The 144,179-nt window shown below is 28.6% G+C and overlaps 1 protein-coding gene and 2 non-coding genes across 3 annotated transcripts; all 3 read left to right on the forward strand.

The window, feature by feature from the left end:
* Positions 1-36,938: 36,938 nt before the first annotated feature.
* Scr (Sex combs reduced) lies at positions 36,939-89,414 on the forward strand. The gene is made up of 2 exons (XM_065515057.1): positions 36,939-37,857; positions 88,358-89,414. The coding sequence occupies exons 1-2, from the start codon at positions 36,993-36,995 to the stop codon at positions 88,663-88,665; spliced, it is 1,173 nt and encodes a 390-aa protein (XP_065371129.1). The 5' UTR covers positions 36,939-36,992; the 3' UTR covers positions 88,666-89,414.
* A 3,751-nt stretch (positions 89,415-93,165) lies between these two features.
* Positions 93,166-93,238, forward strand: TRNAK-UUU (transfer RNA lysine (anticodon UUU)). Its single transcript has one exon. It is a non-coding gene; the product is annotated as a tRNA-Lys (tRNA).
* A 3,354-nt stretch (positions 93,239-96,592) lies between these two features.
* On the forward strand, positions 96,593-96,665 carry TRNAK-UUU (transfer RNA lysine (anticodon UUU)). The gene has a single exon. It is a non-coding gene; the product is annotated as a tRNA-Lys (tRNA).
* The last annotated feature ends 47,514 nt before the right edge of the window (positions 96,666-144,179 follow it).

The raw sequence follows: 144,179 nt of genomic DNA on the forward strand, positions 1-144,179 counted from the left end.
ACCATAAATTCAAGTGTTTTAAAATTGTTGGTGTTAAATGGATTCTATTGACACTCTTCCATTAACGATTGACTATTTCTCTAATTCATACAAATGTACGATAAAAGAAATCTGCTTGTGAATCGAATGTAATATAAAACAGGAAAACCTCTTCATGCTACATGCAACATGTGATGTTGCTATTCCAGCAGAGAAGCTTAAGGATAGAAAATCTTCATGAGCCACAGCCAAAATGTCAAATGTGTACGAGAGTATGGATACTAACTGCACGTATGTACTTATGTATCTGCATAGGAAAGTATATATATAGAATTTCCATACATTGTGCAATGAATGCATCTCTGCTATATATATTTTATATGTATCTTTCTAGAAGAAGAATATCAATTACATTTGTCAATATGTTTTGCTGTATGTATCTATCTATTACGTATGGACGTATGTTTTTCTGCATTTCAGAAAACAAGAAAAGAAAAAAATACCACAACTCTGATTTAAATCTGCAGTATTATTTTCGTTTGTCTTGTTGTTTTTGTGTATGTTAATCCCAATGATGTTTTCATACATTTTAAAATTTGAACTACCGCTGAGGCCTCCATGGATACAACTCCATACGTTCGCTTGCATATCTGAGCATGGCGGTTGATTGTAACAGCATCATCATCCCAAGAACGAAACAAAACAAGATGAAGAAGATGAAGAATCAACTTAAAGAGGAAAACACAGCAACAACAATTTAGAAATTACTGAAAATAAGATGACTATCCTTCCTTTCAAGTTAATATTGGCTGGTTGGATAGTTGTTGTGTTGTTAAGTAACGAGTAGTTCATTTCATTTTATTTTTATAAGCTGCTGCTGTAATGTTGATGAAGCTGACGACTACGAATGTCGGCTCAATATCTGCTCATTTGTATAGAGCAGATATACAACAAAAAAAAAAATTATATAAAAAAGTTAAAATTGGTTGGATGATGTTCGGATTGCATGTTTTTTGTTTCGAGTAGCGGTCGACATTCCCTTTTGGTTGCCGCATGTTCTTAATTTATTTGTTTAATTGAAAAAATGTATTTTCCCCCTTCAACATCTTCTTACATTCACAAACATACATACATGTAGAGTAGATTCTTATTTTAGTTCTTTTTTTTTCTATTGACAATATGGATTTCATGTTGCGCATGCGCTACATGTTCATCATGCTTGGAGCCCATGTTGGGTTTGAATATGAACTTGTTTGAATTTTTGTTATTGGAATTCATGTATCTAATGTCGATGGTAGAATGTAGCAATAATGTACTAAGAATTAAATCAGCTTCGAATTTTACAAGGTGGACCAGAGGAGAATAAATATAAACTGAAAAGTATTTTATTATGTATTATTTTATATTAAAATACGTGTTTCGAGATTATAAAATACGAGTTTTACTTGTATAAATCTTGGTAAAGGTTTCCACATTATGTCTGATTCTGGCAAAAAATTATCTTTTATCGTTCTGACCACATAATTAACTCCTAGCAGTTCTTGAATATATTGTTACTGCGCACTCAGCAATGTTGTTCTTTGAAAACCTGAAGATCTCTGATACCATGATACACGACAATTGGATCTTCGCTCCGGAACGATTCGAGTCTCACTCCCCCAAAGATTATGAACTCCACTGTATCAAACGAAGATGTCTTTCACAGGGAAGAACAAGAATAACGTTCGATTTAAAATTCTTGCATTTAAATGACTTTACAGTGGCCTGATTGTCAATGAATGTTGTTATACAGTCTCTATTATAACAACCTAATCACTTCACACATTGCAAAAATCTCGAAATTTGAGATGCTCAACTAGAGATGCTAATCGGAACTGATTTTTGAAAATTCCGGGGTTCGGGATTTGGTAAAGAATACCGACCCGGGATTTTCGGGAAATCCAAATTCCGAAAATTATAAGAAAGAAAACGTTCATAATTATGTCTTTACAATTGAAAGTAAATTTTTTATTAAGCAATTAATTTTTATTATAGCGTAGACAGACGACAGCGTTAATTTGCATTAGCAGTCTTAATTCAAATTAACTTGTGAATTATTCCCATCCTAATGCGCATTAGCTTTGACGTAAATACACAAAATCAAATTGAATTTATACTGAATTTAGCTATTTCAATATGGCAATACCGTCGAATTCAATCAGCTGTAGGAAAATTATTTACTATTTTTAAAGGAACACAGTACAATAGAAAAAAAAGAGGGAATAAAGCTGTAACTTCTAAACGGTTAGCCCATTTGGTTATGAAATTTCAGATACGCAAAGAAAAAGTGTTGTAGAGTTTAAGTTTTGAATTTGGACCACCTGGGCTCACCAGGGGCGCGGCTACTGGTCCCCAAAGTAGGACACTTCGGGCATGTTAAATTTTTAAAACGATCCTATTTCTTCTTTTGTGTTCCAATGTCAAGCAAATTATATATATAGAATATCCTCAACAAGCACTACAAAAAACCTGGTTGTAGCTATCAATTATCTCTTACAGCTTAGGAGATATTCGCATTTGAAAATTAAGTTTTAAAAATTTTTACCCACCCTACTCCAGTTTTTTGATAACAGCGGATCCAAGTATTTCCCGATTTTCTCCAATTTTCTTCTATTGGACTGACAACACATGTATGTGTCAAATAGAAAAATAATTTTTCAAAAATAATGACTAAGTTATATGCATTTGACACAATTTTAAAAAGGTGATTTTTGATGATTTAATTTTTTTTTTTGAAAAAAGTACTTTTTTTCTTTTTATGTTATCGCAAACTATTTCCAAGACGATGTATAAAATCAAATATTTTAAATGAAAAAAAATTTAAAATTGTTGATACCGAGGGGACCTCGTCCATTCAAAAAACGCCTATTTTTAGGTAAAGTTCAAGTTTAGGGCAAAAAATCTCAAATCGCATAGTCGATATCAAAATATAGTAACCCATTTTAGATGGCCATATATGTTCTTAATTATTTTGTAAAAGGTTCCGATAACCCCGCCCTGGCATAGATATTATAGCCAAAAAAACAAAACAATCCCATTTTTGGGATTTTTCAACACTTTTTTGGGAATTCCTGATAACAAATTTCAAAACTTGTTTCTATTTTTGCATTTTCAGTATAAAAATCTATATAAATGTAAAATTTGATTAAAAAATATTCATAAATAAAAATTTAATTTCAATTTGCAAAATTTGTATCTTCGCAAAAACTCATTAAAAAGCATTTTTTGTCATATTTTTCAAATAGGTATTCAATGAATTCTTTAATTGTGAAATGTTATATATATTTTGGAAAAAAAGACTAAATCATCTATCCACTGATATATAACACGTCTGTCTTGAGTTTTTTATGTGGCAATTAATTGGAATCTAGCAGATAATTTACCGATTTGCAACAAATTTTTTTAACATTAAACAGTTTACAAACAAACAATTGTTTACTAAATGCGAAAACTGTCGTCTGTCAGGGTTAAATTTTAATTCACATTAGTGTGCTGTTAATGCAAATTAACTCAATCGTCTGTCTACGGTATTACACACTAAAAAGCATAATCCATAAATAAATCACATTTGATTGCAATAAAATACTTCAATGAGTACATTATATAAGAAGAAATAAGTCTAAAGTATGTACATTAGGCTGTGTTTAAAATTCTAAGAAAGTTTCCTTAAGAAACCATATGTCTAAAACCAAATCCTATCTTGCGCATTTCGCCTTTTATCCAATGAAGATTTTCTGATTTTTATTTTTTTGGTATAGTTTATTTATATATTAAAAATCAAACGAACAAATCTGCAGGTATTTTCCTCTTGTTCCTTCAGAAATAAAATGATCTATTTGTTTTGCAAGTTGCAAATCTACATTATAATTTGGTTTCGTTATAGTTATTTTGCGTTTGAGCAATTTAAATATTTTCATCTGAGATAAAATCAATTTCGTTTGAAGAGGATTTAAATTGAGTTTTGTTACATAACTTACAAAAAAAGCTGAAGAATTGATTTTCCAGAGCCCCACTCAAGGAAAACCAATAAGGCGTTGCACAGTGGTCCAAATGCTCAATCTAGCCGGAAAAAAGTATTTTTTTAAAATGTTTCCAAAGCAAATTTTTTGTATGGTAATATGTTGACAAGTGTCCATAGTACATAACGGCATATTTTTTTTCTTTCAATAGCTACACTAGCATTGGTACATTGCTTCAAAAACAAGTAATTGCTACTTTGTTAAAAAATTAATATCTCAAGCGACATTTAACAGTGCAAGTGAAATTGTCGTCAAAAAATAATAAGAACAATTTAAAAAAAATTTGTTGGTGTAATTAATATAACAAAGGTAAGAGTAAAAATCACTGTTTAAATTTTTCATAAAATATGTTTTGTTTAGAAAAAAATACAATTATGTACATGTGTGTTTTAAATGTGAAATTTTTGTTCAATGTCCAAATTCTATTAGAATTTCAAATGGTAATTTAACAGAGTTAAGCCTTAGTTTTTATGTTGTCGTCATCTATATATATGTAGCTTTTTAATGTGTAAAAAATTAGCTGCCACTGTTTGCCTCAACGATTTTTATTTCATTTAGAGTGTAACATATCAATTACAAGGAAGGAGCTGTATTTTTATTTTTAAGGTTGGCGTGGCATTTCGCCCACTTCAAATTTTTTAATGAATGGTATCCCTTAATTCCTTCCACACATACAGAAAGACGGTGTTAAACTTTCAGGAAAATCGGTCCAGCAGTTTCGCCGTTTATAGGCTTCAAACAAACCCACAAAGAAAAAATGTACATACAAAAACACACATTCATGCCCTAAACATTTTTTTTTTTCTCAGATTGTTTATACTGATGAAATATATAAACGTACAAAGTTTTATGTCGATACGGCTTTTCAAAAGACTTTTTTCCGGCTAGATTGAGCATTTGAACCACTGTGCATTGAGCTTAACAACTTTGCTGAATGAACATCACTTTGCGATATTCGGGCATGTAGAATGTCAAAATACATGAAAAGGCGCACAAAAATTACAATTTCCCCTATTTATTTATGAAAAATGGGATTTGGAAAATCCCGAGATTTAAAATTAAAAAATCCCGGGCTTCGGGAACGGGATTCCCCGTTTGGCATCTCTGTGCTCAACTCATGATTAATTCAGATATTAATGGTTCCTAATATTCTATGTGTCTGATGTCTGATCGTTCTTCTTTGAACCTCAAAAAGTTCAGTACAAATATGGAGTAAATAATTCTTATATCCTTACCCCAATGTATTCGAAATATTCAGATGTATTCAATAGCTGACAGATACTCGGAAGTCACGCATAATTCCAGTGTCTTCTCTGTTCAGTATTGTAATGAGAAAAGGTTCAGAGATGTATTTGAAAGTGAGGGAGAAATTGGCGAAAGCACTGAAAAATCACTACTATAGAGTTGAGAGAGAGAGTGGTGTGGAATGTATCAACAGCTCTGTTTCACAAATTCATGTTATTAATGATTTTAAAACAATTATTTTTACAAAAAATTTATAAATTTGTTGTTATATTTACTATTGAAACCAAAAAAGGTCGTTTCCAGAACACTGGGCGTAGAACTAGAAAATATATCAGCAGGATTCCAGACTGAAGGCGTATAAGAATTGGGAACCATATAAATATAATGTTATCTTTCTATTCCCATAGATTTAGATAGATAGAACAACAATTCTGAAATTCCATGGTAGACTTGAGGATATCTAAAGTCGCACTCTGGGGTTGTTGTTTTTCACATACAGTATGAATAATTAATTACACGTGCACGAAATAAACTGAAAAAACCGAAATTTTGCAATAAAATTACCTTTAAGAAAGGCTTAACTGTTTTAAAGCAGCCGTTTAGAAATATAATTTTTTAAATAAAAAAAATTATTTTTTTAGCTAAATTTGAATTTTTTGTTTTATAAAATGAAAAATTTTTTTTTTGCCAAAAAAAATTATATTTCTAAAACGACTGCGAAGATTAAAAACATGTTAAGCCTTATTTAAAGATAATTTTATTGCGGAATTTCGGTTTTTTTCAATTTATTCAATAAACCGTTTTTGAGTCACGCGGATATATGTTGTGCAACCTCCTCCATTTTCGAAATAACGGTATATCTCGAAAATACAAGCTAACCTAAAAAAAAACGTTTAGCACCACTGAATTAAGCGTACCCGAATTAGTTTATTTGGGTGCCCCGCTTGACAGTTTTTTCAACTAGCACAGTGTTATTTATGACTTATTTCTGAATAGAATCACAATGAGGATCTACGAGTAGAGTTATTCTTTATATAGAATTATTCTTAACATAACTTTCAAGCTAATATTTTGCAAAATGTAAAAGTTTTAGAGTTTTATTTATTGAATCTGACTTTTTTCTTCCGGCCTAAAAATAATTATTTAAATCGGGCCTTGATAAAAATATATGGCCTGATAAAAATCCTGTGCAAGATATGGATGGTTTGTAGTTTTATAATATATTTTACACGAACTTTTTGGAACTCGTGCTTTATCAATGATACTTCCCAGCCCCTGTGATTGTTCTAATTTCATTATGATCATACGAATTTTAGATAAGGTGTTGCTGGTCTATCAAAATTGGTTAAAACGGTTTTATACAAACTAGAAGACTCTAGATTTCTATATGACAGCCTAAAGTATGTCGTTTATCTAAATGAACCTATGGTTTGTGGCATGTTGAGAAAGATATGTGGGCAATTTCTCATCCTTAGTGGGAAAGTTAACTTTTAACTCATTCACCCATATTCGGTAGTTTTTCCATAATTTCTTCATTTGTCTGAGGTAGTTATATAGATAAATATATGCCAATATGTCGCACATATGTAGGTCTGAGTTGGATATTAAACAGAAGGAAGGTTCTAGAACACTTCAGCCTGGAACACCTGCCCCTAACTTGTATTAATTACATATGTGTAAAAAGTCCAATAGACAACTTTAATAATTATAAATTTATAATATTATAATTTTTAGTTTCTAAGGTAAATGGCGTCCGAAAAATTCATAAAATTATCTCACTTCACCAAACTATTAAGCTTCAAGTACTTAGGTTTTCAACAATACCAACCACTTATACAAAAAGCTTATATTTATTCACCAGGAGCTCCACAAACCTTGCTCCCTTTTGAAAAATTTTAAAATTTTTTTTATACATTCCATGCAAAATGTGTTTTTGAAAAAACGTAAAAAATATGACCATTTTTTCATATTCCAACTTTGGATGCGTGTAACTTTCTATATATATATGTAAATGTTAGCATGTTATTTTTATTGTTTTCGAAATTTTATAGCAAATATAGATAATATTTTAATTTCGAACCTTCGTAGGCCCGCCATATCTAAAAAAAACCAAAAAAAAAGATCGAGCAGAATTAAACAAAAAATAAATAAAACTAAATATCTCTTGAACTAAAAGAGATAACTTACATATATTTTGTAGATCTCCTTATGTACTATTTGTATTTAAAATTTCAGCTCATTCGGATCATACTTGGATTTTTGGAGATATTTTTAAAAAATGTGAGACCCGATATGGCGTGTAATTTTGCTAATTAAGCGTAAAGGGCTCTATTTACAACTTTTGTGTCTTTGATGACCCCCTCAAAAAAGGGGTCAAATTGACCCCTAAAGAGAGGAGATAGGGGGGTAAGATCTTCCACAAAAATTATCCCCTTAAAATTCCACAATATAACTCTGACAATAAGAATTCTCTAAGATATTAACTAACAACATTTTTTTCAGTTATTATAATGCTACCTTCGATCAAAAAATTAAAACTTTTACCCACTGTAAAAAAAATTCAAACCAGCTGGAATATAAGTTTATACTACAAAAATGGTCTACTCATCATGCCCTTTCAGAATTATAGGGTCGCTAGTCTGTTCCAAAAATGCTGTTGGACAGTGTAATTGGCATAGATGGGGGTAGTGCACTAATTTTGCAGTTTGCACTAATACTTAGTGATAGTGCAAAATTACTGCAATCATTTTATTCATATTTAGTGCTGAGTTGAAAATTAGCAGCCTCACTAAACATTAGTGATAGTGAGTTAAAAAATTTTGCACTCAAAATTAAATTAGTTGATTTAAAAAAATGCAATCATGAGTTTATTGTAACTTTTTTGTATGCACTAATTTGAGTGCAACTTCAAATTGTGCAATAAATTGGTTTGAGTTTAAGTTTAATTCTGTACACTAATTTAAAACTTAAGACTAATATTTCATTAAAAATAACAAAAAATATTTAAAATTTTTATTTTTCGAATTTGGATTAAACAATTTCATGACTACTCATTTCTGAAAATTTAGTGATAGTACACAGAAAGAAAAAGAACATATATGTATAATGCAGCTTTTTTTGATTGCAGGTTAAAACTTTGCACTAATTAATTGTAGTGCAGATTTTTGCACTAAATCTTCGTTTAGTGATAGTTAAAAAATTATCACTATCACTATTTTTTTTTAGTGCTACTTAAGAAATAAGCAATATCACTAAAGCTGATAAAAAATAGTGCAAACTAAATTTTTTGCAATTATAGTGAGTGATAGTGTATTGCTGATTTCAATCAACATTTAGTGCACTACCCCCAACTATGGTAATTGGTGAGTATATGTGATTAAACATTTAAACATTTTATTAGATGACATTGACATCTTAAAAAATAACAGAACAATATTTAATTCAAACGATTTTATTATCTCCCCGGTTTGTCGATTGACCTGCTCAATTCAAACAGGGATATTGTTTGCATCTTGGAATAATTTCTCGAATAACTTCGACATGCTAGAGAGTTGCCTAATTAGTCAGTAAGGGAGAGTTTATTTGTCCTCATACCATGTTCTTTCTGAATTTTTAACACCGCGATCTTTGATATTTTTTACATTGAATTATATACTCTGAAAATTGACCTATAACCTTTTGGAAGTAAACTATTTTATTCACACCATTTTAAGGACAATATCTTTTAAAATGGAGTCAAAAATTATGTTGGCCCTTGAGTATTTTCAATGTTATGGGCAATTATGTGTATAAAATTTTAGACAATTTTAACAAAATTTTTCAATTTTCAAATACATATTTTTGAAATGGAAGGTGTTTCCGCTGAAAAAGTCATTGATTTGAGGAACCCTATGTAACCGTGATGTGTGGTAAATTTCAATAAAATCGAAGATGTCGAATCCGAAAATAGCAGTTTTCTGTCCGATTTGTTAAGGATTATCCCATTAGCCATTCTTGAAACAGTGAGTTCTTCCAACACGAACTAATTTGTTGGAAAAGTTGGTTTAAAGTCATAACTTAAATTAGAATTAACTTCTGTGGTTTTTTCGATAACATTTTATGCTTAGATACCGGCAATAGTTCTTAACGATAAAAATATACATATGTACGTTTATTTGGCATTCGTCGAACTTTCAATAAAATTCCTTTCTTTCTGTGAGCCTCTTCTAACAGAAGCTCCTTTCTCAGGTGCAATGGACAATCTCTGCAGCAATGTTTTCCATTTTCGATAAGAAGTATTTCAATATCCGAATTGGAAATAAGATTATTAACATTTATACAATTTGGTTCAGTATTCAGATTTTTGCATTAGAGTTGAAACACGTGTAATAATAGGATCATAATGCTGGCATGTGCAGATTAAGGGCTAAATTTACATTTTCGAGTTTCCCGAATACAAAAAAAGATATGAATTTCTCATTAATAGCGAGGAAATCGGATGAACGATTTTCTTCCGTTTAAAATATATATAAATGGAAAGGAGTTAAAAAGTATGACAATATCTTTAAATTTCTTCTAAAGATTTAAACACATGCCAAACATTTTCTGTGCATTTTTTGCCAAATTTATTTTCCAAACATGTACAAAATCGTAATAAAAAAAGAAAACACGTATAAAATTTCTTATTTTTTTTTTTCGTTTTTTAATATCAAAGTGAAACCATAACAACGCTTTTCCAATCTCGTTGAGAAAAACAAACTAAAATACAAACAAAAAAGCACAAAAAACCAATAAAAATTAAAATGGATACGTTTATAAAATAATAATAATGACGATGATGTGAATTGCTTGTTGAGATAGTAGATGGGTGATACAGGGGAAGAGTGGTGAGTGTAACAAAGATGATTTAACGCAACAACGTCACTATTGAATACAAATCACAATCAAAAATTGTTACAATGTCAGGCCACTAATCTGCCATTTGGAAAAAGTGGCAACGAAACAGCACTTCACTCCTTATAAGAAAAACTTTATGGATGCTACAAACAGAAGATGGTGGCATTAGAAAGCAGCATTTTAATAAAACGGATGTGTAGCGTAGAACGACAAGAAAATGAAAATCACGAAATTGGTTTCCCTACAAAACGGAACCCAACATTGAGGCAGCATTGAAAGATTTAAAGGGACAACATATCACAGCCACAAACAGACAACAAAACACACATGCAATGACACTCACACTGACTAAACCAACAACTACCTGTTTACGTTGATTCCTTTTTTTCTGAATGTAAATCAAGGAAAAATTAAAAAAAAATTCATTTTTTTTTTGCAACTACTGCAAGTAAAATAAACGGTATATCGTTGCGATTCATTTGCTCCCTTTTTGCCCAACAATAGAGTAGAGATACATTACACTTTAACACCCCAAAACATCAATCTTTCGTTGAAACTACCACTGAAGGCGGAGTCATACAGTCATACAGCGTGCCACAGAGAAAGGGAGCAAAAGAGTCAGCAATATATTCGAACAGCTCCGTTTCATTTACTCGTTACTAACCGGCAAAATGATTTACAATTTTCGAATTTGAGCAAGTTTTTTTTTTCTAACAGATTGAATGGAACAACCAGTGGGCCTCTCTCTACGCTCTCTTTAAGGGGGGACAAACAAGTGCCGCTAAGTTTAATTTTCAACTTTTTTCATCGCTTTAAGTTAAACCGGCTTTTGTTCGTTTAGTGAAAATAAACGTTGAATATTTTTCGAAAGTAAATCTGTGAACTAAACGTGTGTGAATGCTATTTTAACGACGGTAAAAATTTTAGCGTGTGTAAATGTAGCGATTTTTGATGCGCTAATGTTTATGCGGTTAATAAATCGGTTTAATAATACACATAAGTGCTGATATAAAAATAAAATAAAGCAAATACCTACAATAGATTAAAAAAATATACAGTGCAAATTCGTTCCTATCAATAAATAATAAAAGTTACTAAACTAAAAGAAAATGAATACATATCTAATAAATACAATATAAAAATTGCAAAAATTTCGAATATTCAAATATGTATATAAATTATAATGATTTTCATGTACAATAGGATGATTTAGTTAATTAGAGAAAATATTTAATTAAATAGTGCCAGGATTCGTAGAAAAATATTGGTGCCAGCGCTAGGGTTTAATAGGGATCAAATTGAATAACCACTTCTATTGAAACCGTGGGAGATTTACAAATGACTTCTTTTTAGATTAAATATAGTTTTTTTTGCTACTAATTTTTAAATTTGTTTACTGAAATTTGTACTAATTTCACATAATATAACTTTCAGTTTTACACGTTTTTAAAATGTTTGAATGCTCAAATACAAAACAAAACATGGATTGTCAAAACAAATAATTACGGATTATTTAAGACACCTTAAATACATCCCAGCTTATACTAATATCTGATATCGAATTGATAATGATTCTCAATAAATCCCTTTTGCAAATATCAAGCGTTTGAGAATGAATTAATAAGCATTTGACAATAATAGACATGTTAATTCAAAATCATTTCTGCCTTTCACAATAAACATTTATTCAAAGTTTTGGTCATTCCTTTTCCCGTCTTTTTGACAAGATATGGATTCCGAGTCAAAAGAACTGCTCATCTTATGAGACCAAAAACGAATCAAGCCAATAGCGGATACTCAGTTTCAAAGTGAAGCGCATCCCAGAGAGAGCTGTCTGCATAGATCTAACGAAATAGTAGTAGTAGCCTTCAAAATGACATATAAATTATTAAAATTAAAAACCTCGTTCAAAAGATACGCCATCTATTGTAAATCCCCCATTTCTAAGTCCTACGCTTTAAAATTAAATTTTAAAGTTAATTTTTGATAAAAAACTTTTGTTCATTTAAATAAAATTTCAAACCCATGAAAAATAAAAAGTTGATATAATAATAAAACGAAATATTCAGGCATGTGATGAAAAACGATCGTTTTTAAAACTGAAATCAATTTCAAAAACGATTTAGGTGTGATGAATTTCGATAGATTTCATATTCAATTTTTGTTTCATTCCGTATCATTTTTATAACAAAAAATAACAAAATAAGCAACTCTCCATTTGTTTACTTTAATTAATGTGAAAATTTAATTTCGATAAATTCCCTTTTAAACAAATTCGAATTTGAAACTAAATTGACAAAACGATTCAAATAAACACATCACACCTTTTGTCGTTTTCAAATCGTTTATTAAATTCTGATTGAAATTTATTAAATGGTATGAAATTTAAAATATGAGAATTATGTTTGATATCAAATGAAAATAGCACAATCTTTCAAAACAAAAATTAGAATTAAACAGTAATAAAAGACTTTTAACAATGTTAATGTTATACAATATTATAAAATAATTAAAGATTTGTATAAGAAAATTGTGATTAAATATATACAATCAATTTCCCTGTCAACAATAGGTGCTAATTTAAAAATATTCAACCATCTGAAAGGATTATTGCTCATCCGCCTTCTTTCTAAACTGCTTTCATATTTCTGAATTGGTTTAGCTATTATTAAAAACATGTGCGAGTAAACAGAATTTTTTCACAATGTTATTTGACCCTAACAGATTGAGCGACGAAAATCACAGTTTTACTAAACTTTTGATTATTTTTACAAAATATGTACGTTTTTTTATTAACATGTTTTTAATTCAAGGAAACTAAGACGATTTTCTCATTCTATTCCTTTTAACGGAAGTCAAGTACTTTATTTCCTTCCGATATAATACGCTTCGGCTGTAGTTGTTCTTTTCTAGAGAAATATCCTTATTCAATAATTTAAGAATATAATCGTTAATATTTAAATTTTGCATTCTACAATGTTTGTGTTTAATAACAGTTTCAAGCATATTTTCAATTTTATTTTAATTGGTAACAAAAATTAATTAATTAACCAATATATTATAGTGATCATTTATTTTAAAAGTGCGAAATTTTCAGTGGTATTCAAATCGTAACATTTCAAAAATCAATTGTATTATATTCTTTTCTGGAATTGCGCACATAAAATAATAAAAAAAAAATAAACAATAAAGTGTGTCTTGCCATAACAAAATCCAAAAATATTTTCTAAAGAATTAAAAAGTTAAAAATAATGAGTTGTTTACCAAATGTCCAATAAAAATATAAAATAATCCCGTAAAGGATGTTTTTTGTTTTTGTGAAAAATATTTATTGTATATTTCAATCAAAAATGCATTTCGTTCAAAATGGCACTTCATTTCGTCAATAACAGACAAAGCTATTAGATTTATACGAATACATTTCTAATAAAATAAAAATAAAAAATAATTGTATTAAATTTTTCAATTAAAAATAAAAAATAGTAAAAGGTAAATTTATTCTTTCTTGAAATGCATGCTAGATTTTACTAGTTTTTGTGTATGAAAGCGCAAATTAAAAAAAAATATAGAAAATACAGAAATCTAGTAAAAAAAATATTGTGTAAACGAACATACTTAATATTCATAAAACTACAAACAGTGTCAAATCAAACCAACAGCGGTAATCCACTATTTGCTTCAAATATTTTTCAAATGTACAATTGAATTTGTTGATCCTTAAATTCAGCAATTAAAGTTTATTGTTTTCTGCATTATAATGTAAAAAAACATCATAATTTTTTCAAACGTCAACTTTTATATTTCAAAATGTCAATTGGAATTTATCGAACGTAAAGTTTGATGACTATAGTTCTGTGGAAAACCATTGATTCTTAAGTAATTCTATGGAGCTTTATAGTAACTAGTTACTAGAAATTTACCATAGAACCACATTTAAATTTCAGATATATGAGGAAAATCAAACATTTTTAAGAATTTGACTAAAAATATTTTTAAAATTTTTTTTGATACGATAGTTTAAAACAAGTCATCAAAAAATAATATTTCTCCGATTTTAAAAGTTATTTTCATGCAGGTGGCATTCAATACTTTCAAATTCGAAATATAATGTGAAATATTTAAGGATATTTTTTGAGATTATAAAAGTATATTTAGGCTTATACAGTTTTAAGACTTTTAGATATTTTAACGTAGACAGAATTTTCGTTTCAAGCTAAAATAAAGCTTTCATTTGACACTAGTTTTAACGGAATTTAAACATCGCGTTTGGAGGTAAAAGCTGCAGTACTGAACATCATAATCTATTCTCACTCATTCACTGACTCATCAGTCTTGAGTGAGGGAGTGAATTTTTAATATATAGATTTTTTAAAAAAGGCCCAAAAAGTCGATCGTACGTATACTTTAGTAACTGTGTGTATATCAAATTAATGTGAAAGCTCTTTTAAGTTTCTAAGCATAGTTTTAAATTTTCCACTTTTAAATTACCACAACTTTTAGAGTCGTAATATTAGTAATATAAGATTTGTGATGCACAGGTTTTTTATGGTCTACCGAAATGTGTCACTTATTTTTTTACATTTCCAAACCCAAAAGAATTACAAGCCATCTGAATTCAGTTTCAAAGATTCTCCAACGTATTTTATTTTCCCCATATAAGGACTTGTAATGAATTAATGCTTTCTCCGAAAACTTTTGATAACTTCGAAAGAAAAATTCATTTAAGTAATAACTAGTTAGCTTCCCTACAACTTGTTCTAATAAAAGTCATCGATTACAACCCCAAATTAAAATGAAGACTAGTTAGACATGCTTCAATATCAATACATCAAATATATTCACGAGATTTTTTTCCGAAATCCGCCGAAAACTATCTGAAGATAAAACACAAGACTTTTACACCCAAAATTATTACAAACAAATGCCGTTTGGAATATCTTAGATAGCGAACTTAGAACACTTAAATCCATCAGAAATACTATTTAGACTAATCTGATCAAGTCTAAAGTTGTATATGTAGTTGGGTACAAACAATAAATTGATAGCAAAACCTCCTTTAGAGTGGAAGTGACATTCAATTTTAAAATTGTTTGCCTACATACATACATATATCTCGGTTACGGTTACAGTAATTTGTAGCCAACATTAAATGAAGATAGTTTTCATATAACTGCAACTGGAAAACATTCCATTAGGATAAAGAATTACTTTTGTTTTAGTAATTCTAGTTCAAATTGTCTTTATTTAGTTGATTGCAAATAAAATGAATTTAAATGTATTTCTTTAAGATCTTTCTTAAAGTTTTATTGATTAAATTATAATTGTCATAGACAGATATGTTTAAATGTTTTTGTAAAGTTCAATGTTATAATTATATTTTGCATGTAGTTGCATTAAATTAGTAGTTTTGAAGATTTTAATTATTATATTTTTTAAAGTCAAAAATAGATTACAAAACAATTGAAAATTTATTACAAATTTATTTCCATTTTTATACAATATCTTAATTAAAAACACACTACTGAAATGTTGATACATTGTGTATAATTACATTATTTGTTATCTTTATGCGGGGAATATTGAATAAGTGTAAAAGCAGCGCTTAAAAACGCCAATATTGCACCATTTAAATGTCTGCCCACAGTGACAATTGAGATATTAAAATCCCCATATTTAAAATATTGAATTGTACAGACACAGCAGTACTACTTATTGGTAAATACATATGTTTGTATGTAGATACATATATTTTTAACTTGAGTACATTTTCTTGTACTAACTGAAAAATCGCTTGAAATATTTTATGTTACAAAATGTCATAGATCATTTTCACAACTTTTTTGAAGCACTTAAACAGCAAACAAACTATTTTTTAAAAACAAGGACTTGCAATATTTTTTTGGTTTTTCTAATAGAGCAAGCAGCTACAGTCGAAAATAAGATGTTATTTTTTTTTACTTAAAACATGTTTAACAAATTTATTAAAAATCCAAATATCGTTCCTTTTAACCAGAGAGTAAATTAATTTCGAAAATACGAACTAAAAAACATTTTCATTGAAAATAAGATCACACGAAAACACACAGACAGTGTACGTGTGACAATATTCGAAAATTCTGTATGAGAATTACTCTCTGCCTGCTGCTCTCTGGTTTTGTACGAGAGCATATGAAATTTCGAATATCACAAACAAGTTTTTCTCAATTAGAAAACAAACTCACATATACGCATCTACAAGGAAACGCACACACACACACACATCTTTTCCCATTGAAACGGGAAATAGCTCCCATATTCGAAATTCAAGAAACGGAAAAACAAAAGTAAACAAAATAAATGGCCACCCCTTTACATATTGGTAGAGAGAATGAGATGGCTATATTTAGTGAGCTCGTATTGGTCTATATCTCTCTGTCTTTGTTGGTTGCATGTACAATAGGTTGTTTTTTATTATTGTTGGCTAAAAAGAAGACTAATGTTTATTCGCTCTGGCATATCTAGAAGCCTGAGCAACAACAACAAGGGGAAATTTATAATAAAAAAAAGCTTAATGTATGTTTAATAGGGAGCTCTTTTTTTTGTTGCCATGAGAGTGTATGTGTTTTGTTGTTGTTGTTTGTTTAGTTTTTTATTATTGATGCTCTGATATTTTTGATTTGAATTATAACCGAGTAGTCAAAGTGAAACATTGGCGCTTTGAGCACGTATACGCGGGTAAAAAGTAAATTACAACAAAAAAACAAACAAATCTAAAGAAAATACATTAATTTAACAAAAACAATAATTTATTACATTTCACAAAAAAATAACAAATCCAATAACAACAAGTACAACAAACAAAAGTTATTAATTATTAAAGAAAAATTTTGATTTAAAGCAAAAGCTGTTTTATTTACGGCTTTATTTAAATTCAGTGCTGACAAACTATAAAAAATAATAAATAAATAAGATTTTCAAACAAACGGTGCAATATTTATTGTGAATGGATTTTGTGTTTGATTTCATTTTTGTGCCAGAGACAATTCGCCAGCCATTCAGTCAGTCGTTTTAAAATCATGTTGATATATGGTTAGCAAAGTGTTTTAGTGGTTTATTGATGGCGATCAAAATGAATTTTCTCGCTGATGAATGATCACAAATTTAGCATGAAATTTATGTCGATGATTTATTATTAAAAGCAAAATTAAAGAAAAAATTTAAAAGAAAATTAAAAATTTTCAAACAGCAACAACAATTGTAAAACAACTGAAAGTGTTAATAAATTGTATTTTGAATTAATTGTGAAACAAACAAAAAAAAAAGATTTTAAATAATTCTTACAACCAATTCAAAACAAGTGCAATATAAACGAAATTTTGGCAATTAACAGCATAATTTATCTCTAACAACAACAAACAGGTAAAACGGATTAAAATTGCAAAAGTACATGAACCGGAAGAACAATAAAAACCCATAAAAGTCAAGGATTATCACAACGAATCAAGTGCAAAATAAGCTAGCTGGGCTCATTTTGAAAAGGGATCATTTTTAAAAATCATCATTATCATTTTAAATTGTTATTAACAATAACACATGTTAGCAGATGAGTGTGTGTGTTTAAATCTCAGCAACAAACACCTTCACAGCCAACAGCAACTACAACAACAATAGTAATTACTATAACAAAAAGTGTAAAACTTGTCAACATTGTTATTATTTGACAAAATTTATGGCCTTTTTTGACTTTTTCGCAAGACAATACTTAAACATACACCACTCTCTCGTACAACAAGCAAACATTTGTTGTAAACACAAACGAGATCAACTAAACCTTTAACAGCAACAACTACAACAACAAGAACAAAAGTAGTAACACAAAAACACAACCAAATGATAAATTAAAAACTCTTTTTAACTCTATGAAACTCAATACAACAACAATAAAATCAAACAATTTCAAATACATGTGAATGTGTGTATGTATGTGACTTTGTATTAGTGTACAGCACTAGAACAAGATCTAGCAATAGAAATATAAACGAAAAAAAAAAGTAAAAACATCCTGCATGATCGAAGAAAAACATTGAATTGCAGCACAAACATCATCTGTTCTTGTTGGTGTCTGCATCATCAAGAAACATTCTTCTTTCTCACTCACATAACGACGGCAAAAATTTGTATCTACTAAAATTGATCACCGGTTTTTCCACACGAATTTGTTTCATCATTTCATTCGTACGTTTTCTGGCCACAACACCGGCTTCTAACTCATATTTATATTGTAGCAGTCGAACAAAAAAATAGAAAATTTTATATCAAAATGTTTATCGGGAAAATTACAACCTGCTGCCGTCGTTAAAATAATATGTTGCTTGCATTATTATGTTTCTCTTGTGGTATTTACACAATTTGATTTATGACTCTCAAACTTATCATTAAAAGAACTAGAAAATATTATTAAAACCTTAAAAGTGCGTTAATAATACAAAAAATAAAAATTATATATAATTTTTCTAAATACAGTGTTTAAAAGATAAAGTTTTTTTTTAGTAAAGAAAGTATTAAACAAAAAAAACGTGAAATAAAATTAATAAACATTCCTTTAAAAAAGAAGGTATTTGACTTTTGAAAAAAGTTTCCTTTGGATTATTATTTTAAACAACGGATTAATATATTTGGTAAGTTAAATATTTATATTACACTTAGTTTCAATTATTTAAATTTCTATTAAAGGGTTTGTTAAAGAGGCTTATAAAGTACATACTTATATAGTTAAAAATAGTAATAGTTATATGATTAAAATCGATTGATTTAAATGCTGTAATTTCGATAGATTTCAAGAATATTTTTTGAACCAATGGTTTATTATTTCGTATCAAAATTAAGAACACAAACATTTCTGGAAAGTTAATTGATCTAGAAGTTTAAAATAATAAGATTAGAATGTCAATTTGAATGTGGTTAAATACAACATGTTACCTTCAAAAATCAAAATATAATAAGAAGATTTTTTAAGTAAACGAAACACCCATTCGTGTGAAATATTAAAGCATTTAACTATTTTGAATTACTGTTTTCTTAAAATGCCTAAAAGTATGCTACTGTTTGTGCATATATTCCAGCATTGTTTAAAAATTTGCGGGAAACTACAAATCCCGAGAATATTCTCGAAAGTTCATAACTAAAAGTTTAAGATTTTGTATAAGTACAATAAAATATTAATATTTTAGACAGATTTTTATAAATTTGCAAAAGTTAAAGTAAAAAATAAAGTAGTTGATATTACAACATTGTAGGAATGAAATTTTTAAATAAGTAAAATTTAATTTTTAATTGCTACATCCTCATTATGATGTATGAATTTATTGCTATCAATCTTCAGGAAAAGAACTTGTGTTTTTAAATTTTGATATCAATTTTATTTAGATGTTCGTAAATTCAACGAAAAGGTTCATCATTCAGTCATTTACTGTTTATTTGAATGGTTGGGTAACATAGGTTGTTTTTTCTGAGTTTTTCAAATACAGAATGCTGTCAATGTTTGATTTTAATATTGATATGGTTTTATACATATGAGAGTTAAAAAATCATATTATTTATGAAAATTGGGGATACATTATTCATTATTGCAATAAAGTCCTTAATTATCTCATTTCTAATGAAAAGTAATGACTTAATTCATTTCTCTAACGAATGTTATTGTCTTAGCACATATTGATACTGGGTTTAAATATTACCAAAAATAATAACCAAATATGTGAGAAATGTAAAAAGAAAGTTGTCTAGTATCTTGGTTTATAATTTCTTCCTTACTTAACCAATTTTGTTCACATTCAATTCCACAATTTTAGGACAATTGCAAACATTCTTCCATATGAGAAATTGCTTTAAAACACTTGTTCAATCATGGCAAAAAGCTTACAATTTGTTGCTAAATCTTTTAAATTTGGTATTAAAGTACTAACGTTATATTACCTGAAATAGAACAATTTCATGTGAATTAGAGGACCGTAATAGAATAGTAGAAGATGTAAATTTACCCAGCATCTAGTTAAAGCAGGGCGGATCCAGAGAGAGTGAAATAGGAATTCTCCTCCCCAAAACCGAAAAGTTTTCATATAAAAAAAGAAAAGTGTATAACAAATTTTAATTCCACCCCTCCCCAAATGATTGACCTGGATCCGCGCATTAGTAAAAGTGACAGAGGATCCAATCATGGGACTAGTTAATTTCTTTTATGTTGCGTAAACATTATTTATTTCGTTTTCTTATTTTAGATAAATCGACTTATAATGAATATTTCTGTGAAACGCATTGAATCATAACTTATCAAGAGTTCTGGAGTGGAGTAGGTAAAATATCGGATCAAAATCATACTCATTAGTAATTTTTCTCTTATTTTTTCCTAGTTTTCCCATACTCTACTACATAAAGAATAAGTTCTTTGATAAACTAGAATAAGTAAAACTCATTAGAAATATTGGCTACTATAACTTCTGTAAAATTATGACCAACAAATACAAATTAAACATTAATTTCTAGCAGTCCGAATTTAACTTTATAATTAAACGGGCCGTATGATTATAGTGAAGTCAATGTCGTGGCGTTATCAGTAAATATAATAATAAAATGGACTAGTTTTACTACTCTTAATAGAAGTAATTTCTACTCTAAATGGATTACAATATAACCTCAATATATTTCGAAGTTTGACTAACTAGACTAACAAATGCCGGCGGACAGTCAAATTCAAAACTGTAGACTTTTCCTTACAAAATATTTTAAGGGAAATAATGTCATGAGCCTTAAAATACTTTATTTATTAAAGTACGATTTCAGATTTCACCGTCAGTCTACTTTTAAACCAAGAATAATATTTGCAAGGGAGAAAACTCTAAAGGTAGGGTCACACATGAAAAATATTTGACGAAATAGACATAACCACTAAATAAAATATATTTTAATTATTTTATTTATTGTCAAACACTCCTTATATTTAAGACAATTCAAAACAAATATTTAGTTTTATTTTATTTGATGCTGTTTGATCTTACAAAACACTTGTAAGAGTAAACACTTCAACCAAATTTGTGCAAAAAAAAGTGATTACGCTTTTTTGAGTAAATATTTGCCATGTGTAACCGACCTTAAGAAATCATTTTACGATGTGCTTTTGAATCGTGATTGATCGTATTGATTGAATTTCCTTTTCAAAATATTGATATCTTATCATTTGTGAAAATACAGTCTTAATCAATATTTCCTATTTTTGAACTGAGTACTACAAAACATTTCTCTGATTATATAATTTAATAATTTTATCAAAATTTAACATCAAACATAAAAACTTAAACGTTTAATTCTTTGGTAAAAATTAACTTCAAAATTAATTATAATACATCTAAATCTCTTTTACATTTATCAAACATTCGATTTAGATAAAAGTTATTCAAACAAAGAATAATGGAATGAATATCAAAGCCCTTTTACTCGAAACTATTTTTTTTTTTAATTTCTGACCCTTTTGTTGCAATCGCTTAAATATTTTAATAATTTTAAAACTTAAAACTGAATTTCAATGAATATGAAAAATCTTCAAATGTCTGAAATTAAAAATATTGAAATAAAAATGCAAAAATATGAACAATAATTTCTGTTCTTATTGTTTGAAAAGGAAACTTATGCATTTGGTACTAAAACTAATTTAACAAAATTTAACAAAAACATTAAAAATGAAATAGAAATAATGATGACATGTCTACAACAGCACAAATTTTGTTTCTTTTATACGTTTTGAGGGCTTTTTTTGTATATATTTTTTTTAGTTTTTTTTTTTTGTTATAAACAGACAAAATATATATTTTTGACAGTTAAAATAAATGTAGGCCGGCACTTATTGTACAACATGAATGAATGATTTTTTTCATTTTTTTTTTTTTGTATTTTCATGTCGTTAAGAAAACTGACTTTAAAGACACATTTCACACACACACACTCTCTCTCTAGTTACAAAATATGAAATATGAATGAATGAATAAATGAAATGAATGTATTAAAACGCCATCTTAAAGGCAGGAAAAAATGAGAATGAAAATAAAAACAAGGTTCAAAAAGCCAAAACGTTAGTAAATGAAATGTTTGCGTGTCATTTTTCCTTGATTTCGTTGTTCTACTTCAACAGCAAAAAAAAAACAAAATGTGAAAAACCGAAACCCTCTAGTAAACAGAAGGTATTTTTTTATGTGATTTATAAAGTTTTTGAAATCATGAAACCATTTTCATTCATTTCATTATGAATGTGAGTGTTTTTCATTTTTCTAACAAATATTAAAATTATGAATTTTAACAATTTAGTTGAAAGGTTGTACAAAAGACATGAAATGAAATATTTGTTGCTTAATGTGAAACAATAATATAAACAAAATGCAGTAATATGTTTGCAAAATGAGTACAAATCAGTTGTAAAGTATTTATAATATCCAGGTAATTGACAAAAATTGAGCTTACTTTACATAAAATATTTACAAGATTTTAAAGTGCTATATATAAATATGTACTTAATAATATTAATTTATTAATATCTAACTTATTTTTTTTCTTTTTATAAGTAAATTTAAAATTTTCGAGAATATTCCAAGAATTTGTTATTGTTTTTATTAGTGCAAAAATGATATGCCCAAATGTGGTGCATACTTTTAGGCATTTGTAAAAATGTGTAACAAATAATGTGTAATTTTTCTTAAAAAGTAATATAATGTACGAAATAAATGCTACAATTCCTTCTATTTATATTATTCAGTTTATTATTATTCTGGTGAAACAATGCTATACAAATATATAAAAAATTCTAGTAGAAAGTTCGTAAGGACATCGATGCCTTCACAGAAAATACTGAATCTATTTATTATAATGGGAAGACAAAATTTAATGTATAAACGAATATTTTCTTTATGTTTCAACATTGTTCAATGCCAAATTCCGATTTTTTCTAAAAAATCCCTTTAAATTAAGGGGTTTTGGATATTTTGCTAGCTTTCTGAAGCTACCTTAATATCAAATCAGTAGCCAGCCTTGCCCAAAACCATTGACAAGATCATGGAACATTTGGTTGACATGATGCAATTTTCTCGTAAATAATAATAATAATAACGTTTGTTTGTTTTTCTAATAAAGATTTGAGTTTCTTAAATTTATTTTGGAAAACCTTATATTTTCTAAAATTTAGAAAGTGCCAATGTCTATTCAATTAAGCCTTTTTTCTTAAATAACCATTAAACCTTTAATTACCTTGCAAACTATTTTTAATTTGAGGCATTTTATTTTAATTCCCTTCCCTAGCAGCAGTAGAACTATATAATTTCTCTTATATTTTTAAATATTCCTTAAAACTCTGCTTCCCTAACAATTGTGGGACAATTATCACCCCAGGAATTAAATTAAATAAAAAAAAATAATCAACCATATTGAGTTTTTTGAAAAGGATACCGCTTTCATGCAGACTTAGTTAGTTAAACATTTGTTGTACCTACATTATGCAATAGTTTTGACAGACACACACACACACCAACAGACATTTAGTCCTTCTTCCTTTGTTGTTATTTCTGTTGTATTTTTATAAAGAAAGTGAAAACAGACAAACTCCACTTACGATTCGCAGGCCTTTCAAACTCTAACTCAACCTTTATCAAGTGTTTTTTAATCCCTTTTTCTTGAACAGAAACTAACTAAAAAAAAAAAGCAGCAGCTACTAAAAACCCATTTTAAAATCCCTTAAAGGTCTTGACGTAATATGTACAAACTATTTACCCAAACATATACATCACAAAATAGTTTAAGCAACCATATTTAGTTAATTCTGTAGTGAGTTTGTTACTTAGTTTAGTACGTCCGTCAGTCTGTCTTTCGTTCAGTTAGTTATGCTCACACATGTGTTTAAGGAATTTTGTTGTTTTTATTTAAATTTCATTCAAATTTCCTTTATTGAACCCCCTTGAAAGTTTCCAACTGGTCGTCGGTTTCATCATATTGGCTACCTAAATATTTTGATAAACCAATTCTGTTTTTGGACTCTTGCAGAGTCGTAGTACTGTGCAGCTTAAAAATTGTTTTCTTTTTCATCATTTGAAATCTACATATTAAAAGAAAACCAGTAGATTGTTGTTATTGTTGTTTTATTGAAACCTAAATTACGTTTTTAATTCATTTCAAAAATAAATTTTGTATTAAGTTGAGTTTTTATGCACTGGAGGCTATAGAAACAGCATGAGTTCCTGCCAAGATACGAGAAAACAAATTTATATTCGTTTACAATGGCGTATGGATTGTTAGAATATGAAAACGAATAGAAATCGTCGTTGTTTTTTATTTATATTTCTGTTAAGCTTCAAATATTGTAATGTAAAGTGTTAAACACGCCAATAGCCACAATAGTTGCTTGGCCTTAGGACTAGTAATGTTTAGTTAGCGTTTAAGACAAACGATTTAGCGTTTTTTGTTCTCTCGTTTAATCAAATTGTTAAAATGTAAAATGAAAAATAGATTGATAAAGTTAATGCAGTTTGTGATTATGATCACAGACTTAAAATATTTTATTTTTGTCTTGATTGTTATAATATTTGAAATATGGATTTTTATACATATTTTGAATATATTTCTGATACTAAGTACTTTGTATAGACAAAATCTTTATCAAATCAAAATATATTTCAAAGACCAGCGACGCACAGTGGCGCCCGTAGAACAAGTGAGGTAGCAAAAATCAAAAATTTCATATGCCCCATAAAAAATATTGATTAAACCTATTTTACAGTAAATTGGCCAAATATGTTACTCTTATTACAATCAGATTTTTGGTTCAAAAGATAGAGCTCTTCAAAGTTGACTGATTTTCAGTTTAAAAAAAACAGACCATTTTTAGGTAATTTGGACCTCTTTCAGATACAATATATCGAAAACTATGTAATGGATCGTCATTATTATGGATTCTATTGATAGATATATATATTTATTAAGAAGAGAATAAATAAAACTTGTATGTTTGCTTGCACTAGTCCAGGTAAATCGATATTTACCAACTATCCATTTTTTGCTAGAGATAAAATTTTGAAAAAAGACATGGTTCCTAAAATGGTTTTATTTTTCTGGAATAATTTTAAAGCATAAAAGCCTTTAAAAAGAAACATAAAAAATCAAAAATTGTAAAAAATATTTTTTTTTTTTACTTCCCATAAAATTGATTTTTCCACAAATTTCAACTTTGCTAACCCATAAGTAGATACTTGAAAGGCCTAGAACCCTTTTCAAATACTCATTTCATAGACTGATTAATTATCTATCATTTTGATCAAAAGTTATGACTTTTGCAAAGAAAAAACTCAAATGGCACCACTGTGCGACGTCGACCACAAAAATTTAGATCGACAATGGCCAATTAAGGCAAAATAAATTTTTAATAAAATTTGTATAATTTTTTCCCGCTATTTGCAAGTTTTAAATCTAACACTTTTTCCATAATAACACTAAGTTAAACTAAAAATAAACTTGACAAATTACACAGTTTAGCTATAGACTTTTTATGTACAATTAGTTAGTTAGCGAGCTTAATTTATGCCGGTTATTGATTTTAAAAATAATGAGTTTTTCTTTATTAAATCCTAAATATCCGATAAATTTATTGATCATGTTTTTTCATAACACGATATTCAAAATGACGAGTTTTCATATTGTCCTTGAAATCACGTGTTTTGATAAAAATCTATTTAGTCACATTAGTTGTGATTTCTCATTTTTGGACACATTTTTTGACTGTTAATAAGTTACTAAATACCTAGTTGACATCACTGTTTTCTGAATTCTATTATTGTTGGTCAATTGTTACAACCATATTAAATAGAAAGAAACAAAAAACGTAAATGTCCAAAAACGAACAAACAAAAAAACTAAATAATAGTACGTCCCACTAGTTTTAGTCTGGCATACCAATACAAATCAACACCACTCCACGTTTGTGTTGAATTCTTTTTTTGTGCTGGTTTCTAAAGTCTAAGATTTTTGTATGATTTGGCTTTTTCTCTAAATTAAAATCAAGTTATTCTAGTTTTTGTCTTTTGTCTCTAATATTTTCATTCTTTCAATATTTTCTTTGTTTAATAACATATTCTTGTTTTTTCTGTCTGTCTGTCTCTTACCCGTTTTGTTCTTTATTATTAATTTTATTTGTGAGTATTTTTCTATGGATCTTTAATTATAAACAATGCAAAAGAATTAAAATAATGCCAACAAATGAAATAGCCCTTTTTCGAAATGAATTTAAATAAAAAAAAACTTGGTTGCATTCATTTTAATGAAGTGAAAATTCTTTCCATTTGATAAGAGACACGCAATTTTTTTTTTGGTATTTCTTGCTTTTATTTTGTTAGTTATTATTTTATTTCGATTGTTTTATTAAATTGGGAGGTGGTTTCTTTCATTTTACTAATTTATGTTTATTTAAATGGTTTTTTTTGCTGATTAAATTTTTGATAAAAAACTACGTGTTTAAATGTAAGTTTTAGCGTTTTTTCTTTTAGTAAACACTGACACGTTTTAGGTGAAACAAAAACTTAAGACTAAATGTAATATATCTTTAATGGAACGGAATAGCTGATCATTTTTATTGGGTGTAAAGTGGTTAGAACATTTATGACCCACTTTCTCAAGCTCTGGTTAGTTTTATACTGACAGTTCTCATTATTATACCTATTAAGTGGAAGTAGAATCGTTACGATCTGCTAATAATGTTGATTTTGAAAATCAATTTAATTGAAGAAAGCACCAAATTTTATTTTTATATTTGACATAAAAACAACATTCGACCGTTAAAAAACTATTTCTTTTGATTTTTATGTCAAATTCGTGTAACACATTTTTAATAAAGTTTTACGTTAAGTCGAAATTAGGGTTACTTTCCATTAATGTCTAAGTAGGCTACACCAGAGTCTTTAAGCTGAAATTTCTAAGGTAATAGATCGAATTAGTAGGAATTGCACAAACTGCAGATACACCCACAGTCTCGAACTCGAAACCCTTAGATTGATAGTCCAGCACACTATCGGGGTACCCAATTAAGTCGGCAATAATTTTGTTTGTTATATATATTTTATTCTTTTAATAGTAGACATTCGAATTAACTAAATATTTAAATTTAAAAAAATTAACTTTCTTTAATAAATACATATTGATATTTCTAATACTTTTTTCACTTTACCACTGTCATAAATCATTACTCGATACATCGGTAGCTCTTCCGAAAATCATCACAATTAACCAAATAATACACACTACATGACATACTTACACAACAACTAACACTTCCATCCATAATTGATATTTACAATAGTTTGTGGGTAAAAAAAGGAAAACAAATACAAAAATATTAAATGTCATAAATCATCAATATGAATGAGAAACTCTCCTAAAACAGCATGAGTGACCTCGTCTTCAAACAAACACAAAAAAATAAGAAGTTAAACCGCAAAACTACACAAGAAACTAAAGAAAACAAACAAACGAACAAAGGCACTACAACCAAAACTACAAAGCAACCAATAGTAATTAACATTTTCATAACTAATTATTACATAACAAGCCCACTTAGAAAAAAAAACTTCATACAAGATAATATTAACCACAACACAAAAACAAACAAATAAAATATGGAAAAAGGACAATACTACAACAACAAAAACATCATAAATGTCATACAAAAGAGAACAAAAAAATACTCTACAAATGGGCCAAAACAATGAAAACCAAATGACAACAACATTAAAGACGATAAGAAAAATAAATAAATAATAAAAATTATGAGAACCATTTCGTAAACAAAATTATGATGACATATAGAGAAGAATAGCAACAACAATTAAATGCAATATTTTTTGTTTTTTTTATTTATGACTATTTCTATGAGGTGCTTACAATAACAACAACAACAATCTTTTTTATGAGTTTTTAATGGGGTTTACAATTCACACACACGTTTACACTAAAACATGGCCTGGCCTGTAGTGAGAGGGAGAGAAACAAAACAAAACAGAGAAGTGATTTGTATGATTTTAGTTGATTGCAGTTGCGCGTGCGCAAATAACTTAAATGTGTTTTTTTGTTTGTTTTAAAAATTCATAATTTTGTGGTACATTTTTTTATATTATTTTCAAAATGAGTTTGTAATTTTTTTCCTTGGGTTTTCATAATTCGTTTTTGTTTGTAAACGCCCATGTTGACAATAAATATTGGAAAAATTTATGATTTATGTTGGTTTCAGATTTTGTTGTTTGAAAATTTTAAGGGTGGATTATGAGGTTATGACAGGCCTGAAATATGAAAAAAAAAATGTATGGCCGATATTTTCAAAATGAAGTGGTGAAGAAATTGTTAAACCTCTGTTTGGCCATTATTACAATATGTTTAAAACAATTTGAGGATGTTTAATAAAAATGTAAGAAAATTTTCAGCAGGACATTAACTAAGTGTACATATTTATTTGATACACTCTTCAAAAATGTAAATATAATTTTACCAATTGAATACATGACAAATTACACTGTGCAACATGAAGTTCAGCCATAATCATGCCATCAGTTGGTTAACTAAAATTGTGTCTGTAGGACAAATACTGTCTGATCAATTAATGAATACTTTTTGAAAAGTTTCCTTTAAAATGAAAAGGACTATAATCATAAATAGTGGGCGAATTATATGCAAATCCATGCTTCATCTCGAACGTCCGAATGCTATTAGGACTAATTATCTATCCGCATCACTAATTATGCTGTAAAATGACAACGATTTGTTACGCCATAATTTTGCATATATTATTTATAATGCTTATTTAGTTATATTTTGCATATGCATAAAATAAAAATATTATTTTATGTTGTTTATGGATGTATATACCAAGAATAAGCTTTTGCATTTAGCTTGTTTTTAGAAAAAAATAATTTTTGCTGAACCGTGCATAAAAGTAATTATTTCGCATGTCGACTATAATTTCTTTAAAGAAAATATAGCTTTTGTGTTTTTTAACCCACAGCCGGACATCGAATATTGATTGTATATTCCACCACATATATATTAAACACGATATATTTTTGTCCGTCAGTTTGTCTGTCTCAAATTTCGTTGTCAACATTTCAGACCACCAACAATTAAAGTTTCTTTGAAAATCTATAAATTATTTATTGTCAAATTACATATTTACCAAAAAAATCGAAATAATAATGATCTAAAGCTTTTTACAGTGTCATAAGCTATTGGTGGTGAACCGCACACAGAAAACAATGAGAATGACACAAACCAAAACCAAAAAAAAATTTCCCAAACATTTAAATTTTCTATAAATTGCCATAAATTATAAAAATATACAACAACAAAAGAAAACTTAACAATAAATTTCTAAATTGTTTGAAATACACAAAATTTTGTTTGTTACTCAACCAACAATAAAAAAAGAAGAAATATCAAAATGACATGCAGTTCAATTGGTGTTAATTAAATCCACAAAAATTTAAACAAACTGAAAAAAGAAACAATTTGAAACAAAGTAAATAAATAAAAGAAGCAAATGAGTATAAAATCATTGAAGCATTTCATTATTTGAGCAGCAGCAGCAGCAGTAACTAGAAGAAATTCTATGCTCGATTGCTTATATTTTTTAATTTTTTTTAGTTTTTAAAATTTGACTTCTTTGGCAGTTGTCTTGATCGTGTGTTAGAATGAACATTTTCAGTGTCTGGCGTTTAAATGCTGAACATGATGATGACGTTGCTGGTGATGATGTGGTGTCTTCTAAAGAAAGGCCATAAATTATAGACATTTTTCTGTGCTCGACAATATGACATTTAGGCACAACTAACGCGCCAAGTGTGTGTGAATGTGCCTGTGAAAAAGAGAGAGTTGGACGGACTGGCGCATTTGTTCGTTTGTTTATTTTTTAAAATGTTGCCAACAACAATAAAAACTAAAATTCAAACAATTTTGTTTCTATTAAATAAGAATTCTATTGTTGTTGTCATTTTATATAGTGTAGAGGGTTTATTTGTTATAATTTCAATTGTATTTAGATTTTTTTCTTCCAATTTTGACTTTGACTTTCCTGTTCCATCCGTTTATAATTAAACCGCAAAGCGAATTCTTATTTATCTCCCCTTTAGTCGTTTTTTTGTTAAATACTTAATGTGTTTAAGATCTAGTATTTTAATTGAATGTAAACTAAGGTCAGGTATATTTATTTGATCATTACCATTGTTTATTTAGAGTTTATGGGAATTTAATTGTTTTCAAATATTCAATACAATTGAGTTGTGTGTCTGTCATCTTAAAGATATAAATCACATAAAATCGACATTTGAAATGGGTTAAAAAATAGACGGTACAAAAAATTAGGATGTTAATGGGATAAATTAAAGGAATATTTAATATAAAGGATTTTCATATAAATACATTTTAAAGTGTTCAAAAAAATGTATTTAAATCTATTGAGTAGTAAACTAAAATAGAATTGAATTAAAAAAAAAAAATAGTTAAAGGGTTTCAAACAGGGAAAGCAGTTGCTGTTAAAATAAGGATTTTAATTAAGAATTCACTTTTTCATTTTAAAATAAACGTATTTTTTGAGATAGTTGTGAAATTTTTATTGGCTTGTTATGAAGACATGTTCCGATTAAGTATGGAATAAAATGTCCGTGAAATGGCTCCCATGGCTCTGGAGAAATTTTCCATTACTTTTTCACAGTGATGTGGCTGTATCTCAATGATGACACGTTGGATCTTGTATTTGAACACACGAATTGTTTCAGGTTTATTCGCATAAATCGGAGATTTCATAACATCAAAAGATCGCACGGCGTTAAATCGCATGATCTTGGTAGCCAGTAGACATCAGAATTTCATGAGATAATTTGTTCTGGAAATTGATGCTGCAATAAATCAATTGTTGAAACCACATGTCGTCCAAATGAGGTCACATAAACTCCGTTATCATGTTCCTGTAACGAATGCCATTCACGTCACCGCATTATCGGCCTCACTAAAATCCGCCGCTTGACTAAATTCCACTCCAGACAGTTGTGGGTGTATTTGTTTATCCTGGATTGCATGAGGATTTTCTAAGACCCAAATTCGACAATTCACGAAGCCGTTCAGATGGAAATGCGCTTCATCGCAGAAGATGACTTTTTACGAAAAATTTGCATTGACTTCACTTTGCTCCATTACCCATTGAACGAATTGCCTGCGTTTTCCATGGTCTGCTGGTTTGAGCTCCTGAGTAAGCTGAATTTTGCACGCATGAAAGTGGAGGTTTTTTGTCAAAATTCGCTGCGTAGTGCTTCGTGAAATTTGAAATTGTTGAGAACGATGCCGAATTGATGTTGTCGGGTTTTCGGCGTCACTCTCCTTTACAGCAGTAATGATTTCAAGAAACCGACCGGTACGTTGACGCAAAGGAGTCTTATTGTCCATAATTGACCCAGTTTCTTTAAATTTGTTTCGCGGGCATCCGAAATGTCCAATATTTAAGGCTCTGGTACATAAATCAATCTGGCATGACCGATGGCATGGGTTGCTTTGGTTTTGAGGGCCTCTGTAGTTCCTAAGACCTGCGACATAAGAAAAATCCTAACGACTTCAAATCACACTATCTCGGTGGCTAGTTCACATCACCTCAACCTAAGATGACCATGTCCTCAAATCGATCGTGTATAATGTCCAATGTGGCATGAGCTGTGTGGCACGAAGCGCCGTCCTGTTGAAAACACATGTGGTTGGTATCCATATAATGCAATTCAGGCCAACATAATATGGTAATCATCGATGTTGACAGTGATGGCCTGGTCAACGTCGTTCTCAAAGAAATATTGACCGATCTGTGCGAAAATAATGTCGTAAAATGGTTAAAATATTTATTCGCGTTTGAGTGTTTTTCAGAAGTTACCCTAAATGGGAGCTATGTCTCATTATTGACCGATCGTCATTATATTTGATACATTTAGATTAAATTTTATCTGGATACCATTTTATCTGGAAAGTGGGCCTTAAATGACAGCCAAGATTATGAGATTTATGAGTGTTTTCGAGTTTTGTGTAGATACCTATGTACTTGAGATATTTATGATCTATAAAGTCATATTTCTTAAGGGATTTTTTCGATAGAGTTCGTTCTTAGAACAAAAGAAGGTCTCATATCTTACATTGACGGGCATCGTTAAATCAACTCATATATGTAGTACATTCTGAGTTGATTGGTATTCTTAAACCTGAGCATTACTTTACAACACACAAATTCCGAACTTAATCTAGAGATTTAAATTTTCAGAGGCTAATTTATTTTTTGCTTCTTTGGATGTCCTGTTAGCTGCGATGTATCACTGTAATTAAATGTAAAATTTTCTTTAATAAAAAAAATGATAAATATAAGAAAATGTTTAATGTTCAATTCATCGCACAATGATCATTAATGGGTTAATGAAAAGATTTCAAAAATTAATAAACATCCAATTTTTTATTGTTAAAAAAAATTATCTAAAACTAAAAATTACTAACACGTGACTAAATAAAATTATACTGTTTTCATTTTAAATTAAAACCCTTTTGATTTTATTTAGAAAACATCAAGACTTTGCGTATAATTTAATTTAGAAACCAAAATCAAAGATCGTTTTTAACTTTCAAACAACCTTTAAATCGATGTATGTACCAACAAAATCAATTCCGGTGATTATGACCTTAAAACAATAAACTGAAAATAGCTGTGGCCAACTAAAAATTTAACAATGTTTTTAAATTTGCCCACATACATTCCCATACAAGTTACGTAATTGTAGTCTATAGTGTAAATATGGCCAGGTCAAAAACCTTTTCCATAGTGCAACAACAACCACAACTTTTGCACAACAAACTAACGTGGTCCTCTTCTTAAACGTTCTTCATAATACTTGGCCATTCGCAAAGAAAACGAGCGATAGTGGTATTTTCTTTGGCATGTTTTTTGTAGCGTGTTTATTATTGATTTTTTATAAGCCAATTTTTTTAATAACAAAAAAAATATAAAATAATAAAAAGAGTAACAACTCCTTTGTGCAAAACTACAAAAACATTTCAAGTGTAAGAGGGCTGTTTATTGGTTTTTATTAAGAGATTGCAGAAGATATTTAAGAAAAAGTTGAATCTTATAATACCGGATATTAAAGATTTTGTCAAAAAGTAGGCTTAAAAATATAAAGAAATTAAAACTTTCAAACATATTTAATTTGTTTTTTGTTATTATTTTCCCCAAAAAAATCTTTACAAATTTTAAGCAGCAAAAACAAAAACCATATTGCTTAAGGCTTAAATTGCCCATTGGTTCAAAATTATGGGTTTCACGTGCTGCATCTGAACGGCTAAAACTGCTGATATTGTATCCACAAAAAGCTTTATATTTAAAGCAGCCAACCAACAACCATCAGACTAATGTTCACAAAGGTTTGGCCACATTTGTACGTCAAGTAGTCTGTCTAAATGAACTTGAAGGCATTTTAGTTAAAGAAATAAAGAACAATCGTTTTTTTTTAATTTTTTTCTGTTACTGTTGTTTTCATTATTTACTCGTATTTTTTGTTACATATTTTTTTTCTTACGCTTTAGTTTAAACTCTTTACAATGTCGAACGTTTTTCTTTTTTCTTTTTTTTTTTGTTTGTTACATGCCTCAAACTTAATAAGTTTTCATGTTGTACTTGCGCTGCCTGTTTGGTATTTGTGGTTGGAGGCTTTAACACACGATACTACAAGGTTTCTTCGTAGATGGTCTAAATCGTCAGAGTTTGGTGTCTGTTGTTGGTAGCACGAGTTGGCCAAGAACACGTTGTACATACTTATTTACCCCGATACATACATATGTATTTATATACATAAATATATAAATAGACAGTATTGTATATATTTATTTAGTTTTTGTATAGGAAACCATAGATTTAAAACAATTTAACTTTAAGATTTATTATAACTGTTTAGATAATGTGTATTTTTATACTACAAATTTTCAATTTATAGAATATTTTATTCTTTAATTGTTACACATTTCTTTTTGAAGTGCAAATAAAGTTTTGATTTCATTCAGACTGCACAATTTCGTTAAAAATTTAGAGAACAAGTAAATCATAGAAATTTTAAAAATCTCCAAATATCAATAAAATCGATATTTCATATTGATAATGTTGAAATAATGTTCCGTTATTAGTATTTTATTGTTATTATCAATAATACAAACCACTTTATGCCAAATATTTTATAAAAAATCAATAAAATCAACCGTCTCTAAGCAAAACGATGTCACCATAAAACGTTTAAATGCCCTAATATTGGAACAAATTAGAAATGCTGATTTAACGTGCCATTACCAATATAAACTGAGTCTGTTATAGCATGATCTATAAGCATGTTCGTTCATATCGAGTTTGTATAAACAGTATTTTCTATACAAAATCGTATGTATAGCAGTTCTTTTTATAGAAATCTTTAAAATATGCGACTTAATTGGTCAATTCACAAGGTTTCTTATCAGTCATATTGTCATAATGTCCTAATATATCACGACTCGGCAGCTCGGCTTAACCGACTCTTAGGCGTTCGGCGCATTCTCTGCTAGTTAGTTACGATAACACAATAAACATCGCATACAGAGTGGTATTATTTTAGGACATATTTTGCTTGAAAAACAATAAAAAACATTGTGAAATATTAGGACATTAAGACATGAAGAAACCTTGTGAATTGACCAAATATGTTTATATCACAGAAAAATTTCATTATCCATCACTGATAAGCTGTTATATCATTCCAAAAATTACTTGTTGCTGAAGCTTTTTTATAGAAATAAATGTTGGATCAATGGAATGAGAAATGTCGATTTTTTAATGGTTAAGTTTTTTTTCGTCAAACATTTCAACAATGTGAACGTACCCTTAAAAACCCAGCAGTTCTAGGCGGCAGTCCCGAACTAGTGATTTCACCCATTGTTTAAGGTGGGAACTAGTTACTTCAATAGCTACATGACTAGTTATTTTAACATATGCATGTCAAAAACAGGGGGTCAATTGACCCCTTTTGATTACAATTCGACTAGCCGATAGCCAGTCCAAAGTAGTAAACGCATTGGATTCACATACTGGTTACATAGCGGCAGTTACCTAACTGGTTACTTGATCAGCTATATAACTAGTTATATTAATATGTACAATAATATATATCACAGACAGTCCAATAAACGATTGCTTGTAAACAAAACTTCCTCCGACAACTCTCCAATAGATGGCTTCTGGTGGACAAAATAACTACTCTCTAAAGTGCATTACAAAATAAACAATTAAAGTGGCTTCACTATAGGATACTAAGAGACACTAAAGTGACTATTGACTTCACGCTATGTTAAATAGTATATCAGTATACTTAAGCAAAAATAAAAATAATCTGTATGGGAATTGAATCAACACAATTTGCATAAAACCGTTTTGTACGAATTACTCACAAAACGTTTAAAATGACTACACTCTAGATTACTTGGAGGCATTTATGTGGCAATTGTCTTCACGCTAGATTACCTGGGATGTATAAAGTAAACAATTATCTTCTTTCTGCACTACAAAGAGTACATACGTGCCAAATTATCCAGAATATATAAATTGGAATCAGCCAAGTGATAGGACATTAGTGACAATTACTGTCTATAAGGGATACATTGACTACTTGCTTAACTGCTGGGGAGTTACATAAATATATTTACATGAATATGCACTATGTTTATATATTCATACATACATACATATATACCCATATACATATGTACGTAAGTAGATGTACATATGTATATATTGCAAGCATAAGCATGGTTGAGCATGCTCAACATGAAGCATTTTTCATATAATTTCAGTACGAGCACTACCCACTTTTCTATATTACATGCTAAACTTTTTCTGAAGACTAAATATAATTATGTCCTTTACCGGTTTTGCTTTTTGTTGTTTTTTTTGATTCGTTTAACTTATTTTCTTATAATTTCTGAACTACGACCAGTCGGATAAAACAGACAGCTAAAAGAAGCAAAACAACTAACTCCATTCAATATATGTAACGAAAATAATTTCCGGAGATGATAAAATATCCACTAGAAACCAAATTTAATACACTATCAGGAGATATGTAACACTGTACTTCATTCTAAAAAATTCTATCGAAACTTCTGTCTTCTAGAAAGCATACCTTTCATTGACTGCTTTTAGTAAAAGCATAAAATGCAAAAAAGGGAAGTTTGCAATTTACCCTGCTATTAACATAAAAATTATGTTTGACTTGTAGGTACTGCTTTTTGTCGACCATATTATCAGTTCAATTTAAAACACTTGAGGGCGCTTTGGAAGAGAAAAAACTCTGATTTCTTTTTCACGTTAAGTTTCATACAATTGACCATTGTTTTGTTACTACCAAGAGAATTTAATGGAATTTCCATATGATTTGATCAGAAACCCAGAAAAACCTAAAATAATTCGGTATGAAAATTATTGTGTAAACATGAACATTATTGAAATAACACCAATTTCACTCAAATAAAAAACCAGCACTTTATTTAAGTAATTTTTTTCAGTTTATCTGATGTTTTACTTATTTTTTTAACCTCAAGTAGTTTATAACAGTGTAACCACCATATTATAATAATTTTACCTTTTTTTTTCTTTATTTTAGATTTATAAAGGGCTGGTGTTCATAAAGTCCATATTCGTGTAGTAGAAACCTTGAGGCTAATCCTTTAGCCCAATTAAATATTATCAAAATACCGGCCATCATGGATCCAGATTGTTTCGCCATGTCCTCGTATCAATTTGTCAACTCTCTGGCATCATGCTATCCCCAACAAATGAATGCACAACAAAATCATCCGGGCAATCCCAGTGGCACCGCTAATACACCCAACAGTAATGGTGGACCGGGAGCGGGTAGTACGGGTAGTGCTAATTCAGGCGCTGCCACTCCCGGCAATGATTATTTTCCTGCTGCCGCTGCTTATGCACCCAATTTGTATCCAAACACACCTCAGGCTCATTATGCTAATCAGGCTGCTTACAGTTTAGGGGCAGGAGGCGGCGGTACAGCTGGCCAAACAAATCCACCCGAAATGGTGGACTATACTCAACTACAGCCACAACGTCTCCTCATGCAACAACAACAACAGCAGCAGCAACACAATGCTCATGCGTCAGCGGCGGCACAACATGCAGTTAGTCAACAGCAGCAGCAACAACAGCAGTTAGGACAACAACACCCGCAACAGCAACAATCAAATATCAATTGTAAATACGCCAATGATCCCTCAACACCTACCGGCAACAACAACACCACCAGCAATAACAACAACAACAATCAATCATTGGCCAGTCCCCAAGATCTATCCACCCGAGATATTTCCCCCAAACTATCGCCATCGTCGGTGGTGGAGAGTGTGGCCCGTTCACTGAACAAGGGCGTGTTGGGTGTGAATCTGAATAACAATCATGCGAATAGTGTGAATGTGCCGATGCACAGTCCCGGCGAGGGCGATTCCGATTCGGAGAGTGATAGTGGCAATGAGGCGGGCAGTAGTCAAAACAGTGGTGGCAAGAAAAATCCACCTCAGATATATCCCTGGATGAAGAGAGTACATCTTGGTCAAAGTAAGTAGAATAAAATAAATTATTTTTATTATGTTTTAGCTGAAGTACTAAACACTGCAGAATTAATAGATTTTTCTGACTTTTAAATACACTATTATCTAAAATAGGTTTGTTTAAAAGACTACAATTATGGAATATAGAAAATATTTAAATCAAGTTAAATGGGATAAATTGTACCAATACTATTTCAATATAACTATTTTAGGGTATATTAACTTGCCCTGCAAATCGTTTAATGAAATTTCGGTGTGGCCTTACAGAATTAACATATTTCTGATTTATCACTTAACAGTACTACGCAGTTTTTAAAAATCAAAATAAAATGGTCTCTAAATGAATTCTTAAATTATTTTCGAACTACTTATGCTAATTTTACAATGATTTCTCATCCGAGTTGTGCAACTGACACATGTTATTTCTAATACTCTCAGTTCCAAAGGGATGTATATATTGGAATTTATACATTCCATAATCCAGGGGATTATTGTGTAATTCGATTCGAAAAAAAAAAATCATTTTCGAAATTCAATATATAAAGCATAAAAATTCCAATGATTTTCTTTTCGAAACAAGTTACAAAATAAACCTCCTGGTTATCTTTAGATAAATCTGCGATCCTAAATCTGCGTAATCGAATATGATCGATGAATGGAGACTCAGATAGTCGGCACATAGTCGGTGGTTTACAAGTGCCATCTGCTCTGGTCCTCTTTAACATAGGAAAGAACCAAGACTCTTTTGGCTCTTGGTAGATCAGACTTTTTACGCACTTTATGATTATATGTGAGTCACTGATGGATATTATCAGATTCATCAGGAGTACCTGATGATACTCAAGAGGGTGGAAGGAATTACAGAATCGGTTCAATTAGGGAGAGATTTTGTTCCCAATGTTTAGTTTACATAATTATAAGGGTATCACAAAGTGTGCACGCTAACTGCGGGTGAATTAATTTACAATGTTAAGAGATATAAAATATAAGTACAGTTCACTCGCGACAATATGAACTAATTAAAACCAGGCCAGTTCACTTTTGCAAGATTGTTCATATTTGCGAATGCATTTATTCCCATATACAGCTAGGGAAATTATTATGCAGTTGAATTAGAATTTAGCCACTAACCTGTAGATTTAGATTTGAACTGTGTAGATAGATAAAATACTTTAAAAAACAAAAATAAGCTGTTCATATATTAAAGCTTTTGCACTCTAAGTTCATATTTTAGAGTAGCCAATGGGAGTAAAAAGTGTTCATATTTTGGGGAGTTCATATTATCGCGAGTACAATGTAGCACTGTTTCTGAATGTGTTACCAGCTATCTTCAAATGACAACTATTTAAAACAAATATGTAAATAAACAGCAAAACCCTTCATATACTATGAACTTGAAATTTTCCTTTCACTTTTCATCTGCTGTTACCAGATTGTCTATGGCTTTAATTGTTGCAGTCGTTGCTCAAATTTTTACACCTCTTCAACCAAATCGAAAAATAGTTTATGTTCCATATACATACATTTATATAAATGTAGTTTATTCATGTGTGAGAGTATATACTTCTATGTATGTACTATATTAAATGAGTACTTATTTCAACACAGCAACTTGTCAAAACAAATAAACAATTCCAAAACTGTTCCATCCATTCCATTCCATTCGATATTTAAACCACACTGAATGAAGAATATTCTTCAAAGAGTTCATGCTGCGTGAAAATGATCGGTGCGAAAAACAAAATTACTCTACATATATGTATACGTACTCACTTGCTGTACTCCCACCAACTAGTCTGACGATGACGATCATACACTTTCACTCACAAACAGCACAAACATGTAGGGAGGGATTCCAAATATAGAATATTTTTAATATAAATAATAAAACAAATATGTATATCGCTCTTTGCTGTTCTGTGAATGTTTTGTATCTGTGTGTCTGTCTACGTTTTAGAGGAATTTCGTTGAGATTGTAAAAAAGTAAAGAAAAAAAAAACCTAAAGTATGAGAAAAACCTGCATGAATCGTAAAATATAAATAATGACTAACAATTTTTCTTGGGTGTCAAAGTTTTGGGGTGTACAAGAACTGTAATAACAACAAAATCAAGAACGTGAACAAGAAGGCAGCAAAAATAAAATTCTTCTGCGTTCTGGGTCTTTAAATTAAACGCCAAAAACTGAAAATTGATAAAGGCGAGAAGTTATGACCTATTGACAGACAAACTCACGATTTATGTTTAATTTTTTCGAATTTATTTTTTTTTACTTTTGTTCACTTCTGGTTCCTCTAACAATCTCAACAAATTAAAATAAAATTAACCTGAAAAATAATTTCAAGTTTTGTTTTTGTTCCAAAATAAAAGTAAAACAAAACATGTAAACAATTTTGTACTTTTACAAAACAAACCAAGCAGTTGTACTAAAAATGATTTACGTGATTTTTAAAATCAGATATTAATAGATCTAAAATATTAAAACATAAAAAAACTGCATTGTACATTTGATTGTTTGTTTGTTGCTGCTGCTGTTGCACTAATGGGAAAATAATTATTAGAAATAACAACAACAATAACATATATATTTGTTGTTGTTGTTGCTGCTTTACAGTCACCTCAACTAAATAAACTGCAAATTTACGTGCAAAACGTTACGTATAATAAAATAGCAAAAAAAAAAGAAAATATTTTATTACCAACTTGTGGCAGGCCCGCAGCAGCCAAAAACAAAAAACTACCAAACCTCATCATGCAACTTGTACAAAGACTTTTGACTAGATTCATACAGCTGCTGTGTTTAAAACTAAATGGTTTCTAGATTTTTTTTATTGCTTTTGCTTTGGGAATTTTATTTTGATTTCGTTGTTATTGTTGTCGTTGCTGTCTTCTATTAGACAGTAGTTTCTTGTTGTAGTAATTTGCTCTCACTACGTTAAATTTCATTTTAGTTGCATTTGATTTTCATTTGTTTTGTTTTGGTTGCCGTAGACGTTGATCATCATTATCACTAACACTATAAAGACAGATCTTTCAAGGAATGAGGTTTTCAAAGGGGCAATTACTGAACAACAAGCTTAAACATCTTAAACTTCAGTTTATCTTTTTACAGAACCCATCGTCAAAGGAAAGAAATTCTTGTTCATTTCCCTAAGTGATCTCTTACAGTTTAAAATATTGAGATTTTTCTAAAAGACTTTTCACGTGTTATTTTTTAGTTTATTAGAAATAATAGGATAGTTTTAGAACACTAATTGAACATTCTCTCTACCGAAGATATTTGCGAAAAACAAAATAAAGTCAAAAACTCAGTATCACACTTTTTATTCTAATGAGGTGGTAACAAGTTTAACTCAAAACCTATATCATCTTCCTCTTCAAGCATCATTCTGCAATCGGAAGATTCATATTTATATCACTTATTACGATCGACCAACTGTGTGTCGTTCAAAAGTTCAGAAAATTCTTAACATTGTTTCAAAATTAGTTTTCAAATTAAAGTTTGTTAAATTAGTTTTGAGTACTGAATCGAATGACCATTATTTGAAAGTGTGAACAGACCTATTGAACTGCTCTGAAACTGAGGTCAGGACTAGAATTTTTACTTTTTCATTTACGAATTAATACTTTTCAAACTCTGTCAAATAAATCTCAAATAAACATGTTTTATTGTGCTCAACGAATTATGATAGAATGTAATTAAATCTTGTTGATGCATTAACTTTTGTTTTTGGGTCCCTCTCCTATAGCTTTTTTTTACTTGCAAAACAGACATTCAATTAATCATACGTATGTATGTACGTATTTACGTATAGAAATTGTTAAAATCTAATTAATTCCGAACAACAATTTGACTCTAATATGATTTTAATTATTGTAATTATTTTGCAATGTAAAGAACTTTACAATAGTTAATAAATTCATATTCATAATAAATATATTTAGTAACGAATGAAACCTGTTGCAGGTTCCAGCACTAAGTGACAAATAATCGATAAGCAGTTATCTACAGTTTATCACCACTTGCTCAAGCATACAAAGTACAATCAATTAAAACTAAAGTTGCCCTTAAGACGTTTCATTTTCCATGTGCATAGTGTAAATTATTGCAGATCACATGCCGGTATAAATTATAATTTAAAATTTATGTTCAAGTAATCGAACTTTTTTTTTGTTTTAGTTAATTGTAATGCCTTTGGGCTAGTTTAATTTGTATATTTCTTGGATTCCGACATTTTTTTTTTAATAAATGACCAAAGCGAAACAAGTTTTAAATTAAATGTTGATTTTACACTGTGAAATTTTGTAATAAATATGAAAGTTTCCTACATGCAGAGAAACCACATGGTTGTGGTAAATATAACACAGGGCAACAAAATCGAAAAAATTTTAGAGGCTTTTTAAATCACTACACAATTTTGAAGTATTTTGAATGTTTTTAGCCCTTTCTCCACATAATTTATAACTCAAAAAGGGTTAGTCCAATATTATTAACTTAGAAAAGTTTAGATTTACATAACCTTTAATCTGTTTATATATTGCGTTTTAATCGGCTCAGTAGTTTTGGAGTTATAATAACAAATTGAAGAACAAATTATATTTTTATGTGAAAATATCAAATTATGTTGTCTTAAAAAAATCTTAAAAAATCGAAAATGTCAGAAATTGTTCAGGTTTATTGCTTTATCGCAAACCTACATATAATAGCAACAAAATGAGATATCGATCATAAAAATCTATGGATTCCTTTTGAATTTATTCTGAATTAAGTAAATTCGATCATTTTCACAAAATTTTTCTTTTTTGTTTGATATACATAAAATTGAGTAGTTAATGTTCTTCTTTCGGTTGATTGAATTCTGAAAACATTTTCCTCATGCTATGTACAAAATTTCACATATACAGTGAGCATCAAAAGTGAGTAAACACCCGCGAATTTTTTTATTTTTTTAGGATCATGAAAAACATTATAGTCCGACTTAAATCTTTTTTTTCACAACCGAATCTATTATTCAACTCCATCTCCAACAAACCTAAACATTAAAATTTTAATCGATGAATAAATTTTAGGATTTTCATTATCTTAAAAAAAATCAAATAATTTTTGGTGTATACTCACTTCTGAGGCTCACTGTATATTGGGTTTCAATCGGCTCAGTAGTTTCGGAGTTATAATAAAAAAAAATGGAAGCAAAAAATATATTTTTTGCGTGAAAATAACAATTTTTTTTTGTTTTAAAAAAATCATCAAAAATCGAAAACGGCAGTAATTATTCAGATTTATTGCTTTATCGCAAAGCCACATGTAATAGGAACAAAATGAGATATCGATCATAAAAATCGATGGATTCTTGTCGAATTTATTCAGGATTAAGTGAATTCGCTCATTTTCATAAAATTGTATGTGCCAGCGTGTACTTTGAGTGTAAATTTTACATGTGTTTTGTTATTGTAACGAAAATTTTAACTTTTTTATGTGAAAACTTTTCGGTTTTGAGTGGGGGGAATTCCTATTTAACCCCCTCTTGATATGCGCCTGACTTAAATTATTAGTAGAATCAAAGAAATTGTAAATTATTTTTGACGTTTGTATTTTGAAATTGTCATTTTATTATTCAAAGATGATGTGTTTGCCGATTTGATTTAGTGCTGACAAACTTATAATATATGTTTTTTCTGTATTAATATAATGAAATCTTCTATAGTTATTAAGCAGTTTTAAACTACTACCATTAAATCTCTTTAATAATGAAAAAGTTGAATATTTTAAAAGCTTTTATTAAATAAATTGTTTTAAATTAAACATTTTTAAAATTTTTTTCAGTGTAATTTTCAAAATACACCTGATTTTAAAAGAGACAAAAAATATTACTTCATTCATTAAAATGATGTGTTTTTAATTTCCTTGGGCACATTTTTCGTGGTCAGTGGGCAAGTTTAATAAGCATTTGACATTTTTACTTAGATCTTAGACAAAAAAACATATAAAATATTAGAATATTAGAATTTCTCTGGCAAATACAACGAAACCTAGTGGGTGAATTAAAAAAAAAAAACTTAAAAAATTTCGTATAATTTTGGATATAAGCCAAATACAATTACATAAATTATATACAATATAAAATCAACACAAAAAGAATTCATTAAATTGAAATTTATTTTAATTAAATATTCATTTATTATCAAAATGAAAACAAAAAATATAAGTTTCTTTCGGTTGTTTTATTTGTGTAAAAATAAAATGAAATGCAAATTAGTTTACTCAGAATTTTGTAAACACAAATTGGTGGACTTCTCTTTTTGTGGTGATGAACAAACACTGGTTGAACAAGTTCTGATATTTTAGACAACATGGCTAAAACAACAAAAGAAACTACAAGAAAAACTTAAGTTTAAGCCATAATTATTTAAGGTGATCATACTGAACATCAACAACTTGATTTTGTTTTATTTTTTTCCTTCATAACAAAAAGAAGATGTTTTTAAAGAAGACACCAAAATTGTTTATAAAGTACCTTTAGAGTACTTTACTCTTTTTCGAGTTCTTTGTCTGGTAAATTATGATTATGAGATGAAAATGGTTTTGTAAACTTGACGTGATTATATGCCATAAATAGAGCATTTTATGCATGTTTTTCGTTGGTTGTTTTTTTGTTGTTTACTTTGTTTTAAGGCCAGTCTGGTAACTTGCTCCTTTTAACTTCACAATGGCTGCTACATTATTGTCTTGTCTTGGCTGTTTACCTGTCCCTGACTGACTTTAGTTAGAGCATGCAGTTAACATGAGCTTTTGAAACTGCTACCAATTGCAATTAGCATAATTGTTTAACATCATGTTGATGTTGCTTGCTTACTTGCTTCTCCCTTGCTTTTGCAACAGACATTCTGACAAAACCTTTTTGTCGAACTTGTGCCCCAAACACGATGGCCATATTTATTATTTCAACAGAACATGGAATGTTAATTTAACCCTTATGAGAGAGTTCGAAATGATTTGAATGTCTTGAGGGGAAAAATTATTGAATTATAAAAAATTCTTTGCAAAATCTCTCAGGTTGAACTTAATGCAATTCAATGAACAGATTAAAGTTTTTACTAAGATTCTTACGGACCTCAAGAGCCCGACTAAAGTTGTGAAAGTATTGGGTATTTGGGTACTCAAAACTAAAAAAATAACTAGAAAACAATCTCATATTACTCACACTCACATTGAAGCATACCAATCGACTCAGAATCTCTATCTGAATAAATTTAGCGATATATGTAGGATTTTGAAGACTCGTCGAAATTTGTCCAGCGGTCTTTTGTAGGACCAAGGCTGAACCTAGCCCCAATATTAAGAGAACCGGTCCATATTAAGGTATTTTGATCATAGTGGCATAAGGCCCTAAGTTTATTAAATATATTTTCAAAGTCATTTTGGTTTAGGCATTTTAGTTCTAACAATTCTAGCTTTATTTGATTCACAGACGATTTTGGAGCATTTGTTTCGCACCAGCCAATAAAACATATTTTGTCCACCTTCAGTGTTCAACATCATAAAGTAATTATGTTAATTTTTTAATCAAAAACCTATTACATACAGTACACAAACTTAAAATAACAATTTTCAATTTAACATTTCACTTGGCAAAAACAAGTAATTTTCTTAACTTCGAATAAATACAACCAACCGCTTGTTAGATATAATTATATGAACAAGTTTATAAGAATAACTGGTAAAAAAAAACAAGAAATTTAAGTGTTAAACCTTATAAATATTAAACCATTGAATGACTTATTAAAAGTATTATTTTTCCCCCTTCTCGAAAGACAAGTGGCAGTTTATAGAACATTTTTAATGTGAAAATCAACCTTTTTCGTTTTTGTATCATCTTCGCCATTACCATTATAATGATAATTACTGAATCAACAAGTTGGTTTTTTATTAAACAATTTATTATGAACTTTATTCTGCCATTATCTGTGCTGCAAAGGATCGTTAAATACAACACATTAGATGTGTGGCAGTTGATAGAGGTTTTTTTCTTCTTTTTTCTGGAGTGTTTTTATCAAGGTGTTTTTTAAATTAAAATATTTATTAAAAACTAAATAAATAAACAACTCTCGTACTGCTGGTAGGCTTACAAAATTGTTTAAACAGTGCAGGAAGCAGCCATCATTTTGTTAAACTTGATAAAGATCATTAGGTTTTTTTTTACAACCAACCATCATTAAGATTTGTTGGGTGTATAATTTTTTTTTTACATTTCATCATTGGGTGCTTTTACATTTCATTTAAAATTGTTTGTTTTGTTTATTTATTAAATATTACACATGAGTTTTAATAATGTTATACAATTATAAAAAACTGTAATTTAAACATGAACAAAATATAAAAATTGCTAAATTATAGGGATTAGTGGGAAAGTTGAAGTGATTGTCTGAAGGTTAACATAAGACCATAAAAATATTTCACAAACCTTTCCCAAATTAAATTGAATGTAGAACTTTTTAGTTTGTTTATAAATTCCCTTACATTTAAATTGTCAATATTCGATTATGTTGGGTACTGAAGATGTCTGTTGGTTGGATGACACAGATCTATGGCAATATCATTGCAGAAACAAGATTCTGAAAGTGATAAATTGGACTATACAAGATCACTATAATATCCTTATGTCAGGTACTGGATCGTTGCAGATCTATAGAGAGAAAATTCTGAAATTACTCTGTCAACTAATTTTGCAGATCATACAGTAAATTATATAGAATTCTTATCAAAATCTAAGTTCTTCAAATCCGAGCTTTATTGTGATCTTGTACTTCTAATATATTTTCTTAATTTAGGTTTATCCACTTGTTATTGAGTTGATTTTTATTCGGTGATATAAATACTTTGAAGATCTTTTTTGATCTTTTTCCAATAATGTTTTTAAGATATTAATCTATAATATTTAATTTCTTCATTAGTAAGTGTTGATTTGTTTCCTCCAATTGTTTATAAACTTGTAACGGATATTAGAAATATCATGAATTTCCTACATTATCAAAAAGCTCACTTTATGGGGAACAACAAGAAAATAAAGTCATTTTCATTACTAACATACAAAACAATTTAATTAGCGAGATAATGTTGGGACTGCTGTTGCATGCATGTGGCAACAATTAAAACATTATCAGCAACATAAATGTTAAGAAATAATGAAATCGACATAAAACGAAAGAAAAAATCTAAAGCTATGTTCATTCACATTATTCAAATATTTGGTAGCAAATGTTTATTAGATATTTTTTAAATTCAAAAAAATATTTTATCAATGGAAAATGGAATTTTGACTATTTTAGAAGTCTCTCTTATTTTGTGAAATATTTTAACAATGTGAACGTTATTATTTAACAAAAGAAAGTAGAAAACCTTAAAATAATCAAAGCCTACAAAAGGTGTAGACATTTTTAATTGCTGCACCTAATAACAACAAGAGCAACAAAAAAAAGAAACAATCACGCCAGCAACTACAGGCTGCAAAAGCAGCAACAACTAGAAGTTGCAACCCCCATAATTAAAAAAACATTAGATTGTTATGCCAGCCACTCAGCCAGCCAGCGAAAACATGGATGGAGTATGCAAATTATTTATTTATAATAAAAATATTAAAAAATAAAACTATGCATTCTAATTTAAACATAAACTAAAAAAAATTAAAATTAAAATTCTAATTCTTAACCAAATTCAATACACTTTAAGTCAGTCGTCGATGTTGCTTGTTTGTGTTCATTTCATTTGCATACAATTTTGTTTGGTTATTTTAGTTTCTTTTCAATTCTGTTTTAATTTTTTGTGATTTGATTTCATAATACAACTAGTACAAAATGCGAACAACATACAATATTTTAGCAGCTGTTGATAGAACTTTGAAAATAACGACACAGACATGAGACAGCACAAGTAGCCGAGTGGCAGTCAGCGTATGTAGTAGATGTGGCAGCAACAACAGAAAAAAATGACTGAAAAACAATCAACAGCATTTAAAGAAAAAATTAAAAGACAAAAATTATTTATTTATTTATTTGTATGTTTGAGACATTTATAGGGGCTGTCGTTGTTGCTGTAGTTTTTAAGTACTCGACGACATATTGCAATAACGTTATAACTACAAATAAATACAGCAGCAACATTTCAATGTTTTCATTTTTTTTATTATTATTCATCGCTCTTCTTAAGTTTTTTTTTATTTATACAAAAAAAATTGTTGCAAAATGTCTATCAATATTAAAATTCATAAAAAAAGCAAACACGCACTATGTAGGATGGTATTTTACTCGAACATTTGTGTAAAATGGTGATCATTGTTAACCCATGTGCAGCAAGCTGGACCGATTTGACAGGAATGCTTTTTTAATTCTGCTCAGTTTTGTTGTGACAAACAAATTTGTGGTTAATTCAAACAAACTTCTAATTACTGGAACTAAAATATATTTTACTTAAATTGTATTAAGTTTTATGTAATTGAATATTTGGCACTGTAAACGAAAATATTCAATTAATTCGTATGATTGTCAATTATTTTCTTTTGTTACCACATAATCAATGTAGGCTACCGGTTCAAAAAGGTTATAAGGTAACGGTATAACTAATCTGGTATTTTAGCGGTAACTGTAATTGCAGTTATTTCGGTATCAGTCGAGCTGAATGCACATTTTAAGGATAACGCTAGCATAGCGGCAACTGTAGCCAACTTTGTGTAACAACTTTCAATCTGTTTTTTCTATGTAGTTAATAAATTAAATAAAGACCATTACCGTTAAGCAACCGTTACACCTAAAATAGCGTTTCAGCTAAAAATTTAAATACAGTTATCAAAATGGCAATTGCCCTTACCGCAATAATGGACACTGCCGCTTCAGTTATTCTATAAAAATCTTTAAATTATCAAAATAAAAATGTTAGTTTCCCATAATTGAGTTTATTATTAAAACAGTTTTACCATATTTACAGCTTATTTTAAGGTATATTTCATGTTTTGCTAATTTTTTAAAAATCTCCTTCAAACGCCATCTAAAAACGCGTTAAATCTTCTTTCACGCATGTGATATTTTTTCATTTATTTCTCTTCATCTCTTTCTCTTAAACATCAGAATGGTCAGTATATTGGCAGAATTTTCTGTTGCTAGTAAATTGTGTACCTACATGCGCTCGTGTAAACATTTATTAACTCAAGAGTTGCTGCGAATTGCATCAAGTGGAAAATGAAATAATAATAATCAGTTTAATAATTGCAAAAATATAAAAAAACGAAACTCTAAACAACAAAATACATATAAATTCTAAGACAGAAATTGCTTTGATCCCCAACTACAATGGGGGGAACACATACTTGTATACGTCATCATACATATTCAGTTAAACATACAGCCAACATGCTACATATGACTACACCATTTGCCACATTATTTTTATAAACTTTTTTGAGACCAAAAAAAAAAACCGAAACCGAAACAATAGAAATATCGTTAACGTTATAGCGGGTTGATTTTAAAATGGAATAAAACAAGCTGTGAGTTATAAACTTAATATTTTGTTTAATAATTTTTTGGAATTGAAACAAACATTGTATCATTTTAATGATACAACTAATTTTTCTCTTTTTACTAAAATAAAAACCATAAATTTCCCAAATAAAAAGTATTCAGCCTAACCATAAAAGAAATTTTAAAGTTAATTTTTGTTAAAGACTTTATTTTAAAATACAACTTTTGTTTTTTCCTACCATAAGAAATATTTTAAAAAAGTTTTCAAAACTTTTTCCAACTCATACATTCAAATAAATTAAATATATTTTTCAATGAATGTAAATAAACAGAAAATGTATATGAAAGTTCAAAACAAAAATCATATTTTAAAATAATAAAACAACATTTTAAATTATATTTGAAATTTGTTTTATGGTACGAAATTTCAAATAATAATCAACTTTATGAACTTAAAATCGACTTTAAAGCTTTTGTGCATATGGTACAACTAGAGGCGCAACTGAGAGTTAGCTGAGAGTAACAATAATTATTCTCCTCACACGCACTTGTGATATGTGAATTCAACATACTTGTGAGAGAATTAAACACATCAAAAACTTGATATTTTAACTTTGATTTTCCGACTAAATACAGACCGAACCACTTTATTACACTTCTACACATTATTTGGCAAATTTTTTGATTACTTTGGAGGACACTTTTATTTCCAAAACACATTCATTTTGCTCAAATGAAAAAAAAATATTTTTTTATTAATTTTTGACACTTAATTTTATTGTGGTAGAATTTAATTTATAGAACAGAGTTTCAATTTTTGGTATTGAAAATAGAACAAAATTTAAATAAATTAAAATTTATACATTTCTGTGTGTCTGGTGAAAATTAAAAAGGCACCAATACATCCTCAAAACTATGTATTAACACATTCTCATGACTTAGGTTTTTGACAACAGACTTACGTTTTTTCCCTCTAAGTAACGCTTCTATGGATATATTATTCTATGCTTTTGTGGTTAGGCTGATTGTTTTCATCAAATTTGATATATTAAACAAAACTTAAAAATCTCTTTCGTAAAATTGTATATACCGAATTGCCTTTATTCTATAAAATATATTTTATTTGTTTCTGTTATACGTTTTCCAATAATTTCCAGCAATGGTGTAGTAGAGACAAGGAAAAAAATGCAACTTGTACTTGCAAATAATTGCATGTTTTATGCATTTTTCTCTCTCTTATAGTTAAAGTACAAAGTGTTTAAAGTAATTTTGTTCCTTTCAGTCTATTTTTATTTCATTAATGCCTTTACTTTTCTTGTGAATAAATTAAACAAGTAATTAGTTTTAAAAGTAATTTAGAAACATGAATTATAAATTTATAAAATAAATGTTATTTAAAACATAATTTGTTAAATGAATCTTCATTAAACGTTTGGGAGCCAATGCTCTTGCAATCATACAGACTACTCAGAATTTGAAGAGGTATTATAAATAAACAGCCTAACCACAAAAGGCGAAAGGTCATTTATTTATATTTCAAAATTATTTAATATTTCAAATACCATAAAATAAATTTCAAACTAAATTTAAAATTTTGTTTCATTATGTATTTAAAAAATAACTTTTTGTTTTAAATTTTGTATACTTTTAGTTTTTTCAATTTTTTTGAAATTCCTTATTATTTGCATTCATTCAAAAATAATTTCAATATTTTTTTTAATTTTTCGTATGGTACGGAAAAAAGAAAAGTTTTATTTTAAACTATAGTCGACTTTAACAAAAATTAATTTCAAAATTTCTTTTGTGGTTAGGCTGAAAAATTTAAAAAGTTCTAGTTAATTTTGATAGGTTTTAAAGGTAGACAATTTAGTCGTTGTTATTGGGGTGTTGAGAAAAAGGCTATATTACTCTAATGTTGATTTTAAGGAAGAACTCTGCCACAGTGGAGACTTTCATTTTATTATTCATGACTGGAAGAAGGACAAATCGAAAAATTCGGATACCTTAATTGATAGAAATTTTAGCAGCTTTAGCGTTATTTCTTTATGTTGTGCAATCATTTATAATCAGTAAAATAATGTAGGGCATTTGAATTTCTTCCCAACCAAATTTAAATAGCTTTGAAATTCATTTTCAGAAACCATTTCTGGATAGCCTTGTTGTATTTTTTGCGAAAATTATTTAAGAAAAAAAACAACACTAAATATGACTTTCAAACAAGTTTAAAGTTAAATTCTTTTTTGTATGCCAGACTTGATTTGAACCTTCAAGCTAAAGAAGATAAACCAAAAATACGGTTTTTTAAGTTTTGTGAGTTTTTTTTTTTTTGTAATAAGTAATAATAACAAACCGAGAAAAATAATAAAAACGCCAGCCATGCAGCCAGCACCTTTAAGGTTCTGTTTTTTTTTTTGATGTTGTGGTCAAAGACTTGAAGTACTCATACAAAAACTGATTTCTTTTAACTCCCATTTTTACATTTTTTTTGCGTACATATTTTCCTCAAGAGAATCCAGCATCCTTAAAAACCATTAAAGTATTCCATTTAATTTTATTTTGGCATTGGATTATGTGGCTTGAAGTTTATTGCATTTCCCCCAAAACTGTCTGGCCAAGGTATGGTGAGCATTCGTTACTCAATTACATTTTCATTAACTTGGTACACGATTTCGCGTACAGCCAACATTTAATCATAATGATTATGATTACGTTTCAGTTTAGTTTTTATTTTTTTATCTTCTTACATTTTACCTGTTTTCCATAGTCCAGCTACATTTTAACTCCCTACAATATTTTGTTGTTTTACACTTGTAGGATTGTAATTTGTTTTAGAGGTTTTGCTAAAAAAAATAATAAATAAACAAAAAGAGAGAGAGAAAAACAAACCTTCAAGTGCTGATAGAAATTTGTTATTTTTTTTTCAACAAAAAAAACCAGCAGTGGCTGTTTAATTTGAACAGCCAAACATTTTTCTCCACCATCATGCAACATTTTAACTACTCGTCGTAACTACTACTAAAAGCAACCGATCAAGCATTTCTAATAAATTCAAAGTCAAGGGTCAATAATTTAGCAAACACACTGACTAACTAACTGCACACAGTCCCCATAATGAAGCATAAGAGTGAGTGTTTGGGGCGGAAAGTGTTATTTGATCAATTTTCAATAAATTATTTAGTGCCTGGCATCAGACACACCACCATACACGCAATTATGTATTTGTTTGCAAACGACACAGATTTTCAAAAGTTTTTTTTTATATTTTTCAACATCTAAACAGTTTTATAATTAAAGACTATACATTTGTTATATGCAATATTTGTGTTTTTTTTTTAATTTCATAGTAATAGAGCTTAATGAAATGAAATTCATAATTTGTCTTAGTATTTAGAACGCATGGTCTATAGAAACTATTAGTGAAAGTTGACTTGCGGCAAATAATGCACGCAAATATCTTGGCACCAAACAAACAATATATTTTTGTTTGTGTCACTTTGTATAATTTGTAATAAATACAATATTTTTGTAATTTATTTAATAATTTAATTTTAATAAAAAACCACGGAACTTTTTGGCAAAAAATTAAGAGAACAGAATATATATTTACCATAAAATTACCAAAAAAAAAATAGTAAAATTCACAACTCATCTTTTTCTATTCCAGAAAAAGAAATGTATTTTACCATATCTAGCCCTTAGCGCCAAATAATCGTAAGCGACATTTTCTAAATTTTTTTTTGTTGCAAAAATTAAAATTTTATGGACCGACTGATGTTTTAGCGTTCTCAGAATATCAAAATTGTTAATAACTTCAAAATTATAGGGGGTAAGATTTTATCGTAAGTCAATGTTTACATTTTACAGTAAACGAATTTTATCGTAAGCTACACATAGTGGTATAGAAAAAAAGAAGGAAATAAATCTGTAACTTCTAAATGGTTTGAATGAAATTTCACATGCGCAAAGAAGAAGTGCTGTCGAGTTTAAGTTCTGAATGCAGACCTCATGGGCCCACCAGAGGCGTGACCAAGGGTCCTCAAAGTAGGACACCTCGGGTATGTTACATTTTTAAAATGATCCCATTTCTTCGTTTGTGTTCCGTTTTCAAAAAAATTACACATATAAAATCTCGATACATAAGACCTAGTCGTAGCTGTCAATTACCTCTTATAGCTTAGGAGATATTCGCATTTGAAAACATTTTCAACATTTCTACCCAACCTACTCCAGTTTTTTGATAACAGCGTATCCAAATTTCTCCGATTTTCTCCAGTTTTCCTTCATTGGACTAACAACATACATATGTATGTGTCAAATAGAAAACGAACTGTTTAAAAATAATGACTAAGTCCAAAGTTATATGCATTTGAATTTAAAAAATTTTAAAAAGCCGATTTTTCGCTAATTTATTTGGGAAAAAAGAACTGTTTTTCTTTTTAAGTTATCGCAAAAATTTCTAAGAGTATGTATAAGGAATTTATACTTTCTGAAAGCTAAAAAACACCTATTTTGTATGTAAAATTAAACTTTAGGGCAAAAATTCTCAAATCGCGTATTCGATATTAAAATATAGTAACCTATTTTAGATGGCCCAATATGCTTTTAATTATCTTGTAAAGGGTGCCGATAACTGCGACCCTGGTATGGATATTATAGCCAAAAAACTAAAAATTTCCATTTTTGGGATTTTTCAACACTTTTATGGGAATCGCGGGATTGCTGATAATAAATTTCAAAATTCGTTTTTATTTTTCCATTTTGAATAGAAAATTTTACATAACTCTGAAATTTCATTAAAAACTATTCATAAATAACAATTTTATTTCAATTCCAAAAATTTGTATCTATGCAAAAATTCAATAAAAAACATTTTCTGTCATATTTTTCAATAAAGTATTCCATGAATTTTTAATTGTCAAAAGTTATAAATATTTTTGAAAAATAGACAAATAGCTTGAACGAAATTATATGATATTGCATCATAACATTTTTAATTCTATGTAGAAATTTCAAAATAATCCAAAAAAAACCTTCTCCTGTAAAATTTGTGTTTTGTCGCTTACGATAATTTGGCGCTAAGGGCTCGATATAGGGAATTGGGTAAAATCAATTTTTTGTTAACATTTTTAGCTTTTATAATTCTATTAATTCTATATTAATATAGTTATTTGTCACACAAACATTAAATACCTAATGTAATGGGAAAACTCGTTTAAACAGTTTGGTTCTTTTTTATACCCTACACCACCATAGTGGGGAGGGTAGAATGTGTTTGTGTAGATGTTTGTAACGCCCAAAAATATTAATCTAACACCCACCTTAAAGTATTCCGATCGACTTAGAATCACTTTCTGAGTCGATTAAACGATGTCCATCCGCCTGGCTGGCTGGCTGTCCATGTACACAATTTTGATATTTCGATAAAATTTGGAGCATATAATTTGTTCGTCCTAATGTCCTCCCGAAATTGGACTTAATCGGTCATAAATGTTTAATTTGTATAGGGTATCTACACAAATTTTTCTCCAAATCAGTTTTATATGTACTGAATTCATTTCACCAAATTTTATTATGATCGGTCTATAATTAGTCATATCTCCCATATAAGGCCTGCTTCCGACAGAAAAATAACAGCGGAAAAACTATATTAACCCTTGAGCTTTGTTGGTACCCAAACCGAAATTGCCTTTGAACAATTCTGCCACATATCTAATTAAATTTTTTTAAATTTGTATAAAACAAATTTTGGAAACCAAAATATTAGGCTCATTGTGCTCAAATTTCAAATACGTGGCAGCAAAGTAAAAGTTTTAAACTTATGAAATTTCAATCGGTATTGAATTCCATAAATCGATACATTAAAGTAAATTCTGAACACAGTTTCTTTTAATATGTGTTTACAATATTTTTTTTATAAAAATTTAAAAGCAAATTTAAACCATCTGTCACGCACATCAAATTAAATCTACAAACCAAAAACTGACTCCAAAACTAAAACTCACAAAACCTAAACAGTTCAACTCGGGGCGAAAACTAAGACAAACATTTTAAACAGCCCATTAAAGTTCTATTATTGTAATTTACTTAAATGTGGAAATAAATTTCAATAATAGTATTGTTAATTATTGCGCCATGCATCAGGTACATTTCAATAAAAAGTATTGCCTTAATAATTCATTTTTTCTCTAGCAATATTTTAACAGATCTTAATTGAACAATTATACTGTTGATATATGATCACAATGAAATTTGTTGTTCATATTGTTTTTATTATTGTACAATAGTTGTTGTTGTTGTTTTTATTAACCTTTAGGTGCTCTAATTTGTTTACATAAATCAACAAATGATTATTTTTTATTCTTAGTGTTTCATAGCAATTTGTTTTTTTTTTTTTGTTTAGCTGGCTGGAAAATTAAGTTGTTTTATTTACTTTTGAGAATTAATTTGAATAATATTTTTACGAAATTATCCATTTAACACTAAAATCATGATTTTGTATTTTTTTTCACTTAAACTAATTTATTAAATATTGGAATTTATTGTTGCTATGAATGATATTTTTTAAATTGTTTAAAAAACATTAATTTTTTTCTTAATTAATTCATGTATTTTTTTATGGTTTTGCATAAGTTTTTTTTGTTGGTCTAAACCCCCGCAAAGTTAAATTATTATTTTTTTTCCTGAATTTATTTATGTTTTTTTATGTGAGTGTTTGTGTATTTGGTTTGGTCTTGGTGTTTTTTACTGTTGTTGTACTGAAAAAATGCGAATTGTACATTAATCAACATCACAATTTGACGTAAAGGTAGTAGGTAGAGTTGTTTTTTGTTTGAGTACTAGTATTGTTAGTATTTTACTATTCACTTTTTACGAAATTGACTTTTTAAAATATTTAAACTAAGGTTCTTCTTTCCCCTTACCACTCCTCTTCCTGATTGTGTATTTGTTTGTTTTTACTCCCCCTCTTAGTCATTTTAAGATTTATTTAAATTCGAACTGAAATGGGTTGTTTTTAATGTAAATTCAAATAAACGAGCGAACTTTAAAATGACATTCAATATTTGTTTAGTTTATTATTATTGTTATTATATTTTCAACAGTATGTATGTATGTTGTTGTAATGGTTTTTTTCGGAATAGGATCTGACATTAGAATGGTAATAACGGAGTAAAAAGGTTAAGTCTTTATTACTTAGGTATATTGTGAATACGAATACAAGTTGTTCCAAACATATGTAGGCTAAACAGAATAGAAACTGCAGCGTTGATTTTTTGTTTTTGTCTCTCAACCGAAACTATTGCTGTTTCAAAGTTCTGCTGAAAAAGCTCACTGTCTTTATGATTATGAAATAAAATTGTTACAACTTAATATGACTCAAATTAATTGCTCACAAAAGGTATAAAATAATGTAGGAGTCACAATAACAATCCCAGTATTCCGGAATTAATCTCAAATACGTTTAAATTTCCTAAAAAATAAAACGCAATATGAAAACTTTCGTTAAACTCGATTAGATGATTCTTTCAATACAGACAATTTATTTATTCTAATGATACTATCACAGTTTTGCATACATTTACGCAAGTAGGACTCACTGTGCCCAGTTTAGAGCTTTTTAATATCCCAAAGAAGCATTTTAAAGTCTTTATAATTTAATTTTGTTGGAATAACAAAGTTTTATCTTCGGATTTAACAAAACAATAAGGCAAAGTGGTCTTCGTCAGAGCTGATATAAAACTCTGCAAGTTTGAGAGTATTTGTCTACAAAAATCTAGACAGCAGATAAGAAATTTGTATTTTAAGTCCCCTTTTAGGACTGTCAGTGGTTTAAATCTGTCCGTGATATTTTCTAGCCTCTGTGAAAATTAGCGAATTCACTTATTTTTGAATAAATTCGAAAATAATTCATCGATATTTATGATCAATATCTCATTTTATTCCTATTACATGTGGCTTTGCGATAAAATAATAAATCTGAACAATTTCTGTCGTTTTCTATTTTTCATGATTTTTTTAAAACCAAAAAATTTGCTCTTTTCATGTAAAAAATATATTTTTTGGTTCAATTTATTATAACTCCGAAACTATTGAGTCGATTAAAACGCAATATATATTTGAAAATTTGTACATAGAATGAGAAAAATGTTTTCAGAATTCAGTCAATCGAAAGAAGAACATTAACTACTCAATTTTATGTATATCAAACAAAAAAACTAAAATTTTGTGAAAATGAGCGAATTCACTTAATTGTGAATAAATTCGAAAAGAATACATCGATTTTTATAGTAGATATTTAATTTTATTGCTGTTATATGTGGCTTTGCGATAAAGTACCAAAACTGAACAATTTCTACCGTTTTAAATTTGTCATCAGTTTTTTAAAACACAAAAATTTGCTATTTTCACATAAAAAATATATTTTTTGCTTCAATTTGTTATTATATCTCAGAAACTACTAAGCCGATTAAAACGCAATATATATAACGGATTAAAGGTAATGTAAATCTAAACTTTTCTAAGTTTATTTCAATAATATCGAAGTAACCATTTTTGAGTTATCATTAATTATGTGGAGAAACGTCTAAAAAAAATCACAGTTTTATTTAACATTTTTTTTAAAAAAAAACCTCTGCATAGAATTTACAATTTGGACCATATTTGTACTATTGGAACCACAATACATCAAAATTGTGCAGTGGTTTAAAAAGCCTCTAAATTTTTTTTCCATTTTGTTGCCCTGTGTAATAAGTTTAACACTCATAAAAATCTTACAAATCGAGATAAAATTCGTTCGATAAATATGTTTTAACAGATTCTAGCCACCATATAAGTCATCATCCCGAAAATCACATCACATGCTATGAATTTTTTTCAAAATTTTTTTAGCACATTAAAATTTTACAAAATTATGTGAGGATCGGCCAATTATTGGTCTCAAAAATTACGTTAAAACTCATGAATCGGTTATGCAAGTCGTTACATAATAAAAATGGACTTTAAAAAGCTTCATATACTCAAAATATTCTATTGTAGGAGAACAGGTTCATAATACCCAGTAGCTTTATATAACGTATACACCTGATAATAACTTTATGGGCGGAAATAAAATTCATTTAAAATTAGTTTTAAATAAATTTAAATTATTCTACGAAATTGGTCATTTATATCTATATAAATTCCAAACAAATAAGTTTCTTCACCAAATTCTGGAAATCGAGTAAGTGTCTCACTCTGCCGCCCATAAGTTTCTTATAATTATTGTTAACAATTCTGAAATTTCGCATAAATATGTTCAATGTAAATCGAATCCACTCTACTGAATTTTTAATATCTAACTTTTTTTTCAAAAATTCAGTTATTCACCAGCATTTTGAATTATTAAGCAATTCCATTAAGCCGTATTAATTTAGTGTATTTTGCACTGAAATACTTCCTACATACAGATGCATAAACGTATGTCTATAATTGCACGTATGAATACAAATCAAATACCAAATGTACGTTAAAGGTGTTAATTTTCAAAGTGCTTAGCACCCAATAAAAAATAACAACTTTTGCAAACATTTGCAAACACAGATAGATAGAAACACATGCAGACAAACGAATAACTTACGCATGAAAAATTATATCCAAATGTCCAAGTAGTGAAAAGAAACTATGAAATATTTTATCTAATTTAATATGCAAACGAATTATTAATTCAAATGGTTGGAAAGCAATCACACTCACTTACTCAGATACAAAACACAACCAACCCAACACCAATACTAAATGTAAAAAAAGAGGCTAATAATAATAATATGCTTGTGTATGTGTGAGTGTATCCTATTACCAGATATTTAAATTGAATTGGCTTAAAGGTGAAAGAGGAACTAATGCATTTTAAACATGTGAGTGTTCATTGTTGGTACTCCCATATTAAATAGTTATTTAGTAGGATGTACTCGTACTACTTACTTACATACATATGTATATTTATTTGTATGTATATGATTTATTTATTTATTCTCTTTGATAGAAATTGTTGTTTAAGGTTTTTAATCTAGTAAATGTATCTTGCTCCACATATTTATACCGCAAGAAAGGGCTGCATGTGAGCGTGTGTCCATGCACGTTTTCATGTAACAACGTGTTGGTAGTTTTCGTTTTCCAACTTTGTATCTATAGAAAGTTTAGTTGGCATTAATTATTTACAATTTCATCTTGAATTGTATACAATTTGTGATGGTTTTCATAGATTTTTTTGTATTTGTATTTGCACTTTTTCCGTTTTTTTTTAGCTTAAACAGTTTATTTTGCACAAAACTATTCTTAAATATGATCGTAACACTATGGGCCATAGCAGCTTTAAATTTGAGAAGATTTCAAAGCTGCATAATGTTAAGTAATACAATCTTTTTTATTACAATTTAATGTAAGCTAATAATTTATCACATCCATGCACTTTCGAATGATTTTATAACATTTTCTAATTCATATCTAAAGTTTTAAGAAAATTTAAATTTATTCAAAGTATTGGCCATTGTTTGATATGAAATTTTCCCATCTTTCTGGCAACATATGGATTCCGAGCCAAATCAAGAAGGAATCAAGCCAATTTTGGTTACTCTGTTCTGATGTGAAGCGTATCCCAGAGAGAGCCTTCTGCATCAATCAAAAGAAATAGTTTTCGGTCGGGCAAGGTCGGGTGTGTATGGCAATACTTCCCAATCACTTCTTTCTACACAGTTTTTAACAGGTATTCCAACATGTGGTCGGGCGTTGTCATGATGGAATATTACAGTTTCATGTCTGGCAGCATATTCTGGGCATTTTTCGGCCAATGATCGCTTCAAACGATCAGTTGCGTTCGGTACAGGTTCCCTGTGATGGTCTGGTCATATTTTAGCAGCTAAAAATAGATGGAGCCTTTTTTTCCCACCAAATACAGAGCATTACCTTAGTGCCATGGATATTTGACTTTAGTGTCGATTCGTCTGGCTGGCCGGGCTTCACATACGATTTCTAAAGCTTCGGGTTATATTAATGGATACATTTTGCAACGCAAGTAATAATTCGGTGCAAAAATGATTTTCTTTTATAGTGTTCCAGCATCATTTCGGACATAAAAAATCATCTTCCAAGGTTTCTCAGCTTGAATTCGTATGGTACCCAATTTCCTAACTTTTCAATGGATCCTGCTGCTTGCAAATGTTTTGAAATTGCTAATTTAGTAGCTCCCAATGATTTAGCAAGCTATTTTTGAGTAATGCCTTCAATTCTTGGTCTTCAAACTTTTTTTAACCTCCGCGTTAAAATCACCAACTCTCACAAGTTGAAACTGATGAAACACATTCACCATAAGCTTCGGTGAGCAAGCGGCATTTATTTTCAAATTAAAGAAGTAAAGTAAAACTTCCCGCATATGACGCTTTTTTGGCACAAAATTCGACATTTTCGATGCAAAACAAACTTTGTTGTTTACACTATAATGTTCAATGACTAAGTCTGAATAAATGACAGATATGTACCCTTCAAAATGACATATAAGTTATTAAAAACAAAACCGAGTTCAAAAGAAACGCCATCTATTATCTATTCCGCATTTTTAAGTCATATACCCACATATTTCAAAACTTTGATTGTCCTGAAAATTTAGGTCAAAATTAATACTAAAAATCCTATAGATCAAGTATTTTTTTTTGCCATCGGCCAGCGTTAACATTTTTGTTGCTATTTTTTCGCTAACGTTAAGTCGAAAAGTCCTTTGAAATACCTTTAATTTGTAGATCGATTTTGCTGACTCAATACAAAAATACTCATGAATATATCTGATACATAGATGACACATGTTGTCCGTTGGATATATAGAGGCTCCGAAAAACATATTTCTCCCAACACACGGACAGACGGGCGTTGATAAATCAACTTCCCGTCATATATCCAGAATATCCATTGGGGGTGAAAAAAGAAAATTACTCCCCCCAAAACCGAAAAAAAAATATAAAATAACTTTTAATTTATTTAAAACACCCCCCAAGCCCAGAAGGTTGACCAGACCCTATATAGTGACGCCAATGAATACTTATACTAAAAATTTCAGACATATCAGGATGACCTTAATTATGTACTTTTTGAAATTTTGATGCTTCTCTCACCTTCCTCTATATATTGGTTAGAAATTTAGTTTTTAGTCACAAATTTGATAATTGTTAATCCTTAATAGTGAATATTACATAAATAATATATTTTTGTATTACGACAATTTTAACCCATATTAACCTGAATAAGTTATCAAGTTTAACTTTCCCTGAAAAACTTTAAAACTATTCTCACCCATAGTGCAATCATGTTTATTTTACTCATAAGTATCCACACACATATGCATGTAGTTGCGTCATTTAATTTTCGTTAATGCTTAAAAGAGATTAATATTCTCCCCATGCGTATCAGTCACCGTGTATATCTCTTCTAACTCTTTGGAGATAAGAGCAAAATGCAGAAGGAATTGCCAAACAAGCTTAAGGCCAGTACTACTCGTATACAACAAATTTACTTATTTTACTTTTTTATTATTATTTCTTGTTGGTTTTTTTTCACTCCTTATTTTCATTTATACAAATAAAGCAGGGGGTAGTAGTAGTAGTGGCCGAAACTTTTGGATTATTGCTGCACATAGTGAATTGGTTGCGGCGGTAAACACTAGTTACTCTATACATTTTGAGCACAACATTTGATAAATTCCCATACAGTGGTTAACTTGACATTTAGATAAATTTATGGCCACAATATATTTTCAGTTTTAGTTTTTTTTTTTTATAATACCATCTTTCTCTCAGTGCACTCGTATCTTGACAATGCTCAAGACAGACACAAAAATAAATGCAATTACTTTATAGAATTGCAAAAATTTAAAAAGATATATTTTGATAAAACAAAAAAATAAAAAAATACGATCACGAATTGTTTAAAGAATTAAGTTTACGCACAGCATGTTTCAGCGGATTTAAAAAAGACTTTAATTTCTCATTTACTGGCCAGTAGATAAACGCCTTGCAAAACTCTTAACAAAATAAGTGTTTAAAAGATAAATCTTTGATTTCATCTTTTTTTTGTGGTTTGTTAATGAAGAAAGAAATCTTTAATTAACAATATATTAAAAAATAAAAAATAAAGAAAAAAACAAACAAGTATTTTTGTATGTAATTCCTCTAATAAATTCATAAGTGCATGTTTGTATGTTCATAAAACATGCACATTAACTTTATCTGATCGATGATTGTGGCCATGACAGGCGTTCTTTGTTGCATTGCATTGCATTCGGTATCATCTCAATCAGCGTTTATTCATCATCAGTCACAAGTGGCGCCATTGTTTGTTATTTTGTTATTGTTAATTTCTCTAAAAACTTTTCCGAATTTTACAATTGTTTTTGTTTGCCTTTAGCTGCCGGGTTTTTTTTTTTTTGTACGATTTTATTACCTCATGTGTGATTTTCTTTTGTGGCTTTATCGAGTGATATTCAAAATTTTTGAGTTATTTCACTCATATTTATTTTAGTTTTTTGTGTACATTTCATTCCTCAAAACTTTTCGTTATTTTACGTTTGATTTGATATCCGCCACTGTGCTGCAACTTCAGTCAACTATCAACACTTTGTGTGCTAAAAACACTTGAGTAATTTTCAATAATTTTGTTTTTTAAGTACATTTCGAGAGCTGCAAAAGTAAACAATTGTTGTTATTATTTAAACAGGTTGTTGAAATTTTCATTGAAAATCAATATTTACAATGGATTTTGTTTATATTTTTAAAAGCATCGAGGAGAGTGTTTATCATTAAAGGAATTGCATTAGAAAATGAATTAATATAAAATGTGAATGCTATATTCGATAATCAATTCTTGTGTAAAACAAATCGTCTCAGATTTTTGTTAAAAATTAATCAATATTGAATTTTAAATATTTGTAAACACAGCGAAATGTTTTGTATTGACCCAAAACAAATGTTGGCCAATTTTAACCCCAAGTGCATAAAATATTTAATTTAATTTGTTTCTTGTTAAAAATCCACAATGAAATGTGCTAAGGATCATCTTTTCAGACATGTCAACCAAACAGTGTTTTTTAAAAAAATTAATATCTAGCCCCAAAGTAGATCAAGGCATTAATTTTGAATAAAATTTTATCTCCAGACCACATGAATTATATCTCTGAAGTTTTATCTAAATCTGATAATAAAAACAAAATAATAAATTAAATTTTTATGAAAAATACCAACTATTAAAATCCGGCTGATATTTGAATACATGTATTAGAGAATCAGTGGCTTTCTTAAGGACAACTATAATGTAAACTGTTCCACAGTAGCTGTAAACAATCTCGGAAATATTCTTTTCAAAATAAAATAATATTGCCCTAAAACGTTGAATTTTTAATGTAGGCGTGGCAGCAATTAAAATTATAAACAATAACATTTTTAGTTATTCGTTTTCCAAAACTTCTTTAACTTCTATTTAATCTTAGATTATATTCTTAACTACATTTTCTTTAACTAAATTATAACAAAAATAAAAAAAAAACTAAAAACTGTATAAAAAGACAGACACCTCTGAAGAAAAACCCATTAAAAAATCATAAGATCTACAAAACGGCCAACGCTTTTTTTTCGTCGTCTTCATCCAACTTAATACCAACATAGTACAACCTCAAGGAAAAGTAATAACAAACGAATGGAAAATGGTTTACAAAAAAAAATAATATAGAAAAAATGAAAAAACTATTGTACTCCACACACGTACGGCAAATTACTTTAGAGGTCTGGTACAATGACAAGCAACAATTGCAATTTGTTTGCACACTCCCGCCGGCGTAAGATGGTGGTAAATAAATAATATAGACTTTTGAAAGAAAATCAAAAAAAAAAAAAAATGAAGAGAAAAAATATACACAGTTAACAGTGGGACAGAAGTAATACTAAAATGAAGAGTTCCATTTCAAATAAATTAAAATTTATGTTGGGTGGCAAGGATATACAATGTATATTATACATTATCAATATTCTGTGTATATATTTATTGGACCCTTTAGATTTCGTAACTAAATCTGTATATCTGTAGGAATTTTCCAAAGGCCGTAGATATTTCATGGACCAAAATCTAGCATCAATATATCATATTTTCGAGAATTTTGATATTGAAAATAAACAAAATCGGTACAAAAAATGGCAAATCTTAAGTACCTGAATTTTTTTTAATTATTTTTGGCAACATACAGACAGTTTCAAAAGTGAGTAAACACCAGTGAATTTTTTGTTTTTTTACGATCATGAAAATCATAATATTCCGACTTAAATCTTTATTTATAAGAACAATCCCCAACAAGCCGAATCTTTTAAATTTTAATCGATAATTAGATTGTAGAATTTTCATTATCTTAAAAAAATAATCAAATAATTTGTGGTGTTTACACACTTTTGATGCTGTGTATAGTTCTGCAAATCGAAAATATTTATATAAAATAGATAGTATTTCAAAGACCTTTCGAAAACGATTATCCTTTTAAACCAATAAAAATTTATACCAAAAACTAAAATAAATCCTTTTTTCACAAAAACCAAAATTAATCTGAACTTTTTAGTATTTATTTTAGATTTTCGATACTCACTACCCAGTACAAATTCAACATTAAAATAATAAATAAATTCAACATTTTTGCCAAAAAAATAATCAAAATAAGTATTCCTAATTGAGTACAAATACAAAATTTCATTTACTTTTTTTTATATAATTTTAATTTAAAGCCCAAAAAAACCTTAAATTTTTATCAGTGATGAACACCATACTTTGCAATACATATATTTTTTTTCTTTATTTTGTATTATTTTTTAATGATTTCGTTTCACTTTGCGCTTCATTAAAAAGGCGGGCGGATGCGCGGTTGGTCTTTTTTTGCTTGAAGATCCTTTTGCGATCTTAAAGCTTTTGTGCAAAATCATCTCATATGACAACAACAAATTTACACATGCACCAAGCAATGGGGGGCACAAAAATAGAAAAGATATTTCAAATAAAAATGTAATTGAATATTTTTGGAATAACAATATTGGCCTATTTCTGCACTCTTTTTAAAATAATCGTATTTTTTATACTGCAATGTATATCAATTGCAATTAAAAGAAAGATCTGTAGAATACATAAACATTTTTTTTTTAGAAAAAAGTCAGTATTTTGTGAGTTTTGTAAATATTTGAATTTAAATTCTATTTTCGACCTACATTTATTTCGGTAGATCTTGAAAATATCTTTGAAAACGAAGAATAAGCTTTAAACTATATTTCAATAAAGTTCAGATTTTGCTGCTACATTATTTTGTAATTATATAAAGTTGAAGTTTCAAAGCTTCAAGTTATTATCTTGTGAAATAATAGTGCTACTATTTCACTCTCTATTGTTCATATATGAATTGTTTGGCTGTTAGCTTGGTGGAGCATGTGAATGAGGAGAGTTCGCCTAATAAACAAGTAACAAAAATTAAAAGATTCTTCGTTTATTTTTGTATCTTGTTTTTATTGTTACTAAAGCATCGCTTTTTTTCACAAAAAAATAAAATAAAACAGCAACAAAATATTGTTTATAAAAAAATCAAGTTCTTTTTAAACTGGTTTTCTTTTAAGCTTAAAAGTCAATAATATAATTTCAAAGATCTTTTAGTAGGTTTTTTTTTATTATTGTTTGCTCTCTCTTAATTTTTGACATGTTGGCCGCCATATTGAATGTTTTTGAAAGGTTTTTTTTTGTATAAACTCTGCGACTACAACTGATTGTTTGTCTGAGACTGACTGTATGTGTTTTGGAGTATATTTTCAGTTTGGTTTTGTGTTAAACTAATTTATCTTTAACAGGCAATCAAAACATCATCGTCATCATAATTTTTATGTGAATATAACTACCATCTTAAGTTGTGATTTCTTGGCTGATGTTTTTTTTTGTTCGTTTTCTCTCTGTTAGTTAGACTTTGTGCTCCACCATCTACAACTACATTCAACAAATAAAAAAAAATAAATAAATTTAAAACCAACAAGAAAAAAAGTTTAATGAACCACTTAAAGTTTAAGTTGTAGGCAGTCAGGCAGTCAAGTCAATCTTCATGTGGTGTCATGGCAACTTAATAATAAAATTTATATTAAATAAAACGAAACAGTAGTTAATGAATTATAATTTAAAAATTTGCATACGCTTATAACACGAATAATAGATATAAAATATCACAATTTCCTGTTATTTTCTTAGCAACAGAGATATACGAAATAAATTACAAATTTCATATTTTTTAAATCTAAATTTCTAGTTTTCTATATAGCCAATTAACACGTTTTCGGTGATAAACTTCTTTCTTAATCCTCTAATTTTAACAACCTGTTAAACAAAATCAGCTTTAAAATTGTTTAATGGTCCTTCGGGGAATTCGTAGGATGTTAACACACCCCGCTCTTAACTAAAAAGCAACCCTGCAATGTTATTTGGAGAAAAATAAAAAAAAACTTTTTGACATTTCTTTGCCAACTTATTGAAATGCCAACATGATTAACATCAAATTTAAACTCTAAAACCACCCTCCTCCTCTTAGTTTTCGAAAACAAACAAGGAAATTCTCTGTTATTTTGGGGGTTTTGTAAAATCCTGCTAAAACAGCAATAATTTCAAAGTTACAAATTATTTTGCTGAAAAATAACAATAAGAACAGCAGCTTCCTTTTCGGTTCACATGACATTTAAAATACAACAATAACAAGTTCAAAATACGGACATGAGCCTGGTGTTTGTTTTTTTTTTGTAGCTGTGTTCGCTTTGTGTTTTTGGTTGGAATAACGAGAATTTCTGTTTGTTGAAAATATAATAAATGAATTATCTGTGTAATTAATGAGCTTTTAATTTTTAATGATTCTTCTGTGGAGAGTTTTATATATTTAAGGCAGCACAAACAGTTGAGTTTTTGCAAAACGGATAAGGAATTACAATTAAGGCTACTTACTACTAACTGCGGCTATGAAAACCATTTAGAACATTATTTAAATTTAATGATATTTTTGGATATAAAATAATTTTTATTCTTCAAATGATAATCTTATTAATTTCGTTTCAACGGTCCTCTAAAGATCAATCCGTTGATGTTCCCACTCAAATCTAGCCGAACAAAATTATAAAAAAATGTGTCTTCAAAATTAAGCGAAATATATTTTTGTTTGCAATTGGCTAACAAATTGATCTCATACGGTTTAAAACAGATTTTTAATTGATCATTTTAATTTGCTTAAAAATATGTAACAAATTTATATAGAACTTTGAAGCTAGAAACTCGTGATTTGCTTATCTAGGTTCAACCTTATTACTTTATATATCGTTAGCTTAGTGAGCAAATGAGCTAGTCCACTTTTTATGAAAATTTAAATTTTAATTAAAAAAAAAAACAATAAAATAAGTAAAAATATGCTATTGGCTTAAACACGTTTACAGTTATTTAGTTTTTTAAATTCCAAGTTTTTTTTTGTGTTAAAATTGCAAAAGATTGTCTCAGTCAAATGGAATGTATTAAATATAGAAAAGCGCCAAACTGGTTTCTATATTAGTTTATTCATTTAATTTTAACAAAAAAAATAATAAAATCATAAATTGTGTTAAGGAAATTCATCATTATGTTGACTTCTGATGTCAAAACGATATCATTCATTGCATTTTGAGTGCAAATTTAGTGACAATAGAAACTTAAAATCTAATATCAGAGTTAAAATGATAAAAATACAACTAAAAAGTACAAAAAATACTAATAGGAAATGTGTTTTTCTAAATTGCAATTATTTACCATATCGAGCCAAAAAGACATAAGTGCCATGATTATGGATTTTTTGATAAACATCTATAGCTCTTGATCATTCGCATCATCTCATAAAATACCATCGTGGAAATATATGAAATAAAATAAATGCAATGTATGGTTAAGAAGTAACAGAGCATACATACACAATTTCACGGTAATACTTCGACTTGAACCAAAGATATTTGGTTTTTGTCGCTTACGTCTTTTTTGCGATCTTTTATTCGATATTAAATAAAGTTTAAACAAAGAATTTTAGAACGGTTTTTGGAAAGAAAAAAGCATTAGTTAAGATATTCTCAGATATAAGGATATAGATCTTAGTTATAAAAAAGGGCAGCTTAAATTACCTTTCCTTAAAAACGTCCAATAGGTAATGAATGTACGAAAATGTTTATAGTGCATTTACACCGAAGCGAAATCTAGTACATATGAGATTTCGAGCCAAATCTAGTTATTTTGACAAGATTTCCCATACAAAATGAAATCTACTTCGTGACTAGATTTTGGGGAAATCTCCTCAAATCTACTCAGTACCAAGTGATGCAACCGTCAATTTCTTCATAACTGACTAAAAAATACAGCACTGTACAAGTAAAATTTGACAGATACAAATAAAAAAATAATATAAAAAGTGCGAAAAAATTTTAGCGTTTGATAAATATTTTCAATGGATGCAAATATGAATAAAAGTTAAATTTATAAATTATAATACTAAAAATTTACTTATTTACTGCGGGTTTTGTTAGTCAGCTGTTTTTGTTATTAAATGAAATCTTGCTAAATGTCAGAAAACAGCGGTGTAAACGGTATAGATTTTGAACAAGATTTCAATTAAAATCCACTAGATTTCGCCTCGGTGTAAATGCACTATTATAAGTGAAAAGTCATAGTAGGATGAACTCGAGTAGAGCACCTTGTCGTTGTTAAACATTTCATAGCTCAGTTACCTTTTTTATCAACAATATGCTTATTACTGACCCTTAAAGTAGGCAACTTAATTTGTAAATAATTTTCTGCTAACATGTATGCAACTAATTTAATGCTAACATTTGCTGTTAACTATTATAGTATTTTAACAGTTTAAACTAATGTTAAACGAAATGATGTTTTAATTGAATTGTTAATTGCAGAGTTGTTAGAACCTAAATAAATACTTGTTTATACGTATAAATGTTAATTGGAATTCATAGCTATAAATAAATTCCCCCCATTCAAATATAAAATAATATTTAAATTGAAACTTTTAAATTTATGCAAAAAAAATAATTCTTTTCTTTTCATGTTCCTCAACCACCTCAAATGTTTTAATTTCAAAGTACGTAATGTCTTCTTAATACTTTTTTTATATTCTCATCTTTATTTTTTTTTATATAATATTTTTCTTTTTTGCTTTTTTTACATGAGCTTGCTATATTTAACAACCTCTTATTTGAAATGAAAGAAACAAAAACTTAAATTAAATTTATTTATGCGCGCATTTTCGCCAGATAATTATCGTTTATCTTTGATTTAAAGAGCACGTCAAAATGTTAACTTTTGTATACTTTTTGTTTGAGTTTTTTTTTTAAATACATACATTGTTACTGCTGAGCGCTTGAACTTGTCCAGGCGTTGACTTTATACTATGTTGATCATACTCGTGCAGCAGCTCCAGCGGTAGAATTTTATTTTATTCCTTTTTTGTTTGTTTGCAAGTTACAATTTTATACGTTGTTGTTTTTTTTCTGTTAAATGACCACCTTAGTTAATTACGGGGCTTCTGGTTAGGGAGCTTGATGTATGTAAGCATTTACTTATGTTACGTTAACATGTGTCCCTGGTTTTACAATTAAAACAAGAAAACCTGAATATTTCCTTTAGAAATCTTAAAAAGGATATTTTGTTGTGCCGTTATAAAAGGATCAAGTGCTTTTGTTTTTATAAATAATGATAAAATAAAACTTTTATTTACTAACGTTGTATGCTTTTAAGCATGTTTATATAATATGCTCACATACAGCCCCAACTTTATTTTTCACATATGTGTATGTAAAAATACACTCGAAAAATTTGAGAAGTAAGATCAAATTTAAAGCTTTTTCGAATATTTTTTTTCACAGATTTTTTTAACGAAATTTCTTGTAGAATTTTGCAGCAGTGTATCACTGTGGATAGGAATTAAAATCCAGAAGGATACGGTCATTTGGAGTTCAAATTAATCTTTGTCAACATAATTTGTTAGATTTAAAAAAAATAAATGTCGATTAAATACACCAATACCCCGGTTTGCGTCGCTTCGTTCAGCGTCGTTTCGAAGTTGCGTCTTTTTTAAAATTTCTGTGATTTCGAAGTTGCGTTCATTTTGTTTCAGTTTCCGTCACATGGCTTCGAAGTTGCGTCGTTAGTCCTTCGATATGAAAATGTTTGTATCGTCAAATCTATTTTTTCAGCTAAAATTATGCATCTCGGAACCAGTTAAATGAAAATCAATACAAATGTATGGAAAATTGTGCTTCGATCCGGTCCCAATTAGCGACGCAAACCGGAATATTAATGTATTTACTTATCAAACAATGAATAAGTCATTATTGGTCTAATTCTAAGTAATGTCAGTGGTATGTAGTAGCCATTGTAAAGTATGTTGTTCAATAATTGCAAAATAATACCAAGTTTTTGGCAATTTGTGTTTGCAAACAAAAATATATTTGAATTATTACTTACAGAATATTTCGAGTGTTCAATAAACAATAACTTAAAATACACAAAATTCACCTCCCTACCATCATGCAGTTAGCCCCATAGGAACAACCTGTTTTAAAAGAGCATGTGTGATAAGAATCATATAAAAATGAAGTGCAAATTTAAAATAGTAGCTCTGGTGTGTTATTTTATTTATATTTTTTTTTGCGTACAGGATTTTAATTGTATTTCTTCTTAAAACAAACCCGTTTACCGACCATAACAAAATCAAGTGAAGAAAGAAAACAACTTAAAAACCCATCAAAACTGACTTTTGTTGATTCTCAGAAATTATATACATATGTAGCTATAGTAAGTGTCTTCAGCCAATATTTATTGGAATTAGCAAAAAACGTATCATCTTTTATTTTATTACACTGCTTGTGTAACGTGAAATTTCCGTTGTATGCATTAAATTGTTGCAGCATTTATTTTTATCTTAAATTAAAGGTCTTTTTGATTGAACAAAATTTTACAGTTAATAATGGGACGTGCCAGTGCACAAAATGAAGAAAACAAAAAAACATTAACTAAAATTGTAACCATTGTCAGTTTTGTGGTGGTCTGTATCAAAATGTCATCAATCATTCGAAACTGTTCTTTTATTTTCAATTTTAAATGCACATCTTTTGCTATTGACTGCATTCATTGATTTCTCATTAATTATAATTTTTTTTTTTCCTTTTCAATTTCGTATTCCTTTTTTTTGCTCCTGGCCTGAAAACTTAAAATGTCATTAAATTGAGGAATGCTTTGGTTTGATTGTTATTAAGAGCCTTAAATTAACTTTAATGTTGACACTTAATAAAAAGGTTTGATTTTAGGCATGATTTTCTCAGTATTTTAGACGTAATGACGAACTTATAGTTTACATTGTTTACGCTTGCAAAAATTATGTAAATACAAATAAAAGTTTATAAAAATAATGTAAAAGTGTTTTATGAAATATTAGAACAATGTATGAAAGCACTTTATTTATTTAGTTTGATTCATCATAACTTTTCCACTATCCCCTTACATATTTCTGAACAAATAAAAATCCCCAAATGATATACTACAAAAAAAAATATGTATATATTTAATATACAACATCAGCTGTTGCCTGCATGTTTTCTAACAACAATTTCTTACTCTTCTTTCGTTTAACATCCCAAAAACACACATGATGTCATTTCACTTGACTGCATCTCTCATTTAATGGTATTAAAATTTCTCATAAACAAAAAAAGAAACACAACATTTCAAAAGTGCGAAATACATTTTTTGACTTTTTGTTGAATAGAAATAAGAACAATTCGTTTTTGTTTATTTTATTTTTTTTTGGTGAGTTGACATGCCAACCAACCAACATCGTTGAGAATTTTTTCTTTAACAAAAAAAAAAACAATAATAAATTGAAAAATGCTTTAAAGCGAAATAATCAATTTTGTGAAGCTACAAACAACAATAAAGTTTACAATCTTTTTGACATAATTTCCATTTTTCATCACAAACTCTTGCTGGAGAATGAACAAAAAATAAAAACAGCAACAAAAGTCGTCAGAAAAAGGCCAAAACAATGCAAATTTTTATTTGTAGGCTTTAAATAGAAAATGTGGCAAAATGTATAAAAGAAAACACAAAATCATTAACCCATGTTAGCACGAAATTGATTTTACAATTTATTTGTGAAATGAAACAAGTCAATGAGCTACATAGTATCATAGAGAAACATAGAGCAGACTCTAGAAAAAAAAACTCAAACAAAAAATTACTCAAAATAATCACACATACAAGTCTTGTTGTTTTTGTTTTCACATATGGTTTTTTCCATAGAGAAACATAGAGCGGAAACTATAAAAAAAACTCAAACAAAAAAATACTCAAAATAATCACACATTCGAGGGTTGTTTTTGTTTTCACATTGTTTTTTCTATTAATACATTCTCACCACTTAGGTATCTGACAACTGAGTTAGGTCTTTGACAGGAGAGTTTCCACTATATGTCTATTCTCTATGGATTTTATATTAGGTTTCTGGCAACTGAGTTAGGTCTTTGACAGGATAGTTTTCTCTCCATGTGTAGTATATGCAGCAGATACCCTTTCAGCTCGACTACTGTTACCGAAAATAGTTGAGCCCGACTGAATTTTAGGTTTCGGATTATGACAAAAGTCGGTCTAAATCCTTTTATAATGAAACAAATAGTAATTTCTACATATCGTCATTTAAAATGCAAAAGGTCCTATCATCACTTCAAAATTTTACAGCAGAGACAAAAAACTAAATAAAATTAAAATTGTTGTGGTTACAAATATGATTTTCTTTCTTTAATAAAGTCGTTATTTTTAAAAATAGAAAGCTAAACCTTTGTGCTGTACCAATACCCATTAAAAACTCAATTTTGAATTTTTTTAAGTCCTTTTGCAGGTGACGATATGAGGGTTAACCCCTTCACTTAAATGGAAAATTTATGACCTATATTTTCATAATATTTCAAATTTTCTTCAAAAAGTTCTGTTAAACAAAGATTTTTCCCAAAATGGGTCCATTGTCGATACAAATTCTTAAGTTGTGTTATATTTTCTTCTTTATGGGCTTGATAAAATCTCCCATTAACAATAATTACCTTTTACAGTTAAGCTATTAATGGGTTAAGAAATATGTTAAACAAATATCCATAGACTTAGACATGTATGTATGGATAATTTCCAAAAATAGAACAAAACCTACATCCAAAATTTCACATACATATACTGTTTTGTGGGTTTTCAAATGGGGGTTTGTTTTTATTAAGTCTTTCAATAGTTGTCACTCCTTCGGAAGTATTTATTTATTTCAACACTCGTGCCTCCTGCCTTTTTTTTCTAAACACAAAAAAAAACAACAACAAACCAACTTGTGTTACATTGGTAAAAGTGATAAATGAGATTTTACCAAAAATGACAGTTCAAGTGTTAAATAACACTTGCAATGAAACAGAAAAGAAACAACAATTTGATATTATTGTTGGATACAATTGTTTATTTGTTTGTTTTAACAGTTAATAAGATTTTAATGGATTTTTGTACGGAGCAGGAGAAGGAAGATACACACAAACCACCTGTTAAGTGGAGATAGAGTTTACCTTAAAAGATCACAGTATAGACTACATTACTACTTCCTTAAATTGTGCTTAATCCAATGGTCATTTATATTCTTCAATTTCAGAGTTTTATTATCAGTTTTTTCTTTAAGAAAAACACCTCGTATCATTTGTCGCTTTAAAAAAGTGCATTTAGTGTATGACATGCTGCTCACTGTCCACCACTCCACCATATATGAATGAATGTTCTTCATATCAAGTGACACATCTTTTTGTTGTATAGACACACCAACAGACAGCTTATCCAAACCAAACACTATTCAATGACATAAGTACAACAATTCTTGAGTTACTCATACACTCAGTCAGTCAGTGGTTTGGTTGTATTCGAATTCGTATTTGTGGCATGAATGAACGCATCACAACTTCTTCTTATGCATCATTTATCATCAAAAGAATTCTTTTACAATCAAAAACAAACAACAAGAACTGAATGAAAAAAAAAACAATCTACAAGATTAATATACTTTTTCCGAAAGAAATTAACCCACAAAGTAGTATCTAAATATAATGAATAATTCTCCAACACAATTTGTTGATGATCTTTAAAAATTCCAGAGTTTCCGCCTAAACTCTTGCAATGACATTATGACCATTTCCCTGACACCAGCGGCTTTTATTCATTCATCTTTCGCCAGGGCTTACGAAATACATACTTCAAGAATTCGTTATATTGAATGCCGGGAAGCAGCCCCTTGATTTTATTTAATATTTCCATACTCCCTCCCTGGCACAGCTTGAATCAAGATTTATTTTCTTGAACACAACTCATGCGCATAAATTTTGTTGTTGTTGATTTATTAATGGTTTTAATAATGTAAACTCTTTTTTTTTTGCTTTTTGCATCTGATTGTGTTAATAAAATTTTTGTTAAACATTTTTTAAACAATTAAAATAAAACTAAATGTTTGTTTACACAACAAATTGAAATGACTCGTATAAAACACTACAGGATCGATAATAAACCACACGCATTGCAACTGGGAGCCAAAATACGACCGACCAGTACGAGTTTGTGCGTCTGGTGTAAACTCAAGCAAACAACTTTGACAGCAGCAGCAGCAGCAACAAACAATAAGCAAATATGACTGATGATCTGTTGCTGTAATATTGACAGATCTAATGATCACTACTCTTTAACAATGAGAGATTATAATACTTGAACAACAGCAACAACAACAAAACGAGTGTTTAATGTTTAAACATTTAATGTTGGACAATTTGTCGCGTGGATATTAATCTGGAAAGAAACATTAAAAAAAAATATCAAGAAATTAAACAAAGTGTGATGATTTATGATGCCACCACATCAATATAAACATTTTGTTATGAATTAATGATTCAATCAATAGAGGTGTTTAAATAGGTTGAACCATTTAAAGCCACTAATAGACATTATAGGAATAAATCTGTGGTCATAAGTAAGAGTAGCTTAAGTCGACATAAGGGCGAATAGTAGAAAATGTGCCAAATCTTCTTTATTTATCAATACTTTTTTTTTAAATTCTTACCTTTGATGTCCAATAAATGTATTACCAATATGTTAAGTTACTGATTTTTTTGTAAGACAGCCCGACCATATTATACCCTACACCAAGTAAATGAGCAAAAACATTTTTCTTTTAAAATTTCAATAATTTATATTCGTGAGTGATTTTCACAACTGGGCGTTATATGGAAGCTATGACCAATTATGGACCGATCACCATGTAATTAGGTCGTGTGATTTATGTCTATATGAAAGTTATTTATGGAGAATTTTGTGTGTATACCAACATTTTAAAGAGATTTATGCACGTTAATGTTAATTTTGGAAGCGGGTCTGTATGGGAGCTATGACTAATTATGGACCGATTCTAACAAAATTTCGTATATACATATAAAACTTATTTGGAGCGAAATTAGTGTAGATACATATATAAATTAAACATTTATGATCGATAAAGTTCAATTTCGGGAGGACATTTGTATGGTGGCTAGGTGAAATACTGGACCGATTTCAGACAGTTTCAATAGGCTTGGTCCTTGGGCCGAAAAATTATAATGTACCAAATTTTATCGAAAAATCTTCAAAATTGCGACCTGTACTCTGCGCACAAGCTTTACATGGACAGCCAACCAGCCAGAAGGACGGGCGGACATTGTTTAAACGACTTATTGATTTCTAATTGATTCCAAGTCGATCGGTATGCTTTAAGGTCGGTGTTAGACCAATATTTTTGGGCGTTACAAACATCTGCACAAACGCATTCTACCCTCCCCACTATGGTGGTGTAGGGTATAACTACGCAAAATTGGGAATTGAAATATTCTTCTTTTTTCCCTTAAGCTATTTTTCCATACAGACACAGATATATTGGGGTCTACAATTGAAACAAGAAATAGACTTTTCGAGTCGGATTTTCAAACTTTCGTCTCACCAACTACTGACACTATGCCAACCATTCTGATAAATTGTCTCGTCAAACAATATTTTTCTTCCATACAAACGAGACCAACTCTTATTGAATTTTGATAGACTATTTGCTAAATGGTACTGGTTTTAGTTTTAGAATTAAAACATTCCCGTGAATGAATAGATTTTTTAAATATTTACCGAAAATGTAAAATATCCGGGAAATTGGAACCCTAGACTGAATGCATAATAAAGATAAGAAGTGTTATAGATAGGAATATCAAAATCCTTTCCTTTCAATTCATTTTAATAGCGTGCCAGTCTGATATTAAAGACCACAAAATATAGCCATAGAAATATTAATCGTGTGTTAAATTTTCAAAATGTATCTTATGATTTTATGTATTTCCAATTTCTTGACTATTATACGTGGTATGCGCCAGACAATTTTTTTATTTATTTTCTTTAAACGAAAATAAAGTCTACGTCAAAAGTGGCCACAAAATGTTGCCAAACATTTATTTTACTATCGTTTGAACAAAACACGACAAAAGCATTAGACAAAAGTGTCAGTCAGGTTATCAAATATTATTGAAAAACTAATATTTCATTTTGGCTATTAAAAGAAAACAACAACAGCAACCAACAATAAGCAAAAAAAACAATGAAGAAGAAATAAACGATTTTTTTTTTAGTTTTTCAAGAAATCTTAAAAAACAAACTTTACAGACAACTTACTTTTACTAGTAAATTTAAAATAATAAAAAAAAAAAATAAAAAAAACTTTAATAAACGACCTTGTATTGATATAAAGTCTGTAAAGTAAATCAATAATGATTGAAAAAGCTAAACTTTCGGGCTATTTTATAAGTGTAAATCTGTCTTAAAACGAGTTAAAAGTACAAAATAGTTTAAAATTTTGAAATAGATTATTAAAATAGAACATCTTAATTTTTATAAAGCTGAAATAATTTATCATTCCAGCAGTTGTATTAAGTTTACAAATATTTTTTTTTATTTGTTTATATATTTTTAATGTTTTTTTTTTTTTTAAAAAATTCTTCAGTTTATAAAACTGTCAGTCAAAATTTCGTAAATATTGAAAAGAAGAACAAAAAAAAACACAGCGACATAGAGATTAAGTGCCAGCCACCTGACTCAAACCATCATTCAAATATTTTAAACACACGCATGTGTTGCGCAGCAAAGTGACAGTGTCAATGGCCAATTTCAGACGCCCTCAACAACTTTAACCCAAATTTTGGATAAACACAATAAGTAAACATATAGAGATGTTTTCAAAATAAAATATTAAGTTATATTTCTTTATAAATGACCTTAAGACTTCTTAGTTTCGTTTTTATTTGTTTTATAATAATTTATATTAAAGAAAAAAATATATTGGAAATATTCATGTATGAATTGTATGTAAAATTGTTTGAGGGAAAAAAATGCATTGTTTTGATCATGTTGTTTGACATTGTTGTGATGATCTGTCATTTCAAAGAGATTTTATAAAGAAGAAAAGAGTTTACAAAAAAAAAAAAAACAAACAGAAAAAGTACTGACAACAGATTAACATATCAGTTTCAATTGTATACACAATTTGATGTCTGCAGTCCGCTGTTTGTTCTTTGCAACATATGCAAAATATTACACAGATTTCTTTTTTTAGATACATTTTGTTTCTCTTAAGTCCACTACTATTTGCTACGTAGCATCTCAGACTCATACCAACTGGATGATGATCAATGTGCTTAAAAGATCTGAGAATTTATAAAGTGACACAACAGAAAATTGTGTGCCTCGTACTTGTGCAATGAAAGTTACAGGTATATTTTTTTGTTTTTTATTTTTGTGTTATGAATGGAAATTGAAATGAAAAACAACACTTTTAAACAAAAAAAATATGTTTACTTTATTGTGATTATGCAAGAGATTGAAAGTGTGCCATCTAGGGCACGCCGCTAAGACAAATTTCGCCTTTATAGGAAATTAACTGATCCAGAAAGAATTGTTGTGCTTCTACGTAGGTAAAAGGTTTGCTTTTTTATATTTGGATTTCATTTTAGAAATGTTTGCTATTGGTATTAGCAAATAATTACACTCAATAAATAAAAGGCGCGTTAGAAAATAATCTCATAATTTTTTATTTCGAAAACATAATAAAAACAATACTAAATTCAAAGTATTTAAAAGAGTAATCAAAATAAAATTGCAGTAAAAATATATTTTATTCATAAAATAGCTTAAAATTTAGGGTGCTTAAAAAAATTTACAATCAAAAATTTTTTTGCCTGTACAACCAGATCAGTTGCACCTAACGGAGGGTTAAATAATACCAAATTTATGCTTAATAACCAATAAAAACAATCAGTTAGCAATAACTTATACTACTGCGTAATTTTCTAATATCTGCCTAAAAGTATGCAAATAACTTGTTATGTACATGTTTTTTCACATTACTTAACCCTTAGCTGCGCTCACGAACTTGGCCACACTTTACGTTTAAAATAGGGATTTCGATTAATTAAATAATCAAACATTATGATTAATCAACATTTCTGATTAATTTAAATTTAGAGTTTTCAAAAATTTTTGAAAAAAAGTGATCATTTTCTCAGGCTCATATCTTGCAAACAATTTGGAATTTTGATTTACTCTCTGAGGCAAAGTTGTTGCACTTGTCATAAGGAATACAAATTGGGAACATATAAAATTAAAAAAGCTTCATCTTCATGATCAAATCGCAAAAAAACTTAAAAAAATTCGAAATAAATTTTTTTGCTACCAATGGAACTGAACAGGGGAAAAATGGTAAAAAAAATTTTAAAGTTTTTTGGGATTTTGATCTTGAGATGAAGTTTTTTTGATTTTATCTGTTCACAATTTTAGTTCTTTATATTTCGTGTTGCACTGTGTTTATTCTTTGCTTTGAATAATCCAAGTCAAAATTCAATTAATTACATTATGCAACAAATGAAGACTTTTGGAAAAACACACGGTCATGACAGTATACGTTCGACTCTACTACAAAAGGGTAGTAAAACCCTATACTCAGTTTGTCCATTTTGGTGACCAATTTTTTTTTATGGGCCCCCAAAGATTCTGAAAATCAGTGGGCGCTCAAAAAATGGTGTCATCAGTTTTTGGCCAACAGCTAATTCAGACTTGGTTATACCGCTTAACTTTATATGGCAATAATATAGCTAAGAGTCCGCCAAACAATTTTTATTAACATTTTTTTTTCCAAAAAAATAGCTTTTTCGTGCACTGTAAATAGCTCACAAAAATCACGGTATGATCCGGGCCCATCACGTTACCCAATCTTGATCACGCAAGACCGGCTTGATGCAAGATATGAAAAAACGTTAAAATTTTTGAAAGTAGGCAAAGTTTGTGGAGCTTCTGAAGAGTAAATATAAGCTTTTTGTATAAGATTTTGATATCGGTGGAAACCTTATGACTTGAAGATTGACATTTTAGTGAAATGAATTAATTTTGTGTTTTCGGGCGTCATTTACCTTAAAATCTAAAAATATTTTAATATGGTGATTTTTCATCAAGAAAAATATAAATTATGAATTAATGTAAAATTTGAACGGTTACATAAAATTTGAACGGACATCACAATAAAATTTGGAAGTAATATAGATCTAAATGTTCTTAAGTTAATGGCATCACAATTGTTGCCATTCTTTGTTCTTAAACACCGAAATTCCTAAAATGCGGAAAATGTGTTCCAAAAACTGGTTTTTTGGAAAAGTGCCCACTTTGACGTTATTTGCAGTATGATAGTAAAAATGTCTATGAATAGTTTTTAAAGATCGGTGCTATGCGTTTTTAGAATTTTTTTACTCAAACCTAAATTTTTTTTTCAAAATTGCCGCTTAAGTGAGTCAAATTTTAGTTAATACGTTTTTTCATTAAGTTCTCTTTCCAGATCATAACAAAATGTATATTGTCCCGATGAAAATTTGTTTGATTATTCTTTCCTGTCTGAGTAGCTTCAGTCTTAAACAAATACTTAGCTGCACTTTTTAAGATAGTTCCTATCTGTTCTATAATATTTCACTCATGAAATTCAAGTAGTTTTTTGCTTGAAATCAAAAAAATGTTAAATATGTAAAGTATGTCTATATGTACATATTTTACATACAAAAAGTACTTTAAAAAGGTACAAAAATATTTTCGTATTCTTGTGATATGCAAAAGAAAGAGTGACTGCTGCTGGACTGTTGTTTGACATGACAGATCTCAATATTGACATTGAGTAGATGTATGTATGTAGCAGGGACACAGTGATTGACACAATATTAGCATACACCTTGTAGACAATCTCAAAAGTCATGAAAAAAAAATAACCAAAATATAAGAATAAAAACCTTATTTATACAAGTTTTTTCCAACCAACTAACTTGCATATTTTGTGCATAATATTTAAAGTTTGGTTTGGCTTGATTTGTTTGGCTCACAAGCCATAAACCAAAATAAAGTAACAAAGGTCAGGGTTAAATGGACATTAAATCAAAACAGTTGTAGCAAGATTTCTCAGCTAAATATAAACAAATACTTAACACTAACATTGGCTGTGATAACAATTTAGTTGTAAAATATTTATAAATTATTAAGATTCGATAATTTCATGTATAACTGTGTGTTTAAGGTAAGGAAGACTCATTTAAAAAAAATTATATATTATTAAACAAATGATTTTTATCATAAACTTATTTGACACATAATAATGATGACGATGATGTATACGAATCTGTAGTTTGTTTTTTGTAATTGTGTAAAAAATAAACAGAAAATAAAAATAAATATATATGTATGTATGTATGTATTTTTTATAAAGAAACGCAAGTAACTTGTCACAATATGTTGTATTTGTCATTTGTCAAACAAGGTGATACAATATCTTGTATTATAAAAAAAAAATAAAACTAAAAACTATACAAGCATTTAAACAAACGACATTTTGCTATAAAGATATACTATAAAGAAAAAGAAATATACTTAAATATGTATATAAAAAAAATACAGACATTCAGACAGTCGGACGGACAGTCATACAACTTAAGCTACAAAAAAACTAAAAAATTTATATAGTATGGATGCAAGTACAAAGCAAATATTAAATACTGCCAGTACTTGCTAAATGAAGCTGCTTTTTAAAAACTGTCGTTTCAAATACAGCTAAATAGTTGCAAACTGTAATGAATTTAAACAAAATACGAATAAAAACGACACAAAGAAAGATAAGTTTATAAATGATGCCAATTTTTTTCCGCTTGTTTTTATTAACAAATTATTAATAATAATAAGAAAATAAAACAACGAAAAATAAACACATTTTTTTAATATATTGAAGGTGTGATAATTGATTTTATGTCATCATCGAAATCTTGTCATACATCATAGATGTATAAATATTTTAGCTGGCAACAATGTTATCGACAACAATTAGCGATGATGTACTTACATGACATTCCTTAGTTTAATAATAGAATTCGCTGATATTTCTTGATGTAAACTTGTTATTTATGCAAGTTTTATTTGTAACTTAAGAAAGCTGATATTATAAACAGAGTTTTCAAGGTTAGATATTTTTACATTATTTTTCAATAGGTTTATAATTTACTCGAAGCCCTAAATACGGAAAACAACACAACAATAGAAGTGCTGATTATTTTATATATGTAAATTTACTTATATTAAAGCTTTATTTTAACATACAATAGTTGACATCACTAATCTCAATAAACTATTTAAAGTAGCATACTTTTAGGCTATAAATAGTCAACGAATTTAATTCTAGAGAATTCTAGCAAATTTTCTTTTTCAATTCGCGAATAAATTGAAAAATACATATTACAAAAGAATATAAAGTTATAATGTGTAAAATATGTTTTGTTTTACGTATTACACTGTGTGTAATTTTTTAAGTCATGGTAATATAACCATATACGGACACCAGTACGTGATAAAAGAACAAATAAAAAAGACCCGTGTCTCCCAGTTTTGTCCAAAGTCATTCAATTTTTTTATGGGCCCCCAAAGATTTGGGGCATCGGTGTCATTTTTGCAAAAAAAGTGATAATTTTCTCAGGCTCATATCTTGCAAACAGTTTGGAATTTTGATTTACTCTCGTGTTCTTAGAAATTTGAATTAATGTTCAACATTTAGTTGTGTTAATTACCATTATTTGATTTGCATCTAATTTAATATTTACATACATCCTGATATCTAAGAATTTCATCATAATTTAGTTGATCATTGGCCCTAGTTCAAACCTTTTTTTTAAAAAACATCAATAGAAAAAAGTACTTTAGAGTTAATTATAAATGTATTTATTTAACATGATTTTTGAACAACTGAACAGATCTTTTTTATACCCTACTCCACCATAGTGAGGATGGTATTATGGTTGGTCTAACACCCATCTTTAAGTATACAGAATCACATTTTGAGTCCATATATCCTTTCTTTTGTATGTAACGATCCATAATTGACAAGAAATATTAGGTCCATATCCATATATACATAAGTCATCAACTAATTTTATGAAAATCGGTAAATAATTGGTCTTTGATCCGATATAAGGCCAACATTCTAAAATCACTTTAGCAAGCATAACGCTCTTAAAAATGATGATATCGAAATAAAATTATACACAAATAATGATCATATATATGAAAATCATGCGATCTAATTTATTGACGATCGGACGCTACACGATCATATCTTCCATATAAGGTTTAATTCAAAAAAATTACTTTAACGAGCATAAAGCTTGTAGAAATATCCCTATCCAAATAAAATTCAACAGAAATAAGTTTCATCCTATTAATGTAACCGTATAACCAATAGAGTATAATCGATTCATCGATACATTTTGAAAATCTACTAATTTTTAAGCAACGAATAGAAAATTGTGTCAAAATTATGAAATTTTAAAAATAAACCATATGAAAGACCCCATGACCTATAACCATCAAAAGTCATTAGAAAAACAAACAACCACCCTCACAAACAAAAGCCATCAAAACTAAATTTTGATTGAAAAAAACATTTGTCAAAATTCCCAACAAAACATATAAAAAAAACTGCTAAAACAACATAAGCAGACCAGACAAGACAAAATAAATAAAAATTCAAAATAACGCCACTTAAAACGAACATACGAATGTGAAAATAACAAGCTAACAAAAAATCCTTTTAGTTTATTATTATTATTTGATTGTTTTGGCCAAAACAACTGTCATATTTGATTATGGCAACATTTAAAACTGTATATATGAATATTTTATTGACTTAAACGTAATAAAAACTAAAACACTCATCTTTAGTTTAGAATTTGCCAAGAGTCGTTATTATTACCTCAATAGTAGAGTAGCACATCTTTATTATACAATTTCCTTTACACATTTCGTACCTTGTATTCATACTAATGTTTAAATAATGTTTAAATATCGCTACTTTGCTTATAAAACGCCCCCTCATTATAGTCAACGCGTTTTGGACGCCCCTTGTATTAACTCAAGCACACTCACTCATTCACCCGTACGTACACCAGCTGCTGGAAAATATTGACTAAAAATTAGTTGAAAAGCCTTCTTTCTTTACAAAGACATTTGAAAACTGAAAATCGTTTTTTGCATATAGAGGAAGAAGAAGTAGAAAAAAACGCAAAATGTAACTGTAAATTGTTCACTGCCAAATTCACGAGAGATACTTTTTTTTATTACTTGCCACATTATTAAACAATAAAATGGGCTCGTGGCATTTGTTTTCTTCATTCAGTCAGACCTCTTTAAGTCTTCTTTTGTAGTATTTTGGTTTAAAACATAAATATTGGTTGTATTATAAAATAATGATAGACAATGAAAAGCCAAAACAAAAAATAAAGAACATTTTTGCTTTAGGTAAGTTGCAATGTATAAGTTTAGGCACCACTAACGAGTTTGACGGCATATTTTCATGATATTATGTATCAAGTTTTTTAGAATATTCTTGCAGTAATTTTGGCTATCACTTAACACAATTGATATTCAATTTTCAAAGATCTTTTTGAAAGTTCCTTACTCTTGCACACGAATGCCTTAAACGATATTCCGCTGGATAGTTTGAATATCCGCCGAACCTTGATAGCAATCGCAAACCTCTAAAAACGTCCTGTAAGGTTAAATCGCTGATATCGCCAAAACAGTTGAACATTTAGTGATGGAATATTTACATGACTTCTTTAAATAAATTATAGAATTTCTTAAAATTTCTTTCTGTAAACTTTTTTTATACAATTTTTATTTGTATCTTATGTTAGCTGAAATTAGTCCAAATTAGTTCTTTTCACTATACATATTCCTCAAATGGTTAATAATTTACTCGTTAACCTAAATCCCGAAAAAACACGACAATATATGTTTGTCTAGTTTTTTTACACGTAAATTAACTGTTCTAAAATGTATTCAATATGTGACCTGCTTTTCTTTAAACTATTAAAGTAGTATACTTTTAGGCTTACGTAAACAGCGAAATCTTGAAAATACCTTATTGTCGAATTGGCTAGATCGTTAGTAGAGTATCTGATTAACATCGATTGTTATTGGTCCCCATTTTCAAGACTGTTTCGTTGCTGGAGTATCCGCACTATCTCTGTCCTAATCACATGGTTAGTCATACTATTTAAACAAAAGTTTAAGATTTCGAGTAGAACAAAATCTAACCGCTTACTCCTACCATTTGGAAATGTTTTAAAGATTTGTCTACAATACTGTGTGTAATTTTTTAAGTCCTGGCAATATAACCATATACGAACACCAGTACGTGATAAAGGACCCGTGTCTCCCAATTGTGCTCAAAGTCATGCACTTTTTTCTGTGGGCCCCCAACGATTTCGGATCTCTTGCAAACAGTTCGGAATTTTGAGGCAAAGTTGTAGCCCTTGTCAAAATTAAAACCGCAAAAAGACTTCGAAATAAATTTTTTTAAATCTGCCTAAAAGTGTGCTTTAGTTTATAATAATTTAATAGTATATGACCCAATTCCTTAATTCCTTTAGTTTTATCTTACTAACTTATATTGACCTACCTAAAGGGTGTTAAAAATCATTCCTAGGAAGTTCATATGTTCTAGAAAGTTGTTTATATAGATCTTTGGTACATTTTTGTAGTTGATTGTTTTCTTGAATTTTGAACGGTTTGCTACCTATGGACCTGAACAGGCGAAAAAACGTAAAAAATCTAATTTTTTAAAGTTTTTTGTGATTTTGATCTTGAAGATGAAGTTTTTTTGATTTTATATGTTCACAATTTTTGTTTATATGGCCACAACTTTGCATCAGAGGGTAAATCAAAATTCCGAACTGTTTGCAAAAATGACACCGAGACCCTAAATCTTTGGGGGCCCATAAAAATCCTATTAAGAACAAGATTATGTTTTGTATGGGAAATCTAATTAAAATCTAGTAAAATGAACTAAATTGTGATCGATTGGATTAAGACTAAATTTTATAACAAATTCAATCAAGATATTTTATATACCTCAATGAATATCTATTAAATAGAAGTCCTTTTTCCATAGTTTAACCGTTAAACAAATATCAACTGTTTTGTAACAAATCTACGACACCATTTCCAATTGTCAGAAGTTTCTAATTTTATTTCAGAAAATTGTTTAATTCTATTTTAGTAATTTCTATTTATAATTAAGAAATACAATTAAAAAATCCTGAAATATTATTGGAAATTTCTGAAATCCCATTGGAAATGGTGTATTATTAGACAAGTATTTGTTGAAAATACATATTTTTTAAATAAGCCAAAAAAGTGGCTAAATTATGGTTTGACACGTTATTTTTATATATAAGTCTGTCTGTACAAAAGTGAGCATCGCCGGTGCAAGAAATCCCATTAAAACGCAAATTTATTTTTATTCAAAACTTATTTTTTTTAAACGATTTTATGACTTTTTTGTTAGCGATTTTCTTCAAGTGCTTGTTGTTGGGATTGTTCGTCGTTTTAAAAATGTTGGCCTTTTATTAGCAGGGAAATTGAGAGATTTTTATTTGATTGTTGGCAATAAAACTTGTTTACGCCTAGTAACGCCTGGTGTTTGTTGTGTCTATTACTGAGGAGATTAAAAGTTCTCTAAATACTTATATTTAGAGGTTTTTTTTTAAAGTAAAATTAAAGTTTCTTTTATGCCTATATTTTTGTAATAAATATTTAAAAAATATGTAGTTTGAATTTAAAATAAACTCATTGATAAACAAACACGACCTACATCACAAAAATCCATAGTCGAATGTTAAAAAGTTTTTCCTTTGGAAACTTTGCATGCGAGTAGAGGAAACTATGTAATTTAAAGGAATTTATTCATTAGAAATTGTTTGCCTGGAAACTAGGAAGAAGCAGTTAACTTTAGAAATTTCATTAAGGATACTGTGGAAATCCACTCTTACAAATATAAAATGTTTATAAACCAATATACATGCGGCAAATGTTGACAGTAGAAGCCCACAATTCCTTATATCTAAGCTATTTGTGGACCAATAAATATTTTCTGCAATTTTCTGTAAGCTTCAGTTTTTAAAGGAACTTTTAGGCTAAAAGTCTAAACGGATTTAATGTGATTTCAACATTCATACATTTGCATAATTAGGCGTATACTGTAATACAATATTCTCTACATTGAATAGTGTATGTCTCTCAATTTTCAAAGTTTCCATTCATTTAAATACATATATAAATTTAAAATTTCCACATTTATTTATTAGACGGATACGTTCAAATGTTAAATAAAAAGTGTGCTATTTTTAATGTTGCCCAAAAATAGAAACTAAAACTAAATACACACAAACAAGCAACTTTAAAATGTTGTCAAAAGTACATCAATCACTAAGGAAAATATCTATCTAAATGGAATTTCCGATTAAACTTAAAATTAATTATCTCTCATTTAATTAAAGTGTATTTAAGCATAAAAACTACAAACCACGCACACTTGCAGACTCAGCAAAACACACAGATACGAAACTCTCTATACGCTTAAGTTCACAAGAAGGCATTCTGTGTCTTCTGTTTTTTTTTTTTTTGTTTGAAATTCAAAAAAACGCGCCAATTTATTTTAGATGTTGTTTAGTTTTACCATGTGCCACAATGTGTACGACAACTACTGACTACACAAAATTACACAAACACTCTGGCTGTGCTTTCCATCCTTGAAAATAAAATTAAAAAAACAAAAAAAAAAACACATCTGAAAGTAGTATGAACAAATTCAAAGAGTTGTAGTATCAAAGCAAATATCGAAAAAGTAGAGAGGAGACATGAAAGACGAGAAACTAAAACTAATGACCACCTCATAATACAGTAGACAGTAACCAGACTACAACCTACTACTACAACAACAACAGCAAATGCCAACAATCTTGCAACAGCAACAACATACAAGCTGGGCCACAAAACATACTTCAACCCAACCAACCATCATCCATCACTCACTCAAGTTTGTGTTTAAAGTTGTTGTTTTTTTTGTTGTTATGGAGAACAGACCTGCGAGTCAGTCGGCCAGACAGCCAGCCAGACAGCCAGCCAGCAATAGGGAAGGAATTTTCCTACAAAACAATAATTGTTGCAATGGACAGGTTGGATGATGTTTTATTTTAGAATTGTATTTAGGAGGCATTAGTTGCAATGAGAGTTTGCTAAGGAAACGGAAGTGAATTTAAATTTAGATTCATTTTGTCACAAATCGTTGTGAGCTCAATAAATCACACGTCAAATTAGGAATTAAATCAAAATTTAACAAATGCATAACTATTTAGATTCTAGATTTAACTTAAGCAGCTATCAATTGGGTTAAACTTTCAACTAATTTGTATTCTCCCCTTTAATCCCTTTTCAGGTACTGTTAATGCCAATGGTGAAACGAAACGACAACGGACCTCATATACCCGCTATCAAACACTAGAACTCGAGAAAGAATTCCATTTCAATCGTTACCTGACCCGCCGAAGACGCATCGAAATCGCTCATGCTCTCTGCTTAACCGAACGTCAAATCAAGATTTGGTTCCAAAACAGACGCATGAAATGGAAAAAGGAACACAAAATGGCCTCCATGAACATAGTGCCCTATCATATGGGTCCCTACGGCCATCCCTACCATCAATTCGATATTCATCCGTCACAGTTTGCCCATTTGAGCGCATAGGACGCGTGGCACTTTTCGGGTACTGGTTAGAGGCTCAATCAGTTGTATCAGGAACCATATCAGGCGGCGGCAGCAGCAAGTGTAGCCGGCGGTTATCAAACACAAAACTCCCAAGATTTGGTGGGCGGTAGTGGCGGCGCAGGTGCTAATAGTGCAGCGAGTGGTGTTGTTGGTGGCACAAATGCACTATTTGCCTCTGCTGCGGCCGTGGCGTCGTCGACGACGTCAGCTACCGATTGTGTTAAATATCCGCAAGAATTCTGATCTCAAGTTATCATTGGACCGCAACAGAGACTAATGTCATCATCGTCGGCCTCAGCATCAGGTTTGTCCTTATCCGATAATCTGGCTGTAGAAGATGATGAAAATTATCATTCTCAAAATAATCATAATCACCAACAACATCCTCAACATCATCATCATCTACTACCTCAGAATCATCAGCTCTGTAAGCAGGAGTTTGATACAAATTCACTTTTAAATGACACTGCCTGCGATACACGAAATGATACTGAGATCAGTAACGATAACGACTTGTACTGCTGCTAAAAAATAAAACGCTAATCTATGACATCAGCCGCTGTTGTTTGTTTGAAGAAGAACAAAACAAAAAACACTCAAAAAACAAAGATGTGATCAAAATGATATCAAAATATATAGAAAATTATGAAGTTCCGAATACAACTGATTTGAGCTAAGCTACAAGAAAAAGAAACGAACTTTTTTCCTAAAAAATAAAAGTGTACAAATTTAACCATCAATTCAATACCAGTGCAGTCTGTAAAGGAATATCTACAATTTCTGTGCAACATCGACTGCATTGATGTATAAAAGTTCGTTTGTTTTTTTGGTTTATAATACTGGTTCAAAATTTTGTTGACAACCCATTCATTTATACTTATTTATTGGTTTTTGTATATTTTATGTTTAAATTTTTTGATATTATTTTGTTTAAATTATAGTTTATGAAAATAAAATTCATTTATTATAAAAAGTAAAACCGTTGAGCCGTCCAGTATGATAAACCAACTCCTTCAATTCTCTAAGCAGTATTCGAAAAGAGCCTTTAGTTATGTAAGTTAGATTTAGATAATGATTTTTATAAGCTATTTTTAAGACTATAAATATATTTTAAGATTCAAAAGTGAATTATAATTGATAAGTAAATGGTGGTTTATTTTAAATTTTTATATAAAATATCAGAAAATCCTGTAATAAATAAAAAAAAATCTATTTAGAAGAAATAATAATTCTTTCCGCTTTAATAAATATTCCCCCCCCCATATAGAAATTATATATTTCTTAAAATATTCCGATTAATAAATTTGCCATTTCTCACAAAAAAAAATCTTTGTTGCTAAAATCTTAATTCCGAATTTAAAAAATATCAGCAATTCATTCCCTAAATACTTTTATTTGAATAAAATTCACTCTTTGTTGAATCAATTGTTAATAGAATTAATTCATAACAGTTTTAATTCAACCTTTGAATGATACAATTTGTGTTAATTCATATCTAATCAAATTGAATTAAAAAAGTTTTCCTAGATAGTTATATAGTTTCCTATATACAGGCTTTCAAGGTCAGTTTTCTTCGTTCAGTTTTGTTTCTATTTTGCTTTTAATCACTTACAAAATGAATTGAAATAGATTTGAATTGAAAAAAAATTAATGATTCAATATGGATTTGAATTTCAGGAAACTTGAATGATTCAATAAAGAATTAATTCTATAAAGATCATTCTTTATTCTCAAAGGAATGAATTCAATACGTTTGAAGGAATTAAGACAATGAATTCGTGCTGAATACATGGTAATGTAATGGCAAAGGAATGGTAAAGATTAATAATATAAATAATTTTATTTTGAAAATTGAATTAGGAATTAAATCTTTCAATCCTTTGATAAGTGGCTTTTTGACTTTTATATATTTTTCGATACATGCGAAGTGTAAAAATCTAAATTTGTTTCCTTGTAAACTTATTTCCATATAAACAAACCTCATTTTCTTTATTGCAATTGTAATTCGCTTTTGATTATTTTCTTCTAGCTTAAGATGATTTCTTCATAATTCAATGTGTGATCTTTTATCACTATTTTTTTACACACAATCCATAAAATTTGTTTAAAGTTTCCAAATTAATTTATCTTGAATTTTGTTAATTTCTCTATTTTATTAATTCTTTATTTCGTTTATTTCTCCGTCTCAAATTTCATTATTCCCACTCCTCAATAAGTAATATTTTCAGTGAACGTAATTTTTCTCCAAAAAAAACATTGATGGTTGTTGAATTCGCTAAATATCCAGTTCTAAAATTGTTGATATTAATGTAAGCCGCTAGATGTCGCAAACCATAGTAATCTGTCCCAGCAAGCAAAAGGTATTTGACAGAAGAGAAACAGATTTCTGGTGATAAATGGAAAAATGCTTTTAGAAAAAATCCAAAAATGTGTGAAATTTCATTGAGATATCTTCAATGGTAAAATGTTTCTAAACCATTGTGCAATGCTTTGTATGTAATCAATGGATTTGATAATTTGTTTCTAGTATTGTTTTATTTTGAAAAAAATTAATTGAAAGATATAACAATCTCTATCATATTTATTAAAATCATACTAATTTTGTTAACAGTTTACTTGAAATATTTAAATAATCAAAGCAATTTGATTGCTATCCCAACAATAACCCAGGATTGCTGATAAAAATTTAGAACTGTTATGTTAAATTTATTTTCCTTTTACAATGTACAATGCTACAAGTACTTAATATTATTAAAATCTTTCTTGTTTTCCCTTTTAAATAACAGTTTTTGTTGTCTATAACTTAAATTCTTTTAAAGAATTATTTTTTTAAACAATTAAGCTCCTCATTTTGTAACAAAACTATGCAGTAAATTAAAAAAAATACCCAAAATACTTGCTGCTTTATTTTACAAAATGAGACCCTATTTTTCATGTTTTTGTTATAAATTTTTCTCACAAATGCTTTACGTTTTTAAACATTTTTAATTTTAAACAACAAAATATTATTAAAATAAATAATATTGAATAAAAAAAAACAAATTCGGAAACACAGGGCCGATAAAAATTTAGAATTTTGTTTAATTATTTTTATAGTTTAAATAGTGATACATACTATAATTTTGTTTAAATTATTCATACATTTATATATACATGTTTTATTTATGAAATAATTTGCAATAGATTTTTAATTAAATGTCTACTATTACAAAAACAAATAATAGTTGTAAAAAAATCATCTACTATGTAAAAATGTTAATAATTTATAAAAAAAAAGAAAATTATAAAAACTTAGTTTCTAAGTAGGGTTTTTTTATTAAGCAAATAAGAAAAACGTCAGGTTTAATTGTTGTTTTAATATAAAATAATAAAAAACACACACACAAATTATTATAAATATGTATAACTATCATTAGTTTAATATATTTAAACAAAACTACAAATATGTATACGAAATTAAAGTTATTTAAATAAGAACGATCCTCTTTAGCAAGTAATTAAAAGAAATTTAATCACCTTGATTAAATTTAAAATCTATAATTTAAAACAAACATATATTTATATTGTAATTGTATAAGGTTAGTGCATCATTTCAAATAATTTAAGTTTTCATTATTTTTTTTATTATTAATTTTTTAAATAAAATGAAAAAAAATATTAAAAATTAAAAAAAAACTTTCTTACTTTAATGAAAACCCCAACATAAACTAGTAAATATTTTAGCACAAATTTATTGTTTTCTTTTTTTATTTATAAAAAATACTATTATTTAGTTTTTTCATTAAACAAAATGGGCATCTCCCACTCGCGCTCTTAAATTTTAAGGCCTCCATCACATGTTTTATTAAAAAAATAATAACAACAACAACAAAAAAACAAATATTCTTTATCGATACAACAACAAATTGCAGAATTCTTTATAGCAAAATTAAGCTGCATTCCATGTAAAATTTAAAACAAAAAGAAAAAATTTAAAAAAATATAAAAATGAAGCCTAAACATTTTTATCATCAATTGTAAATGTATTAAAAATAGAAGAAAAAAACAAAACAAATATAAAAATAATTTAATTATTAGTAAATATAAATAAAATAAAAAAAACAAATGTACTTTAGTTTCGCAATATGTTAAAACAACAACAACAATTTATTATAATAATACTTAATACTATAAAATAAAACAAAACAAAATAACTAAATTAATTAATATGTTGATACAAATAAAAAATAAAATAAAATGCAAACAAAAACAACAAAAAGATCAATAAAAATTATTATTTTAAAATGTAATACAAAAAAATTAAACATGTGTTTTTATTTTTACCTCACCATCCCCTCCCTATCCATTCCCTTGCTCATTCAACGCTTCACTCAACAATGATCTTTGGCAGTTTTGATAACAATTTCTTTTCAATAATTCCAGTTGTTCTATTTTTAACACAATTGAGCAAAATCTGTGTTTACATCAATTAGAACATATGCCCGGGTAGCTCAGTCGGTAGAGCATTGGACTTTTAATCCAAGGGTCCAGGGTTCAAGTCCCTGCTCGGGCGAAACATTTTTTTATATTATTTTCTACTTAGAATATAAAATTATAATTTTACTTTTTTGGTATTTGAAATTTATATAGTTTTTGTATAAAATAAACACTACATTCATAAAAAATCGAAAACTACATAATATTTAATGTTGCCACCAATAATTTTTCATTTTTGCATTTCGACTGAATTTTAATTTCCAAAATCAAAAAAATTGGTTTTGTCATTCAGTTTGTAACACATAGACCCACAAAAGTATAGATGTATATTCTTTTTCCTTATGAAATTCTAAGACTATCTAGCTTTGTCCGTCTGTCTGCTGAAAACACGATAGTGTCCAAACGAAAGTAGCTAGTTGTCTGAAATTTTCGACAAATACTGTCTGTTGATAAGGTTTGCTTGGTATTGAAAATATTTCATATAGCCCCCATATAAAAGTCCCCAGGAATATTGTTTGAGCAGTCATAAATATATTGATTAGGCGGAAATTCTGATACAATTTTGCACAAAGTAGTTCTAAGTACTCTGAAATTATACTGTAAAGTATGGCTGGCAATATTTGTCCCTATTCCCCCTCAGAAAATGAAATAAACATTGAATCTTATAATAATTAATATCTATCAATTTTTGTGTGGATCGGTCCATATAATTATAATTGATCCTACCCCTATATAATCTCTATATCAGAAAAACATTTAATTGTCACATATTGATGGTGGGTATACAACATTCGGCTGAGCCGAATACATGTAAAACTCCTACTAGTTTTTTTTTATATTACTTTTTTAGTTTTTATACCCAAAAATTAGTTGTAGACCCCAAAACTGTAGGTCCTTAAGTAACTTTAAGATGACAAATTTTTAATTAAAATTAAGTTAAACTATTAAAACTATCTATATTTTTAAGGTTTTGTGAGCATTTTTTCTCATTTTAATTAAATATTTTTCTGGAAATTTCAAATTATTCTTATCCATAAATTACACATCAGAAGAAAAATTGAACATGATTCATAATATTTCAGTTTTATTTAAACATGTATATTAGAGTGTCCCTTAGAATTAAATGTTTGAAATGTTGAAACGGTACCCGCTGAATACATTCGCGGGTACCCGCTGAATACAAGAAGTGCAACCCGTGCCGATCGTCGTTCAAAGTTTTGAGGTGCATTTTCAGGGGGAAATATGCAATTTGTTCAGTTTTTGTAAAAGTTTTGCCATTAAAAAATTAATTTTGCAATTAAATTTAAGAGAATCGAAATGTGTACGTAATTGTCGTTTTAATGAGATATAAAAGACAAAAATTGGTTAAAAAATTTTAAAGTTATTAAAAATTCGCCAGGCCATTAATGTGTCTCAGGCCACTAGAACAAGAAATGTAGAAACAAAATTAACATATTTTGAGAAATATTAAAATAAAAGCTAATTTTTACTTAAAATATATCCATATTTACTTGTATGTGTGTTTTTGTCTTAGTAGGAAACCGTTAATCTATTCGCAGGTATGACCAAAAAAAAACTCCATTTTCAAATTTTTAAAAATTTTGTTAAACAAATTTTCGAGTTTTCTGATCATCACATGGGGATTTATTGACAATATAATAGGGAATAAAAACGTGTCAATACCTCCTATAGTTTTTCCGTACCTGCGATATAAATTTTGCGATTTTCGACAAAAACTATTTTTTGGCCATATTTTGGCGAATGAGCCCAATTTCCTTACTGTTATTAATTTTAAGTAAAATATGTTCAGAATATTATAGTCCAGGTAATTCTAAATATAGTGTGAAAGTTTTCCTAAAATCGGAAAACGTTAACCCTTAAATAGTGAAGGTCAAAAGTAAATTTTTGTTCATTATTTGGAATTTCTAATGGAAAGATAGCGAAATGTTATATAATTTTGGGCTGATTTTGATGAAACTTAAGACAAATATAACATGAAGTCTAGTATTTACAAAACAGCACAAAAAAGGAAATTAACCCTTAATAGCACTTGGGGTCCAAATGACCCTGAACTTTTAAAATCGCGTGTAGGTCTTAATATTGAAATTTTTTACTGAGTTGTAGTTAAATTAAATAAAAAACTTTATTTTGATTAAATTTTTAATCAGGGACCGAAAATAATAATTCTTCTTGAAATTTCTAAGGAAAAAGCCATCACAAGAAAATATCGGAGAGTCAAGCATACGTTTTAAACTATATTTTCATTAAATAACTAACATGCTTTTTAAATTCCTGATTTTTATTATTTTTTTGTCAGAAATAATTTGTCAGATTTTTATTTTTATTTATTTCTAAAAACTTATTTTTATCGTTTAAATTCTGTTATTATTCGATTTTAAGTCTCTATAGTAGATAACGTCGCTCTTAAAAGGCATTAAACTTACAAAGAATGAACTTAGAAATGAACGCTATTCAAAATGGTTGAAATCAGTACATGTTTTTCATTAGCCCCATACAGATGTTGTCTGGGAATAGAACTAAAATAAATATTCACTAACTTGTTAATTAAATTAATTTTTAATGTATAATTGTACACATCCAAAAATTATGTTGTCGAATATGTATTATTAAATACATTTCGAAAATCAATTCTACACACAGAAAGCTTTTAGTATATTAACATAATGATTAAAACTGTGCTAAACCCTTCACCGTAGCAAAAATTAAACGTGAACAAATATTTTTAATGGAAATATTGTCATTGCCGATCCAAATTTGTATGTAGTGTTATGGTATTTTTTTATTTTGAAATACTATTTATTTGTATATGAGCTATAACCAAAAAATGGTTTCAAAATCGATGTAATCACTCATATCTCAAACATTTGTTGGTATATTTTTCCGGTTTCAATTTAAAAATTCTCATGTACATATCTGATATATTGCTTGATACACGTGAAAAACAAATTCTAGACCAACTCCATTCAAATTCAACATTAGCGACACCGGTGTTCTATATGCGTCAAAGGGTTAATCATATAATTTAAACATTAGTTGCGTAATGTACATTTTCTTAACAAAAGAAAAATGTTAAGGAGTTTTGTTTAAATAAAGTCTAGCACTTCCGACTCGCTTCCAGGTTACAAAAGAACATTTTATTTATTTTACTAAACAAATTTAAGAAGTTAAACGTACTTTTCTGTTTTCGTATGATTTATTTAATAATACTAAAATTTGGTTGTCTATAAAAAGTACTTATATTTACAACCATGTTAATGTTGAAGAATAGTGAAGACAAACACTAAGTTGAATGGTTGTGATATTAGATAATTATTCCATAATGTATGATGTTCTACTCACCACAAGATGGCGCCGTCAAAAATTCATATTGACAGCATCATAAACACAATTTGTCGACAAAGTATTATATGCCCGGGTAGCTCAGTCGGTAGAGCATTGGACTTTTAATCCAAGGGTCCAGGGTTCAAGTCCCTGCTCGGGCGAAAATATTTTTTATATTTTTTTTCCATTATATGAGAAAGTACTTTTTTATTTTTTCATTAAATAAAAAACAAAGAATTATGTATTAAAATTGCTTTATAAATTAATGAGTACAATTAAAAATCCGTTTAAAAAACATACCAAAATTAAAAAAAATTTTACTTGATCGCGAATGCGATTATTCGACATAATCTGAAATTCACAAAATAATGCATCAATTTATAAAAAAAAAGTTGAAATAGATTCCAATCAGATTTTGATTAATGCATGTATCGAAACCCAAACAAATTATAAAAAACTGGACAAAAACTATACAACTAATATTTATACAATTTCAAAACACCCCAGCGGCGAAAAGAAGTAGTAAGCAGGCCTTCTGGAAGGCCTTATTTATCAGACACAAGGCCTCATTGCTCCATTCCATACTCATATATTTTTTACACACGATGTCCTAGCCAGCCAAGGCCTTCTTCAACAGGCCTGATAGAAGGCCTTCTTCAACAGGCCTGGTAGTAGGCCTTCTTCACAGGCTTGTTATCAGGCCTTTTGTATATTATTTGAATAGCTGTCACAATTATTTAAAAAACTGTCATTTCTAAAGGTAATTTTAATAATTACCTTTAAAAATTAAACATATTACAAATTATTTTAATTTGTTTATAATAAAAACTCGTAAAAAAATTCACACAACGCACAACCGCGTTGTCAAAGAATTTAAGCAAAACTATTTTAAGTTTACTTCTTTTTTCTTTTCACTTTTTGCATTTTATTTTGTGTTTGTTGTTTTGTCTTTGGAATGTGATTTTTTTAACGGTATTTTGTGCTTGTACTTTTTTTGTACCAATAAAAAGAAGGGAGCAGGTAGGCCTTCCATAAGGTCTTCCTGAGAAGGCAAGCGAGCATGAGTACTGGATCTAAAAAAAGGTCTAGGAAGGTCTTACAGAAGGCCTTATAGCTGAAGGCCTCAAAAATTTCGCCGCTGGGACAATACGGCCTATTTCACAATCTTGTGCAAATGGTCTTGCACCATTGTATATACCAAGGCGAATTTATACAAGGTGGAGTCAGTCAAACAGCTGATAACTTTTTCTTTCGCTTTTTGGTTCTAAATGCATTACTATGAGTTATATACTTTGATAAAATATTAGAGGATATTTGTATTATTTAGAACTTGTTTTATTTGGAACTTCGTTTTCTAAATGTGTAAAAAAAATTAAGAGCATGTACGCAGTTTTCAATTTTTAATGCCGTTTTAAAAACCAAAAATTTCGAAATTTTTCTAAAAAATTATTTTTTTTGTCAAAAAAAAAATTTATGTTTTTAAAACGACTGCTAAGATTGTAAACATGTTAAGCTTTGCTTGAAGGTAATTTCATTGCGGATTTTCGTTTTTTTCAGTTTATTCAATAAAATAAACCGTTTTTGAGTTACGCGAATATATGTTGTGCAACCTCCTCCATTTTCGAAATAACGGTATATCTCGAAAATACGAGCTAACCTAAAAAAACCACTGAATTCAGCGTACCCGAATTAGTTTAATCCGCTGAGTGCCTCTCTTGACAGAAAAAAGTGTCAATTTCGTGCATAGTGTTATTATATAATAAATGCACAAAATTATGATTTGTGGACATACCTTTCTTCCGTACTGTAATTTATTAAATGTGTGTATATAAGCGAAAAATCGCTGACGAAGTTCATTTTATCACAAGACATTGGCCGCACTTCATGTCACTCACTCATAACAAATTCGAAATCTCATTTTTTTAATGTGTATATTTGTAGAATTAAGAACTAATTAACAAATTCCACTGAATTTAACTTCCTTTAGAAAATATTGTTATAAAAGAGTATTTGCGAAGGTGCACCTAGGTGGTTCAATTAGATAAATGCACAGAGAAAACATATTCGTGATTGCAACCGAATTTGATGCCAATCGAATAATTCGGTTGCACGCATAGAATTTTTCGGTTCTATCAAGAGAAAGTCAGTTAACAAAGAAGAATTACGGTTAAAGCAACCAAACAATTAAATAAATATATTTTTTCTATTCTATATATTAGTTTATATCATGATAAAAATATAGAAGGTAGTTTCAATCAATTTTTTTTTTAAATAAGGTTTTTTGAAGTTTCCTTTTTTTGTGAGCATTATAAAAAGCGTTGCCACATTCCAAAAAATTATTATGATTTTCGAGAATTTTTTTACAAAAAATGTGTAATTTAATTTATTATTTAAATAAAAATGTATTATGTTGTGTTGGGAGTTATTGATTCAATTCCTAGCGTTCGATTACTTATTAAAACACGTTGACTATTTTTATATGTTTGCATTTTCTTAATTTTTTTTATTACTATGTAAATATTTTATATCTTTTAAATGGAGGTTTAATTATAAGAGACAAGTAGCACACGGAAGAATGTATTTTCAAGATCTAGCTGAGCACTCTCAGAAAATATAAAAAGTCTTTGAAATCGGATGGAAAACAAAAAATGGCACGCGTTTAACAAATTTACATGTCGAAGGTGCCCTAGTTTGGGTCCCATAGTGCCGCCATTGAAGTAATTGTGGGGTTCATTTTCAAATCTTAAACTCGAATATTCCTTGGGTACGCCGTTTAGAAATACGAGATTTATTTTCAAATAATTTCGATTCTACTCCAGTGTGCATAGTTAATGGATTATGATCGGTAATAATCGGTGATATATATCACAAAATATGTTTACATAATAAGTAGTATTTTGAAGTTACCTTGTGTTCATTGGGACAGCATTCATATCCAATCTCACACGCTTTGTTTTAACTGAAATATTACTTTTAACTAAATGGTCGGAGCACACCATTGGCTGTTTTGGCAAATCTTCTTCGCAAGCTTTACATATATCCATAAACTGTTGTTGTTGGGTAAATATTTTTTCTATTTTTTTAATAATTTTCATGAAAACTACCTTCTATTTTTCTACTATGGTTTATATTATGCTATATTTTGTTAATTTAGGAAAATATTGTTAAAAATCTAGAACGTAAAACTTTTGAAATATTTATAAAGAAAGAAAATACTAAAAATAACATTAACAAATTGGAACAAAGTTGATGTCATACTAAGTATTATCATAATCTTTTACTGAACGTAGTTCTACAATACATAGAATAGTTCTAGGTGGTGGGCGGCCTGTACCTTGGCTTTTTTCGGCCATACAATCTTAGAGCCCTCTAGTTAGTATGCATACATTTTAAAATTAAATATTTTTTTTTTAATATTTCCTAAGATTTTTTAAAAAATGTTTATTGATATAATTAGCTATCAAAATTAATAACACAGTGCAACACTCAAAACTAACTTGGCAAATGACCTAGTTAGTGTGTATTACAAAACCGTTTTCAAAAGTTCTAATACAACCTCAAATTTCCGAGATATAGACAAAAGTATATTTTTTTGGACCTGCAAATTTAAACATTCTTATCTCAGTCATTATTTAACCGATTTTAAATTTTTAAAAGACATTAAAATGGTACGAACGAGGTCTTTCCAATTATATATACTTTCAATATTCTATTAACAGATATTTTTCTATTTTTTTCATTTTAATTTTAATAATTTTTCAATACTGTGAAACTAGAAAAACGAGCCTCAACAATTCCAATGGGAAATTAAAGTAGACCATCAAGTAATCAGAACTGACATTTTTGTGGCCTCTTGAAGTTGTGCCATTTTTGACCTTTTTTTGCACTATGTAAATTATATTTAAAATATTTTTTTATACTTGCAAAAATATTGTTTATTAAACTTAAGATTAAATTGATTAATAAAAATCATTTGATATATTAAAAAAATAGATTTTCACCGTTTAGAAAAAGAATTATAACTTTGTTAATTTTTAACCGATTTAAACAAATGAAAGTTGAGTGTCATTTTAATCCCAAGTGCCATAAACTGTTAATTTAAATTTTTGTAATGTTATTATAAATATTACACCTCATGTTATATTTTTCTTATGTTTCATCAAAATCGGCCCAAAAATATATAACATTTCGCTATCTTTAAAAATTCCAAATATAGAAAAAAATTACCCTTGACCTTCACTATTTACTTTTGGAGTATATTTATAATTATCTGGACTATAATATTCTGAATAGGTTCTACTTAAAATTCATAGCATAATTTTGGCTCATTTGCCAAAATATGGCCAAATAAATTGTTTTTCTCGAAAATTGCAAAATTTAAATAGCAGATACAGAAAAACTATAGAGATATTTTCATAATTTTTTTTTATATTTTTATTCCCTATTATATACTCAATAAATCCCAAATGAGATGATCAAAAAATTCTGAAAATTCTAATTAAAAATTTGAAAATCTGTCTGTCTGTTGAAATCAATTTTCTGAAGACCCCAGATATCTTCGGGATCCAAATCTTCAATAATTTTGTCAGACATGCTTTCGAGAAGTTTGCTATTTAAAATCAGCATAATCGGTCCACAAATGGCTGAGATATGAGGAAAAAACCAGGACAACCTCGATTTTTGACCTATTTTTGGATTACTAAGTCATTAATATAGACAATATGGATTTCTAATAATAGATATTTCAAAGACCTTTGCAATGATGTATATAAAATCATAGTAAGTTGGACCTACAATGGCTCAAAATCGGAAAAATATTCTTTAACCTGATTTTTTTTTCACCAAAAGTTTTTTTTTGCTAAATATTAAAAAAAAATTTTAAAAAAAACCTAAAAATGAAAAAAACTGCAAAAAAAAAAAATTATTTACCTAAAAATATTAAAAATTTTTATTTTAAAGTATAATTTGGTGAAGGACACAGCCAAATATAGCTCTCTTACTTGTTTTATGTCTCATTAGAACGACAATTACGTACACATTTATATTTTTTTAAATAAAATTGCAAAAGTAATTTTTTAATGGAAAAATTCATCTCAATTTTATTATTATCCATCACTTTTATTAAATGATGGATTTCATATCAAGTGAACCAACTTTTTGATGTCTTCCGAACGGAATGCACATATTAGATAGTAATTAAATTTTAACACAATTTTTCAACAAGAACTCTTTGAGTTAGAGGGAGTAAAAATTTTTGGCCAAACCGGTGTTTCTTCTCATCCATTTAACTTATTACCTATTTTTATTCGCAAAATGTGTCCCAAATAGTTTAGATAGCTATTTCTTCAATCTTTCGAAAAAAAATTTTTGACATTTTTTTTCGAAATCAAAAACTTTTTTGACTTTCTTTTAAAATGGGTTGTATTTGGTCGCTTAGTGGGATGAGAGTTGAATATATATGTATAAAAAACAAAAAATTTTGTTGACTTTTTTTTAACGAAAAGTTTAGGACTTTTCCTTGAAAACCTTTTTGGTCGCTTAGTGGTATTAATATTTTGTAACTCAAGACATAGAATTTTTGAGTTAAAACATTTATTTTGATATATATCCCAAAATATATGAAGAAAATGTTCTCAGCATATTTAAAACATTTTAGTACTTAACTTTCAATTCAAAAATTAATAATTACTATAATAATGGTAAATTATAATAATGATGATATAAATTATATTTTATAATGAATTTAAGTTTTAAATTAAACAGATTTCTCAAATTGTGCCAATTTTAGATTTTTTTAATAAAATAACATTAGATAGATCAGCATGTGTTCATATTTTTCTTTATTACTCTTTACTCTCTATAATATGATTATTTGATTTTGAAACTTTTGCTGTTTAACAAATTTGTTTAAAGTAAACAATTTTACTAAAAGTGTAAATTAGTTTTGTTGGTGAAAAATATAACGTGTTGCTATGGCTGTATCATTTTCATTGTTAGACACTGTACGTATTTACTTTCATAATTAAACTGTACAAAATAATATTTATTTGTATGAATATAAATGTAGGTAGATCTATGTGTTTGAAAAGTTGCTAATTAACAGAAAATAAGAAACAAATCTAGATTATTGAAACTATTATACAAAATTTATTTTGTTGAAATGTTGCCGTACACATACATATGTACATTAGGGTGTTTTGTTATCAATTTTCGGGACTAAAAATATAAGTCAAATCCTCTCAAGTTTGAGCATCATTCGTTCACCAAGGAAAAAGTTATTTTCAGATTTTGTAAAAAGTTATGATATATTTAATGAGTTCGTAATTTAAACTGAATTACATTTCTTAAAAGACATATCGGTTAAAAATGTGTGAGTTATTAATTACACTGTGCTAGTGGGTTTAACTAATTCGAGTACGCTGAATTCAGTAGTGCTAATCGTTTTTTAGGTTAGCTCGTATTTTCGAGATATACCGTTATTTCGAAATGAAGCTACGATAAGCGTATAGAAAGTAAAGTTCCAAATAAAACAAACTCTAAATGATTAAAATCTGTCCACAACTTTTGATTTTATAAACAAAAGATAAAGCAAATATCCCCTAATAACATTTTAACATGTTTTCCCATATTTTTACAAAAAGTCTTCTATAAATTTTTAAATTCTTAAAAATTGTATACATTTTTGAATAGAAGGCACAATTCCTATAGGGTGATATAAAATTTATATATCTTATCTTTTCCACTAGTCAAATTTATGGATTCAAAATTAACAACAAACAGAAAATTTACATAATCTTGCCGTTTTGTAAAAACGGCACTGCATTGCCGACTATTCCAGTACTTAACATAGAAGAACACTGCACGATGTAACTAATTACTACGAGTTATGTATCTTATCTTTTGTGAATAAAATTAAAAGTTGTGTACAGATTTTAATCATTTAAGGCTTGTTTTATTTGGAACTTCGTTTTTTATATGTTTGAAATTAAGAGCGCATTTTCCAATTTTTAATGCCGTTTTAAAAAACAAAAATTTCGAAATTTTTCTAAAAAATTATTTTTTTTTTGCACAAAAAAATGTATATTTCTAAAACAACTGCGAAGATTAAAAATGTGTTAAGTCTTTCTTAAAGGTAATTTAATAATATTGAGGAATTTCGATTTTTGCAGTTTATTCAAGAAACTAAACAGTATTAATTTTTTTCGGGTTTCTTTTCGGTTGAAAAAAGTAGCAAAATATTAAATATTAATTTATAGCAGACCTCAAAGAAACGTCAGATCTGCTATAATAACACTGTGCTCGAAATTGACCCTTTCTTTTCTGCCAAGAATTTCACCCAGTGGGTTTAACTAATTCGGGTACGCTGAATTCAGTGGTGCTAATCGTTTTTTAGGTTAGCTCGTATTTTCGAGATATACCGTTATTTCGAAAATGGAGGAGGTTGCACAATATATATTCGCGTAACCCAAAAGGGTATCAAGGGTCAGACTTGATATAAAAATTACATTTGTTTTGAAATTATGTAATGCTCCTGCTGATGCTCGAATAGCAAGGCGCTTAATTATTTCAGGAACCATGGAGTCAAAATCAGTGACAAAACTATTTGAAGATTTCTTAAAAATAAAGGTGGACACATAGACATGGGTTGATAAACGCGTTGAGATACAAGATCGCAACATATGTATGTCAAACTATGAAATTTGGGTGTGTATCACTCATGGTTTGGGAATGTTTTCGTGGCAATGAGCTCGGTGTACTTCTTCGTATTAATGGTAATATGGAGGACCTTTATCTCCCAAGTCTGGATATATTCGGTGTTGAACGTGACCAACAAGAAATATTTATGCAGGACAATGATCTTAAGAACACGGCGAAAATAACAAAAAATGGTTTGTTGACAACGGAATCAAATTGCTCGAATTTCCTACCCAGTGCCCAGATTTAAACCCTATCGAGCACCTTTGGACAATATTGAAACGGACAATTGTGAGAGCGAGCCCTTCTAGCTTGGCAAAATATAAGACCAAACATTTTGTATAATCTTGTAAATAGTAATCCAAAATTATCACACGGTGGTCATACAAAATATTAATTTTAAAATTACTCTGTTTTTGAAACAAGGGACAAAACTGTTCACCCCGTCTATTGTTTTAAAAGTTTTTGTCTAGTGTTAATTTAGTGTTTGTGTATTGTTTAAGTTTGTAAATTGATACCCTTTTAAAATTAATTAATATTTTTCATATACATAGTGAATAATAAAATTCGTATGTAAAACTTAAATTTCGGGAATTTTTGTATCGTGATCCAGTATCGCGATATTTATTGAACATGTAGCATGCAGTATTGATGGAACACAAAATAGCCTGAATATTTAAAATTTAGCATACTTCGTGATATCAACTCGCTATACGTAGGTAGGAAGTGAAACAATAAATAATACTAACAAAATAAAATATTTGCGGTACGCAGTACAAAAAGTTAAGCATAAAATTTTGAAATTCAGAATCGTATGAAAAGCATTGTTTGATCCCGATAACATTTAAATGCATGCATCTAGAAGTATGAATTTTACCATTGATATTGCAGGTCAACAGAAAAAAAAGGCTTCACTAACCCTACAAAAATAGTAAAATTTTTGAGTTCTATGGACAGATTTTTTTTAATATAAATTATAATAAATTATGAATTCACTTAATTGTGAATAAATTCGAAAATAATCCATCGAATTTTATGACCTATTACATTTGTTCCTATTACATGTGGCTATGCGATAAAGCAATGAATCTAAACAATTTCTGCCGTTTTCGATTTTTCGTGATTTTTTTAAAACAAACAAATTTGATATTTTCACTTCAATTAGTTATTCTAACTCCATAACTACTGAGCCGATTAAAACGCAATATACATATATGTTAAAATTTATACATAGCGTGAGGAAAATATTTTCAAAATTCAATCAATCGATAGAAGATCATTAACTACTCAAAAATGTATATCAAACAAGAAAGTTAAATTTTGTGAAAATGAGCGAATTCACTTAATTGCAAATAAATTCGAAAAAAATCAATCGATTTTTATGATCGATATCTCATTTTGTTGATATTATATGTGAGTTTGCGATAATGCAATAAACTTGAACTTTCGTCCGTTTTCGATTTTTCATGAGTTTTTTAAAACATAAAAATTTGCTATTTTCACGTAAAAAATATATTCTTGACTTCAATTTGTTAATATAACTCCGAAACTACTGAGCTGATTAAAACGCAATATATAAATGGATTAAAGGTTATGTAAATCTAAACTTTTCTAAGTTTATTTTAATAATATAGAACTAAAACTTCTCCATAGAATTTAAAATTTGGACCTTATTCGTACTACTGGAACCACAATACATCAAAATTGTGTAGTGGTTTAAAAAGCCTCCAAAATTTTTTTCGATTTTGTTGCTCTGTATATTTTATAGTAATTGAAAATATAAAACTAACCATCCACGTAAATGTTTTTATACAACTGGTTTTGGGTGTATAATATTCGGCTCCGAATTATTTAGCATCCAAAATTCAGCCAAAAATTAGATTAAGTTTTGACATACTCATATATTAATTGTAATTTTCTTACCAATATTTTACGATATCGTAATATTAATATATGATGATTATAGATGCTAATCGGGACTGATTTTTGAAAATCCCGGGGATCGGGATTTGCTGCTGCCGAAAAACATCTTTCATATTGGCAAAACCGTTTGCAAATACTTATAACAAATCTGCAAGTATTTTCCTCTTGTTCCTTCAGAAATAATTTTAAAATATTAATAATATCTTCTTTTGCAAATTGAAAATCTACATTATAATTTGGTTTCGTTATTGTTATTTGGGGTTTTTACATTTATTAATAATATCTTTTAGCTTTGAGCAATCGAAATATTTTCATTTTTTCGAGCTCCTCATCTGAGATAAAATCAATTTCGTTTGAAGAGGATTTAAATGGAGGTTTGTTAAATAACTTACAAAAAAAGGTGAAGAATTGATTTTCCAGAGCCCCACTCTAGGAAAACCAAAAATACCGCTTTTCTTTATTAACTATGTTGTAGCAGGAGTTGAGCTTAACAACTTTGCTGAACATCACTTTGCGATATTCGGGCATGTACAATGTCAAAATGCATAAAAAAGGCACACAAAAATGACAATTTCCTCTATTTATTTATGAAAAACGGGATTTGGAAAATCCCGGGATTTAAAATTAAAAAATCCCGGGCTTCGGGATTCCCCGTTTGGCATCTCAAATGATGATACATTATATTAATGCTCTCCAAAAAATTATAACCCTATTGTGAATGTTGAAATTAAATTGATTATTTTACCATTTCTCATTTGCAAAAAGCTAAAAATATTTTTTTAAAAAGCGAAGTCAAAATAATAAATGCTATGTTTATTTAAAATATAGTAAAGTGTTGTCTAATGGCTAATTGCAGTGGTAACGGGTCATTTAGTAATCGGTGAGCAAAAAATAAGACTTGTATATTCTTTCAGCAGTGGGAAAATTCAAAAACTTCTGAGCGAACATAAGCTGAACGATCTATCTGGGGAATCAGAAACCAGATTATATGCCTTTTAGGAATTATTTAAATGGAGTTGTCAAAACGGTGTCATATCGGTTCTACTTGACAACGTAAACAACAAAAATAGAACTATATCGTAAGCACTTTACAATGTCCAATATCTTCAGTGTGTAACTTAGTTTAGGTTATTTAAATACGTTTAAGTTTGTAGTGATGTATAACATATGATCTACGTAAAATCATGAATAGATCACTTTATTGGGTCAACAAAAACTACAATATTTATAGTTTAATATGCTTAAAAATGTGTGAGGATTTAATCTTAAAAATAAATTATAAAAATTTCTAAAAGTGGTAAATAAATAGTAATATTTAAATGAATTTTGTAAAACTGTTCACACAGAATTATAAATTCGTCTGTACTATGAAAACAATAACAAAAATATAAAATGTTGTCAGAGGAAAATTTTGAAAAAATATAAAAAAAACTTGATACATTTTTATTAGCCTATTTATTAGAGCCTACATTTAGTACTTTGTTTAATTAAACATAAATTAGCTTAAACAAATACAAATAATTGTATTAATACAGTAAACGTAAAGCTGACGTTAAAGAGAAAAAAATAAAGTATTGATTTGTCTAATTGAACCCTCATGAAATTAACACCTCGAACTATGGAATACGAAGATGGGCTATGGTGGAATCTAGAGATACTTACACAGCTTGGAAATGCTAAAATATACCTACATACATACATACATGAGTGATAAGGTGTGTGTGTCTTCTATCTGTGTTCGTAAAAGTATTTACGTTTCTTTTTAGGAACTAGATCACAAAAAAATAACATTAAATAGATTTCATCTCTTCGATACCGATACGCTATAGGATTTTGACACAGTTTAAAAGTGAAGAAAAACAACAACTCAAAGAAAATGAAAAATAAAAATAAAAAAGAAACACTAATATGTACACAAATACCATAAAAAATAAAATATTTATATAAATTGTTAAAATAACAATATTATTGTAGCGCTAGTATGAAAAAAGTATCTGTAGCTCGAGTAACAGCGAGTTCACTTTTTTGGATGTCTGTCCTACCGCCAATTTGTCTATTTGTCCGTCCCTCAGTCTGGCTGTATCTATGTACTTAGATGTCTATGTGAAACGAATGAGTTGCGTGTGTAGCAGATATCGACAAATATTTAAGCCCAGTTGTAGCAACAATTGAACTGGAAAATCAGTGCAATCAATTAGCATTAATTATGAAATGTTCAAAATTTATTTTATACTCGTACATACAAGAAATTTCTATCGATATTCTATCAGTGTAGCTGTGAGTTTCTGTTTACTTTGATTTAAATGAAAACGAAAAATATATACAATAAAACAACAAACAACAAGTGCTGCAAAACTAAAGTTGGAAAAAAATAAATGACTGAATATCTAAAGATAATATTAACACTAGATACACACTAATACTCACAGATATATTTTCTGTATGTATCTGTCGGTGAAATAATATCGACAATATCGTCGTCATACAATAAAAATGTGTTAATAGTAAAAGTCAATTTTTAAAATCAACTAAACTAAAAAATAGTAGTTGTTATATAGTCTGTCTGTATACCGAATAAGTAAATACAAATTTTATTTTGTATCTACCAGCTATTTTATTTATTTGTCTATAATTTACCTGACTTTTAGGAATATGACCATAAAGAAAACTGTACATCTTTTAAGATTTACAAATATCTATAAAATATTTGTATTATTTAAAATAAAAGACACTGCGTACTTTCATAATTAATATTTTAGCTGCTGGATACACGTTTTATTTTGTTTCAGGCAAATATTTAGCATTGATTGTCTATTGTCCTGTAAGAGAAAATTGTGTTCAAAAAAACAATTCATTAAATTTATGATGGGAAATTCTATATTAGTTCAGGTACTAAAATAAATCAAGGTTCAATCTGTTACCTTTCATTTATACATATTATGTACTTATATTATGTAATACAAAATATTTATGTTTCAAAGAAATGCATACATACACATATTACAAGCAGTTATCCTTGAGAACTTTTTAAATAGACCTCGAGGTATTCTCTAAATAAGCATAAACTGAATTGGTATCAAAATCCCAATTATTTAAAGTTCTCTGGGAACTGTGATTTTTTATTGCAGAATAAATTTCTAAATTTCAGAGTTTAAAAATTATAAATTTCTGATATTTTGTTTTCCATATAAAACTATTACCAGGATTCTGATAATAAAGTCCTAAAATTGTGTTTATTTAAGACTATCTAAAACACTTAAATTAAAAAAGAGAAATTTTTAAACATCATTTTCATTAAAAAAAACCTTATGAGTATTAGAAAAGTAGTAATGTTTACAAGGTATTTGTTCATAATATAAAACCAATATGGGTTTATTATCTGTCTGACTTCTGGAAAATTATTGAAAAAATACAGGACGTCAAACTTTTGAGTTATTTATCAAGAAAAAAATACTAACAATAAAAATAGTATAATATTGAGGAGAACTAGAAGATACTCAAAAACTGCTAATAATAAATTTTTAAATCCATATAACAATCACTATTTTCAAGCTAAAATTGCGGCAAAAATTATTTCCAAGGGAGCTAGCATCATAAAGAGACCCCTATTGCTAAAGTAAGTATTGGCCCCTTTGTACTGGCTAAAGTCGAAAAAAGAAGTTTTTAGTTGGGGGTTTTTTGTCTTGTGTTGGTTAAAGGAATGCCCTAACTAAGTAAGTTCCCTTGTCTAGTAGAAGCTTCCGTTAAACACGTGTCAAAGTTTTTACAATCAAGCAAATCAAACGAAACAAAATGCATTATACAGCTGAATGTAAGTACAATAAGTAAAATTAAAATCTGAATGTAAATTTCTAAATAGTAAATTTTGTGAAAAAGATATGTATGTAAGGACCTTTCTGTTTATTTTTCAAACAAAATGGATATGATTGAGTGAAATCTATTCTCTAAGCTATTGGATTTAGTAAGTAAAAGTAAAAAATAAAATAAAATGCAGCTGCAATTAGCAAATTCATTTAATTTTTAATAAGTTTTTTTTTTTTTGAATTATTTGTTAATTCTGGTAATAAGGGAAACCAAAAACACCCATATATCAAGTTGTGGATAATTTTCTACATTTTTCGATTTTTGACCGACAACTTATACAACATGACTGTGTGTTTTTTGCACTGTTGCACTGTGTAATCAGTTCCGTATTATGCTACTTCAGAGAAAGTAAAAAAGAAAATTATTTTCGGAACGAAACCACTTAAAGTTTTCTAAATTGATAATTGTAATACCCCATTTACGCCTAAGTTGAAATCTGCTCCGAATGAGATTTCGAGTACAGAAAACTCTTACCATTTAGAAAATGTTTATAGATTTGTTTTGACAACCGAATTTCCGCTATTGTAATATTTTTCCCATGCAATGTTAATCATTTTAACACCTAAATAAATACATAAATACTGTATTATATTTTGAAATTTATTGATAATTTGTAAAATCTAATAAAATTTAAATAGTTTTTGACAAAATCCCATTAAAATTTAGATTTGGTTTTCTATGGGAAATCTAATTAAAATCTAGTAAAATAAACTAAATTGTGATCGAAACATTAATTAACTCTTTGCGGTTGGGTGGTTTACTAACCACATTTTCTATAGTCTTTAAAACAGTTAAACAAATTTTTTTTTGAAGTCATCGTTTATGATTTTTTGAAAACTTTGCCGTCAAGGGCTCTGGTTAGATAAATATATTAATTTGAAAATACATATTGTAAAAATCAGTTTTTTTAAGAGACTTTTACGCATTCAATAAAAAAATCACAGAGTGTTTATTGTTTATCGAATTCATTTCAGTTGTTTGGTCAGAAAATTTAGTCAAAAATATTCGATTTCCAAAAAATTTATACGAAACAAAAATGTTTATCATAGTTATTTTTAATGACAACCGCCGCGGTGGTTAGTAAAGTAACCACTTCACTCCACAAAAAACCTTGGAATGGCTGTAAATGGGATATTATTTTCTTCAATTTCCTAACAAAAAAATTTAAATTAAATACTCGGTACTACAATGGAAAAAAAACTCGTAAAACGACCTAGCGTGGGTTATAGGTATTGCTGAGTACATTACAAATTGTGTCAAAAAACACCCTCAAATTCAGAAGTTCTTCTAAAAGACCGTCAGTTATGATTATTTTGATATGAAAGCTTATAAAAATTTATATCAATGTATAAAGAAAATTAAGTTCTTAATTTTTCAAATCGGATGAAAACTGTAAAAGTTATTAAACTTTTCATTAATACCTTTTTTAGTATTTTCACTCCCAGCGCATATGAATAAAAAACAAGTAAGAGTGCTATATTCGGTTGTGCCGAATCTTATATACCCTTCACCAAATTATACTTTAAAAACAAACAAAATTAAATTTTTTCATTTTTTGTAAAAAAAATTTTTTCGATTGTTATTTTAAATTTTTTTATTTTTTTTAAATTTAAAATTTTTTTTTTTAAATTAAAAAAAATTCGGTTTAAAATTTTTTTTTCCGATTTTGACCCATTGTAGGTCCAACTTACTATGGTCTTATATACGTCGTTGCAAATGTCTTTGAAATATCTATCATTAGATATCCATATTGTCTATATTAATGTCTTAGTAATCCAGATATAGGTCAAAAATAGAGATTGTCTTGGTTTTTTCCTCATATCTCAGCCATTTGTGGACCGATTTTGCTGATTTTAAATAACAGAATTCTCGAAAGCATGTCTTACTTATTGAATTATTGAAGATTTGGATCCCGAAGATATCTGGGGTCTTCAGAAAATTGATTTCAACAGACAGACGGACAGACAGACAGACTGTCTTTATAGGGTCGGAAATGAAAAATATAGAAATTACAAACGGAATGACAAACTTATATATACCCTTCTCACGAAGGTGAAGGGTATAAAAAACAAAACACTATACAAAAAAAAAATATTTGTAAAATTTTGAATTTACAAGGTAAATTCTTTTGAACTTTTTTAGAAAAAGTTTAATAACTTTTGTAAATATAACGCGATTTTAACAAGTAAGTCACGTTTTTTCTATATAAAATTGTCTTTAAAATACTGTGCAAAAAAATTTGACTCTCATAGCAAAAATTTAAAATAACTATTGTTGAATTTGAAAAACTACGAAAAAAAATAAAAAAAATTGAACTTTTTTAAAAACTTAAACAATTTCTTTGAATATACATTTTATGCCTACACAAAAGGAAAGCTTAATTCTTTGTCTATCCATAATTGTTTAAAATTTTGATATCGGTCTAAAAATATGTGAGTTAGAGATACAAAAGTACTACGACCTAACCTGAAACAGTTTTTTCAAAATAGCTCAAAACTTTGAGGGTGTTTCAAAAGCTTTGAAAACGGTTTTAGTTTGTCCTCACCTATGCCTATAAACCTCATTAGGTCGCTTTTCAAGTTCTGACCAAAAATTTAATTTTATAGCAGAGTGTTGTAGTAAAATCAAATCGAAATTTAAAGAAACTACAACAAAACCGATCAGAATAACTAAGGAATTGAAACCATTCCGAACATTGTTTAAAATGTTCTTTAAAAGCCCTACACGCAGAGAAAAAATATAATTGGGCATGGTTACTGTAACCATTTATATAGTGTTACAAATTTTTTAACTATATTATAGTCACAGTAACCATTTACATGATTGTGGTAACCATAATATGGTTAACTTACGATTCACATGATTGTCTCTACCATATATATGGTTACAGTAAACATATATATGTTTGTGGCAACCATATTTATGATGAATAATTTTATCATAATATGTTGTTCTCAGATTATGATAAGCCTTAAGCCGAGAGCACCATAATATGATAAGTCCTTCATCATATAAATGGTTATCACAAACATATATATGTTTACTGTAACCATATATATGGTTGAGACAATCATGTGAATTGTAAGTTAACCATATTATGGTTACATAATCATGTAAATGGTTACTGTGACTATAATATAGTTAAAAAACTTGTAACAATATTGAAATGGTTACAGTAACCATGTCCAACTATATTTTTTCTCTGCTTAATGTACTTAATGAATTATCATTTCCATAAAATGTTGCAAAAATCCAAAAGTTTGGTACATTCTCTGCCTCTTTATCGAATCGATTTTTTATAATTCATGATTTCCGATATTAGAAAATATTGACTTAAAATGTTATCTCTTCGTGTCCATGAGTTAAACGTATTCCGATTTTTCATTGTGATCTATTTCAAAAGTAAATGTTTAAAAAAAATATTTCTAATGTATTTTGTTTTGTGCTAATGTGTTCTTATCAACATTACCGAATCAAGTACCCTACATTGTGAATAAAATAAAAATGCTCATTAACCATGTAAAAAAAATATATAAAATTTAGTAAAATTATGATAAAAACAGTGTGTACATTAAATTTGATACCATCTTGACAACAAGTTAATGACTAAATTGATGACCTGTAACTACATAAACAGGAACTCCCTTAAAACTCCTTTAAATGTGGCTAATTTGTAAGTTGTATAAAAATGTTTATTTGCATATGAAGAATACTCGCACTAAATACAATAAAAAAGATGTACTTCATAAATACACGCTGATACTAGCTCTAATAATAGAATAATAGATTTACATTAAAATATTATGTGTGAATGTGTAATGTAAATAGTTTAGACTTTTTATTAAATCGTTATCCTGTATGTAAGTAGAGTATTTTGATGCATTTCCATCTTTTGCACTCTCTCTCAATCTCAATCTCAATAAATAACAATAAGAGTAGAAAACAACAAGAAAAACATTCAAATACTTCAACATCGTAGTCAACAACTTTTTAAACTGGCTTGATTAATGAGGCTTTAAATTACGCCACTTTGATTTTCATTCTTTAAATATGCCAAAGGACTAACAATAACTAAAAGAACACCAACAATGAATATGATGTACATTAGGGTAATAGCTTTTAGCAATTTTTGCAAATATCCAAAATACGTTAGAAAAGGCCTTTGTAAATATTTAAAAATATAATATTTTTGGCTATGTGTAGTAAAGTTCATGCACCAAACGCGATGAGTTTTTATGTAGATATCTTTTTTCTTAATCTGTTACATTAATTTTTTGCTCCAAACTATATATTATTTTGTAATTTCATGTTTAATTGAAAATTCTTTGTAAACTTTCTTCCCTAAGATTTTGATTGAATCGCGATATTATAGCATATTTTAAATCAATATTTTCCTTTTTTTGCTATAAATTACTTTGCATATTGCCATTTCTTATATTTTCTGAAATTTAACATCATTTACAGCTAATTTCACACGAAAATTGCGGCGAAATTCGATTGTATTGCGTCATTTAAGTTTTGAATATTTATTATGAAATTGCTGTCCCGGCCAACGTTGTTCTGCAATAGCTCACACAAAGTTGTAAAACTCCCACTATAATAGTACTCCAGATATGCATTAATAAATGTTTACTTTTTATGGGTGGTGCCATATTAGACCTATAAAGGTCAATTGTGAATCTAAACCATCCAGGGACCCTATCAAACACACATAACAAATTTCATCGAAATCGGCCCAGCCGTTAAGGAGGAGTTCAGTTACTAACACACGTACAGAAGAATTATATATATAAAGATAAGGGGGAAAATATTTAAATCTTATTCATAACACTGTACAACACCAAAAAAAATTACGAAGTCCGACCAATAAATTTTGATAGAGGAGACAAAAAAAAGACACGTGTATCGGCGTTTTGAAAGTTCACATCAAAATTTCATTTGAGGGTGGGTTAAAGTTTCCCAACACTGGCACATTCTTATTGTTAATCGTCATTAGAAACCATGTGATCCTTACATTTTAGGTATAAAATGTTTTCAGAAAAGTTATGTAAAATTTTACGGAGAATATTTTTGTAGAATATGTTAACCCTCTAATTCCTCAAGGCATGGGTCTTTTTTGTCCTTCTTTTAAAAGGAGCAATAAACTCCATTAAAACAGGGATTTAGGGGTTACAATGTTCCCCAAAAATATTGTCCGTGAAATTTTATTATAAGTCCCTGAATACACCAAAACAGAAAATTCAACCAGAATGTCAGAAATAAGACATAAGTCGTTCATTAATTCGGGTTTTAAACTGAGTAACTAATTCTTTAGTAAATTAATTATTCACTATTTCTAAATTATTTATAAATTGTATTATACATCAAGCTCTATCAACGTTGCCGAATTTTTGCTTAATAAAGTGGTCTTGGGGAATTACGTAATAAAGGGAATCTGTCCAAAGTTTGATATCATTGACAGTGAACGTGGCTAATTTGAAGTCAGGCAGTGCATGATTGACGCATTTACAAATACGCAAAAAGTTTATTACCATGTTAGACAATGATGTTCAAAATCATGTATAAGACGAACTCCATGCTTTTCTTGCAACAAAACGTTAGTTTGCAATATTTGTGTTTATCATTCGATTTATAAAATATTTTGCAACACTTACGTACGCGGTTAATACATCACTTATATATGTACATATATTTTAAGATCATGGCCTTCATCTATTTCAATGTAATCATTATAAATGTCATCCTCAATATCACATTCGACGACCGTTTCAAAATCACATTCTCCATCACATTCAACTCCACTTTAATCTAAGTTAATATTTTGATTATTCTAATATATCGCCAGCTAAATAGCAAATATTTTATTCCGTACCTTTTATTTTCATTGGTTCAAGTCCTAAGATAAATTTTTTGAAAGATTTGTTTTTAGAATTGTAACTTTTTGCAGTAATATTTATATATTTATAGAAGGAGCTATCGGAACACTCATCTACAGTGATCGAAAGTCCCTTTGTCTTTAGTTATTTGTCGTATTTCAGAAACAATAAAATTTTTTATTACTTATTTAAATTTGAAATTATGAACAATTTTAAGCAATTTAATAAACTTAAATATATATGAACATTTATTCGTTTTATTCGATTATTCTACATAAAATTGTTCGAATTATTCGTTATTCGAAAATGGCCATTTTTAAATTGTTCGAATAATTATTCGGAAGAAATTATTCGATTAATCGAACGATCATTAGTCGAATGAATACCCTAGGCAATATAGTTGTGCCAAAATTTATTGAATTATCTTTAAAACTGCGACCTGTAGTTTGATTACAAGGTTCACATGGACGGACAGACGGACGGATATCCCTTAATCGACTCAGAAAGTGATTCTGAGCAGATTTGTATATTTTAAGGTGGCTGTTAGGACAATAGTTTTGCACGTTACAAACATCAGCAACCAATATACCCTCCCCACTATGGTGGTGTAGGGTATAACAATACTGACCATGAGGTTGATTATGAGGTATCAAAAAAGCTCAAATAAAGTTATACCCTAATGTACATATGTATCGAGAAGTGTATGAATGAGTACAAGAATTTACGTGTACATGCACACACAACTACATACATTTGAACGACGGAAAGGATTCATTGACATCATGTTGTATACTCAACTCAACCTAAAATACATGGAATAGAAAATAATAGAAATAGAATAGATAAATATGATAATGAATGTTTAATGGCTGAATTAAAATGAGCAAAAAATATATGTATGTATCATTCTACGTACAACAAAACAAAAACTTTAAAATAAATACATGAAAACACCAACAACACATTAAGCCAAAAAACAAATACTTCTACGTTGCACAATTAAACAAACAAACACAACGTTTAACAGCAAGGATCAAATACACACTCATACACACAAGAAAATATGTTCTGAATAAATACATTCAAACATACATACATATATATGTGTATATAAATGAATAACAAAGAGACGATGAAGGATTTCATTAAACTTTGTGCAGACCTGAACTCAGAGAGGGAGAGCGCAATTGAAGGGGTAGTAAATGATGAGAGAATAATTTACATAGAACTGTTTACATTCCATAAATTAAGTACCTTTGTTTTGAAACAAGTCTCTATCGTACACTCTCACAAAATATGAATTTGTTCAAATGTAGACCCGGCTGAACACATGCAGCTCTTACTTAACTGACTTATAAGAGCGATGGGAGAGAGAATTTACTAAAACTGGGCCCAGAGTTTGGTTAGAGTAGTGTTGCCATTTTAGCACTTTCAGTGTTAGATTTAGCACTTTCTTTAGCAAAAATGCATTACCACGTAAATACAATTTTCAAAATTTTACAGAAGAAAGAAAAACATTTTTGAAATAATATTAGCTGTGGTATTCAATTGTTATTTGAGTTTATTAAGATATGAGTTTTGATAAATTGATTTCAGATTTTTGTAAGTTACATGATTTTGCATATAAGCTGTAAGGCAACTAGTTACCACATCATTATTTTGTAATGCGTGGTCGTTACAGAGCACATTATTTCATTTAGTAGAGTGGGTACTTATTTTTATGCAGATTGGTAATGAACTTTTGCACAGTTTTCTAGTGTATTCGACTGAAAAACGAGACGTTAGTGGTTCAACATCAGTCAAAGCCATTCGTTTTTTTCATAATATATTAATTTATATGTTAAAACCATTGTTAACTTACGATAAAGTAACTCGTAACAAGTAACCCATATAAAAAAAAAACAATAAGCAAAACAAAATTTTCTGAAAATGTGTGAACTCACTTAATTGTGAATAAATTCTAAACTAATCCATCGATTTTTATGATCGATATCTCATTTTGTTCCCATTACATGTGGATTTGCAATTTCTGCAGTTTTCGATTTTTTCATGAGTTTTTTTAAAACACAAAAATTAGCTATTTTCACGTAAAAAATCTATTTTTTGCTTCAATTTGTTATTATAACTCCGAAACTACTGAGCCGATTTAAACTTTTCTAAGTTTATTTTAATAATATCGGACTAACCGTTTTTGAGTTATCATAAATTATGTAGAGAGACGTCTAAAAAAATTCACCAAAAAAAATTTAAAACAAATCTTTTCCATTGAATTTAAAATTTTGACCATATTCGTATTTTGTTTTTGAGCACATGAGTACTTGATTCAATTATGATATAATTGAAACCAGTTCAATATGTGATAAATATTTGAATCGAAACTGTTTAGAAAATTGTTTTTTCTGTGTATAAATAGGTAAATGGAAAATAAAAATATTTTCTTACGTGCCAATTATATAATTAAATAAATTTCGTTAAAATAAGCGCATAATTTTTTACGAAGAATATATTAACATATAATTATCTCATAATTAGTTTTGCCATTCTGTTTGTAACACATACAATTTCTGGTCATAAAACCCATAAAGTATGTATTTTCCGGATTATAAATACATATGTAATTTTAAGACGAAAGTCTGTCTGTAACAATGCGGATTTGTAGTAAATCACATGGATGTATGGCGGATTTTTCCGCAATTCCAGATTACGTTGATTTTGGATTAGCCGGTTTATCCAGTTTTTAAAATTAGAATCTCAAATAAATTCATTTTAAATATTAGTAGATTTTTTATTTATGTATATTCATTAGTGTGTCTCAAATTTTTTGTTTACTTTATTTTCAATGGTGCTCAAACATATTTTAAAAGCTTATTTTCAGATTTTTTTATTTTTTTCAGATTTTTCGAAAGAGATTTGAGGTCGCTCAAGTCGAGTTTTTGCCAAAAATCGGGTTTGTCGGCCTTTTTTTGAGTTTTCTTCATGAGTTTGTGAACATCTAGGATTTTCTTTACTTTTGAGGAAATATTTTAAAATTTTCGTGTGCAAAAATGATTAGTTTTTGCAATAAATTTTTCGTAATTTTTCCATAAATTTTGTAAATAACGCTTTATAACTTTAAAAATTTTTATGAAAATGAAAAAACATAACAATGCAGTTTGAAAGATCATTTAATTCTTAATAATTTAGGGACAAAAATTTTTGAATTTGCTTTTGCCGTTCCATAGTTATATAAGTCCCGGTCCACACTGTGAAACATTTGCTGCAAAACATTTTTAAATTCTGTTTTGAAACTGCATTCGTGTCCACACAGTGAAGTTTTTGCTTTTCAGTTTTTGACATTTCTGTACAGTACGAATACGAACGAATAAAAGTTGATGACATACTCAACAAAAACTTCATGTACATGAAACAAAGTTCCCTTTTTCATTCCTCTTTCCCCTTTCATCAACAAACTCAAATGTTTTGCAGCAAATGTTTCACAAATTTAAAAATTGTTTATGAATACGGCCTTTAAAATCTTACTTTTTTAAAGACGAAGGGCAGTCAGTCCATTTTTTCTCTATATTTTCTGTAAATTAAATATGCATTAAATATATATTAATAATAATAATAGTTAACCATACTCTCCATAACTTTGGATAGTGAAAAACAAATTGCTATTGGGCGATAATTTGCAGGGTTGTTAGCCTAACCGAAGAACACTGCTTCAAGAAGAACACTGCTTCAAGACATGTGCTGGTATACCATCGGGCCCTGGAGACTTATTTATGTTGAGATCCCCTTTTAACTACACGAGAGCGAAAGAATATATTCGGCATATTAATGATACTCGATGAGCATTTCGAAAACAAAATTTAAATGATTTAAATCGTAGAAAAGTTTCACCAACCTCTATCAAAGGCAAAATGTTCAAAGTCCAAGTACCATTCTTCAACATACAAGTACCAAAGCAGTTTGCAACGAAATCATTTAAAAATGTGTACTGTTTGATGTCAGGTTCTGTAGAATGTCCTCTTAATTAAATTCGATAATATCACTAAAACACAGAGAATTATGCTGTATAATATATTCCATCGTATATGATCAGATGCTTAATAAAATTATTCTTAGATACAATTCGAATAACTAACATTGCACAATCTAAGTGATATGAAGGATTTTTTCCAAATACCACAAAAAATGTATAAGGAAACTCATAGAAGAAAGTCATTTGGAAAATTAAAAAATATATTTGGACGATTTCGGTACAAAAATTGCAAAACTTTGGAATTTTTGTGGGAAGGTATAGAAAAAGTAAGTTCTGAAACATATTACCTTTAATAATAACGTACATATATGGTAGATTACCAATTTCAAATTTTTTCTTGAACATGCAATTATTGTCATGAGTTACAAACCATTTACATATTTTGATAGATATCCAACTCGCATCCCTCCAAGCGACCAAAAAGAGCTTCAGGGAAAATACTTTAGCTTTCTTTTGAGAAAAAAGGGCCCATTTTAAAAAAAGTAAAAAATTTGATTTTGCAAAAAAAAGTCAAAAATATATATTTTTTTCGAAATATTGAAGATAGCTATCTAAACTAATTGGGACAATTTTTGCTAAGAACAATAGGAAATAAGTTACATGGATAAGAAGAAACACCTGTTATACCAAAATTTAAAATTTTGACCCCCTCTAATTCAGAGAGTTCTTGTGTCTAAATTACCTACTATTCAATACGATTAATCTTGGTGCAAATTTCATTCATTCCGATAGGAAGACATTAATTTTGAAAAGTAGCTTCAATTGACATGAAATCGCCTATAAGTAAAGTGGACTATTATTTACATTAATACTTAGTCTACTTTTTTCCAATCTTTTCAAGCTTAATAGTGCTTCTTTAAAAAAGCAACAACAGCATCTCTGTTTTCTAATAAAGTAAATAATTTTATACAGACAGTGAGCTCGCTCCGAGATGGCCCAGAGAGAGCGTAACTTTAAGTTATTGTTGTTGTTCTTATACATACATATGTATGCTGAGTATGTATGTATGTTTTCTATACAATAGTTTGTCTGTAGATGACTGACTGTTTGTTGTTGGTCTAGTAGCTGTATTAAATTGAGTTAGCTGCTGTTAAATGGCTGGCTGAGTGGCTCTGTTCATTTGGTTCTTTTGAGGGTTACCATTATGTCTGTCTGTCTGTTTGTCTGCCTGCTTGGCAGCCTGACTGTTTGTGCCTGCGACAACTTAAGGTCGCAAGAGTGCTGAGTTAGCATTAAGGTCTTTTCACACGTTGCTCATATTGCAATAATTCAGTTTAGTATTTGTCGTTGAGCGAGCAAGTAATCAAATCAAGCCCGGAGAAGAGGAATCGAGCAAACAGCCACAGCAGCCTCGTACTACAAAGTAGCAGCCCAAACAAATTTAAACCACCACTTTTAAGTAGGAGTTGACTCAATGCGGTAACAATCAGCGAGCAATTCATTCATCTGCCGTCGCTAAAACTACCACATACTTCTGGATGTGTATTTTAAAAAATGTTTGCTTGATAAAGAAATATAAATCCTTGATATTTTTTTTTGTTCAATCAAAGATGTTTTAATAACAAAAATATGAAATACAAGGCAGAGCTGAAAATAAAAATATTTAAATTAATTTAATTAAACAAACAAGAAACAGTGCTTGCTAAAAAAAAATATATAATAAACACAAAGAATGATGAAAATTTCTAACAAAAATTGTGTGCTAAAATTAAAACTTTTAAACGGTTTTTATGACGATGGTGTTGGTTTCCCCACTTAAGGTGAGTTTTTAGTTATTTTTAATTGTTAGCAAAAAAATATAATTATTTTCTTTTTATTTTAAACAATTTTCATGTAATTTTGTTTGTATAGTTTGCAATGTATGTGTGTGTGTCTATGTTTTTATGTCTCTGTTAAGTTTTTGTGCGCATGTTCTGGAAAATCCTTTTTTCAAAATTCATAATGGTGTCCCCATATTTATTTTCGTTGGAGTTTAAGTGTTGTTGTTGTTGGTTGTTGTATTAAGCTATTTCTTGATTATTATTGCTGTCTCGTCTCGTTGTCGTCTGTACTCGTTTTGCGGAAGCAGCACCATACACACAGTGTTGTAATCAGGGATGCCATCAAACAAACTTTAACGGTTTTTGTCCAAATATTTCCAAAGAAATGGAACTTTCAATTAAATAAAAGTGTCAAATTTAGTTTGAAATATAATGAAAAGTAGTCATGGAATTAAATACTTAATATAGTACTGGATTTTAAATGTAGTAAATGTAGTTAAAATTTCTTAGTTAAGGAAAATTTGGCTTCCAATGTTATTTTTTCGATGTATCAAGATCCATACATTCATATATTTGGTACTTTCTAGTCTACTTTTTACTATTCGTAAAACCAGTATGAGTTTTGATCTTATAATGGATCTCACTATGTAACAATTTCCGCACAGGTTGAGTTTTACCACGTTTCTTTACACAAATTTATGGCGCCATATTGTCAATGGAGAAACCGCTTCGAAATGTCGCATGTAAACGATCAATATTTTCTGGAACTATTATTGTTTACTATCGCAAATATTTTAACGACAGAAATAGAGTACGCAAATGAAACATTTCGTAAATAGTATTAGAACTATAACCGGCATCTAGCACCAGGAACTAGACCAGACTTCAATTCCATTTTATTCTCCTTCTATGTAAAGTTTGATAGAGCCATTTCGGGCTGTATTCTTGTAAATTGTTGCATGTCGTCATATCTAAATATTTTCTTTTGATTTTATAGTAAGCCACAAACCTAACTTGTACGGTATTAATTAGTAAACGTACAAAATGAATTTTTTAGAAACTGATCTGTTTGAAGAGTTCTTTTTCATGTTCTCATTTCTCGTATTGTTGGAAATTGTGAATTTTTAAAGCGCAAATACACAGTTAATAATTCAATAAATGATAAAACATCTCTTTAAAAAAATTATTCAAACGGAAAACATCTTACATTGAGAATTTATGATAGTCAGTTTTACTCAAACATTTTTAAAAGAACACGCTGAGAAAACGCTCTCATTTTGACATCGAATTTGTGCCTATCAAGTGATTCGACTCTATTCATGATTTCTTGAGTTTATCAGCAGAAAGTCAGTGTATTAAGACGAATTACAAATGAAAGAAACAAATCTTTTACTTCATATATAAAATTTTGCCATCACAATAAGACAATTCGGTTATTAATGCAAAGTTATTGAAAAGTCCGCAAATTCATTTGTCACGACGAGACTGTTTTCTCTAAGCAGGAATTAACGAAATCTTTTTACGTACTTTAACGAAATATTTTAAAAGTCGTTAAATTACTTAGTGGGAACATGACGACAAAAATATGCTGTTCAAATTCAATGTCATTTGTTCAATACACAATTTATGTTGTATATTTGCTTTAGTGACACATCCTTGCGACAGTCCAGTTCATGAACAAGTCGTGCACCAAGATAACTTAGACCGTGATCATGTTGATTCACATTGAAGGTGTCGTACAGATTCCTCCTCTTATTCGTTCAGATAAATTCTGCAATAATTGTTACTTAATAATTGTTCTCGAGTCATTACGAGATAGACCTTCTCCGAGCGAAAGTATGCCAGTACATTTTGGATATTCTACACATGATAATCGTAGACTACTGAAGTATCATGCCTAGTTATGGCCGATACCGTTACCAAGAGGATATGAATGTCCCTATGGCCAACAGTTTCATCCAAGGGCGACTTGTTTCTTACGCTCTGGCCTGGAACCCATAATCGAACTTATTACGCTGAGGATCATCAGTGAAAATCTCGTAGCCTCGGAGGACAGTATTTGCAACACAGTCATCTCGTGTCTGTATTCTAATCTTGAAAGTTATATTAAGGTTACAAAAACACTTGAACAGCCAGACATCTACTATCTTTGAGGATCTGCAAAAAAATATATCCTAAAAATACATAGTTTATAGGATTGCAAATGAATATTGTAGAAATTACAAACTGAATGACAAAATTTTTATATTTATCATGATGAAGGGTATAAAAATCTGATCCAGTTGTTATAATGTTAAACAATAAGTGCAGAGACACTTGTCTTACACGCTTTTTCTAACCGTTTCAATAAGGTTTTCAACAGCATGTCAAATTATCAAAACCGATTTATAAATGCACACTCACTCACACACACACACACCTAAACTTACAAATGCAAACACATACACACTCACACTCATGCATATATTGTAGTTTTTAATTAAATCCCATACATGAACATAAAAAACACCCAATAAAAAACCACCCCCTTTGTGGAGGAAGATGACTTTGCAACCCTGCATTTTGTGCAGATGCACTACGATAATCGGATGTCTATATATATATGTTTGCATGCATGTGTGTGTTTGTATGTGTGTGTGTGTTTACAATATGGCGCATCAGATTAACTTTTTTGTTGTTTGCTACAAAATAAATGTTAAAAAAATAAGAATCCGTTTGTTGTTGTTTTTGTTAAGGTCATTCTTTAATCAGTATCACGAAAAAGTGCGTTGTCTGCAAATCTACAAAGCGTTTGCTTTACTCTCAATTTTGGCCAGCGATTTGCTGTTGCTTTTGTTATTTTTGTTGCTGTTTAAATGGATTGCCCGAGGCTGGGAGATGTTTTAATAAAATCAATCATCAACTCTCCGTTACAATCTAGATGCAATACGATAATGGCGATTTCTGTTAAATGTATTCTATACATGTGAAAATGTATTACGTTGTTTGTTTTTTAACTTTCTTACTCCTCTTATCACATTGATATGATGTTAAAAATAAAAATTCCATTCATACACACGCACCAGCTTAAGAGTTGTTTTCGTTTGCAGGGTTCAAGCGCGCCCTAATGTATTTGTTTTAAGCAAAAGAACACAGGACATTCAACCAGAGCAAACCAGACAACTGTTACAATTTTTGACTTTTCATTATTCGGTTCAAAAGTAACTAACGAACGAACCGCACCCATTTCCCAAATAAAAACTCAATTTTTTTTTATACATATTTGTATTATAAACTGCACATTAAATTGTGTTAATACACATTAAAACTCAAACTACTCGTACTGATAACAAACAAATTTATTTCGAAGAAACCCTTACCCTTTGTATTCAACTAAAAGATTTAATTTTATATTTTGTTCTAATTTTAGGTAATATTTATATGTTTTTGTTAATATTGAATTTAATTTTAGTTGGGCATTTTTAGTGTGCTGTAACTAATTTACGGTAAAACCTTTTCTTTTGTTTTGTAGGTAGAATTTTTAGAAAAACCATAAAACAATTTAACAATTTCCACGTAAATGACAATGACGACCGGCGAAGAATGAACGTTAATACAACCTATTATCAAGCGTACGGAGTCATAAATTTGATGTTTGTTATGATTACGTGGAAAATGTTTCGTTTGGCTGTTGTTTAACCCTTAATGGCTGGGCGATATTTTAAAGGGACTTAGAAATTATAGAGTATAACAATTATAAAAATGTTTGTTAGGAAAATTCTACGAAAATTCAAGCATTTTTTCATTTTAGCACATTTAGATGTAAAAGAGTGAAAAATATAGAATATTAGAATACGCATAACTGTATTTTCTATAGAAAAATAATTACAAATTTAAATGTTGGTACCTTAAGGAATAAAAAGTATTATTTGAATATTATTCTGATAAAGAACACACATGATCAATTGCTTATAGCATTATTAAATTATATATAACTTTAGACTTTTAAACTCTTTATAAATTGTATATATATGTATTTTATTTGTATGATCCTGATAAATACAGGAAGTACCCAAACAGATTTCGAAGCAAACCGATCTTGATTATGATATATTGGCATTTCCACTGTACCGAACGCGAAATTCGTACGCCTTTAAAGTAAAAATAAAGAAATCTTAACAATTTGATTTTCATATTTAGATTTGATTGCATATTTCTAGCAATATTCTTTGTGTATGAGAATCAATAAAATATTAACGAAATTTTGTTTAAATTAAAATGGAATAATGTAGCTATCAATTGAGAGTAGTGTTGTTGAAATGTCTGCATTGGTTTTTGATTTTACAGCCTTTAGTATGATTTGTCATGCGACATGTGTAACGCGACATATTTTTCCGTCATTTTTGTAATACCGATTAGTCAAGTAAATTCAAGTCAAAATTTCATAAACTACAATAAGTAGTTACATAGATTTAGGATTAAAATTATGATTTTTCAGTTAAAATGCCTTTTGAGCTAAGTGTCTAAATCCCGGCACCAAGTCATAGTTTTATATGGAAAACAAAAATTTAACTTTGATTTAAATTAAAAATTTCAGCCAATTTATTAGAAGAATCTGGAAGTACTGATAACAAACAATGATTTAGGTACAAGAACGTGACATTGGAACATGTACAAAATCCAAAGAAAAATTTACTGTTAATCTAGCTTTGCAAAAAGCCAAACAAAGCTTTGTTTGAAGAGTTTTTAATAAATTGTGGTTTTAGAAAGAAATTATGATATAAATTTGTAAACAATAAAGACTAAAGAGAAAATTTCATTTAAAGTAGCTAAAAGCTAGAAGTAAAATATGAAACATCTTACGTTTAGGAAATATTTCTTAAAATCTTCTTTTTTTTTTGTGAAGTAAAACGATGATATTTTGCACAGATTGTGCGGATACATTTAGGTTGTAAAACACATTTGTACTCACAACTGTAGAATAAATAAAATTTCACTTAAACCGAAAACAGGAAGTTTTGACCGGCCGGAAATGTTTTGCTTATTAAATCAAAAATTAAGTAAAGATGTTAATTAAAACTTGAAGAAATCCTAATAATATTAAACAAAATTCAATTCCACAGAAGGTGGTTTTATTCCAAACATTTTCGTTTTACTCTTTGAAAATACTAAAATAATTCCACTTTCTATCGGAAGTTTTTGCAATAATCGGAATAATTAATTTGTTATTGGACTATTTGGGTTAAATCTTTTTTGTTGTATGAATATTCTGCATTTTTTTTTTGAGCTTTAAGCATCTTTTAGAGAATGTGAAGTTCACACAGAGAAAACAGATTCGTAGTGGCAACCGAATTTGTTGCCAATCGAATGATTCTGCCTTGGTGGCCGAATTTTTCAAAAGTTTGGTAGCTTCAACCGAAATTCTTCCTTATGAACTGATATGCTGTTGCTAGAACCGAAAAATTCTATGTGTGTAATCGAATCATTCGATTGGCAACAAATTCGGTTGCCACTACGAATCTGTTTTCTCTGTGCAAAAAACATCACATAAAACAAAGGAAAATAATTCCCGGGAATTCTCGAACAATTTCCCGGGATTGAAAATTTTGCAGAATTCCCGGGATTTCCCGTGAAAAACTCTACTTATATCTCATTCAATTTAAATAAAAAAATTTCAAGACCCACATGAGAGACCGTAGGTTATTTTTGGGTTTCGATATTGTAGAAATTACAAAATGTAATGACACACTTATGTAAGAGTAAACAAAATAGACTTTATAAACAATTTGATTTAAACATGTTTATCTAATCAATTTTATAAATTCATATATTTTGAGACTATAATATAAATAAGGTAATTAAAAAAAGCACTCCCTAAAAATGTAAATATGTATAAAATTCTTTTTCAAACACCTTCATAAAAAAACATGTGTGCCCAGAAACAAGTTGCTCGGGTCTACTCTATATATTGAGAACAACAAAAATACACAAAAGTTTAGTCAGTTTTACCGCATTTATTGAATGAATTATACAAATGACACACATTTTAATACATAAAATTATCATAATCGTATTCAAAATTTCAAGCAACAAAAAAGGAAAAAAATTAAAACATAAATGTGAACAAACAAATGAAATGATTTAAATTTTTAAAATAAAAAGTTTTCTTTTATAGATATTATTATTTTGTATGAATAAGTAAAATTATAAATGTCATTGACCTATGGTAGAAATTTGAGTGAGTGTTAAACATATCTATAATAAAAATGTTTGTTGGGTGGGTGTTCACTTTAACAATTTTTTATAATTTTTGGATTGATAAATCGAATATTGTAGAACAAAACTGTTTTCATTCATTTAAAATTTGTTATATTTTGGAGCTTAATTTCCCAAAATTTAAATTTAGATAATGCTGATCTTCCAAAGTTTATTTTTTTTCAACATGTGCACTCCCTGCCAGGAAATGAATTCAGTTTTTGTTATTTTTTTGCAATTTACAACCAAATAACAATTGCCAACACCCACTTAGTACCCGTGCTATGTTGAATAATAAAAATTAAAATATTTATTAAATTTTCAAATTTATGTAGGGCGTTTTATAAATTTGAAACAACATTCAAAGGTTGCCTTCCTTTAATTACAAACAACATTCAGCAATTGCTAAAATTTATCTACATGCGTAAAATTTCAATTCCAAAAATGAAGAATAGGTTGTGCAACATTTATTTTTATAGGTTTTATGGAAATTATTGCTTAAAGAGAAATAAACGAAAATTATTTTATTAGAAACTTATTTGATATTAGCAAATATGTTATAACTACCATTAAAAATGTAACCTATAGAGTCTGCATGGGAATATTAGATTATCAAATAATATTAAATTTCCTCATTATAATAGAAATTTCCAGAGGTCGGTATCCATAGCCACGAAACGAAATCGGCTACTTACCTGTAAAAACACGAATTTCATCATTGAGTTATATTCGGATTAGAGTATCCAAAACCGAAACCCCGTTTTTTCATCTTTGTAAACTCGAAAAGTTTCGGTTTTCTTTAACATTTTGGTTTTTTGAAAAACCGGTTTTTGTAAAAATATATTTTCAAAAGCTCATTTAAACATATTTTTTTAAAACTTTGCTACCATTTTTAAAAACTTTGATTAATTATATAGAAAATTGTACCATTTGACAATATTTTGTAAAATATATAAATTAATTTAAAAATCAGAAATTAGCGTATTTTTCATATTGAATAAAAATTTAATATAAACCGGTTATCCGGTTTTTTTGAAGACAAAAACCGAAACCGGATAATCGGTTTTTTAAAAGATAAAAATCAAAACCGATTTTTTAAAAACACACCTTTTCGGTTAAACCGGAAACTGGTTTTTTAAAAGTTGCCGGTTTTTTGGACACTCTAATTCGGATGTGTCGAGCATTAATAGAAAAAACATATTTAAGCAACCCGTTTTTAGCGAACCTGATTTTATGTGAAAAATCGCCTATGTCCGGAAGTTGAGGTGTCATACGATAAATAAAATTCAGTGGTCGGCACTTATAGCCACCAGGGGCCGAACATAATTTTTGTTTATAGCGAATGTCAACGAAGTTAAAAAAAACGATCATATTGGAAACAAAAAAACAGAGAAATAACATTTTATTGCAATTCATGTTCCATGTTTAACACTTATATGCCGACCACTGATTTAGACATTTATTTATGTCGTGTTTTTTTAAAGATTTTTCTCAAAGATATTTTTTTTGAAACCAAAATATATTTCATCTCTCTGTCAAAAGTAACCACCATTACCTCAAAATCAACGTATACTATAAAAATCAGTAGGGCATCAGACAACACACTTTCCTCATCAGCTAGACAACATTTTCTATAAAAAAACAATATTTCTACTTGGCGTTTTATTAAATCTACCCTTATAAATACAACTCGTAAATACAATTTTATATTACAAAAAAGTCCCTTTCATCGCATATTTTGTGCTTTTGTACTTGGTATCTACTTACAATTCTGTACAAGGGAACAACATTCTTTACTGAAAAAAATAAATAAATGGAAAAAAAAACTCAACCAAACAAATATTTTCTATGTATGTTAAAGTAAATTCGAGCAGAAATGTATCCCTTAGGCATGACATGGTTAGTGGAATGACATCTTTATGTGTTATTTATGCAAATCATAACAGTTTTCACAGTTTTTTGATTCAAAAATTACACTGAGAGAAAAATGTTTGAAATGTACAATATTTATCTATTTATGTATATAACTGCAACTAGTAATGATGCTTAATGTTTGCTAGAGAGATAAACTAATTTTGTAATTACCCATAGAAGTTATGAATTATGTAGATTTATTTGTGCAACCAAAAATTGAGTTCTGAAGTAACAATTAGGAGTAAAAAGAGAGTTAAAATATCAGAAAGTAATTAACATGCTATGCATTCGATAATATGTTGCCATATTATGATAACTCGTTTCAATGCAGAAACCATAGAGAATAAACATGGAGCAGAAACTCTCCTGTCAAAGACCTAACTCAGTTGTCAGAAACCTATGTAGTGAGAATTTATTAGTAGAAAAAACTATGTGGAAACAAAAACAACACTCGCATGTATGATAATTTTGAGTAATTTTTTTCTAGTTTCCGCTCTATGTTTCTCTATGGCAGAAACTACAATTCTTAAATTTGAGTATTTTTTTTAACACAAATTTAATTTCTGTGAATCAGAACAAATTTTGTTAAAGGAAGTTAACATATTTTTTGTATAAAAAGTTGTTTGCGCTTTTTGGGAATGAAAAATTATCATTTGGGGACATAAATATAGACAAAACTGGCAACATTGGCATGATCTTACATGTTTACTCGTTATTTAGTTGTTTGTTTTTGTTGGAGAACAAATAAAACGCGCAGAGGAAAAATTCGTAATTGTGTCGTCACAAAATAACTCAACGCATTACTATAAATAAACGTAAACAACAAACAGTGGGTCCTATATGTATTTCTGAAAAAAAAAAATAAACATTTTGATATCAATTGCTGGGAATTCCGGAAGCTTGAAGCCTATTAAGATTACAATGGGCTTCAAAACTGATTTAGTGATTTGTCTAGTCATATATTTAAATTATTGTCATAAATTATATATGGGGGATTTCATGTCAAGTGAACCAACTTTTGAAATCGATGTCTTCCGATCGGGATGAAGTTTAGTATTATTGGATAGTAATTCAGACACAATCTTTCAACAACGTCGGTCGAGAACTTAGATAGTTCTTGTTTCACTTGACATGAATTCCCCCATATCTATTTATTTGCTATCTTATTCAATATTCACAAGTATATGGGATTATATTGAAACCTTTTTACATAGTATATTGGTCTCAATTATTTGATAATAAAAACGCAATTGCCTATGTATGAAACTTAGCTTCCGAGATATATCCAAAAATATTGTAAAATATCGAGATAGTCGAGGAATTTTGCCCATAGCTGAACCATATATGGAACGATTTAGCTGATTTTCAATACCAAAATTATGGAAGGTATATCTGATATAACGATACTTTTGGAAACTTGATTTAAGCCGACATGTGGGCAAATGGAAATCGTTATATAAACTTCCCTATCAAGTTTATATAGTATAGCAAATAAATATTGTTAAACTTAAAACGAAATGTATAAAAATCTAAATATTTCTGAGCCACTGTGCAAACTCTAAATAAATATGTAAATGTATTACGCGCAAGCGCAACCTAAACTAAAAGACTAATAAGTAGAAATGCAAGACACACACAATCTTCATCATACACCTAAAGTACTTGTCTTGTTTGTTATTGGAACTCGTACACTGGCGCACTGATGATGGTGGAGTCACTGGCCGCATTTAGTTGATATTTTCTTGCTTGCTGCTGGTTTGTTTGTTTGTTTTTTAAACGTATGACGAAGAAAACTTTTATAAACAATTCGCGCGCCAACCTTGTTTCACTTCAAAACATCAAAACAAACAAGTCGACAAAAGGGAGAAGATGATAAAACAGGAAGAACTTTGAAAAAAGGAAACATTTATATAAAAAAAACAGTTTGAACAGTATTGCCTCAACATAATAAATACGCCGCTCATTTAAACTTATAAACAAAAATAATGAATAAAAGAAAAATGTCACTTTATTGAGCAGCTAGACCAGTCCGTCCTTTGTTTTGAATTTCAAATTGATTTCTTGTTGTTTTTGTTTGTGAATAAATGACATACTAACACTACATGACTTTTTACAATACACATCAATTTGCAACAATGTATGATGTTATTGTATTTTTTGTTCCTTTATTCGTTTATTTGTTTTGATTGCAAGTATCTACCAACATTTGTTGTTTACCCACTGAGACTACAAGATGAATAAGCAACCTTGACAGTGGAGTTTAGTTCTTTTCTTTTTCCCATTTCTTGTTATTGTCGCTGTTTTTTTTTGTTTGTCTTGCCTTAGAAAAAAGCAAAAATATGTTTCGAATTAACAACAACAATAAAACGAAATACCATCCAACACCACTGGCAAACAGTCAATAAGGAAAAGACAATTATTTATCGTGTCTGTACAGTGGTATTAGATTCTGTGAAAGTTTTCGATTGAAGGTCATATCCGTTTGGTGCTGGAAATGGTCAATTTGAGTTAGAGTTAGAAAAGATATTAATAGAGGAAATTGATGTTTAAAGTTTTACTAAGAGTTTTCTTGCTAATTGATCGTTTGAGAGGAAGGACTAATTGATCTTGATAGCATAGTTAATCTGGGATCATTATAACTGTTATTACTTTACTTAGGACAAAGTGTTTGCAAAGTTTGAACTGAATTGGGTCAACACTTATGAGGAAATATAAAGTTTTATAATAAGGTGACCAATACAACTTTTGCGTTTTCCTAAAGATCACATGTTTAATCATAAACAAGATCAATATTGGTCATTTTGAATTGTTGATTCCATAGATGTTTTCATTATAACATTATCTTCTATAGAAAGTCTTCAGTTTAACAGAATTTTTTATACAAACATCTTGAAAATAATTAAAATTTTTGTACTCTGAAGTTGAAAAAAAGTACTATTTGAATATTAAATATTATTTTGATAACGAACTTAAATTTCATTTTCCTTTCCTGATTGGCAGTCAATGTTCTGCATTATATTTAATGCAAATCCTTTCACCTTTCATCTTAAGCTGATATCTCCTTCCATGGAATTTTTTTGTGTTTTAAAGCCAGAAATGTTACGATAGCTTTATTTGTTAAATTGAGCCAGATTTTTGTTTTTTCAATTAAAACTCATTTGTATTCAAATTCTATGTCGAAAGTACATCGGATGTTAAAATTAATATTTACAAAAGTACATGTTTTCCCCAATTTTAAAATAATTAATTTTGGATTTTAATATATTTTCCAAAACAACTTTCATAATAGTATCAAAAAAGTACTTTTTCTAAATTTATTTTATTTTCTCACTTTTAAATGTTCTTTATTATACATATTTAGATGGAATTTATTTGAAATACAAATTGTGAGATTTAATATCATAGTGAAACTCTGAAAGTTAGTAAATTCAACGGCTATGAAATTTGAAAATCTGTAAAGTAGTTTTTCTCAGGAATTGGAATCGTAATAACCTATAACCTAACCTATATATATTTAAAAGTAAAAAATTGTTGGAAAATGTTCACGTAGCCTTTGAAGGAAAGGTGCAAAATTTTACTAGATTTGGCAAATTTGAGAATGCAGTACTTAATTCACCTTTCTGAAATTCATAAATTTCTTAGTATAATTTTTTACCTAACTAAGATTATGTTTAACTATATTTTTTTTGTTTAACCCTGAAAATTTTGAGTTATTTAAAAAAACTGTTTTAGGTTAGGTCGCACAGAGGGATTGCTTCATACATTTTTATAAGAAGTGTTCGTAGAGCATTGAAATATGGCACCGAGAATTGTATGGACTAAATTAAGAAAAACAAGTAAGAGTGCTATATTCGGCTATGCCGAATCTTATATACCCTTCACCTTTGTTGTGGATGCATTATTATTTTTTATAATTAGTACATATATATGTATGTACATTGCCCACTTTCAGCGTACAGCATCCTAAATTTATCAAGAACACAAAAAACAACAACAACGCCAAACGAAACAAAACACCAAAAGAAAAAACAAAATACGCAAGCCAATGAAACCAACACACATCCAAACATACGTTTAATTGTATAAAAAACAACAACGCCAAAAGAAACAAAACACAAAAGAAAAACAAAATACGCAAAGCATGCACATTCAAACATACGATTTGTTGATTTTTTGTCAAAAAAACCAACACACAACCAAACAAACGTTTAGTTGTATAAAAAACAACAACAACGCCAAAAGAAACAAAACACAAAAAAAACAAAATACACAAAACTAGCACATCCAAACATACGTTTTGTTGTTTTTTTGTCAAAGCATGCAATACATTGTGTTTTTTGATGAAATTTTCAGAGGTTGTCTCGGATTTTTGCTCATATCTCCGTTATTTATGGACGGATTTTGCTGATTTTAAATAGCAAAATTCTCGAAAGTATGTCTGACAGAATTGTTGAAGATTTGGATCCCGGAGATATCTGGGGCCTTCAGAAAATTGATTTCAACAGACAGACAGACGGACAGACAGACAGACAGACAGACAGACGGACATGGCTTAATCGACTCGGCTATCTATAAGGATCCAGAATATATATACTTTATAGGGTCGGAAATGAAAAATGTAGAAATTACAAACGGAATGACAAACTTATATATACCCTTCTCACGAAGCTGAAGGGTATAATAAAATAAAGTCTAAAAATTTGGTACATACAAATTTGGTCCAAAAAAAGAACGCATGCCGAGTTTCAATAAAATCGGTCACGCCTACCGCCCACGAAACCCATACATAGATAAGAATTTTATTGATATTTCGTTTATTATTCGACAAAAAATTTTAAGTTTTCATCCTGTTCCGAAAACTTCCGAGTACTAATTTTTTTTAATCGAAATTAGACACTCCCACCTTTCATTTTATTAAAGCAACAGCTTGGGGGAAAGTGGGGCTACATTATTTTTTTCCATGGAAAATCAAAAATAAAATAATTTTTAGAGACTTATAGATATTGCCATATCTTTCTTCTTAACGGTTTAAGATATCCCCATAATTTTGTTTTGTATTTATGGAGAAATGCTATATTTTTCAAATATGTTAAAGGTAAATTGTATTATCAAGAAAATTATACATTATGAACCACTGACTTGCGTGAAAATGGACTTTACTTAAATTTTTTAAAAATAAAATAAAATTTTTCTAAAAACTATAAATGCACATTTCATCTTTAAACATTTCTCTGCAAAACTGCTTCATTTGATTTTTGAAATTGATTGATAGAAAAATAGGGGGTTTGACACAAAATACCCTCTGTGGGTCGTACTACTTTAGTAACTCTAACTCACACATTTTTACATCGATCTCAAAATTTTAAACAGTTATGGATAGGCAAAGAATTAAGCTTTCATATAATGTATGTATAAAATGTATATTTGTTTGCACAGTGTTTTAAAGACAATAATATATAGACCAAAATGAGACATTACTTGTTAAAATCTGTTTATATGTACATATTTGCAAAAGTTAGTAAATTTTTTGAAAAAAGCATTTTTTGTTAAGAACTAAATTTGCTAAAATCAAAAAAGTTGATAAATTGTGTTTTTATATTAGATATTCTTAACAAAAACAATACTTTTAGCTTACAAATGTATCCAAAAATGCACATCATCAATCAGTTTTCTTTCCAAACCCGTTAAAAAATTTAAAGTCGGATAAAAACTGACTGAGTTACTGGTCCATAAGTTGACGAACATCATTGAAAACGGTTTTTCTTCTGAATTTGAGAGAGTTTCTGAAACTTTTAGACACAATTTATAATGTACTCAGCTAGACCTATAACCCGCACTGGGTCGTTTTCCAAGTTTTTTTCCATCGTAGCACAGTGTTAATATTAATAATATTGTTTCTTATTCGATAGGAAGTATATACAGAAGATTTTTCTGAAATCAGGAGACAAAACGGTGTAAAAAGCCAAATTTTATAATATTGTTAGTTAAAGAATTATTTTGTATTTATTAGCGAAATATTCATCCGGTGATTGTATTTTATTTTCCATTCACACCACTGTTATTATTCATTTGTGGAAAAACCCCATACGCCGCCACTTTATTGCAGGTATTCTTCTATATCGTGAAATTCCAAAACAATGTATTGATGTACATATTTACGTTACGTTTTCTGTTGGTGTGTTCCACAATATTTACTGGGCTTGAATGGCTGAAAAAAGTTTTGTTTACGCGAAAAGGTAAATGATCTGAAAGTATTTTTTTTCTCTCGAAAATAACAATTCACCTTTAGTCTGGTGGTATAAAAACAAACAAACAAACAAAAAATTATGCTCCCAAAAAGGAACAAAATCTTCAGAAAAATTAAAAATAAACACATTAAATAAAAGCTTTGGTTATAAAATCCAGGTTGAAAAATCTAAACCAAAAAAATTGTGGTAGCAGATACTTTGTTGCAAGTAAACTACATGTGTGTGGAAGTTGTTTAATTCAAATCAAAAACAATTTTTCATCTAAAGATCAAAGAAAATAAATAAAGCGATTATTAAAAGGGTTTAATTTAGTTTAAAACTAAAAAACACGTTCCTACAGACGTTCAAAGAGAGCTGAAAAAGTTTTGATTATGCGCACTAAAAACATGCATACATACATACTTACAAATACTTAAAAATATTCGAATATTTTTCTTAAATTTATTTGTTAATTAAATAGTTAATTTTATTTATTTTTTAAATATTTCAGATAAACCAGAATCTAATGGAATGCGGCAGCAATAGTCCATTACATCGTACAGGTATAAACGAAATTCATATTTACAGTTTTATGTAACTTTCTCGTAGTTGCTGTTAAATATTAAATTTTATATTTTGTAATTTAAACGAATAGAAACCTCTTGATACCTGTAAACAGACTTCTTTCTAATCAACTGTAGACAATTTCACACATACACATACTGCCACCACCATTTAAAACATGAAAAAAGATTTTGTATCTTTGAAATTGTTTTCAAAAAAACCCTTAGTCATGCTGAAAGTGCAAAAGAGATAGAGAGAGATTTGCTTGTGGCAAGAAACAATTTCACACATCAATATTCATCCATTTATTTATCCCTTCATCTACTCTACACAAAAATGTTCTACTTTGTTATTTAGGTAAGAGAGAAGAGCATTAAAATGTATCTCATGGATAGTTTTCATAACTTGTAAACTACCTACCCATGATTTTGTGTGTTGTAAGAGTATTGTTGGTTGTTTTAAAATTAAACTAAAGCTGGATTAAGCATTTTAAAGTAGTTTAAGTCTGTAAATGTCAATGTTTGTATGCCTTTATTTTGAGTAGTTTAAAACAAATGAACAGCAAATAAAAATCTAGTACTTTGAATTAAAATTAATTTCCATTCGGGTATTTAAAGCAGTTTAAAGAAGGGGCGTGTGTTGTTGCCTTTTAACGTGACACTCGATGTGAACCTCTAACCAAACGGACGATTAGAACTACTTACGTACTTAATTTATTTACGAGTACAAAACAGTTAGTTTACTTTTGTCTTGCTTTGCTTTTTTCTCAAGTTAATAACTTAATCCGCTACTAAAATTAATTACTCTTAACTAGTTTAAGTGAGAACCATAAAATCTCCATCTCTATAATTGTGGCAGTTTTTTTTAAAATGAAAAGCGAAAGTTAAAAAAGTCATTAGAGGTACAAGTTAGTAATGAAACTGTTAGTCAAAACAATAATTAAAATAAAATATTCTGGAATTTCTAGCAACAATATTTAACGCGTCACATACACATTGTATTTCTGGAGTTTTCAGTTTTTATTGATATTGAAAGCCTATCATCAATTAAATATATTTTATAATAACTACAATTTGATTAAAAGCATAGTATTGATGAATTAATTATCTTGTAGTTATAAACATTTTATATACTTCCACAATTTACGCATTTAAATTTAATTATATGGTCGTTGGAATATTTCCAGACAAGTTTTTATTTGTTTTTTAGTTCAATGAAATATTTATACAAATTCGATCAAAATTTTGAAAATTTTTGAGACGATATTGAAAAAAAAAAAACTTAAAACACAAAATTTGAATCAAAATGGAACCTCGAACTTAGAATCGTTATAATAAAGGAATTTATTTTAATCGTTACTAATGAACTTATGGGGCTATTTGGTGAAGTTTTAAAGCTTTTTATGGTATCAGTTATAATTCTAAAACAAATTGTCAATCTCAGTTTAAAATCCGTTGTTGCAAATTACTTATTTCAAATGCTTGCTATACCCGGACCTTTTAGAATTTCGTCCGCTTTTTTGACGAAACTTTCCTCGAGCATTCGGGTTGTTCACATTCGGGTTTTTTGACGAAAATCATCGTAACCTCAACAATATGAACGCCTACCATGGTTCTAGATGATTTAATATTCATTTTATTGGCCTCTAAATTCATTGTATCGTATTTATCTGTAACTTGTGTATCTTCAGACTTACATTAACTTTTACTGTTCGAACAAAATAGTAAGAAAACTTTATAAACCGGTCTGCTTTTCTACCAGCGGTGTTGAGATCACTTTGCAAGTATATCCTTTCATTCTTAACCCGACAAATATCATTAGGATCTTTCAAACTTTTGTAAAACCAAGATTGGTTTTGTTGAATGAACCAAAATCCTTGAAGTTTAACGTGATCTTAAAAACAAACACATAAATTTATAAAATTCACCATGAGTGGTAATGATAAATATAAGTTTGTATCTTCTATAATAAGTATTTATTTGCGACCCTATAAAATATGTGTAGAGAAGTCTATCGTGTATTGGTTGAAATACGTTTTCCAAAAATCAATATAATCGGCATATAAGTGACAGATAAATAAGTAAAATATAACGATTACCTCGATACTTAGACATTTGGTAAATACTAGAGTGTCCAAAAAACCGGCAAATTTGAAAAACCGGTTTCCGGTTTAACCGAAAAAGTGTGTTTTTAAAAAAACCGGTTTTGATTATAGTATTTTAAAAAAACCGATTAAACGGTTTCGGTTTTTGTCTTCAAAAAAACCGGTTAACCGGTTTATATTAATTTTTTATTTAATATGAAAAAGTTCTCCTTAAATTTATTTTTATTTGTGGACGCTATTGGGAAATGTGTTATGAATTGTGTACTAAATCTTCGGAAATTTTGCATTTTTTAATTCTTAATTTTATATCTTTTAATTTTACATCTTTTACGAAATATTGTCAAATGCTATAATTTTCTATAAAATAAATTAATATTTTTAAAAATGGTATCAAAGTTTTTCTTAAATATATTTGAATGAGCTTTAGAAAATATATTTCATTAAAACCGGTTAACCGTCTTACAAAAACCGGTTTGTAAAAAAACCGAAACCGGTGGAGTTTACAATGATGAAAAAACCGGTTGACTGGTTTTCGGTTTCGGTTTTGGATACTCTAGTAAATATACAATAATGTCCTAATATTTCACAATCGTTTAAAAATGTTGTTATTGCCTTTCAAGCAAAAAATTTCCTAAAATAATACTACTCTGTATGCTATGTTTATTTTTTTATCGCAACCAACCAGCAGAGTCCTGTGCCGAACGCCTAAGAGTCGGTTAAGCCGAGCATTATGACAATATCACATGATAGGATACTTTGTGAATTGACCAATTATGTATAGCAAATGAAAGGTATTTCCAATCATAAAATATTTTTTGTCAAAATTGTTTTTTTCACATGATTGTTTTAATAATCACGATGTTGTCCCGCTTCCATCGTAAATAGTATAAGTCTAATACTTATCAAAGAACATTTGATAAAATGGATCTTAAAAATTGTACATTCATCTTTTGGCTTGTTGTCCATGTAAACCAAATCCTAATTTTGAAAATGCATAATTTAATATTATATGGAACATGTCTAAATATTCATATAATTTATAAAAGCAGGCAAGACATTTCTTTAATTTAACAGATTTATTATAAAATGTAGGTTGTACTCGTATATTATATAAATATACCATTTGGGAGAAAAGGTTAAGATAATGGAACCAACTTTTTTTTTTAAAATCACGCAATTTTTTTTTTACCTATTTTATGAGTTTAATACAAAAATCGACTGAGTCTTGTAGTCTTTTTTTGAAGCATTTGCCTAACATGTTTGAAATCAAATCTTTCAATATATCAAACTGCAGTATTTTTATATAGAAGACCAGTAAACATTACTTTCGAGAGCGTCAAAAATCATTCAAATAAACAGTAAATCGAGTTCAAATTAATCTGAGTAAATTTTATTAAAGTTTCTTTATGACAAACCAAATAGTTTCCAATTAAACTGTTTCGATTTACGTCGATAGAAATTTATTCAATTCAAAATTATTTCAATACAGACAAACTTTAAATTTCAAGACAGACGAACTTTAATGAAAATGTTGTCACAACAGCCGAAATATTCAACCATAAAAAAATATACATAAAGCGGAAACTCTCTTTTCAAAGACCTAACTCAGTTATCAAAAACCTAAGTGGTTAGAATGTATAAGTAAATAAAACTATCAGCCCAATTATGAATACAAATTCCGAGAGAGTTTTTTCCCTTTTCCCATTTTTAACATTGAATTTGAATAGGAAAAATGGGAATAGAGAACAAAACTCCCGCCGTATTTTTTTAATAATAATTGGGCTGTATGTGAAAACAAGATGTGATTATTTTGAGTAATATTTTATAAATTCTTCGATTAATATTTAATTACTTTATTATAAACTTCTAATTTTGGTAAAAAATATTTAAAGTTTTAGAAATTCTTCTGCATTAGGTAGGTATTTCTAGTTAATAAATTTGGTTTAATTTTGTTCAATATTATAGAGAGCAATAAATTTTGTACTATTTTTTATTGCAACTATCTCGAATTTTAGCTAAAAAATATTTTGTTTGGCCATAAAACCTTAAAGTAAAACTACCACTTCATGGATGATTATAATAAATTTCTGTTTTGTGAACATTAACACAACAAAAAAAAAAGATTTTGCTCTATATTTTCAATCATTATCTAAAACACACACTCACTCATACAAAACCAAAAAAATAAAAGGACGAACAAAAATAATAAAACGAAACGAAATGAAACAAAAAGGAAAATGCTTAATAATGTTTGTGAAAGTCATGTGCCATTTTATTTATTATTTGCAGACGATTCCATTGTCTTTTGCAGTTGTTGGTTGTCATTGTTCGATTTTCAACCCCTCACTGTGATTGTATGTCGCTGTTTGAGAGTGTAAGGATGTCATATGTATGTGTTGTGTATGAACTCAATAAAAAAAGGCAGTGCAGCTGAGACGTGTACCAATTTTTATAGTGTCCTTAAAACGACTCTTTCTTTAACAAACACACTCAAACGTACATAATTTGTATATATGTGTGTATCTATGTACTATTTATTATATAAATAAATGTGGGTATGTGTGAACATGTCTAGTTTCAGCAATTTCTCTAAACTAGCTGTGATTATCCTTCAATTTGTTAAGGAGCCTCTACAGTTTACATTCGTATGCTATTCTGCTGCTGAAGTTGTGTTTCGTGTTTTTCTTTCTAAATTTTAAATATTTTCTTTTAACTTTTAATAATATTACTAATTTGTTACAAATGTTTTTTTTTTGATTTTGAACCAAAGCATATTGTTTGTCAATTGATTTATAAATCGATCACTTTGATTAAATGTGGCGCCATTTCCTTGGTTCCTCTCTCGTTTGTAATTGCCGTGTTAATGTAAGTTGCACTTAAATATTTCTCAGCGATTAATTTTCTATTTATTCTTTAATATTTTTATTATTATTGGAGGTCTTGTCTTTACATTTGTATTTACTTGGATTTGAAATTACAGAAATTAATGGGACATGAAGGCCCCAAAAATGATTCAATCAAATACACGCGCTAATTAGGGGGAAGGTATGCCACTAATGTATTATTTTATAAGCTCAAGTACATATTCCAAGACCGTCATAATTCAAAAATTAATATAATTTAAGAAAGCTCTACAAACATTTCTATAACTGAACTATTTAAGATAATTTTATATTTTAAAACAGACAGATGGATATTGTTTTATAAACTTCATTAGCTTTGAAAGTTATATAATTTTCATTCGGGTCTAGAATATTACCAAAGATGACTTGAATTTTATAACAACCGGACATTAAGTATTAACTAACATTAACCAGCCAGTACATATAAAATTTTCTCTGGCTGTACTTCCCCTTTGAAGACATTATAACTTTAGCAGTGATTGATTTGTTTTTATTGGAATTATAAACTTGGCCGACATTTCGACTCGGCAACAAAGACAATTTTTCGTTTATTTAAAATACATATGTACATAAAACGATAAAATCATAAAACTATCATTCATTAACAAACAAAAAAAAAACTTAACTTTTCTTTATCTCAACTTAAGTCGGTTTATTTTATAAACTTTTTGGGTTTTTTTTTTGGAAATTTTACTCAATGAACGAAAGTCCAGCAAGAAATTTACAATTTTAAAACATTTTAAATCCAAATACAATCATCAATTAGATAATATTTAATACATGGAAATTTAAAATAATATTAGTTTATAAATAAAAAATTAAATCAACATGAGTAACAAGCTGTAGAGACAATTTCACTGTTTAAATATTGCATGAGTATGACAGAATGAAAACACAAATATAGACAAGACTAGTGTTGCGAGTCAGTGTAGTTAGTTATTCGATACTGTTTGGTAATCAGTTTCAAGCGGTTAAGATTTTATTTGAACGAGAAAAATTCTACCGCCTGATTTTCTTGTTATGACCTTTCAAAAAATTTTAATTATCTGAAAACTAAATATGTATAACTTTATTTCATTTCAGATTTCAGATTTAACCAGCCTTACATCCAACAATATAAAAAATACGATGCAATATAAAAGACAAATAATTTAAAGCTTGTTATATGATGAATTAAGAATTAATTCTTAATTCCATTTTCGAAATCAAATAAAATTTCATTTCTAAACCATTCCCTTAATGTATTCATTACTAATTAATTCATAGGCTTAATTCCTTTTACTTGCAAATGTATTGAATTCCTTCCACTGCGAATTCATTCCTCATTCAATCATTAAAATTTTCTTTAATTCAAATCCTTAAACAATTTATTGAATGATTAAATTTTTATTCAATACAACCGATTTTTGATATATATCTGGATTACTACGTCATTAATATAGACAATATGGATATCTAATGATAGATATTTCAAAGACCTTTGCAACGACGTATATGAGACCATCGTTAGTTCCATTGTAGGTCCAATGGATGAAAATCGAAAAAAATATTTTTTACCCCGAATTTTTTTTTTCAACAAAAATTCTTTTTCGCTAAATTTAAAAAAAATTTAATAAACAAAAACTATTTTTTTTAAAATTTAAAAAAAAATCGAAAAATTATTTTTCCAAAAAATCAAAAAAAATTTCTTTGGAAAAAAAAATATATTTTGTTTACCTAAAAATATTTAAAATTTTTATTTTGAAGTGAAGGGTATATAAGATTCGGCACAGTCGAATATAGCTCTCTTATTTGTTTTATGTAAATTTGAAATTTTAAGCCAACATTTCTAAAATTACATAGCTGGAATTAAATAGTCTATACTAAACATATTTGAATATGAAAAACATATTCAGAACTAGTGGGATTATGTATAGAGTTCAAAGATTTTAATCATCAATTAGTAGATATTATACAGTCTGAATTTCACTTATTTTCAGGCATTTGAACGACTTAAAAAAGTAACCACCACGAATAACTCGATCCCACTAGAACTGATAACACTAGAGTTAATGTATACAATATTTTTCTACATTATTTTTTTTTTGGGTTGGGGAACCTAATCTTATCAGTTTGTCTTCAGTATCGTACAGGTATTGTGTTCCATTATATGTATGTTGTTGTATTAATCAACCTAGAAATCCCTTCTTCAAATTTTCTTGTCTTTGGACAATGTTTCGTATTCAATTTTGAGTGTATAAAGGGGGGGAAGTTATTATTTAAGACTGTGTCATTTCGATATTATTTATCAAATCTTAAAGTTAATAGAAACATTAACACATCATTCAACACAGCACAACACACAAACCAAAAAAGCAAATCAGTTCAATATTTAAGTAATTTTGTACGTTTCCCATAAAAATATTATTAACTGAGTCTTAACTCTTGATATAAACTAATAGGTTTTTGTGTTGCGTTGTATCGTGAGTGTGTGAAATTTCGATTAGAATTCTTATCAATAACATAACTTGGCCATCTAAAGAAAGTGAACGAATTGTAGTCATATTCAGTGAGTCAAACGAGAAACAACTTCAACTTGCCACCTCCT

The sequence above is a fragment of the Calliphora vicina genome, chromosome 1 (assembly GCF_958450345.1).
Source record: "Calliphora vicina chromosome 1, idCalVici1.1, whole genome shotgun sequence".
Classification (NCBI taxonomy): Eukaryota; Metazoa; Arthropoda; class Insecta; order Diptera; family Calliphoridae; genus Calliphora; species Calliphora vicina.

Coding starts and splice junctions, on each gene's coding strand:
- Scr (XM_065515057.1), top strand. CDS start 36,993: ATGGATCCAGATTGTTTCGCCATGTCCTCGTATCAATTTGTCAACTCT. Junction 37,858..88,357: donor GAGAGTACATCTTGGTCAAA/GTAAGTAGAATA, acceptor ATCCCTTTTCAG/GTACTGTTAATGCCAATGGT.